The sequence below is a fragment of the Stenella coeruleoalba genome (genome assembly GCF_951394435.1).
Source record: "Stenella coeruleoalba genome assembly, chromosome: 4".
Classification (NCBI taxonomy): Eukaryota; Metazoa; Chordata; class Mammalia; order Artiodactyla; family Delphinidae; genus Stenella; species Stenella coeruleoalba.
Genome location: NC_137149.1, coordinates 132,649,826 through 132,794,004, shown reverse-complemented (window position 1 = coordinate 132,794,004; position 144,179 = coordinate 132,649,826). Strand labels below are relative to the sequence as shown.

Here is a 144,179-nt window from a genome sequence, read left to right as displayed (position 1 = left end):
AGAAATAAAACATGAGATAATGCTAGCCAAATGTGAGAGATGTAGATTCTGATAGACAGGACCAAAGAGGGAAAGTTAAGATCCCCAAAAAGACTTACAAAATATACATTAAGGGTGGTTTTCTTCTTTACAAAAGGATTCCTCAGTAGGTTCCTTTAAATCAGAATTACGGAGACCAAAGCTGTCAAGTGGTGGAAAGAATCAAAAAGTCTTAATTAATGTCCCAGCTACACCATTCATTAGCTATGTGACCTTGAGCACTTGTCAGTTAACATTTTTGAGCTTCTGTTTTCTCTTCTATAAATGGAGATAACAGCACCTACTTCACAGACCTGTTAGGATCAAATGAGATAATTTGTGTAGAAGCACTTGGTTAACATAACTCATTTATCTGTGAGTTCAGTGAACGTTCAGGGAGCACGTACTATGTTCCAGGCACCATTAGGCACTGATATTATGATCTGCACAGCATGTGACACTTTCATTTGCAATCTTCGTCTCTTAGAAACTTCCAACTTGGTTTGTATGTAGTATAATCCCAACTTCTCAGAAATATATCAACTGGCGGGAATTTCCTGGCGGTCCAGTAGTTAGGACTCGGAGTTTTCACTGCCGATGGCCTGGGTTCAATCCCTGGTCAGGGAACTAAGATCCCGCAAGCCGTGCAGCATGGCCAAAAAAAAGGAAAAAAAAAAAGAAAAGAAAAGAAAGAAAAGAAAAGAAAAAAGAAATATATCAGCTGGGTAAAGTGAAAGAAAATAACACACATTTATTTACCTTTTGTATATTTCATATGCACCATGAATTATGAACAAAGGGTCTACTTCTAGAAGACTTACCATCCTTATTGAAATGAGAAGTTTTGGGACTCTCAGACTTTCCCAAACACAGAACGGAAACGAAACACCTCTTAGTGTGTGGGCGCAGATGTTACTGAGGGGCTGGCCATTCTGAAGACTCTTCCACGTTCCTCTGCAGTCTGTACCTTGGGCACATAGCAGGGCATCCTTGTTGGGGCTGGTTTCTATATTCCAGAGCCAGGCTGTATTGAAGGAAGTTCTGCCTCAGTCTGTTCTGATGTCAAGTGCCTTGCACGACCTCCCTGTGTCCTTCCTCAGCTGCTGAGAGCCCGCTGCCACCGGCCCTCCTCTCCTCCCTCAGCCCTGTGTGAAGCAAGGACGGTCTCGGTCTTGCATTAGATCCTGAAAGCGACCATCAGTAATCTTGCCTTACCCTCACCTCTTCTATTTAGTAGGACTTATATGCTGCACATAACATTTCTCAAGCAGCTTTGCGGACTACGTCTAGAAACTTCTGTTTGCACAGTCATAGGGAGAGGGAGGGTAGCATTGCACGACTTCAAGAGATTTTAAACACATTGCGGTCTGTGTCAGCGGCATCTCCCGGAGCTGTGCAGTGCACAGCCTGGCAGCCACACCTGGTAGCCTTGATAGGAAAACTAGAAGCTTGGGAAGATTCCCTGCAATTGAATCTGAAGCTTGATCACATGTGAAATCCACACTCTGTCTGTCCCCCAAAATTGTTTTGACCACTTGAATCTAGCTTTCTAGCCAGCAGTGGAAAGAGTTCTGTCTAAGTACAGGCATGCTTAATGCCTTGCAATCTCTCTCCTCTCCTCTATCCAAATAGTCAGATAGTCACCACCTTAGTGCAGGTCTCTGTCATCTCTCCCCTGAGTTCCTGTAGGCACCTCCTATCTGGTCTCCCTGCTTTCTGTCCCACCTCCCATCACCATCCATTTGCTAGTGTTGACAGGGTGACCCATCTCAATCACAAATCCGCTCATGTCGTGCCTCTGCTTGCAATCCTTTAATACCTTTCCATCGCCTTCAGGATAAAATCCAGACTCCTTAGCATGGATATAGGACCCTTCATGATTCTGGCTCGTGTACTGGTCTTCTGCTCCTGAAACACCGTACTGGCCCAAGTCAAGCCCAGGCCTTTGTGTCTAACATTTGCTTTGCCTAGAATGCCCTTTCACCCCCTGCCCCGCCCCCTCCTCCTGACCAAACCCAGCTCAGATGTTGAAGACAAAAGCAGGGACCAGGCAGTCAGCAATGAAACTATCTCTTCAGCCCACAAAGTGTGGAATCTTGAAGAAAGGTCAGGAAGAAAGTCATAGCTGGCCCTGCACACGCTGGTTCACAGGGGCTAGATGCTGGTGGCAGGAAGTTCAGAGAGCTCTGCGGAGAGCAAGGCCGTGCTGAGTCTATCTCACTGCTTTCCTTCCTGGCTGCTGGGCCGCCACACAGAGATAACTAGATGGCAGAAAGACCCCAGAGGCACAGCCTCAAGTTGCCTGGAAAATAAAAGTCAGAAAATGTAGCAGAAAAATTTAAGTTCAGGAACCAGAAAAACTGAGTTCCGGTCACAGTATCTTTAGATCTCAGCTTATCATTTTATTGTGAAAGGACTGACTCAGTGGGAGACTTTCATATTGTGCTTCATACAGCCCTCGGGGTTTCCAGATGTTTTTCAAGGGCCACATCAGGGGAAGAGATGTCGAGGGAGTGGATGCAGGTCCCCCAGATCATCCCCACTCTTGTCCGATATTCTGTTCCTCTGTGTAAGATCGCATCTGAAGAAAGGGTTATGTTGCTTAAAATGCATTGGAAAACCTGAAAAGAGATGAATACACAGCAGACATTTCATGAACCGACATACGCTTCATCTTCTCCCAGGGTTAAGGAGGACTTGTTGACCGATGTGGTCAGTGGGAACTGGGCACTGCTTGTGGCTGTTCCCTCAGCAGCCTACCTCCTCTGTTCCCTCCAGCTGGGCTGCATACCGTCCGAGGATCAGTTGGACTTTGTCCCCAAGCCCATCAGTGCCAGTTGTGCTTATGATTTTGATTGTCTTCTTTTAATTACATATTATATACACCAGTGTAATACAGTGAAATGAGTTTCACGAGTATTTCTATGAATGCTAAGGAGAAAGCTTTGGAAAGACAATGAAAACAAGTCACTAAAACTATTGTTATGGAATTACGTGTGAGCAAGTTGATTCTTTGGGGAAAGACTGTAAACACCTAGATGGAATCTACTCTCAGATTGTTTCACAGGTATCTTGGAGTTCTAATTCCACTTTAAAGAAACCCAGCCGGGGAATTGTGCATGGGGCATCAGAAAGTGGGGTTCACCTGTAAGAGGCAACAACACAACTCCAAGCAGTGTGTCCACACTCAAAAGAAGACCTGGGGCTTCCCTGGTGGCGCAGTGGTTGAGTCCGCCTGCCGATGCAGGGGACACGGGTTCGTGCCCCGGTCGGGGAAGATCCCACGTGCCGCGGAGCGGCTGGGCCCGTGAGCCATGGCTGCTGAGCCTGCGCATCCAGAGCCTGTGCTCCGCAACGGGAGAGGCCACAGCAGTGAGAGGCCCGCGTACCGCAAAAAAAAAAAAGAAGACCTGGCCCTAAATTAGACACTGGAAAATAGACATCTATGTTTTAAGGTAACATAAAATATTTAAATATATATGCATATTATTTTTATCATTTTCCACTTCGATTTTTTCAATTATCTGATAGTCCGACCACCAATGTATGTTTGTGTATATATCTAGAGACAGACTAGAAAATATTCTTTCTGTAAAAACAAACAAACAAACACAAAAACAAACCCAGAGCAACAGCCCAGGATCCGAGGTTCTGTTGGCATTTTTCCTCCAAACAGAGAAGACACTTCTATCGAAGTGGACCTTGACTGGCCTTGCATTTGTGCAGCTGTCAGGCTCCGCGGCCACTATAACACAGACAACACGGTCGTTTCCAACTTCAACAGGTGTCCCTGATTTTTAGTCTTTCTTAAATTTCAGCAGAGACTGCAGTATGATCATGGAAAAAAAAAATTTTGGACTAGAAGAAGAAAGATAGTCGAGGGTGCGGAATGAATGGTGTGCCCTGGGGGCCTCTCTAACTGGTCGGTACATTTGTGGTACCAGAGGGCTCTTCTTGGCAAACCCAGTCTCAGGAAGATTTACTGATTCTGCTTTCAACTGTGATCAGTCACTGAATGACTTAGCTCGTTTGCGTCAGGTAGTGACAGCACATCTACCACACAAATCCATCTTTGCCCAGTGGTAGTTGTAACTGTTTACAGCAACATCAGCATCACTAGAGGTCAACAGGAATGTACCAACTGGGTGGGCATTGGCCTAAAAAGAGTAATACATTAGTGAAAGGAAGATGCCCTATTTCAGTTGGTGGAGGTACAGCCATTGTGCAATCTGAGTGTGGATCCCTGGTATGTAAAGCAGTTTTGTGAAAGAATAATAATTTATTTTATTAGGAGTTTCTATGACCTGTAATTAAATTACAACCTTTAGTAAACAAATCAAGAGCTTAGTGCCTTAAATTATAGATCAGGCATGAGCTCCCAGAGTGGCATCTTGGCCCAAGTAGAATTCCACCTGGGAAAGTGGACTAGGTCTCAAAAAACCTCCAAAAAGTAAATCTATCCTACATCCAGCCACTCTCTGACCTCCGCAGCCCCTCTTCTTTATGATAGCCATTGTCTCAGTTCAACAGATTTTATGTATATTAAAATATGTTTTCTTTTTATAACACAGTTGAAATCACATTTTATATACGTTCTGCAACTTGCTTTATGCGTCTTATTTTTTACGCTATACCTTGGTGCAGAGTTCTTTTCATAACCAAAGATTATTTAGCTAGCTAGCTCATGTCATACTTTAACGAGGGAATATGGGCATAGTGGGGAAAAAAAGCATGAAACCAGTACAGAAGGATACAACTTTTTCAAAAACTGCTGACAACATGAGAGATACAAGAGATCATGTGAGGGGTGGGGAAGGGGCTGACATCTGAGAGGAAGACATTTTCTTTTTAACATCTTTATTGGAGTATAATTGCTTTACAATGGTGTGTTAGCTTCTGCTGTATAACAAAGTGACTCAGTTATATATATACATATGTTCCCATATCTCTTCCCTCTTGCGTCTCCCTCCCTCCCACCCTCCCTATCCCACCCCTCTAGGTGGTCACAAAGCACCGAGCTGATCTCCCTGTGCTATGCAGCTGCTTCCGACTAGCTGTTTTACATTTGGTAGTGTATATATGTCCATGCCACTCTCTCACTTCGTCCCAGCTTACCCTTCCCCCTCCCCATGTCCTCAAGTCCATTCTCTAGTAGGTCTGTGTCTTTATTCCCGTCTTGCCCTTAGGTTCTTCATGACCCTTTTTTTCCCTTAGATTCCATATATATGTGTTAGCATACAGTATTTGTTTTTCTCTTTCTGACTTACTTCACTCTGTAGGACAGACTCTAGGTCCATCCACCTCACTACAAATAACTCAATTCGTTTCTTTTTATGGCTGAGTAATATTCCATTGTATACATGTGCCACATCTTCTTTATCCATTCATCTGTTGATGGACACTTAGGTTGCTTCCATGTCCTGGCTATTGTAAATAGAGCTGCAATGAACATTGTGGTACATGACTCATTTTGAATTATGGTTTTCTCAGGGTATATGCCCAGTAGTGGGATTGCTGGGTAGACATGTCTTTTAAGAGCAGGGATAGGCCTGCTGTGATGAGCCTTACCACCTTCTGTGAAAAGCAGGGCTAACCTCAGTCTCAACGAGGCTTCATTTTCCAGGGAGCAACCTGTAGAACAGAACTTGAGGAATATCAGGAAATGTCTTCCAGCACTGTCATTATCCCCAGCTCATCTCTGCTAGTTTATAGCACCTCAAGTAAGGTACTAATTAAGTAGGAGTCAGAGTTTTTGAACGCCAGGCTTTCTGGTGGAGTGGGAGTCAAGCTATTATGAGGGCTCTTTATTCCCTTGGTTAATATTTTTCCTTTCCTCCAGGACTGTGCTTACTCTTTGTGGGGAAGCTGAGAGAGTTTAATGGAGGCCTCTGTATTAACAGGGCCAACTGGAGCACAGTTCTTAAGGAGATGAAGAGTCTTGGGTGTCTTTACCTTCCATCAGCATGGATGGAGTTGTTGGATTCTACAAAAAGGGCATTGGCTTTGGGGTCAGACCACGGGCTTCGGTTCAAATCCAGGGTCTACTACCTACTAGCCATGTGACCGAGGCATGACTTAATCCTTCAAGCATATATTTACTCATATGTAAGATGAGGGATATTAATAATATAATAATATATAATATTATATATAATAATATATATAATATATATAATAATATATAATAATAATAAATATAATATTATAATATGATCCCATTATAGGGCTATTGGTAGAAGTCACTCAGATAACGTATGTTCTCATGGGTCAGGTCCCTAACCACACTGGGTCAGGCACTGTGCTAGATTTCCAGAGATTGGACACATGTTAAACACGTGGTGGTCAGTCACTAGAGACTTGTTGAGCTGACACAATCTCCTAAAGTAATAGGGAGACTCAAAAATAAAACAAATAAATAAACACCATCGTCAAAAGGGCTTTGGAACTGTGTTATGAGACAGTAGATTAAATAGCTCTTTCCACATAAGTTCCACAGGCCTTCTTCCCCAGAAACAGAAATAGAGAGAAGTAGGGAGAAGAAAAATAAGATTTCTTGAGACTAAGAAAAAGATTCATAGAAATAATGTATGTAATACGTCTACTGCAGCATGATTATTAATGAAAAATTCCATTGTGAAGGGTCACAGCTTAAACCCTGGCCCTGTTCTCTTTGGATGCAGATACTGAGGACAGTGTTTCTCAACCTCGGCGCTATCGACATTTTGGGATAGACATGGCTTTGTTGTTGGGGGCTGCCCCATGCTTCTTAGTGTGTCTAGCAGCACACCTGGCCTCTACCCACTAGATGCCAGTAGCACCCTCCTCCAAGTTTGACAGCCAAAAACGTCTCCAGACATTGCCAAATATCCCACGGGGGATAACATTGCTCCTAGCTGAGAACCAGGGCTCTAGGGTCTATTTGACCAAAGAACTTAAGAAAAAATATATCTCCAAGGAAGAGACTCAGTACCCAGGCTTAGCCCAATAGCAACACCTCAGTTGCTGGGACACTTCTGAGTGTGGGTGTTTCTGCCACCCAGATCTGACCTCCAGTCCAGCTGCATATTTGTGCCCAAAGGGGGACAGGACTACAAAAATTGGAAAGATCTGCTTTCACGGAAGTGTCTCCGAGACATTGAGAAATATCCCTCCTTGCCATTGCTCCCTCCTGCTAGCTTCCCTCTAGCCACCCCGCCCCTTTGATATTCCTCAAACATACTGTATTTATTGTGTCTTTTATTCTGTACTTTGGCATCTTGGGGCTTGCTGACCCTGGTGGGACTCCCATCCAAGGGCTAGGCAATTTCTAGAGAGAGCAAACAGCTTGTCTGTGAGTGTGCTCTCCTATGCAAACCAACCAACCCAGAGCCCATACCACCAACTGCCCCCTTGCACACTCAGGGCAACTATCATATTTCCCTGCTCTAACCACCTCAAGACCAGATACCAGACAAATAGGGACAGTCCCTCTTGCCCAGAGCCCGCTGTAACTATTCAAACTAGCCAGTTCTAAGCTGCATACCCTCCTTGCCCGAAACCATGATAAAGGCTCTTCCATGTGTTTCTCCCTTACTCCCTCAGCCTCCAACCCTTTTGCTTCTCCATGTGTCCCTTCCTCGTGGGATCTGTGAGCATAAGAAATGATCTTTTCAATGGCAATTGTCTCCTGTTCCATTGGCCTCTCCATACCTGGAAAGTAACGGAACCTACTTTTAAAAACACCATGTTGTAGACGCTCACAGCTCCAGGGCTTTCTCCGGTTCTTCAAGCACACCATGCCGCTCCTACCATGGAGTGTTTGCCCTTGCTATTCCTTCTGCCAGAGATGACCCTCTTTCTTCAGACCTAGCGAGCTTCTCCATACCCACATCTCATCTCAACAGCACCTCCCTCACAGAACTTCCCTGAGACCCAGCCTGGGTCAAGTCCCTTTCGCATTGTTCTCAGGGCATGCTACTTTTTCTTTGTGGCACTTAACATAGCTTGTGTTTGATTTCCTGGGCGATGGTATGATTCAGGTTTGGTTTCCTCCATAAGACTGGAAACACCAAGAGAGCAGCAGCTCTGCCTATTTTCCCTCACTTTTGCATTCTCAGTGCACTGCCCGGTACATGCTATGTGTTCAATATTTGTTGACTGAATGAATGGATGAATCCCTTGGGGACTCCTAGAAATAAGAGGTGGAGCCTTTGAAGAGAACCTGAAGCCCAGCAAAAAAAAGTTGGAAGAGAGTCAGAGAAACGTATTTTATTATTGTTAACATGGCTTCATTTTCCCCAGGCAGCTGGATCGTAAGAGAAAACATAAAGTTGACAACATAAGGTGTTAAATAAATTGTGGTATATACACATGACGGAATATCACACAAGCGTCAGAAATCATCTTTGCAATCTAAGTGTCTCATACTTATGTCATAGTCATAAAGAAACACTATGTAGTTATTCAAGTTATATTGCAAATTTTTTTTTTTTTTTTTTTTTTGCGGTACGCGGGCCTCTCCCTGTCATGGCCTCTCTCGTTGCGGAGCACAGGCTCCGGACGCGCAGGCTCAGCGGCCATGGCTCATGGGCCCAGCCGCTCCGCGGCATGTGGGATCTTCCTGGACCGGGGCACGAACCCACGTCCTCTGCATCGGCAGGCGGACTCTCAACCACTGCACCACCAGGGAAGCCTGCAAATTTAATTGTGTTAACATGTGAAGATGATCCTGACATATTATTCAGTTAAAAAAAAAAAACAGGTTTTAGAACAATTTGTAGAGGTTGATATTGCCTTGTTTAAAATTAGTATGAAATTATAAATATGTGCTTATGATATGCCAGGCACTGTGGAAAACATTTTCCCTTTATATCAAGTATCTTATACTTATATAAGTATCCTTACAAGGAAGATAATATTATTAGTAGAGATTTTAAAGATAAGAAAATGAAGCTTTTAGAGGTAGAACACTTGTCTATGGCTCAGAGATAACTATATTATTAGTGATCTTCTCCAGTTAGTTAGGACTATTTGCTTTCTCTATTTGCTAAATTTTCTTCAAATAAACATGAGTTAATTTAATTTTGCAATAAAACATAATAAATTTTAAAATACATTTAAATGTTTTTAATGGCAAAAATGTTCTTTATGCAGTATTTATTGTCAGATAAGACAATAAGATAAATTTTATATACAGGAGACCTTCAATTATGTTTTCTAAAATGCTGAGAGAACGTACTGGAAGGAAATGGGTACAACTGTTATAAATGAGTCTTCTTTTCTCTCTTTATTTAGGCGTGTTAATTTCCCAGATTTCTTACAATGACCTTGTATTTGCCGTCACTATTAAGCAATTTGCCAAAGTTGCCTACTGTGGAGCAGTTAGCCTTGAGATGCTTTAACTTCAGGCCAATTCCCCAAAAAGTATCTGAGGCAATTTCAACTCTCCTCCCACAGTGTCAGGTGTGCAAGAAAGAGATTGAAAATGTTTTCCTATAGCAATATTCATTTTTATTTCAAATCTTCACTTTCCAAGAATGGAAAATCTTGGTCTCAATACATTTCACTCTCCTTCATTTCCAGCCCACCTCTTCCTTCACCTCTGTCTGCACCCCCATCCCAGGGATTAACCGCGGTGTTTTAGCACATCTCGGATATCAGGGAAAGAGTTACATATGTTAGTATTTCAGAAATATTATCCTGCCTCACATCAGCGGTGCTGAAACACTGAAACAAGCAATCTTGATCCCAAACCAGACCAACCTGGATGTACCCGTCTGAGTGATTGGCCTTTGCGGGGCAGGACTAAATTATAAAATCCATCCTCCTGTGACTTAGTCAGCCAGGCCGACAAGAGCTCTCTTTCCTCAGGTTGAGAGTTTACTGTCAAATGGAGATAGAATCCTCTTTACCTAGAAAGGGTGGTCACACCAGGTCATCCTGGAGGGAACTAAAAGAGTACATTGAAACCTAAGCGGACAGCTGCTTTTGCCTAGTAAGTAGTCTTTCTGCTCTAGAGCAGATGGTGTTGGCAGTGCCACGCAAGTCACTCTGGAAAGACACAAACACATTTAAAAGTTGGCTTTGACGTTCCACATTGAATATCCTTTGAGTTTGTACCTACATTTAGAAAATATATCTTTTTGAGTTCACATATATATATTGTATATGTATATATATATCTTTGAGTTTGATACATACATGATATTGTATGCCCATATCACTAGCATTTATGTGATGTTTACTTGGCAGGCGGGTCTGTCCGTGAATTTTCAATGCCTATCTAATCCAGCACTTGGCACACACTGGGCGCTCAGTATCTCTCTGCTGTATCGATGATAAACAGAATCCACCTTTTCATAAAAGGTGAATGTCCACAGATAATATGCACATAGCTATGACACAATTCAAAAGTATTTTACCTATAAAATGACCCCTGGGGAGTCTTAGGGAAAAGAGTGTAACTAGCTGCTTTTCCCAGAGCTCCAGAGTTGGAGCAGAGTTACCTGGCTGCAGGAGTCCACCTGGAGTAGAAAATACTTAGAGCTGCGCCATGCTGAGTGTGGGGAGGAGGGAGTTCCTCGCGTCATCCTCGGGTATACCAGGTTCAGACCAGAGTGGAGGCATGCCAGGGGACCCGCAGAGAGTCAGCTTCAAGAGCAGCTTATCTCACAACTCAGGAAAGCCTCAGGTAGAAGAGCATCCCTAGATATCCTAGGACCAGCCAGAAGTACACAGGTGGTGACTCCTCATAATGGCTGTGAAGTAGGAGGTAGATGGGCCCCTGGGCTGGCAGCTGGCATTTGTCAGGTGGAGTAAAATGAAAGCTTTGTTCTCCCCAGATGCTCCAAGGACAAAGCTAGTGGCAGAAGCTGAGCTCTGCTGAAGTAAAGAGATAAGATGACCACTCCTGAGGTCGAGGAACGCTTCCCTGTCTGCACATGCACAGGAAGGCTCCTTGGGGGGGTCAAAAAGGGAGAGGCCACCACCCCATGATACGTGTGGACATGCACCCACAGACCTCTGCGGTGGGATCCATCTTAGCAAAATGTTGCGTACGTGTGTCGGGGAGGGTCCTGGGACCAGTCAGGTGAAAAAAGAAACAAGATAATTGGCCAAATGTAAACAAAGACCTGGAAGGACTGTCCCATATAAGGGATTTTAATCTCCTCTTTACTGCGCCCCTCATTCAGGACTCCCGCACTCCTCTCCGGGTGTGTATTTCTGCCTAGCTAACTTCTGACTTAAATAAGTAAACTTTCTCTGTGTGCTCTCCCATACGTTGTGCTGTGTCTCTAATAATAAACTTTGTACCTGTTTTTATATTTTTTGCCTCCTTGAAACATTCTTGTTTTCAAAGGGGGGAAAGAGCTAGGGCCCCTTTGCTTCTAGCCTCTAGCCCCTGGTGGTCGGGTGGCTAGGAGTCCTGGTTTTCATCCAGGCTTCCCAGGTTCAATTCCTGGGCAGGGAACTAAGATCTCTCTTAGGACCACTCACTGCTGTCTCTCCGAGATCAGCTGTAGAGTGTTAGCCTGTACTCTTCAGAACCTGGTATTAGAATCAGACAAAAATCCAAGCTCAAATATAGATCTCATAAAGAGTTTAGGTATTTGGAACTTGGTGTCTGTGGACACCCTCTGTTTTCATTATCATCGTCATGATCGTTAACTTTGCAATTACATTTATTTGAACACCTACACACCAGACACAGTGCCAAGTACTTTGTTTCTAATCATTGCAACCTCTCTGGACGTTTTCATTATCTCCACATTACAAAAGAAAACATGTGCCCCAGAGAGGGCTTACATCTAGGAATGGGCTTGCCTTCTCAGCTCAAAAATCTATTACTGGAATCTAAAAAAAAAAAAAAGGTTCTGAAGAACCTAGGGACGGGACATGAGTAAAGACGCAGACGTAGAGAATGGACTTGAGGACACAGGGAGGGGAAGGGGAAGCTGGGACGAAGTGAGAGAGTGGCATGGACTTATATATACACTACCAAATGTAAGATAGATAGCTAGTGGGAAGCAGCCGCATAGCACAGGGAGATCAGCTCGGTGCTTTGTGACTGCCTGGAGGGGTGGGATAGGGAGGGTGGGAGGGAGACACAAGAGGGAGGGGATATGGGGATTTATGTATACGTATAGCTTCACTTTGTTATAAAGCAGAAACTAACACACCATTGTAAACAATTATACTCCAATAAAGATGTTAAAAAAATTAAAGTAAAAAAAAAATCCATTGCTGACTCCCCATTACCTAAAGTTCCCATTTGTATCTATATTTCAAAGAACCCCAGATAGAGTCACAGAGGTACCTCAGGAGTCGTCTCAAGGCAAGTCACAGAGTTCCTCCCTGAAGCACACATTTGATGAAGCTTCCCTGATTTCATCTATTTCCAATAATAGGCAGTCATGTAAGGTTTCATTTCATTTCTTCAGGGCTCTGCTCTGATATTTGATAAAAATAACAGAAAGAAAGAAAGGAAGAGATTGAAATAGGAAGGGTAGGAGGGAAAGACGAAAAACGACTGGCCTAAAGAAGAAAATCTAAACTTCTTAATTTCGGCATTTCCAGACCTTCAGAAACTTTCCCCAGGATATCATCCCTTAAGGAACCACAATCTCTATTGCGGTACGCGGGCCTCTCCCGTTGCGGAGCACAGGCTCCGGACGCGCAGGCTCAGCGGCCATGGCTCACGGGCCCAGCCGCTCCGCGGCACGTGGGATCCTCCCGGACCGGGGAACGAACCCGTGTCCCCTGCATCGGCAGGCAGACTCTCAACCACTGCACCACCAGGGAAGCCCGACAATCTCTATTCTTGACCACTTTTACTCCTGCTTTTAAAATTGTAAAGCAAAAGCAACTTAGTTTGAAGAAGAGCAGGGGAAGTGAGAGAATTTAAATTCTGTGTCCTGTCTGATCTTCAACAGATCACGTGCCTTTATCTTTGCAATCAGTTTGATTCATTCCATAATGTTTCCTGAGAAGAAAATCCAAATGTTAAACCAAGGTAGGTAGTTATATTTCCAGTAAAACTAAAGGATTATTCTGATGGTATTGCAGAGAAGCTATTATCTGTTGAAGCAGATATAAGAGCACTACTCGTGTAATTTACCTTTAGAAGGCATCCTTTAACCATTTGCATGCCACACATTTCCTTTGATCACCACTGTGCTGCACACATGCTCAGGGCCGCCCTTTGACATGAATACTCGTCACAGCTGACACTGCTGGACACAAAATCATTTCTGACTGGCCAACTGACTACGTTGACTCATCAGAATATGGATCTCTAATCTTTCTTAAGACGATAATGTGGCAACACAGAATGTTCTTTGATTAAGACAATTGCAAAAATATAAACGACCATAGAAATAAATTTTCCAATAGAAAATAAATCTTAGAATTATAGAACATGCTTATGGGTGAATCAAAAACCCTGTACGTTTAATCAATGCAATGTCTAAATGATGCCAACACTGCGTGCCAGAGATCAAATCTATTCTAAAATAACATCTTACTTTTCCTGAATCATTCCTTTTGCTGTTGTAAAACAGTGAGGGTGGGGCTTCCCTCGTGGCGCAGTGGTTGAGAGTCCACCTGCCGATGCAGGGGACACGGGTTCGTGCCCCGATCCGGGAGGATCCCACATGCCGCGGAGCGGCTGGGCCCGTGAACCATGGCCAATGAGCCTGCGCGTCCGGAGCCTGTGCTCCGCAACGGGAGAGGCCACAACAGTGAGAGGCCCGCGTACCGCAAAAACAAAAAAACAAACAAAAAAACAGCGAGGGTTACAGGAATTTAGAAAACGATGTCTCAGAGTTTTCTCGTTGGTGAGTCACCGAGCAGAACCCGGGGCAGTGAGTAGACCTGTTTACATGAGTTTGGTTACTCATTGATAGCCTCTCTCATCTGATGAGCTAAGATCTAAAGGTTTCTTTTAGAGAGGAAATAGGTGAGGAAGATAAGCTTCTTTTGAGGTTGAAATGAACCTTAGCATCTCACTATCTAGTGAACGCGTGTCAAGTAAATCATACAAGTTGTACAGAGTGGATGAAGGCTTAAGGCAGAACATCTAGGGGCCCAATGTCACAGAGTCCTCCATGAATGGAGTTAATAAAACGATGATGGCTCAAGATAGAAAGCTTGAGTCCCCACAGACACTCTGAGAAATATCTTCCTCCCCAGGGGCCAGTGAAGGGGCAGAACTGAGGACACAGTGATTGAGTGGCCCAGGATCCCCCCAAACCTGGAGATGCTAGTTGGAATCAACTTTGGGAGAGACCATCACCATATTTTTAACAGTGCTCATCCAAATGTGTTTAATTTACTGTAGCATACTCAGAGTGGGATTAATGACCAAAAAAAACCCAAGGTGCAGTCTCTAGCTAAGAAGCATGGGATTAGGTTTAGTCAGATTAAGGGAAAAAATCTATGCTTTCTGTGTCAGCCAGTTCTATGCTAGAGTCAAAGACGAACGCTGCCTCAGATTAACTAAAAGATGAAATCATTTTTCTGACTTGGTGACAGTGAGGACGAGGGGAGCAGTATAACATGTCCTGAGGATGCTGTGTGCAGATGACAGGGGCCATCCTAGCCAGGAGGCTGGAAAGAGACAGCGGTACAGCAACAGGAAAGGTAAAATACAGGAGGGAAAGAATCAGGACAGCTTAAGGATGTTTAACCTCGTCCAATCTGAAACTTTCCCTGTAGGCATGTTGATGTATTTGATATGGTCATTCAGTAGCTGGTGGGAAGTTTTGAAGTCCCCAGAGGTTACCAGTGGTTACTTCTAACGATGAAAAGAGAATTTACACAAGCAACAGCTTTGTGAACACAGCAGTGGCCCACAGCAATACTCTTCTTAACCCAACAGCAAGACTCAGAAAAGATTTATGATAGAAATCTTGAAATAGGACAATGTCTTGTGCAGAGTGGTGAGTGATACAGAAAGGCCTTCTTAGCCGCCCCAGGCCCACTAGGGCCTCTTTCCTGGGATAGTTTTCTAAACCCAATCTCTGGATTTTGACTTTTCAGTAAGGATCAAATATCATTTTCAGATATAACCCTTGTTAAGGTTATTGCTATTGGCCAGTTTTTAGAAATGTACACTTTAAGTGGGGCCATAAGCACAGACACTTTTTTTTTTTTAATTTGCGGTACGCGGGCCTCTCACTGTTGTGGCCTCTCCCGTTGCGGAGCACAGGCTCCGGACGCGCAGGCTCAGCGGCCATGGCTCACAGGCCCAGCCGCTCCGCAGCATGTGGGATCTTCCCGGACGGGGGCACGAACCCATATCCCCTGCATCGGCAGGCGGACTCTCAACCACTGTGCCACCAGGGAAGCCCCAGCACAGACACTTTTGAATGAAATAATCCTTTATGCATAAGTTACCAAACTTTGTATCACGTGATGGTGTTACCATGAGTACAGCTAATTGGCCAAGGGCAGGCAGGCCTTTGAGCCAAAGGCAGTCATCTATAGCTCGGCCAGTAGCTTATGAGCTGAGGAGCCATAATGATGCATAATAAGGACGCTCCCTAGGCACTTCATGCATATTGCAGTCAGATGCTCTCTCTCTCTCTCTCTCTCAGGGAGTTTAACTCAGGGAGACAGAAAAGAAAAGAACCTGAAAGATGAAGGAATAAGGCAGTAAACAGAAGCCTGAGACCGCCAGGTAACAGAGGCTGTTTTCAGTGGCAATAGAGAGGTAAGAGCAGTAGAGGCAAAATGTTCAGTCACCACAATGGTGGAACGCTGGCATAGACAGTGAAAGATGTGGACTGTTGATGGAATGTGGACGTAACCAAAGGCCAACCAAATGAGAACAAGAAAAGGCTCTTGCTTGTTCTGAGCTTGCTATAGCAAGGGAGTTTGCTACTGTCACCTGAATTTGGGCAGAGGCTCAAAGGCAGGTAGAGGAGTGCGAAAGCTTTGTAGTGGACAAAAGGGGAGGCTTCAGCTGTGCCCTGATTGGAGGCTGTTGGCCTCTACGGTGAAGCCATAGGCCGATTAACTAGAAGTGGGCCATCCAGTGGGGTTGGTTAGGGGTGGGTACTTCTCTTTCCCTAACTGGTTCTAAGTTGGAAGCAGGAACAAAAATTAGGGAAGCTGTCAGTTATTAAGCAGGTCCCAGCCATGTTGGACTGATTATTACAAAAGTTATTGTTTAGCATCCTCAACTGTGCTAGAGATAGCAATCTGGCTTCCTGCAAGTGTGACTTAGAACAGGTGGGCTTCCTGGGTTGTTTACTGCAGGCAAAGGGTTGGTTTCCGGGGCAACTTGCTGCAGTGTGGGTCAGAGATCTGTTTTTATACATGATCTGGCCATGGTCCATTTGTATATTCGATCTCTCAGGAATCTTTAGCATTTGTGTCTGAACTGATAATCCAGTTCTCCATATGACCTGACACTATGGCGCTTGAGACAGTTCCCCTATATTTTCTGCTTCTGAAATGTTTTCTGTTTCCAAAACTGGGACTGTTTTAGGTTTAATACAAAACCTCCTATATCCTGGGAAAGCCCTCAGTTCCAGGCACATCGGGATGGTAGGTCATCCTACTTGTATACATTCTTTCAGTAGCCCTAATTAACTGAGTTAATAAGCAAAGCATTGATGGTTTTTAAAATCTCATCATGCTCAATATTCTCTATCCCTTGAAAAATAAAACAGCCTAGCTAACGCAGGGCAACATGATATCCTCGTTTTGTATAATCAGAGTAGTGAAAAGTACATTTGTCTAATATCATTTGCATATGAGTGAGATAGAATGCCGCCCTGGCAATTAGGAGGCCTGCGTTTGCTGCCAACCAGCTCTGTGACCTTGGATACATTGCAAAAGAGCATAATGGTCACCTGCACACGTTGTGGACACAGTGTACAGGCTTGGTTTTGACAGTTCCTTCTCTAAAACTTCGGAAAACTGATTTAATTTTTGAGCCCAAATTTTCTCATTTGTAAAAATAGAGATTCTAATAATCTAGATTTTAAGATCATTGTAAGAAGCATGTGAAATAATAATGTATGTAAAACAGTTATCCCATTGCCTGGCATGTAATATGCTTCAATACATTTACGCACGTTGCAAATATATTTTCTTGCTGATACCTCCTGTTATGGACTGAGTTGTGCCACCCACACCCCCCCAAAAAAAAAAAATTCGTATGTTGAAGTCCTGATCCCCAGTAACTCAGAATGAGAGTATTTGAAGATAGGGCCTTTATAGAGGTGATTAAATTAAAATGAGGTCTTAAAGGTGACACCTCATCCAATATGATCGGTGTCCTTATAGGAAGAGGAAATTAGGACCCATGCAAGAAGATGATGTGAAGACACAGGGAGACAACGGTCATCTACAAGTCAAGGAGAGAGGAAATCAACTCTGCTGACACTTTGATCTCATAGTTATAGCCTCCAGAATCATGGGAAAATTTGCTGTTTAAGCCACCTAGTCCGTGACACTTTGTTATGGCAATCATAACAATCTAACGTACCGCTTAAAGATGATACCATCCTAATTTAAATAAATAACTTGAAAGAGAGTAGCAATATATTCAATACTATAATCTGCTATTTGGTTGGTTATTATTTGATTTGATCTATATCTGATTCTCATACATAAACAAGAAAATATCGTGCAAAATGTTTCTATTCAAGAGATCGCTATAGTAAGCAAATGTTTGAATGTCTCAGAATCAGTGGGTTTCTAATGATGTCTACTGAAATTACATTACTTTTGTGCTATATAAATCTTAAAATCACCTATTGGAAAGCAGATTTCAATTTTTTCACGAACACCTGATTCCTAATCTCAACAAATGAGAAAATCTGTGTTTCAAAGAGCAGTCTACAGACTCCATGAAAAAATAGAGTGTTTTCATTGCCAGACAGGCAGGAAGATGCCTCTTAGAAGAAATGGCTGTTGTCAGGAGGGATTCCCTCTTCCCCATCAGTCAGGCTCAGTTGCCAGGACTACAGCCTGGCCTCAGGGTACAGTTGTGAATCTTCAGGTGCTGATGAGCTCTAGTGCGTTAACCACCACACAGCAGGGTACTTCATCCAGGGAACTGCTGGAGAGAGCCAGGGGTGGCCCTTGTCCTGAATCTGTCATCCCTGTGATAGATTAGCTTTTGATAAAGCACCCAGTTAAGGGAGGGAAGAATATTTCAGTGATTCCAGTTAAAAGGTCAAGGCTGCAACTTCAATGCATTAGACTTTTCAACCCAAAAGACTTATATCCTTTTCTCTTAATTGTCTGATAACAGATGCAGGTTGTCTGCAAATGCCTGACTGGTTTTCAGAGAGACTAGGGTTGATCCATTTCCTACATTCCCGGAGGAGAGTGTGAACTACTCTCACTGAAGAACCAACTATCAGCCTGGCTTTGGTGTCAATTTCCTCCAAAAAGACAGGATCAGTGCAAGAGAATAAAATCAAATTGAATTAAAAATAAAATAAAATAAAATAGGCAATCTTGCCACGCTAAGTTGCAACCACAACTAAAACAAAGTAACACCACAGCAAATATGCTGTGAAGCACAGTAAACTTGCCCTTTCAAGAAAAAGACATGATAATTTGGTGCCTTTCATTTGGAACACACACCGGAGCTTTGAAAAACAAAAAAAACTTGAGACAACCAAGCTCATGGAGGTTTAAAAAGGCCAGCAACATGGAGTATCTAGGAAGGAAGAAAATATCAAACTAGTATATGCGGAGTGCCAAAGCATCGCATCGGTGTGAAGCCCCAATTTAGTCGGTCAGCTACAACTATACCGCATGCTTTGACGGCAGTTTGGGATATTTGGGTCTCCTGTAACATCAGCCTCCACATGCTTCTGAGCTCGATTCTCTTCTGCTCCCCTGATGTTAGCTGGGGGAAAGGGATGAGGGTCAAGGTTGGAGGGGGACATGAATTGCTTCTCAGGCTGTCAGAGAAACAGCTGTTCCCTCCTATCAGGGACTGGATTTCAATCACGGTGCTCTTTACCTCTTTTCCAGTTTTCCAAATTTAAATTCTATAAACATTTGGGTATTATTTATTACTACAGAAAATAGCTACACTGATTTACTTTTTAAATAGCCTTTCAAATATTTTGAAATCATTTAGCACTATAATTTGAGAATCCTTAGTTTGGGGAATGTTTTGTTCTCCAAGGAGACAAATGGCAGTTCCCAACCCACAATTACAAAGTTAAGGGAATGTTGCCTGTGACTCTAAACTCTCAACTTCGTTTTTCCGGTCAAATGAAAAGGAAGGTTAGGGGAAAAGAGGGTTTAAGTCTTTAGTCTTTGGAAAGTTTGCTCAGCCTGCAAAATCCCTACCAGTCTTTCGCCTTTTCCAGGGACTGTGGCAGTGAAATGCCTGATGACTATAACTTAAAACAGTTTTAATAACCTTCTCCAAAGGTATGGTTTTAATTCAAATTTATACTTCTGTTCTCTCAAAAGCTGACTTCTTTCATGCTTGCTTAATTCCTTTCTTGCCTTGTGCTACCGTAATTATTTTAATATGAATCAAATGCAAAAGGATAGAATTTTCAACCACATCCCTTTACTTGATAAAGTCCTACGTTACACCACGGCCCAACTCAGAGCCTTCTAACAACCTTGAAGAATCTTCTCCAAATGGATCTAGTTCCATCCTCCTGATTATCCTACAGCATCATGTTTGTCCCACCTATAATAGCACTCAACACGTCAGAAATGTCTCTCAACACTGGATTATAAACTCCTTGAGGAGAGAAATAGTACATGATTCTTCTCTGCATTCTCAGGGTCCAGCACAGTCCCTGGAATACAGGGAAAGTAAATCCTTATTGAATTGAGTTTTCAAGGCTCTGTTGAAGTCAAAGACATCTTTGGACACCTCTGTTTTATGAAAACTCATCCATGATCCAGGTGCTAAAAAATAAAGACAGTCCCAAGACAATGTTTATACATGATAGTCTATCTTTGTGATGATTTTCTATAAAGTTACAGAAACAGTCTCAGACCTGTAACATGATGCTTATCAGGGCCGTTGTCCTCGGGATTCATAAAAATGATTGAGGGAAGAGCTGATGTCAAGATCCTTGCAACTCTGCAGGCCAGAAAATAGTAGCACAACATATTTTAAGATCCATGCAGCTCTGAGGGCTACAGTTATTAAAAGGGTGGCTAGAGCATGTGAAGGACCTTCTGAGTTCTCTCTCTTTCTATTTCATCAGGAAGGGCAAGGATCAAAAAGAATCAAATCAATCTTTGCCTTGCATGCTTGTCTCCATGACCATTAAATTTTCTCAGTCACATATATTAGTGACACCTGAAAAGGGCTTGTGAGTTCAGAATGTGACCATGACTTTTCTTAACATACTAAGGCCTCATTCAATAAAAGTGTATAATTTACTCTTTGCTGGGCACAATGTTAGATGCTGGGATTGTGGCAGTCACTAATGTTTTCCTACTCAGAGTCCAATTGTCTTGCCCCTTAGCTCCTTATTAATTTTGTTCAAGCTAACAATGTGCTGAGATGAAAGTCTCAGCTTCCCGGAGTCTCTCAGAATTGGGGGTGGCAAAGCAACACTGTCATGGACAATAACATATAAACTAAAGGTTTCTGGGAGGTCATCCTTATGCATTTAAGCCATGTGGGGGACAGGTCTCTGATACTTGCAGCTGAGTGAAGACAAGACAGCCAGGCGAACCCAAGTTGGAGTGTGGCAGTTATCTGCCTGAGTAATGACGGGGCTTAAATGTTGACATCTCATATCCTGAGCCTTTTATCTCTCTACCGACCTGAAATCTTCTCCGTGGGTGGATGAATGAGAAGAATTGAGGAAATACACCTTCTCCTGTTTTAGGGAAGGAAGAGGATTATGGGCCCATATGATTACCATTCACGGCGTGGGCGTTTGCTGTAAGGCAGCATGCGTGTGAATGAATCCATTTGGATTTGGGAGTGTGGTCCCGGTGGGTAAAGAAGTGAAGTTCAAAGTGAAGGTCATTTCCCACAGTGCTATGAAACTCCTCCAGGGCAGCACTCTGGCCCTTCCCGGGGAGGAAACTCGATCATTACAGGACACAGAAGGCATTTATCTCCTATTTCTCTAAATCCAGATTTCCTTACAGACACTGCCATTGATGCCCTTGAAGAGGAGGCAGTCCAGGGTGAGAATTTCCTTATTAGCAAACAAATTATGGCTGAAAGCCAAGACCACTGGTAGAGGAGTATTGGGTTTGGGGAGAGGGGGCAATGCTAAATACAGTGAAATGGCATGACTGAGTTTCTTGCCTCTTTGTTGAAGTCACCTCAGTCCTGAGATCATCTTTGTAACCATCATTCGCTTTTGACTGGAGAAGCAAAGTCCCTCCCACTGTCACGGGTAAAGATAGTAAGAAACTGGAAATGCAAGCCTTTGAGGAGCCAGGATCCTCTATAGGGAGCAACCTCATCTCGATAACACAGAGATACTAAAGCGACTCCAGCTGGCCTGATGGGTGTTCTGGAGCTCAAACAGCTGCTTCCGGATGCAGCATTCCCACTTTTCACAGCCTTTTGGCAGAAAGAGTTATTGGCTCACTTATGGGATAGAAAATCTTTCCAATTAAGCAAGTTGTTGTAAAGGCACAAGGAGGGAGCTGGCAAAGTTTCCTGGAGGAGCCCACCTCGAAGGGCAGCCTGAGTCCACACCGAGGGCAAGGGTGCTCTGTGCACATCAGACGCTTTAGTCACAGACAGGGGACCAGGGTGCCTAGGATAGGGTCCTGCCCATTTTTTCTGTACTATCTCATTCCTGGTGTTGGAGTCTTTAATTTTTTCAATCATAACCGTAAATCCTTTCTGGGCAGCTGTGTGTGTGTGTGTGTGTGTGTGTGTGTGTGCGCGCGCGCGCACATATGCCTGTATGTTTGGAGAGAAAGGAAAGTGGGAGGGAAGAAAAAGCCTCCTACTCCCTGGAGAGTGATATATTTGCAGTCATGAGAGATGTTTATAAATAAATATACTTAAAGTACTTTCTGAATGGCTCGAATATGAGAAACATAAAAAAGAAAGGATTGGACTAAAATAAAAAGTGAGTCTTAGGAAAGGGTCTTGCTGTTTAGTTTAAAGCGTAGGCTTTTTTCCCCTCTCCATCACCTGCCTATCCGGTCTGGGCTGATTCATCTCGCCAAGGCCAGTGACTCAGCAGAGCGTACATCCAGCAGCTACTGAGTGACACCCCGGGAGCCGCAACTGTTGGTCTCTCCTCTTCTGAGCGGCAGAGTGACCTACAAGGCATTGTGTCTTTGTTCTCGCCGTTCCTGTCTTGACATACATGCGCATGGCTGTGTGCATTTTCCGCGCGTTTCCGTGTTGCCTCCTTATCATAAAGTAACCCAGTAAAGGGCTGCTAGATAGGCCGCCTGCAGTCTTCTGTCTCAAGCCTGCAACTTTCTTATCTGACTTGACATTTACAACAGCTAGATGGCTCCAACCCCTGGCAAACATTGCTTGGAGCTGTGCACCGGGGGTGTGTTGCTTTGTGATATGATTAAGTAAAAGCACATGCTTTCTCTTTTGTTGACTTTCTCTGTGCTCAGAACTGCAGTCAACCCAATCAGTAAAATCCTGATGCAGCAGATGAGAAACCCCAAGCCTTCCTACTGTTACCAAGAAAAGCCCATACTCAGCTCCCTTGATCCCCTCAAGGGAGTTTACCCTTTACCTGGAGACCAGTAATTTCCCTCCATGTTGAAAAGCCCGGAATTGCCATTAGATGGAGCTCAATGAAAGAAAGAATAGAGGATTGGCTATTTCTGGGTTAGAAAGAAGTTTTAATGTCCGAGAGATGACACCTCCATGTAAATTCAGTAGACATCTCTCGGACATCAGTGTAATCAGTGCAAACTCATAAGCATGAATGTCAGTGAGGAAACTGCTAAGTGTGGAATATAAGGCTCTAGGAAATGATCTCAAAATCAAATAGAATAATCTAGTTGATATGACAGCGTGTAGAGCATACGAGCAAAGCCAGAGTCCTCGTAATGTGTAAAATGAGATCTCTCTAGCTTGTTCCCACTTCCTTGCTGCTCGGGCACCCACACCGCCATCTCACAAATGGAGCAGACTAGAGTCAAAGAGACGTGCAGCCTGAAAAGAGAAAGGTTTACGGTTAGAAGGCAGTTTCCAGTCTCGCTCTGTGCGATGGTGGCGCGACGGCCGAGCCAACTGCCCAGCCAGGCAAGATTGTTCTCCTTTGCTTTATGGATTGGGCCAAATTAGGTTGTACACGATCCTATGTGAAACAGGGAAAAATGTATGTGTCGTGGGAAAAGTACAACCCTTCTGAGTGACACAGGGGGAAAAACCCCTGAAGATGTTTGGTAACACCAAGCCAGTAATATAATTTAATGGTATCATCACCATTTATATTCCATTGAGTGACACTGGGAATTTGCGAAGGACATTTCATTTAAGCACTTCTGTGTGGTGAGGTTTTCTACTACTGTAGAGCTCAAAACATCAAGGGAAAGAAAAGAAAAATAAATCATTTCACTGCATTTATTCGTACCCATACTAAACCACAGTATGTGATTTCTGGCTATAAGCATTTAAAAGGTGAATTTGGTTCTATGAACTGATCTGTACTGATCAGGTTTTGAAAGAAGTCATTTTTCTGCTCTTTTCTAATATACACATATACAATTCTTCCCTTAATGCAGGGATTGACCATTTGTCCTTTCCTTTTCCCCTGTAGACATCACTTGACACATGAGAAGAGATGTGCCTTTAACACATTTGTTTGTAAATTAAAATATGTTTTAAGGGGCTTCCCTGGTGGTGCAGTGGTTGAGAGTCCGCCTGCCGATGCACGGGACACGGGTTCGCGCCCCGGTCCGGGAAGATCCCACATGCCGCAGAGTGGCTAGGCCTGTGAGCCACGGCCGCTGAGCCTGCGCGTCCGGAGCCTGTGCGTCCGGAGCCTGTGCTCCGCAACGGGAGAGGTCACAACAGTGAGAGGCCTGCGTACCGTGAAAAATATATATATATATGTTTTAATTGCAGTGGGGCAGTCTTTATTACACTGTTAGGAATAATTTCAGAGGCAAAAAACACATCTTTTAGGAGGTGAATAATTAAACTGTTGTAAATCTTTTCACATTAATAGAAGTTGATACGCTAAGTGTGCATAGTATTAAATGTCCCACAGAATGTAGTAAACTGTGGCGCTCTCTACACCTATGGTAGGTGTTCCCAGTTTGACCAACTAGCTCTTGCTTTCCAGAAAGACGTCCCAGAGGTCCTCAAAGATTCCAGAGATCTGAGCTCCTCCACCAGAATTCTGGTGACAACCCCACGTGCCTTCACTGACATCCTGATTTCCACTCTGAAAATGACCTGGTCTTGAGTCTAGTTACATCTAAACACAGAGGTGGGAAGGTATCAGGAAACAATAAACTTGTTCTTGAGTCTCCAGGAAGATACTTCCTCCCAAAGAATCAGGGAAGGAATCTTGAGATGCAGGAAGGCAAGATGCCAGAAGAGGGAAAGGACAACAAAGCATAATTAAAGGGTCGTGACCTTAGCCTGTGGTTCGACATGAGGCTTACCAGTGAGTGCCTGGGTGGAATATTAATTTGGATTTCTATTCCTGCATTTACCTCCTTTGAAAAAGAAAAAAAAAATGTAGGACTTAGTGACTGACTGGAGAGTGAGAGGGAAAAGGAGATCGGGAGGATATTGGATTCCTGACGTGGATGACCCATGGGTGATGGGCTCTTCACTGTGCTCAGGGTGGACCCTTCTATAAGTTCAGTGCTAGGATAAATGCAGAACATGTCTGTCCGCAAGGGTAAAAGTGTTATAAAGAACAGCAGTACTATGACTTTATATTTATATAATGCCTTGTAGTTCTCCAAGTATTTTCAAAAACACTATCTCTTCTGATACTCATAGCAACCCAATAAAATATGTAGGTTAGTTATCAATAGCCTCGTTTTAGAGATAAGAAAACTGAGGCCGCAAAAGCTTAAATGATTTTCCAAAGGTCAAGGGGGAAATAGGTGGCAGGGTGGGGCTTGAACTTTAGTTGGCTGACTCTAAATCTTTAGGCCACTGAATTTAGTATTTAATTATTTTTCATAACTTTATGAGTGTTAGGTTGCTGGTTTGAAATTAGAGTATAAAGTCTCTGAAGCAGAGGAATCGTAGCATATATTTAGTTCTGGAGTTTCTTGATCTTAGCACTATTGATCTTTTGAGCTGGAAGTTGTCCTATGCATTGTAGGGTGTTTAGTGGCATCCCTGGCCTCTATCCTCTAGACCACTAAAGGCCAATAGCCTTCTCCAAGTTGTGACAGGTAAATAGGCAATCAGTCATTGCCAAATATTCCCTGAAGGGCAAATCACCTCGGGTCAAAAATCAGTGAATTTAGTCATTTCACAATCCTGGGCACTAAAGAGAAGCCCAGTAAATTCCTGGTGATTGATTGGAAGCTAATACGCATTCTGAAATGTTTTTAATAGAAAGCAATCAAACAGGGAAGTTAAAATGGAGTGTAGTCAAGGCCATTGCCTTTTTAGAGATTGGAATGGTGCCTAACAAATCAGGAAGGCTGTGATGGTGACTGTCCTTGTGCTGACTAGCAGACTTAGTTTAATAGGGATCAGTTTGGGAACAGAAGAGGGACATTGTTTCTCTCAAACGTAGGTATGTGCACAGCCCTGCATCTCCCTGCACACAGCAACAGCGACTCTTGAGTAGAGGACGCACTCATGTATATTTCATTTGTTTAGAAATCCCAGCCACCATGCAAGAGCTCATTAACGGGCTGGAGTAGAAGGAACCCAGGACTTGAGCACCTTGGGAGTGGAGTCTATTTCTAACCCTGCTACTAATCAAGGAGTAAGACCTTTGGCAGGTCACTGCCCGGCTCTGAACTCAGAGTCCTCATTCATAAAACGGGGAGGTTGGAATGTATTATCTTGCAGGTACCTTCCAACTTGAACATTTATTTATGATTCTATGATGCAGGTCCTCAATCCTCTATTTGCAAACGTAGATATTGCATGTGTTCCTGAATTCAAACTCTTCCCATTCTTTCAAAAATAGTAAAGTGCATAAGCTAGTTTTTATAACGCTTCCAGTGAGGGCTGAGGCAACACTACCAAATTAAACACATTAGTATTTCTCCAGGAAAATGTATGGCTGTTCACACTCAGTGAAATAAATTAAGGTAATTAACAGCCTTTCATCTGTTCAGGGAAGCTTTTGTTGCCAAATGGGTTTGCCACAAATACAAACAAACAAAAACGCTTTTGGTATTCAGACCACTTTAAACTTCAGGATTGTGGATATGCTATCGTGTATGTGTACTCAATTCTGATTATTGATATTTCACTAATAAATCATGCTATAGGTAAGTAAATTCTGTTAAATAAGTCTAGGTATACTTTTTTTTAACCCTTTGAGAGGTATAGTTTCATTAAAAAAAAGAAGGTCTTTTCTTAATATTTATTTTCTTGGTTCCCCAGTTTCAAAGTTAACACAATAGGCATTTTTTTCAGGCCTCGACTTTTATTCTACTATTTCAGTATGACGCACAAAATTATTATCCCAGGTAATGCGTATGGGAAAAGTACGAATGAAAATGAAATGAATTCCTTCTTTAGCTTAATGTAAAAGCATATAATAAATTTCATGAAAATAGTAACTGAATGAAAACTTATCAAAATAAATGTAACAAAATTAACAAATAAAATATTATTGTTTGTTTGTCTCATGTTATGTTAATTAGGGTCACGTTAACCTGCAGTTTGGCAAAATGAAAAGGGAACAAGATTCAGTAAATATCCTTCCTGGGGCAGTAATACCAGACAGCTTGGGTCGTTTCCGGCTGGGACGGACGTCAGGCTCTCAGGTCGGACATGAGTCTCACTCCTACGGGGTCTCCGTTTTCCAAATGACTATTAATAGTACTGCCAACCGTGGCACCTTCCTTCACTCACGCAGCCCTTTCCGTCACATATTAATAACACTCCACAACAGAAAAAAACCTCTGAACTAAATATGTTTAAAAGTCTTTACCAAATAGAACATGCGTGCTCATGGTACTGAAGGGGAAAGTAAGGGAGGTCGTGAGTCGACAGTAAACGTCATGCGATCTTTCAGTCAGGAGCCAGGAGCAGAATACAATTGTCTCGCACTTTCTGTGAGCAGCCAAGTGTGAAGCTGAAGCTTTACATATTTCAAGCCGTAGAGAAATGAGAGAGAGAAAGTGTTGGGGGAGGGATAGAGGGAGGAAGGGAAGGAGGGAGGGAAGAGTTTGTGAAATGGTGTCGGTTACAGAAAATTTCCGTGCAACGTCCACCGGTTCAGTTGCCCATTTCGTCTCATTCATGACTCTGCTGCTGATAAATGTCAGTCACGGTGCTAGGGGTGGGGACTACAGTGATGAACGAGACGCTTGAAACTTAAAGCTTAGTGGTATAAACAGACAGTAAACAAGTTAAGAAAAATATAATTTCAGATAAATGCTGCGCAGGAAAACAATCGTGTCATCAAATGACACGCCACTTGTACGGGATGCTTCCGATGGGATTGTCGGAGAAGGCCTTTCTAGGAGGTGAGAGTTAGACTGAATCCTGAAGGAGGAGAATAAGTCGGCCCCAGGAGGCACTCCCAGTGCCAAAGCCAGAGAGAGGAAAGGGCTTGGAAGAGAAAGGAGGCCCGGGGATGAAGCGGGAGAAGAGGCAGGCTCCAGGGCTGCAGGGCCAGTAAGTCAGGTTGAGGAGGCCGAGATTTAGGCAGGGACAATGAGAAGGTCCTGAAGGGCTTCATTCAGCAAAGGAGAGATGGGCTGGTTTATATTTTAAAATGAACATGTCAGCTGCTTTGGGGAAAAATGGATTGGAGAGGGGAAAAAGTCAGAGCACGTCTGAAGGCTGATGCAGACGAGGATATTGCAATTTAAGAACGTTCTATTAGGGCTTCCCTGGTGGCGCAGTGGTTGAGAGTCCGCCTGCCGATGCTAGGGGACACGGGTTCGTGCCCCGGTCCGCGAAGATCCCATATGCAGCGGAGCGGCTGAGCCCGTGAGCCATGGTCGCTGAGCTTGCGCATTCGGAGCTCTGTGCTCTGCAACAAGAGAGGCCGCAACAGTGAGAGGCCCGCGTACCACACACAAAAAAAAGAATGTTCTAATAGACTAAGGACTAGTTAACGAGAGAATGAGATATTACCTTTTCATATCATTGTCCTCCAAGCCTATAATTTTTATAAGCTTTACGTGTATCTTTTTATATTGTCAAATTGCAACCTCTTTATGATTAAAATACAGATGCATTTCTTGGTGTGGATGCTTTTTTATAATCCAAATATAGACAAGACTTTCACAAAGACCATATTGTTAAAGACCTAAGCATTCACACTGTCGTCAGATGAACAATTCCTCTTTAACTTGTTCACCTCCTGTAGGATATTAAAGACTTAAATTTTATTTCCTTTCAACCTTTATCTTCCTAGATTGAAAAATATCTGTCTCATATATATGCCCCTTTATTATTGTATCTATTTTCAGTCCTCCTGCCTCTCTTTTTTCTCCAAGTTGACTAGTGGATTTTCTTGAGGTGTGCAATTAGCACGCATCTGAAAAGCCGAGCGTGAATCCTATGATTTATTTTGTTTCTTTTAGAGCAAATTTTTACCTTGTTTTGGAATTTGTATTATACTTCAATGGGTCAGCAGTTTGTTTCAGCTCAGAACCATGAAAGGTGAGGAGGACTGAAAGGTGAGGAGGACATCTGTTGTTGTTGTTGTTGTGTGTGTGTGTGTGTGTGTGTGTGTGCGCGCGCGCGCGCGCGCGGGCTGGCTTTAATGATCCTATTGTTAAACTTCTTAATCAGGATTTCATATGTTGATGTCAACTTTAGTCATCCTGTTAAGACTAAGCTTTGTGTTCATACTCATAATGACTTGCTGTTGAGTTGTTTTTAGTGACAGCTTTTGTTTGCTACACACCTCATTGGCTTGCTTACCAACACCAGTTAGATGTGGTTCCCTCTTTCATATCCAAACCAGAACACATTTGGGTATTCCTGAGACTGTATAGAGCGTGTCTTGTTTGTTATATGAACCTAACCCACCTTGTTGTTTTCTCATATTAAGAAATGTAAATCTACTTTGCTTTAGTGGAGCTATTTTGGTAATGTTCAAGCAATTTTGGTTCTGTTTAGGGAGTGAATTCAAGGTTTCCATCACTTGATCTGGGCTTTGTTAATGTTGTCCCAGTAATACACCATTTTGATTTATCTAAATAAAACATTGCTTCCCCTCCCCTCAACCGAAAGACTCTGCTTTCATGGTTGTCTGAGTAGCCTCAGTGTTCTCACTGGTGAAATGAGGTTAAAGGAGGGATTTAATTAGTTATATGTTGGTGTGTAACCAATTTCCAAACCTAGCAACTTATAACAAGAACTATTTACTATCTCACAGTTTCTATAGGTCAGGAATTCAGGAGCAGCTTAGCTGGTTGGCTCTGGCTCAGGATGTCTCATGCAGTTGCAATGTCTGCCAGGGCTGCCGTCACCTGAAAGCCTGAAGCTAAAAGATCTGCTTCCGAATGTTCACAAACTGAATCTGGCTCTTGGCAGGAGGCCTCAGTTCTTTCACAGGGCTGCTTGAGTGTCCTCCTGACATGGCAGCTGGCTCCCCCCGGAGGTAGGAATCCAAAAGAGAATGAGGCTGGAACCAAAATATCTTTTATGACTCAGCCTTGGAAGTCACATTCCATCATTTCTGCAACATCCCATTGGTTACCTAGGTCAGCTGTATTCAGTGTACACCCAGGCATGAGTACCAGGAGGTGAGAGTCATCGTGGGCCATCTTGGAGTCCCCTACCATAGGACGTAAGCTAGAACAGGGAGAGGCATACAGGGGAGGAAGAGGCCGTGGAACCAGACACACGCCATGACAAGGAGACCAGCTGTTGTTCTTTTGGGGAAGTCCCACTGGCTAGATGCAGAAGCTGGAAGGTGTGGTAGCAGACGCCACTTCTAGAATGTAGAGAGCTGTGCAGTGTTACACATGTGTGGATCGGGCATCAAAACATGGCATCGGTTCATGTCAGAGCAGGAGGTATTCTGATTCAGTTGGGCACTAAGCAGCATCTGGAAAAATATTTATTATTCACTTATATATTAAATATTTACTGAAGAACTATGGGCACTGGACACTAAGGATACAATGGAAAGATTGACTCCCTGACATCATGAAGCTTTGAATTTAGGAAGGACTGCGTGTAAGTGAAAAGGTCACTATAATGCGATGAGGTCTGTGATAGGAGAAGCACAGGATGGTGGGGATTTCATAAGAGGAACATTTGACCATAATTTGAAAGGTCAAGAGAGATGAAAAGAAGAAGTGACATTGGAACCAAAGCTTGAAAAGGAGTTGGAGGTGAAAGACAGGAAAACAGAGAGTATTCTAGACTATGAGCATAGCACAGGGAGCAGAGATGACCCTGGAGCAAGAAAGAACAAGTCCCCTAAAGCAGATAAAATGTGTCCGGAGCTATGCATGTAACCCTGAGAAGCAAGAGTGAGAAGGGAGTGGCGATCCAGTGCAGGGTTTCAGATGGGGTGACGGGGCAGAACCACAACCTTGGGATGGGGGGAAGCTCAAGGGGAGGGAAAGGAATGTCCAGCCCTGGAGGCACAGGGATTCTCTGAAGTCTTCCAGACAGGAACTGTGAGACTGGAACCGACATGGGCGGGAGGTCACAACAACACAGGCAGCATCTAAGGTAGGAGGTCTCTAAACATCTAACCATCTAAGATGAGAGGTCTGATTGTTCATATCAGAAGCCATCACCTTCATGAAAGTGCTGGGATAGGGGGGACCAGGAGAGGTGGGGAGTGACCCTGAGAGGATGAGGCAGTAGATGTGCACAGGAGTCCTCAGACAATAGTGTCCAGAGGATAATGCAGAAGTGAAGATGATGCAAATAAGGGTCAGGAGATAAACCCACAAACTCTGGACAAACATCCCTTCATGCAGGGCCCTAAACTTCTTGCCAGGAGAAGAGTAGCTTCTCAGAAACCCTCCCCAGACTAGACAAGATGAGTAAGGGGAAACTAGCCTGCTTCAAATTAATGTCACAAGAACAAAGCAGAAATGTAGCTATCCCTGGAGCCTAACATTAGAGCAGACCTGCGGGAGTCAGACTGGGTCCTGTTGCCTCCATTAAATCAGAGATCTTCAGGATTAGATTGGGAGATTGCATGGGCTGAGCTTCCAGAAAGGGCTTATCAGTGGTCCTGATGGTGGAGAAAATAAGTAGGACCCAACATCCGACGGTTCTTGACCCATGGAAAATGTGAGGCTCTGCATTATTTCATACCGTGGTTCTTAAACTTTATAGTCTGCATTAGAATAAGGTGAAATCCTTATGAAAGGCAGATTTCTAGGGCCCACCTCCAGGCACTCCAATTCATCTGATTAGCAGTGGAGTGCAGAAATCTGTGTTTTAAGAAGACTTGCTGGGCAACATTGATGGACCTAGAGATTGTCATACTGAGTGAAGCAAGTCAGTCACTGAAAGACAAATATCATATGATATCGCTTACATGTGGAATCTAAAAGAAGGGGTACAAATGAACTTATTTACAAAGCAGAAATAGAGTCACGGATGTAGAAAAAAAACTTATGGTTGCCAGGTGATAAGGGGGGGAGGGATAAACTGGGAAATTGGGATTGATGTTATACACACTTCTATATATAAAATAGACAACTAATAAGAACCTGCTGTATAGCACAGGGAACTCTACTCAATATTCTGTAATGGCCTATATGGGAAAAGAATCTAAAAAAGAGTGGATATATATATAACTGATTCACTTTTCTGTACGCCTGAAAGTAACACAACATTGTAAATCAACTATATTCCAATAAAAATTAAAAAAAGAAAAAAGACTTGCGGGTAATTCTGAGGCCAAGAAGGTGGCAGATCACACTTTGAAAACAATTATTTGGAACTTAAAATTTAGCCTAGTGGGTAAAAGTGTGGCCTCTGTGTAGATATCAATGCCCAGCTCTGTCACGTCCCACAGTCTCCCAGAAGGTCAATCTATGCCTTGGTTTTCTCAGCTGTAAAAGGAGGTGATGATACCCACCTGACTGTGAGGTGGCAGAGGTTGGACAAGTTAGGAAATGTAAAGTACAGAGCCTGGCACAGTTTGAATACTTAATGTTAGCAATTAACTGCAAATTCATGCAAATAGTGCTTGAAAAAATGTTACATGTGAAATTCCAAGCCTCATGGATTTTTTCAGGGCTAAAGATTTATGGTAGAAGAAAAAAGAATAAAATTTACATCAAAATCCATTTCTGTCTCAGCTGATCTGTCAAATACTTTATTTCTTTCTGCCTATCCTGAAACTCTTAAGCTCAGTATAATTATTTGAAAATGTTAAAAATGGGAGGAAGTTAGAAACAATATTGGAAACACTGATTAAATGGTATAAAGATGATGATTGTCATTTGTGTGACATGCTTCTTGCCTGTCTGCATTCAAAGGGTGGTGTGTGTGATGAGCTCTGATTGGGCCCCCTCTGTCCACCCCACCACCCATCATGCTGGTCAGTGGGTGATACCACGCACTCGCCAAACTCGCTCGGCACTGATACTTAGATATCAGATAAGATAACTCGGCCCTGACCTCTGATTCGCTACAAGGAAGACAAGATTGATGGCAGCTTCCACCTCTGTAATTCTCAGCCATTCCCTCTGTAGGGATATAAGGCAAGTCATATTGTTCCCATTTTTATGAATGAGGAAGCTGGAGCCCAAAAAGTATACGTGGCTAATAAAAAAGAAAATCAGTATTCAAACCCAGGCCTTCAAATGCAGTCTAGTCTTTAAAAATATATATATATATATATTTAATAAAATGTTCTTTATATATATAAGATATATACATATCTTACTATGCTGTTCTTTTATATAATAAAAAGAGTGACCATTAAAAATAACATTCTACCTACCATTAAAAATAACATTCTACCTAGGACTCAAAAAAGAGAGAGAGAGAGAAGGAAAGCAATACGCTAACTGTGCCCATGAGGAACAGTAAGCTAGTGATATCACAGTCTAAATGTTTAGGTACCCTCACTTGAGGGGCCTCAAGTATGACACCTTTGTATGACACATGTAAGAACTATACATATAAAACCTGTACATATAAAATGATTTTGAGCTCTACAGATATGCAGAAATAAACGTCATGGCAGTTGTCGAAATAAGAGTAATATGATACAAGGGGTGTTATTTGATGCTTGTATGGAGATTCTGATAAAGGGTATTTTCACACCTGCTTTTGAGAATATGTAGGAGAACCATACTCAGTACTAGTTATTGCGCACCTACTCTGTACTAGGAATTTTAAAGAGGTGATCTCATGTAGTCTGAACACAACCAGAAGAGCTGGGAGTTGGTGTCCACATTTAGCAGAAGAGTAGCTGAGACTCAGAGTAGTTCGTCCAGTGGGCTGGGACTTGTAATGATGGAGAGAGTTGCTATTTGAAGTCTGGTCTGTCTGACTCGAGTCCACAGGGTCTTGCTCCTACACCAGCTGCTGCAAATTAACGGAACCTAAAGAATTCTCATTTCTTTCTCTTCCGATTCCTTGATGCTGAGTCTGCTAAAAACCTGTTCTCGTTAATTGACGTTTCTCCCAAATCTGCTTCTCCTCCTGTGTTTTCTCTCTGTGACTCCCCCAGCATTCATTCCAATTAGTCAGGCTTGAAGCCTTTCTTTCATTCATCCCCCATCCAATCTGTGGACCAGTTCTGGCAGTTCTAATCCTGTCTTCATTTTCACACCACTCCCCTATCTCTGCCTGACAGAAACCACCTACTGTAATGCCTCACTACCTCTAGCCTACTAGATGGAAATAACCTCTAAAATGGTCCCTGATGATCCCTGCTTGTTGATATTTACACTTTTGAGTAAACTCCTCTCCTTGCGTGTGGCCTGGGTTTGGCAACTCGCTCTGTATGAATAGAATAAGGCACCATAAGTAGAATAAGGCACATGTGGTGGGAAATCACTTCTGAGACGAGACTACAAAAAGACTGGTTTCCACCTTGCTTGCCCTCTTTTGCTCTCTGCCACACTGACTTTGATGGACGCTGGCTGCCGTGCTATGAGCTGCCCCTTGGAAAGGCTCATGGTGGCAAGGAAGTGCCTTGACCTATGGCATCGAGGAACTGAGGTTCCCAGTCCAAAAGCCTATGAAGAGTTGAATCCTGCCTATAACTACACCCAGATTTCTGACTTACAGAAACTATAAGAAAATGAATGTTTGCTGTTTTAAGCTGCTGTATTTTGGGATAATTTATCATGCAGCAATAGATAACTAGTATATTTCCTAATGGGTATGCCCAAATCCAGGAATAGCACTGTTCATTTTTCTGCTGCCAAATTAAACTTTTAGAAATACAGTTCTGATTCCATCATTCCCATGTTCAAAACTTTTCAATGAGTCCTCATTTGCCTGCAGAAAGTATCTAAGCCTCTCAGCTTGGCAATGATGATGCTTTATCACCAAGTCTCAGAACACCAGTTAATAATTAATTAGGGATTAGTTGAGTGCAATTGTGTATAATTCAGATATCAGCTGAGGCTGCTCTGTCCCTTAAAGGCTAAATAAGATTGACTCAAACCACTGCTACACATTTTTGTGGAAGATCCAACATCCTTCCCAAGATTCCTACCAATTCCTGGTGGGTTTATGTTCTCACAGTCACCTCTGGCTTCATTTTGCTTCTGCTGAATTAACTCAGGGTACGGATTACCTCTCCATCCCACACCTGTTATGGTTCCACATCATGTCAACCCAGATATGGAACTCTGTCCCTTCCCTTGACACACACACACACACACACACACACACACACACAACACACATAAATACTTCATACAACACTGTTGTGTGAAACAGACTTTACCAAATTTCAAGAATTTGCCTCACAGCTCAAATAACTTAAGTTGAATATTAGACATCACTATTAAAATATTTTTGGAAGGAAGGCAGAAAATAAAATATAAATTACTTTTGGTTTGTATTTGCACAAATACTGGAAAGAAGCACTAGAAAGTAAAAAGGCAATTACCTGGTGGGGATGGTAGGGGTGAGGGGGAGGGTGTCATGGAGTGAATGGGGCAGAAGTTGAACCACAACATTTCACTGTGTCCTCGATGTTATTTGGATTTATGAATTATGTAAATGGTTTTATTTTTCAGGCAATTAAAATTTAAAAATTAAATTAAATTAAGAAATCATTTAGATGCCCTCCACTGGGAAGTTCTCAGCGGCTGGACTCTGAACGACCCTCTCTCCTCCCATTTCTTCTCCTTTTACACTCCCTGCAGTGTTGAGTCCTTTATGGCTCTAACCTAGATTTTTCTTACTCTTAATTCAACCAAACACTCTTTTGTTCCTACTCTCCAGTTCAGCTCCAGGCCCGCTTTTCCACATTAAAAAACTCATAAAAGTGCTCATATGAGCAAAGTACAAAGGGAGACCTAGGGGCGGTACTTTTAAATGCAATTCCTGTCCCACCCTTCCATTAGGATACAGAGTAAGTGAGGGGAGTGGGAAGGAGTTATCATTGGGACTCTTGATATCACAGAGAAATTGGAAGGGAGGAAACCCTAATAGATGAGGCTTTTGAAAGGATATCAAGGGCAAATTGTGCTTAGTAAACAACTTTGCTTGGGACCAAGCTGACTGTATTCTCTAGCCTTCTCATGGCATCTCTGTGGGGCATGTGTGTCCTGGATAAGTGAATAAAACTTAAATTGTCTCTGATGAAATAAGAAGTTGTCTAAGTGACTTCCAATTCTATAGTGTAACTTTAAAACATCAGAATTTTTTTTAATTGAGCAAAAAATTGAACTGGCACTTCATGAAAGAGGATATGTAAAGGGCCAATAAACATATGAAAAGGTGCTAAACTTCATTGGTCATCAGGGAAATGCTGATTAAAACCATAACGAGACACTCTACCCACTTATCAGAATGGCTAAAATGTAGTGTTGATAACATAAAGTGTTGACAAGGTTGTAGAGACTAGAGACTAGTGGAAGTGTAGATTGTAGAACCACTTTGGAAAACTGGCAGCATCTACTGAAGCTGAACTTCTGCATCACATGACTACCTTCGACCCAGCTATTTCATTCTTAGTTATATTCCAAACAGCTATGTGTACATATGTCCCCAAACCTGAAACTTCTCAAAATGTCCATCAGTAGTAGAATAGATACATTGTAGATAATTCACACAATAGAATATTATATGACAACAAGAATGAATAAACATAATATTAAGCACAAGAAGCCATACACAAAGGAGCACACACTCCATGATTCTATTTCCATGAAGTTGAAAAGCAGCAAAGCTAATCTAAGATTTGTGAAATCAAGATAGTGGTTGCTTTATGGTAGTAGATTGTGACTGGGAAGAGGAGTAAAAGGAGACTTCTGGAATCTTTGTTGTGGTAAGTTTCTTGATCTGGGTGCAGTTTTCACACTGTGAAGATTTTATCAAACTATACCCTTATGATTTATGTATTTTATCCATACATGTGTTACATAAACAGTAAGTTCTACCCCAATAAAGAGGTTTTAAACACCTTATGGGCAAGCTTAGTTTTTGTATTATTTATCCATAGCTTTAGAACTACTCATCCCAACTGAAAATTCCAGAGACAGAGATTTTTGCTTGTTTTGTGCATAAATATCTATTGAATAAATTAATGAAGGAATTAAGCTCAGGTATTGATACCAAGAGATAACCAATGACTGTCTTTAGGTATTAAGAATATATTCCATCTAAAAAATACAACAAACTAGTGAATATAACAACAACAACAAAAAGAAGCAGACTCACAGATAAAGAGGACAAACTAATAGTTATCAGTGGAGGGGGAGGGGCAGGAGAGGGGTGTGGGAGTGGGAGGCACACACTATTGGGTGAAAGGTAGGCTACAAGGATGTATTGTACAACAAGGGGAATATAGTCATTATTTTGTAACAACTGTAAATGGAGTGTAACCTTTAAAAATTGTATAAAAATTTTTAAAAAATTAAGAACTTAAAAAATAGTACATAAATAAAAACAAAACAACTGGTTGTAAATAAAGTCTTTATCGTCCTGAAAAAAAAAAGGATTCTAGTCTAGATATTTGAAATTTTAAGTATTAAGAAATCACCTGGACACAGTGACAAACTTTTCATAATACGTGGAATATCTGGGGAGACAGAATAGCTTAACATTGAAAAGCATGTGGTTAGGGAACTAATTCAAATCCCAGCCCTGCCACTCATTTGCTGTGTGACTTGTGAACCTCTCCCAGCCTCAGTGCCTTCCTTAGATAAATGAAAATAATAACACTAACCACTCCATAGAGTTAACTGGAAGAGTAAGGCAGAGTATGTTTCTGAAACCAGCACATTGCCTGACTTATATTGGAAGTGTTCCGTAAATGTTTCGTTATTGCTTCCAATCATAGATAATTTATGTACAATTTCTATGCCATGGTGAAGATATTTAAAAAATTTACCTTATGTTAAATTCAACTACATTTTTGTAAACAATTGAAACATTTAAGCCCTCAATTCCACTGATTATTTTTATTCTGCTTCTTAGCCAGCTGTGTGACCTCAGGAGGTCACTCCACCTTTCTGAACCTCATTTTCCTCAGACATCAAATAAGCAAACAGAAACGAGCAATCCCAGATTAAAGGCCCTGGCAATGTTGACATTCTATGTATACATGTTTGGCTTCTATACCTTCCTAACTGTATCCCACCACATCCCCACACTTCTTCGCACATTCCATGTGTTAATCAAAAAAACAGCCCACAGTTCCAAGGTTCGCTCATTCCCTGCCACCTGCATGCCTTTGCTTTTATCTCAACAGGCCCATGCACATTCAGAATGCCTCTTCCTTCAGCAAGCTCTCTTCGATTTCATCCTGTTGGATACCATCACCCTCTCCTCTGACATCCTGGGATACTTAAAGTATATGTCTCCTGTGACAACATCATTCTCTACCTTATATTTTAATTATTAGTTTACATTGTGTCTATTTCAGACTCTGAGTTCATTTGAGAGAAAGATATTTGCATTGCTGAAATGTACTCTGCCCACCAGAGATGTTTATCAAGAATTTGTTGAACTACTTAATTCATTTAAGAATGTTAATACCGTCAAGGCACAACTTACATCACAAAAGAAATCTTTTAATATTAGAAATTTAATATTAGAATCTAATATTAAAACATCTGAATCAAGTGATCAAGAAGTCATCATTATTTTAGAGGACAATATGTTTCTGCGTCAAGGTTTGTCATGAGACAGCTAAATCAGTTGCGTCTGGTAATTGCTATCCCATAGGCCTTTAATCTGGAGAGAAGGACCATAAATGCCTGTCTGAGAAAGTGTGTGTTCATTTCTGAGACTGAATAGCACTACCTTCCTAAGTAGGGCAGCAGGGAGACAGCAGAAGAGCTGACTCTGTTTGTCTCATGTTGTTGGTCTTTCTCTCTCTGGCCTCCTGGGTGTAACAGATGCAAAAGAAAGGCTTTGCACAGTTATAGCTAAGCCAGGAGAACCAACCCCAGGGAGGGTTCAGTTAAGCTTCATTAGTTGCTAAATATCTTTTGCAGGTTGTTGCTAAATTAAGTTCTGTAGATTAGTGACTTTCAGTCTTTCCATGCACAAAGCCGACTGTTCTTGCTCCTGTGAGTACTCCCTAAGGAAGTCATAGCCGTGATGATCAATGTGGGCTTGAGAGCTAAACTCAAGACCAGAGGGGTTATCAGGGTAATAGGTTTTTTTTTTTTTAAGTCAGAATATAACATAATGATGTAGAATGCTAGCAGGTATTAAAACACAGGTATCTTTCAAACAAGAACCTTTACAAAATGATTTACAGAGAAAAGACAGGTGTGTCTGTTGCATCTGCAAGGAAATGATGACATCTGGCAATCAAAGACCAGGGGTAACTGAGAACCTCCTTCCCTGCTTCTCTCAGATTTCACTCTACCTGGAAAGGTGTGTCACACTTCTTGTTCCAGGGAGAGTTTCTAAGATTCACAGCAGAACTGTACCTTGCCTTGAATCATAGTTACATTGTCAAGGAAGAAGAATGATACATACTCAGACATGTTTTGCTGAATTTGTTAAAAAGCATCTCAATTTTGAGTTCAGCACTTACTGGAAAGCAATATGAAAATATGTATTCAAAGTTTTAAAATGTGCCTGTACTTTTTTTTTTTTTTTTTGCGGTACGCGGGCCTCTCACTGTTGTGGCCTCTCCCGTTGCGGAGCACAGGCTCCGGACGCGCAGGCTCAGCGACCATGGCTCACGGGCCCAGCCGCTCCGCGGCATGTGGGATCCTCCCGGACTGGGGCACAAACCCGTGTACCCTGCATCGGCAGGCGGACTCTCAACCACTGCACCACCAGGGAAGCCCAATGTGCCTGTACTTTAACCAAGAAATTGCACTTCTGGAAATTTAACCTAAAGAAACAGTTCAAGATTTGCTCCAAATATGTACTTCTAAGAATATTTGCATGAGAACTGTTTGTAAGAGTGAAGAGTCAGAAATAACCTCAATGCCCAACAATAGAGGATTGGTTACATCAATTATAGCCCAGCCATATGCTTGAGTATTATGCAACTCTTTAGAGGGATGTTATAGAAAAAGTATCATTGCAATTAAAAGATATTCACTATACATTCTTAACTTGAAAAATAATATGTAAGTTACACACTGTTAAAAAAAACTCAACAGCTAAAATGTATTCAGTATTTACTATGTACTAGCATTTTGGTGCATTTTCATACTTAACTCTAAAACAGTTCTATGAAGTAGATATTACTATTACCTTCATTTTACAAATGATGAGTGTTCTCAAGGTCTTATGATAGTCAACAGCAGAGCCACAGGAAAAAAGAGTGAGAGAGGGAGAGAAAACTCAGAAGGGAGAGATAAATGAGGATACGACATTGAAAATGATCTGCTGCAAGATGTTAAAAGTTGATCTCTCTGATTGTATGGGATTGTGTGAATTTTGTTGTTTTCTTCTTTTTGTGCATATATTCTGTGATTTTTTTCCTCTAAGGGGCCTGAGTTGATTTCATAATTAGAATTGCTTAGTCTCTCAAGTGTCTTTTCTTCTCCTTAGTCCTTTTCAGGATGGCCTCACATTTACAGGAAGGAGGTCTGGCTCACATGACCTCATGGTTGGGGGAATGGTGGGTAAGACATGAATCCACACAGAGTCCTCTAGATCTTGCCACGCTCTGCTGCAGAGTGGCTGGTCTCAGGTGCTCCTTGGACCAGTGAACACTGAGGTGCAATGAGTCTTAGCTGACTTTTTGGATAAAGTCTTCCATTGCCACATGGTCTTTGGCCACTGGGATCCTCATTCTCAGTGACCGCTTCTTCCCAACCCCAGGCTCTACAGATCAATGATGTTCTAAGAAAAACTGTGCTCCTATAAGTCAGCACCTGGGCACATCTGCACCACATGAATAATCTGTGTAAACTGGAGTATTACCTCTTTTTTTATTGTGTTGAGAACAGATAACATGAGATCTACCCTCTTAGCAAAATTTTGAGTGCACTTAAACACAATGTTGTACGGCAGATCCCTAAAACTTACTCATCTTGCATTACTGAAACTTTATATCCATTTCCCCCGTTCCCTAAGCCCTGGCAACCATCACTCTACTTTCTGCTTCTATAAGTTTGACCATTTTAGATAAGAGGTTTTATCTCTTAAGCTCACTCCTGCTGGTACCCTTCCACCATCTCTCCAAATCTTGTTGGAAATGGTCCCAAGGTTGGCTTCTCATAGAGCCTTGTAGCTTTTCTCCAGCACACTCAAGGATGTAGGACTCCTCTGGGTTGTTCTTTCTCCGTCACCCTCTGAAAGCTCCTTTCTTCCCCCTCAGTCCATCCCCCTTAGAAGGAGGAAGGCTTTCCTCCCTTCTTCATTCTATCAGATCGGGACTTTCCTTAAAGCCATCTTTATGAACAAGTACAGCAAGCCTGGTTCTTGATATGCTAAAGGTGAGTATAAAGGAATTTTATAATTTTCTTTCTCCAAAATGCCTAGCTTTCAAAATTATCATTACAAAATCATATTTTGGATGCCAGAAGAGGAATATTAATTCTTTCTTTCTCTTGATATTCCTGATGCTACAATTCGAAACCTTCCTAAGTGAATCAGTCAGAGGTAGCAAATGGATTCCTTTGGAGGATATAGGGGAGCTCGGTTCAGGAAAATTCAAACACATAATATTTGTATTTCCCTAGTACATTGCTATAGAAAAGATTGAAATTTGACATAAAGATTGTGTAATTAGGGAACAGGACAAATTATGAGGACTTTCAAAGTTATAGAAAAAAATCTAAATTAGTGCAGGCTTAAGAAAAATGATCAGATATTTTGTCTTCCTATAAAGCTCTGGGAAAAATATTCTGAGAACATCCTCTGAGAGCGCTAGGTAGTGGTGTACTCTGAATGGGAGTTAGAACAGAAAGGCAAATGTGGAAATGGCCACACAGAAGTACTAGTGAAATAAGTAGGATACTTCGAAACAGAAGTCCGTGAAGCCAACTCAATAGTAAGAGGAACTAAAAGAGATGACAGTGGAGAACCACATGTAACCACCTGTCACGAAAGCTGTCAAGAAGGAGGAGCCTGAGCTTTGAGGTCACACAGAACACAAATCAAATGCAGCTTTGCTAGTTACTGATGATATGACAACTGGAAGTGACCAAACTTCTCCCTCACCCTCAGTTACCTCATCTGAAAGATGGAGAGGGTAATACCTAATTCAATGAGATGTACAGAGAATAAAAATTAGATAAGGAGTCAATAAGAGTAAATAATGTATGCAAATTTCTCACAGCAGTGTGTGGCATAGAATAGATGTTCAGTAAACAGTGGCTAAGTAAAACGCATCATCACCACCACCATCACCGCCACCATCATTAGAAAAGGTATCGTATGAAAAACTAGGAAAAGGCTCCTGGTCCAGGCCTAGAGGAATCTGTTAGAGGTCATGACACAGATGATGAGTGAGAGCTACAAAAGAAAATGGGAGATAAACCAGACACTTAAGGAACTCTGAGAGAAGGTAAAAGGAGAATGGGGGTGCATGTGGGATCCTTATGGATATGCAAACAGGCGTGGTAGTAAAATTAGACTCCATGCAGCTGAATTCAGAAAGGTCATCTTGCTTCCTCTGCTTTGAGCCACACAACTCTGAAGGAAGAGGGAAGAAGCTGGGAGGAAGAAGAGGAGAAAAAAATAGTGTCCGCTATATTTAGATTTTCCCAATTGCGGTAAGAGCCATGAATCCTGTAAGCCTCCTCCACAAAGGTAGCTTCAATATCCAGGCATGAAGCCCCTTCTGAGCACAGGATATGTTGCAGCCTGGGTGTTCTCATGCTGTTTCTGCACAGGGCCTGCTTTTCTTCATTTCTTCTTCTCTTCATTTCCTCATCTTCCTGTGCAAGGCAGTTTTAACTATTGAAAAATCTTTACTAATTGCTCTGGCTGGTGCCGTGCTGGGGACAAGGCTCCTGACACACGTGGGTGGGCACAATGGCTTACCACTCGGGATGGGTGTTTCAAGGAAAGGAGAGATGCCACAGTGAGGCTTCCTCTGGGAAAGCCTTCCGTCTGGCACAGGATCTAGGAGCGGTGTTCCAATAGTTGCCCCCGTTTAAGCCTGTGATCTGTTCTTTCACTGCGGTTCTTCGAGTCTGTGGAGCCTGTTTCTAGCCTACAGCGTGGCAGGCCCGGCCCCCGTGATGAGTGTGTGGGTGAATGGCTGCCTCCCTCTTTGTCTCTCTGTGCTCTCCTCTCCAGGAGCCCCACACAACTACGCGACCGAAGAGCAGACATGTCTGCGGGCTGCTTTGTGGTCTACTTCTCTGCCAGGCAGGACAGCGCTATGTGGGAACATTCTATCCTGGCGTGAGTAAAAGCTTGCTTACCTCTCCCAGCAGACCAATGCATATGTCCCACACCACATACGGTTTCACAGCTGGGTGGCTCTAATGATAACAGAGAATTATTTTTGATCTACATTAATATTATTCTTTGCCTACAATCTCTTCTTAGAAGGACATTGTTAGGAAAGCGGGGCTGAATTATCTCATCTTCATCTATGCATTTCTGTATGTACAGAGGTTCAGGAAAAAGCAATGTTGCACATTCAGAGAACTTGGAAATGAATGTTTGCATTATTTATACTATAAAAATGCTTTTCTCCCGTAATACAACTCCAGAAATCCTTTACTCAAATCATTTACTATGATATAAATATTGTGGCTAAAAGTACTAGCCTTTGGCTTATTCTGTCCTCCAAGTCTCAAAAATGTCTCTTCATTTAATTAATGCCTCAGTCTCAAATCACATTTATTAGCATACGAAAATCCTGGCCAGGTTCAGATACCCAAAGTCTTCTGAAACTCAAACACAGCATTAAAATCCAAAGTCAGCTTAATTGATTAACGATCCTTATTTGTTAAGGGCCTGCTAGTTTTGTTCCATTCCACTCAGTTCAACAAGTGGAATGTGCCTTGCCAGGCAGAGGGGAGACAAAGATGCCCTCAGACACCTGATGGTCTCCTGGGGACAGCTGGAGCACAAACACGTCATTTCAACCCGATGCCGGAGTGCTCCGGCTAGTCCTCCCACCGGTTGCTATGGGAACACAGACAGGGAACAATTTAGCAGTCTGCAGTTTGGAGAGATCTGGAGGAATTCTCCACCAGACCTAAGATGTGAAAGATGTGTAGAAATTGATCAGGCCAGGGGAGAGGATGGACACCTGCATTCCAGCAAAGGAATTTACCCCCTCATGTGACGTATGAGTGAGGAAATGACAGTAGATGAGGCCAGAGAAGTTTTAGGTTACCCATAAAACATTGCTAGAGTCAAGCATTTTGACCTACAGAAATGACAATTTCATATGGTTCCACCATCTATCAGAGGGAGGCAGTCACAGACAACTTTGTATTAATTCCAGGTTGAAGAATTTGCACTTTTTCTTGCTTGGGGTGGGAAAGTAATGAAGAATTGTAACTAGATGAGTTTCAAACTTTACTCTTTTTTGTTTCTGCAGTGCCCCTTCTCTCCTGAGCAAGCACCTTGTTGCTTCACTTAGAATATTTCTGTGAGAAAAAGAGTCCCATGCCTAAAGGCTGTTCAGCTGGCAAGGGCACCTCATCTCCCTAAGGAGCGCTCACATTAATGATAGGTCTTTCTTGCTGCTCGAAATTAAAAGAAAAAAATTGCTGACATTTCTATAATGCTTTTTAGGTTATTTTATGTACATCATTACACAGCTTTAAATATGTAACATGTATTTAAATTTACATTGTATTCAAATTTACATTAAATTACATTGTAATTACATATTTAAATATGTAAATTATAATACAAAAAATTATTTAATTACAATATCTGTACATTTCCCAATTACCAAGAACTTTCCATAGGTGTATAATAACCACTTCCTATAACTGCAGTATCAAGTTTTCACTATTTTCCTTTCCTTTTTATTTCATCTGGAATGTGTCCTGTCCTTCCAGTTGGCTCTTCTGAATCTTTACAAATCTCTGACTTAGGCATTTCCACTAGATCAATAACCCCATTCATGCAAATGTGATTCTGTGTGTTTCTTTTCGTCCTTCAATTTGCTCACACCTGACCAATTTGTATTCAAAGAATTCAGAGACCCTGCATTGTTCTTTCCTCCAGCCTTCTCCATCTTTTGGTCAGAGTATGCTGTAGGCCCTGAATGCTTCACTGCCTGTAGCCAGCAGAGAGCTATGTGAGTTTTCCATGTATTTCTGCCGTCTAAGCCCCTCTATTTCCTGAGCTCATGCCTCATCCTCAAGTCCACTCCTTCCTAAGGCTCTTCTTTATATAGTATAAAGCAGTTGTTTGGAGCTCCTTTTATCCATTCATCTGACAAATACTGTTTGTTGAGCTTATATTATGTGCCAGGCACAGGTGTGTTATCTCTATGTATCCAATGATGAACAAAATAGACATCATCCCAGATCTCAAGGAGCAATAAGGAAATATATGTTGTTTCAATTGGGTTAAGTGCCAGGAAGGAAATAACCAAGGATCACTGAGGAGAATAAAAGAGGAGACCTACTTAGAATGGTCAAGAAAGACTTCTTAATGAAATGTCATTATAGCTGGGATCCTAACAATTTTTCTATGATACACTTCCCTGATTTTCTCTTTGGGGACTTTTACCCTTGTCCTTCATTCACCTCCTAGGATTCTTTCATAGAGGTGCCTTTCTCTGTTAGCAAATCTCCTAGACTAACACACCCTTGCCCACACCTTTTTGCAGAACTGGAAAAACTTGCTTTCCTTGTTGTCATCTCTTGCCTTAGAAATAAAAGAGTGCTATCCTCTGGTGGCCTACACATGGGTACACGAGCCGCCAACCGTGCTCTACTATGTGGTCAAAATAAGATCCCCTCTATAGATCGCCCCACCACCCAGACAAACTTGGCCATTGGGAGAGAGATTTGGCACCAGGCGCCACGTGACCAATTTTATCCTGTTTTCTGAAAGCTTTTCTGATCCAGTCCTAAGATCTTTTTTCCACATTTTGATTTCCGAATTTCTTCTGCTGCCTCATCCCCTCTGAATGGCATATCAAGGTTCCCTTTAACCATCCTCCACGTGTCTAATACATCTTTAATGGCTTGAAGCGCCTTTATTCCCTGGACTCTCAGCTTTGGGAAGCAGAAAAGCACAGTGGTTAAGCACACAGCCATGCACTTGAACCCACACTTTACCACTTCTTCCTAAATGACATCTTTGGTGATATTATTAACTTCATCTTCCCCTTTCCACAGTTTACAGCACACTGTAATGTAACACTTTTTCTGATAGTTTTACTGGTGCTCTTGGGTTGGCCAAAAAGTTCATTCGGGGTTTTCCAGAAGATGTTACAGAAAAACCCGAATGAACTTTTTGGCCAGCCCAATATTAACTTATCACACCAGATTTAACCACTGCATAATACCATTTAAAACCCCTAATCAGTTCTGAAAGAGGATGAGAAGTTTTTTTTTTCCCCTGTCAATGGCTCTTTTTATCATCCCCTTTCCTTGATAAAATAAAGCTAATAAATGTAAAACAAATCTAATTACTTTGCTGTTCCAATGGGTGTGGGTTCCCCTCACACCCATTCAACAAGATTTGTTCCAGCAATGAAATACTATTCTTCCACACATCTCTTCTTCCTTCACAGAATTTGAAGTGCTACAACCATTCCTTTGGTTTTATCTCAATGGAATTAATAATCAAAGTACTCAGTGCCTTGCTGTGGCCAATGTACGTTGTCTGCTTTCCTAGTAAATCCAGAGAGTCATGCTTTCTACATAAAAATGAAATTCCAAACAATACTAAAACCGTTATACTTTAGTAGGATGCTAAGGATAAACAGTAATAGATTTCTTAATCTCCAAAGGTTGAACCATATTCTAAACTTGATGAGAGACAGTTAGAAATTCTGTATTTTAAAACATATGTCTTGCAGAGGTTTCAGAAATGATTTTAAGCATCCAGCCTCTTCTGGTTCAAGATGTCCCCAAAAGCCCCTGAGCTCATCCTGCCCCTTTTGAAGGACCTCTCTGGCGGCTACTTTCCTCTCCATCATGTGACTCACAAGAGTAAAAACTGTGCCTTCCTTAAAGTCTCTCCCATTGAGATTCTATGAATGTTACTCATGCTGGGTAAGGAACCATCCACAAATTATTTAAGCTGTCATTGGTGTGAGAGTTGTTGTTGGAATATTTTTGGTCTTTAGGCAAATATATTTTTAAGCAACAATTCAGTTTTATTTTTGGTTTCTACAGGATTTTTAGGAATCAGGGTGATCAAGAGACTGTTCTAGCAGTTGAAGCTTCCGACTTGATTTCAATGGCTTCCGAGATGTATTTGCCAAGTGAGACCATGGTGGGAGACAAAAGAGATACGTGACCTCAGCCCTAAAAATGCCTGCCTTCTGGCAGCGAAGATCAAACTAACTAGGATCTTTAAGACAGTGAGAGGCCAAGACATGCAAATTGGGTGGTACTGATGAGAAGTGTAAGAGCAGTTCAGAGAAAAGACAGAAGTGTGGTCTGCAAAATCAGGGAAGGCCTCAGGGAAAGAAACAGTATTTTAGACTGAACTTTAGCAGTGCTTGGGATTAGGGTTGATAGGGTAGGCAGGAAGGCACTGTAGTCAAGAGAAATAGCATAGGCAAAAGCATGGACATCTTTCCTGGAATTCTCAATGGAGGAGAAAAATCTTCAGCCTCCAGCCTTTCCCTCCAAGATGTGTGGGTGCCTGGCCCTCACAGGACTCTGAAAGCACCCCAACACTGAGGCCCATGTGTGTCAAGTGAGAGAAGACGTGGACATCTATCTCCAGAATACTTGTGAGCAGTCTCTTGATTTTTTTCCATTAGATTTTGAAAAAAATAAATGAGCAAATGTCAGATTCAAATAGATCCCCCAAGAAGGATAATTTTAATTGACTGTTTGGGACTGGAAGCCTGTCTGGGCACGTATAAGCACACAGATATCAGTTACTTTTGCTTACTGAGGAGGAGAACGTGTCTCAACAAAGCTTCTGCTAGCCAAACTGATTTAAAATGACACGGTCTTCCTCCGCAGCCTCAGGGATTAGCGAGCGCGACAGGCCCAAGATCACCTTCTCTACAGATGGCTTCTGAGGACATCTGTACTTAATTAACTGTCACAGTCGATGGCTACATCTGAACCTGATATTCTGTCCCAAAAGAAACACGAGGTTATAATAGTACAACGCCGTTGAGCTCAGGACCTGGAGAAAGTGACTCCAGGCTATCTGTCCCGGGTTCAATGACTTTTGGAACGATGCTGGGTCTCTCTGAGCTCCTGTGTAACTCTAAGTAAGTCAGGCAAAGGTACAACTTATTATGCTTTCTTATTGCTGTGTTATTACTTTTTCAATTTGTCAAGCATGTTTACTGAGCATTTATTTAGTCTGTGCAAGTCTCTCTGCAAATGTTTGAGGGAAAAAGGGAAACACAAAGGTGAACGAGGCAACTGATGTCTTCAAACAGTGTAAAATCTTCTCTGGTATCTCAGCAGGGCAGAGTAAGTCTGAGGCCATGAGACAGGTACAGAATATGCCAAGGGAAGCAGGGAGTCGAGTGATTAATTCTGAGGGAAAGTATCAGGGATGACTCCTCATAAGTATCTTTTGACTTGTATTTGGCAGAACAGACAATATTCTGACTGGGAAGAGAAACATTCGACCATACTGGAAGTGTGTTAACAGAAGTACCAGAATATGCAAATGCAAGGTGTATTTGGAAAGGATCGGGAGCCCGGTGTGGTTGGAGGGGATATAATGTAAAATGTTTTCCAAGGTAGGTTGAAGTTAGATGACGGGGAAGTCGAATGCCTGGCTATATACAAATAATAATATACAAATAATAAAGAGTGACTCAAAGTTTTGAGGAGGATATAGCATGTAAACATAGTATGTAAATATTAGTATGTGAAGGATGGCAGAATATGCCACCCCAAAATAGGCCACTTGGGCATGTGGATTATTTTGAGCTGAAGGCAACTGAGAAAAAGCAGACACGAGAAAAGCTCCCCACTCTCCTCTTATTTGTCAGTCTAACTTACAGGGCCCCATTCAATAATCCTAAGGTGGGTGGAAAGAAAATAACTTTTCCCTCCCCTACATATGCTATCAGGAACGGGAATGCTGGATGGGAGATTTTTTAAAAGGCCAGTTAGGACTAGCATTCACCTTATTCCTAGAGTGAGATGATGGAGGCCTGACCTGGTCCAGAGAGGTTGAGAAGGGCTAAAAAAGAGGCTGATTCAGTACAAGGTACAGAGAGGAGGAGAGCATGGCCCCGAATCTAGCTGGAGTTGATGTTTGAAGGCCATCTTCCACCACGCTTTTCGCTAACATCCCATCTCATGGATGGGACCTCAACCCTATTCACAAGTAAAGAAACTTAAATTTACAGACCTTCTAGAACTTTCCAGACCACAACTAGCTATGAGTAGACTAAGGCTGGCCAAGGATCTGACTTCAAATCCAGTAACTGGGAGAATAAAAATAGTTGCAAATGAGGAAGAGGGAAATAACCAGAACCAGGTCATGAAGGGAGACACTGAGAGACACACTTGCTCTTCAGCTGCCTGGTGACCATCAGGGTAGCGGTCACCCAGGGGTGATGAGAGATACTCCCTCGTTCTCTCACAGCACTTGACAGAGGTGACGGCTGCTAGTGCAGATATTTGGGAACACTTAGGGTGATCTTTTGTTTGTTTTCTGTTCCTCTGTTTGGAAAGTTAACAATTGGGGAAATATAAGTTTCAGTTCTGGTGAACCTTCCAAACTAAAAACAAGAAGAAGGAAAATATTCTGAGATCAAATTTCTTCTAGAAAACTTCAGCAGAGTGTAGAGGCAAACGTTATGGGAAATCTCGTAACAGAGATACAAAGGCCACGAGCATTTGTCTTTTAAGCGGGGAGACCAGGTCTTTGGCCTGATGGCATGGGATGAGGTTCATTTATTTTAATTACATCTACTAAGACCCTTATCTACATAAGCAATTGCTTTTGGCCAATTAGAAAGCGTTATGCCTTCCTTGAATGCCATCTTGAAACATGCTCTTTCCCAAAGATTCTGAGGAGGGGGACTTGTGATCTTGGGGAGCTCCAAAGAGGTGGTCCCCCAAGAACACACCTCTGCTCTGAGAAGCCTGTAGGTCTTGCCTCAGGAACAGGACGGGCAGCAGCCCTTTGACCAAAGAGCTCATTCAGGAATGGCAGAAGTAAAGCAATTCAGTGGAATTCCTGCTGAAGAGTTTCAAATTCCTCTGAGAGAAAGTTAATGCGCTCGTGTATTTCCAGAGCAATTATTAAAGATTTTATTGGTTGAAAACTTTTAAAAGATTCAGATTACTGGAATTAATACCTTTAAGTGATCTTGCCCAGCATCTAGATAATCAACTTGAACAACTTCGGTAATAACATTTGCTTTTACTCCTTCGAAAACACTTGTAAAACACGATTTGGAAAATACACTCTCGAATGACAAACACAGAAATATAAAGCAAATTTGGTACCCAGATGTGGGCATTTTGATATGTTTATTCATAGTTATTATTGAGCAGTGTGTTGATCCAATTGACAATTATGATCATTGTTACCTTCAAAGGAATATTTACAGCGTAGGATTTCAGAGTAATTGTGTGTGTGTATACGTGAGTTTGTGCGTGTTTGAGGTTTGCCTCAACTTACAGAAGAAGACTTGCATAAATTTGCCTCGTAGGAAACTCTTTGTCCAAAAAGAGTTCTTGATTCCTGTACTATATCATTACCTTACAGTTTGAGGATAATGAAAACGTCATCTGAAAGGAAAAACGTGCTTAGGAAATTCGCTACGCCTCTTTTTGATTTTTTAGGTAGTTTCCACAAAGCTGACATGAGGTTTTTTCTTTGTGACTGTTTCTCTTCCAAAAGAAATGAACAAATATATGACTGAGAAGATGTTTTTAACAAGAGTGAGTTTTACCGCTGTATATGATCCTAAAACCAAACATTCTCAAGACACGAACGTCCCAAGCGAGGGGAAACAAACAATAACATTCTCTGTAAAAATGCCGTCTTGCCACTAATAAGAATGAGTGTTGGTGATTACAGCTAGCCATGATGCAAATTCCCATGACACAGGGGCAGTGTGACATTAGGCATGGAAAGTACAGACCCTTTCTCAGAGCCTTGGACACCCTCTCCGGTCAAGTCCTCTCTGCCCCAGGCCTCTTTCTGGCTCATTCCCAGCCCATGGCCTCCCATGTGGAGCCTTGTTTAAATCTGCCAGCTCCACCGGGTCCTACACTCGGTGGAAACTTATCATCTGCCCATGCTACTTCCCATCCTCCATGCTGGAAGACGCTGCTGACATGTAATACTCCAGACTTCCAGAGTCATTGCCAGGAATTCACTATGTTTCATGGCAGGCGTCCATGAACCACTCTCCTCTATAGATGGTCAGGCTGAGTCCCAAGGAGTGAATGACTTGCCCTTTGAAAACAGAGCAGAGGCAGAGCCAGGTTCAGAAGGTAGGAGGGCCCCCCTAAAAAATGGGTCACCCCACATGCAAACTCAGGAAGTGAAAATGTGGCCTCAAGCTCTACGGCAGGGGAGGACTTTTAGTCCGGCTAAATATAGTGACCCGAACTGGAGGACAGCCAGCGCGCAGGGTACCAGCCTCACGGGAGCATTCTAGGATCCTTAATTGCCACAGGTGGGCTGCATAGTTCTTTTAAAGCTCGCCTAAAAATAAACCTTCAATGAGTCTAGCTCCAAGGGTTGATTGTATTATCATTATAAAAATCAGGATGAAAAAAGGTAGTGGTGAGGAAGAGAAAGAAGAAGTAGGTTATTCTTTGGAAACTGGAGGAGGTACCTTCCACGAGTTGCTGGGGAATGATGTTGAAAATCGATATTTTTTTCATCTTCTTTTTAAAAATGTCTTACAGACAACTATTGTGTTTGCTGTTTACAGTATTCTCTTTGTTGTGTAGAAGCCCGAGGAATGTACCTGTCAATCTGTGATTCCTCACTGCCTGAGGTCTGACCATCTCACCTCCGGAGATGTCTATTTGCAGCCTGGGGCACCAGCCCTAAGCAGGGAAAAGTGAACCCACCAATAGGCCGGCAAGGTGCCTTCTCCACTCCCTGGGGAGCCCTAACCTCCTTGGGTGCAACAGGAGAACAGGGTGGGAATGAACAAGAGCTTTGGAGCCAGATAGACCCAGAGTTTGAAGCAGGGTTTCACTCTCACTGCCGTTTCTAGATGCAAGCCTTGGGTTTTTGTTTCTACCTCAGAAATAATAAAATACCCAACCTTCAAACAGAGGTCACGAGATCAGATGAGGGAATGGTACAGGGTGGCTTTCAAAGGGCCTGACACGTGATACCGTCAGTCCACTTTTAGGGGTCCTTGCTTAGCATCTAAATAATCACCTTGAACAATTTAGGTAATCGCAGTTACTTTTAGTGCGACTAAAACACTTTTGTTTAACAAGGTTTGGTGCTGGGAATAGAATACTGGGGACAGCATCAGTTTTACAGTGGCTTCCATGGGATAACTTGCAGAGACTAACTTATTTTATGACTATCAGAAATACAGAGGGAAGACCTCTTCTTTTTTTAAAATTTAAAATTTTTTTTATTTCTCTTTTTTTGGGCCGTGGTGTGGCATGCGGGATCTTAGTTTCCCACCAGGGATCAAACCTGTGCCACCTGCAGTGGAAGCACAGTGAAGTCCTAAGCACGGGACCAACAGGGAAGTCCCAAGACCTCTTCTTAATTGGTATTTCACATGTCCTCTGATTTTTTTTATTTGACTACCCACTTAAGGTCAAATGAATTTCCTTCCTGGATAGAAGGCGAGTGAATTACCGGGGCCCAACTATGCCGACCTGGCTCCTTGTTACACGTTTGCTATCGGGCATCCTCCATACTGTCGTGTGCCTTTTCCCTTCCTGAAAAGCAGAAACCTTCGTAGCCACATCTGTTGTTCTCTTCTTCCCCAAGCTAGTGACTCTCTAGTGTTCTGTGAATTCTTCATCCAGTAACATTGGACTCACGTGGGACCATTTTCTGCTGAGAGATTTCTCCAGACACACAACCTGCAAGCTGAGTTTCCCGGTCCCTGAAAGCCACTTTCTCCTCTCAAACGTGTGCATTTAAATATAATCCTCAATAAACAAACAGTTTGTGCCACTACCAGTTGGCCCCTTTTTTTTGTTTGACTGTTTTTATTTCCACTCAAGTCTACTCCTTTGTTTTCTTCCTGTAAAATCTTTTTAAAAACGAAGTTTTACTTGGAGACTTTTAGCTTTCCTGAGGCCCGGGTTGGTGAATTTCTATTGGTTGAATTTTGTCGATGTGATTGAAAAATTCTAATTAGAACCCTCTGGGGAGTTTCTCTGCACACGGCTGTATGAAAGAAGAGCTGGAAGGATGACCTGACACACCGGCGAGGATTAAACAGACATGTCACTTTGGGGCTGGGCACAGCTGCCGCAGGTCGTGCCCCAGCCAGTAACCCTGGGACAAAGGTTTGCTGTGATACGTTGTTATATTTTCCTGGGTGCTTGGAAGGAGACCTCTTCAAGGAAGGATTCTGTAGCACTGTTGATTCAGGTGAAATTGGCTGCCTCTCCCAGCTGATTTAGGGTCACCAAGAAGTCCCCGGAAATAATCCCCCTACCTTATTCTCTGAAAATGGTCCAAGCCTTTCATCTTATAATTAAAAGGTCAAGTGTGGAATCTAAACAACCCTGCTAAAGCCACCGTGTGCCACTTTATAAGAGAGTCACCAACTGGTCAGGGAACGGTCACAGGAGACGCCATGACGTCTTAGAAGTCCCCTTAGAAGGAAAAGCTTTGGAGAAAGGAATTTATGAATATGTGCTGTCCCTGGGCCAATCCAATGAGAGGAAATAGATTTTCTCATTAAGGACATCCAGTGAGGTGTCTCAGGACAGCCACTGCCCCGACCCCCCGACTCTCACGGCCCTTGCTTTACCTTAGAGCCTACAATCCACCATGAACGTCTAGCCCTTTGGGCTAAGAATTGTCTTTTTCCCTGAGTGCCTATTTTTGGTTGCTGTTTGCAGATGTAGGGGCTGGGGGTGCCGGCAAGGAGAACACCAGGTTGCTTACACTTTTGCTTCTCAAAGTTCGGCCCATGGCCCATCACCTGGGTTGATGTTGATGAGAAATGAAATATTAATGAATTGGAATTAAAGTCTGTATTTTAACAAGGTCCATGGATGACAAATACGCATATTAAAGTTTAGGAAGCACTGACTCGCAGCTTAATGTATACTTGTTTTTGTTTTTGTTTTTGTTTTTGTTTTTGCGGTACATGGGCCTCTCACTGTTGTGGCCTCTCCCGTTGCGGAGCACAGGCTCCGGACGCGCAGGCCCAGCGGCCATGGCTCACGGGCCCAGCCGCTCCGCGGCATGTGGGATCTTCCCGGACCGGGCACGAACCCATGTCCCCTGCATCGGCAGGCAGACTCTCAACCACTGCGCCACCAGGGAAGCCCCTAATGTATACTTATTTATTTGGGGTTTGCATGTCGGAAAGACAATGGACCATTTCTGGATGTTGAAAGAGGATATGAGGACACAAGAAAGTGGACCTCATTCTATTCCCTGGTAGATTTACTTGAATGTCTCCAAGGCCCATCAGCTTGGCTGTCCTAGGTAAAGCCCCTTTACCAGTTTGTCCCCGTGCTGACTCGACCCACACCCTCCACCCGCCAGTGGCCCGGTCCAAGTCACTCCGCATTCTTGTGTCTGTCTCGAGGGTCCTGGAAGGGGAAGGGAGTCTCTCACAGACACTCGGGCCTCTACCTACTGCTCCAGCTGCCGCTCAATTCTTGGGCAGTCTCTGCTTCCAGTCTCTGAAGTTTAATGCTGCTACAGACACAGGTCTCCAACCGCGCATGGGAAAAGTGGACACGTTCCAGACCTCCAAGCCCAGAGCAGCTGTTCTCTCTTCTACTGTCACCTGGAGAGCATTGCCATCTGCTTCATGGTCTCTGATACTCACCTCTTTTTCAGGTAAGAACATCTCCATCCACGTGGCCACCTCTTTTCTGGAGAGGAGGCCAGGGACAGAGAAAGTTGGGAGAAGAAAGGAGCCTCATGCAAGATGGTGGAGAATGTGATCAGACGGCAAAACTGATCCCCAAGTAATGCTCTGGGGAGGGGCTGAAGAAGACATTCAGCAGAGAGAGACTAGTATTCAATGTGAAGATTTTCTCTGAGCTGTACTACAGTATGAGTCTCTCTCCATCTCTCCAAGCAAACCTTCAGTAAAGCTTGCTGTCTCCAACTCTTTGGCAGGAGAAGTGAAGTTCGAAGGACCACGTGTGGCCAGAGGTCGGGGGTGCAGTGAGGGGAAGCATCGCCTGACCTAAGAAGGCAGCCGGCTGGCAAAGTGACCCAGATTTCAGTGGAAGCCAGAGTGGAGGAGAGCAGTAACTACGAAAGTGTAATCTTGGGGAGATCCTTGGATTTGCCACAGGATATGGGATGGGGAAGGCTGGAACAAGTACTTTTTAAATTAAAGGAGTGAAAAAGAATAGATACATGTACATGTATAACTGAATCACTTTTCTGTACACCTGAAACTATCACAACATTGTTAATCAACTACACTCCAATATAAAATAAAAAGTTAAATACATAAATTAATTAATTAAAGGAATGAATACCCCCAAAACGGATGTGGGTCACCTAGGAAACAGTTACACTACTGAGTGTCATCGGGCCCTTTCCTTCCAGGACACGAAGTGCAAGAGGGTGAGAGAGGTTAGGTTGAGCTGAGGTCAGGAAAAGCCACTGCTACCTGCCTGCATCGAGCCCTGAGGACCCCCTTCGTCACTCCCCAAAATCCAGCTTCTGCCCCTGTCTGTCAGGCATGTGTGTGTCTGAACCCTAAGTCTGGATAAAGTTCAAATTCCCTTTCATGGGACTCCAGGGCCCGCAAATTGCCAGTGATATTGAATAATCCCTGACCCCTAAGAAGGCTTGGAGCACACAGGGAGGATCCTCACGGGGGGCCACCACACCCTGACGCCTGCAGAGAGCTGAGTCTCAGCTGAGCTGCAGCTGAGAGACACGGGCACAAGAGAACTTGGCGTCACTTAGCTGCCCCCGTGCAAGCAGGAAGAGATCCTGGCCTTTCCTGCTTTTAGAAGTTCTCCTTTCTCCCCATCCCCAGCCCACTGCCAGCCAGCACACACAGATGTTTCAAGGGAATGACTGCGCCTACCTTGGCGAAGAATGTTGACAGGTGCAAACATGGGCAGCGGGCACGCCATGCCCAGCTTCCTCGGCCCAGGCTTACCGCACTCATCCTTTACCCGCAAGGCCCCAAATCTGTCACCATACCACTCTTGGTCTGCAGGCTCTTCCCTAGTCTCCAAGAGTCCTCAGCTTTTGGAGGGTATAAGAATTACCTGGGGCGATGGTCAAGGATGCAGATTCCGGGCCCTGGGCACGGCTAGGATTTTGAGGCTGTGGACACCCTGGGAGAAGCCCAGCTCCAGTGCTTGGTCTTGGTTATCCAGTGCGCTAACTCCAAGCTCCCCGCCCTCCAGGGTCTTCTGGAGCCATTCATTTTTCCGTCTACATGGCCTTTGGATCCTTAAATTCCCTTCAGCTTCATCCTTTCTACTTCTGGTATATTATTGTTTTAACAGTCACCTACTTCATCAATTTAGCCAAGGGCCTTCTTTTTTAGTTTCCCTGATCCCTTCATTTTTCTTTTCTAAAACCCTCTTCTAGTTCCTCATAATTCTGCCCTTCCTCCTGCTTTCTCACTCCACTTAACCTTCTAGAAAAAAAATCACCTTTGTAATAGTCCCCTTAATATAGACCAAAAAGACCAAAATAAAACACAATTACATTTTAAGGGAAACTTCTCTTTATTATCATTAGAATGTTTAAAATACCAAAGACCTCACATTTATATAGTTAACCAGAGACCTATAGGCCAGAAAGGAGCAGTGACAAACAATCTACTTCAAAATTCTTGCTGTGGCCAAATCATGTTCTGTGTCAATGAGCGCCACTCTCAATTTGTTGCTGCGTGCAAGTTTCCTCTAGTTGTGGCGAGCGGGGGTTACTCTTCATTGCAGTGCGCGGGCTTCTCATTGCGGTGGCCTCTCTTTGTTGCAGAGCATGGACTCCAGGCGCGCGGGCTTCAGTAGTTGTGGCATGTGGGCTCAGTAGTTGTGGCTCGCCGGCTCTAGGACGCAGGTTCAGTAGTTGTGGCACATGGGCTTTAGTTGCTCCGCGGCATGTGGGATCTTCCCGGACCAGGGCTCGAACCTGTGTCTCCTGCATTGGCAGGCGTATTCGTAACCACTGGGCCACTAGGGAAGTCCCTGAAATGAAACTTCATTCAGTGAAAGGATTCTGCTCTAGCCGTTTAATAGTTAACAGTTAATAATAAAAGACTTCTACTTTAGCAGTTTGATAGTCACCCACATGCTTTATTTTACATGAAAAATTAGATGCTTTGAAGATTTATATTTACTAACTGGGGGGGGAAGTAAGTACTTAAAATATATTGTAATTGCAGGAACAAAAATCATTTCTAGGTATACAATTGAAGTTTTAGGTTCAAATCTCTTTTTACTCATTCAAATCCTTTTGGTAAGGGTCGGAAAGCTTTAAAGGCAAGGAGGGCAGAATAATGAACGGAACCATTTAAAGCCCGATGAGAGAGGTAATGAATGTTACTTGAATCATTTAATGGTTTGGTTTTTAGTATATCTTCTACAAATGAGGTGTTGGGTAGTAGTGCTTAAATTCGGCTTCTTTAATAAAGAGCTATGCATACTTTTATAGATAAGAGGAAAAAGCAATGGATCTAATCTCCACTCTGGATAAAGCAGCCGCCGCAGAACCCCCTAACCGGTGCGGTATGACTGCCACCTAGTGGCGGCATATCCTCACCACAGGAGTCCTGCCCAGTGGAGGTGAAGGAGAGGGGGAGCCCGAAAGCTCCCGGATGGCAGGGCTGATCTGCAAGTTAAAGCACCCGGTAACTAGAATAAAGTTATATTTTTCTATCATGTCAACTCTTACAGCTTCTATCTTAAGGTCTATTTTAAGAAATATACTTTTATTGATTCAGTTTCAAAAAGAGTTATATAAGGACATGAAACCTTGGTTTTCACTTGAGAGTTTATCTTTATTCCATGCAGGCTCCAAATGGACAAATAATATATATCATATGTGTGTGTGTGTGTGTGTGTGTGTGTGTGTTTGCGTATCATATATAAAATATAAATTTGCATGAATTTAATTCTAGCCCAGAAAGCATTTTGTGACTTAAAAACCCTGAAGTTTGCTGGCTTTGGAATCACTGGAATCAGTAAGGGAAGAACCGTGAGCTAAGTCAGATTCACTCAGCTCCACCACTGACCAGCTGCCGGACCTCAGACAAGTACTTTATTATGTTCCAACCCATTTGCCCAACGTGTTAAACAGGGGAGTTGAAATAGATTCTCTCTAAGATGCTCTCCATGAAAAGTTCTAAGACCTCTCCTGTTGATTAATTTCCACCCTAAGGGTGACCAAACATTTTGAAATTATAGCTGAGCTACTCCATTCCCTCTGCACTCCCCATTGCCACTCCCACAGCATTATGGGTGATTTCAAGGCTGACCCATTTTCATAACCTGGTTCTGCCCTGGAGCCTCCAGAGAAGCTAGAATATCTCAGAAATATCTCAGCTGGCCAGCTGGTCAAATAATTTTTGCTCTTTGCTATTTGCCCCTATTAGTTAGTACAGCAATCTTTTCAAATGAACTCAGATCAAGACAAAAAGTATTAAAATAAGGCCCACAAGATCTAAAGGTGTGTAACCTGACATAGTTTCACTTTGTTGAGGTAGCAGCTAATTTTTGCAAGCTGGAAAACAAAAGCTGGTGTGTTTGAGGTTTCACTTCAGTCCGTGCTTTCACTATTCAGCAATCAGTGCAAAGACAGTTAAGCATGACCTTTCCATACAGACGGTGCCACCCTTCACCAGCTCAAAGAGCACCTGTCCCGTTAACCCTCGAAGGCAGATGTTTGCTTATTTTTGAGACCTAGTCTGTTAAAATGGCAGAGAGCGCTGAAGTAAGGACTTTGCGGAAGGGAACATAATATCACTTAATCTGCTTGCACTACTTGAGAACAAAGTCATACTGCCGTTCTAGGAAATTAGTCGGAGACACATAAAACAAAGCACTCTTCTTAAACCACATGTACACGTGCTTTCTTAAAATTATTGCAAACACCGCTCTATTTGAAGGCATATTGATCACAGCGATAAGAGGTGTTCTGTTGAATGCAGTGGTCCCCGGCTTCAACACAGAGCATAATGCGTACTGCTTGTGGGCAGGAGAGCTTCAGCAACCCTGCAGGATTGTTCCAGAAAGTCCGAATATCTCAAAGTTTAAAGGAATCTTAAAAGTGATTTCCTCCAAATACAAGAATCCTTGTATCAGTAGCTACAAAGGCAGGGTAAATGAGGGGGTGAGAGCAATCCAACCCCAAGGATAGCCAGTAAGGAATGAGAAACAATGATAAACCCCATGAGAAGTCAGCCTGCTTTTGTTATCACCAGCCACCAGCAATTCTGAACGACCTCAGTGATAAGATGCTCCTCTTGGCAGGGGTAGGCCATCCCCACTCCCCAGACCCACCCTACCCCATCCCCTGCTTTCTACCCTATCTGGCCTCTGATTTAATGTTAGGTGACTAAGAGCACGCTCCTTTCTAATTTTTTAAAAAGAGGTTTTCTACTTCATATCTCCTAATTATCGAAGTGATATTTTATATCTTAGAAGATACACAAACAATATTAAGAAGCATTTAAGAAATTGTCGGGCTTCCCTGGTGACGCAGTGGTTGGGAGTCCGCCTGCCGATGCAGGGGACGCGGGTTCGTGTCCCGGTCCGGGAAGATCCCACATGTCACGGAGCGGCTGGGCCCGTGAGCCATGGCCGCTGAGCCTGCGCCTCCGGAGCCTGTGTGCCGCAACGGGAGAGGCCACAGCAGTGAGAGGCCCCAGTACCAGAAAAAAAAAAAAAAAAAAAAGTCATGCAGTGTCACCTCTACCCCAGGCCTAGCTGACACCACCACTTGGCTGCTTTGTATTTCTCAATGACTAAAATTTACCTTTATGAACTATTTCCTGAGCGTCTGAGAGCCTACACCTTGGGTCTGCTGATGCTATGTTTTCAGAACTTTAAATCACCGAGGAAACCATATTTTCTGTAGGAATGCTTAGGAAAGTAAAATCCAACGTGTTTATATCCTTCCTTTCCCCTTCAGAGAAAATCCTTTCATTTGTTTCTGGTTTTCTGCTCTCCTGAGAGAGGAAGGGATTAGAGTGAAGTTTATACCTGGAAGTTGGCGAGTTATAGCCGCATACAGACAGCTTTATCCAATAAAGAAGCTAGGACTGGTTATCTAGACGAGAGAAGAAAACGAAATAGGGTCCCAGTTAATTCAAGACAACCAATTGCCTTGGCCTTTGATACTGTAGTAAGTGATCACATAATTGTGGCAGAGAACACAGAAGTGGCAGCTTGAAATAAAACTCCAGCTGACATACTTTTAAAAGCAATATGGCAGCTGTGAGCTGGCCACAGAATTAGGAGGAGAGCTGGAAGACTTCCCTTTGGAAAGCCGGCCTGCAGCTGAAAAACAATGGTTAGTTCTTTCTTCCTCTGCTGTTCCTCTGTTCCAATTTAATATGAAATGATAATTTCTTCTTTTTCATGGGTGGGGAGAACAGCCAGTGAGAAACAGAGTAAGGGTCCCTCAACCCCAAGCTGTGGTAACCTCAGTCCATGGTAATCCCAAGTCATGGTTTCCCTTTACAGAATGTATCCTTTCTTTCCCACCAGCATCAGTGATGGAGAAGAGATCATGCTTATGTAACAGTTAACAGTTAACCAACCAAAGGAGCTAAAGGACCATTCCCTCTGTGCTGTGAAGAGCCTGAGTAGAGCTGCCCTTGCCAGGTAAGCAGGTGTGAAGCAACGCTGTGATATGTGAGCTTTCTGTAGAGACGAATAAATTAGGAAAAGATTTAAAAGGGTCTTCAACCCGGAGGAATGGATAAGGAAGATGAGGTACGTATATACAATGGAGTATTAGCCATAAAAAAGAACAAAATAATGCCATTTGCAGTGACATAGGTGGACCTAGAGTTTGTCATACTGAGTAAAGTAAGTCAGACAGAGAAAGACAAATATCATGTAATATCGCTTATATGTAGCATCTAAAAAAAGGGTACAAATGAACCTATTTACAAAACAGAAATAGAGTCACAGATGTAGAAAACAAACTTATGGTTACCAAGGGGGAAAGAAGGGAAGGGATAAACTGGGAGATTGGGATTGACATATATACATTACTATACATAAAATAGATAACTAATAAGGACCTACTGTAGAGCACAGGGAACTCTACTCAATACTCTGTAATGGCCTATATGGGAAAAGAATCTTAACAAGAGTGGATATATGTATATATATAACTGATTCACTTTGCTGTACACCTGAAACTAGCACAACATTGTAAATCAACTATACTCCAATAAAAATTAATTTAAAAAAATTTTAAAAAGAAAAAGTTTCTTGAACAATTATAAGAAAAAAAACCACATGGAACTATTTCTTTTGAAAAAGTTCTTCTTAGAGTAGTCCCAAATGTTAGAAATTCAAATCTGGGGAATTCCCTGGCAGTCCAGTGGTTAGGACTTGGTGCTTTCACTGCTGGGGCCCAGGTTCAATCCCTGGTCAGGGAACTAAGATCCTGAAAGCTGCGTGGTATGGCCAAAAAAGAAAAAAGAAAAAGAAAAGAAAATCCAAATCTGGACAGAATAGCTCTCCCTGAAGCCTCTTTATGAGAAAATTGATGATTTGAGTGTGATAGTCATCCCGACGATGACTATCTTGATAATATTTATAACATTTCTTGAAAAAAAAATATTTTTCCAACAAAAAATAAGATGTTCCAAAATTGTTAAAACGCTTGATTGTTTGTGCCCATTTCTATGTGCAATACAGTGTGGAAAGAATTCAGTTCCATGAACAAGCATCATTGAAAATAGAATAATGAAATAAATAAGAAGTGAACTATGTGCTTTTAAAAAATATTCTTTGTGCTTGTTTGCAAAGTGTTTGAAAGCAAAAGTAGCAGTTTCTTTAATTAAAAGAAATAATGTAGCATGTGACCAATCTAATATAAAAAATATTACCAATAGTTTATGACTGTCCAGCATTTTACTGAAACCATCTAGTAATTCTGTGGCAACTGGATCCCCTATGACGCTGAAAGCATGCGGACTTAGTGGAGCAGAGGGGTGGGAGGGGTCCTGGGGAACACGGAATAAGTGACAAAAAGAAAGAATGACATCAAAGGAAAGGACAACAGATGGGATAGCAAAATGAGAAAGGGAGGGGACAGGAAGATTGAAAAGGGGATGGGGGTCATACAGAGTGAAGTAAGTCAGAAAGAGAAAAACAAATACCGTATGCTAACACATATATATGGAATCTAAAAAAAAAAAAGGTTCTGAAGAACCTAGGGGCAGGACAGGAATAAAGATGCAGATGTAGAGAATGGACTTGAGGACATGGGGAGGGGGAAGGGGAAGCTGGGACGAAGTGAGAGAGTGGCATGGACATATATACACTACCAAATGTAAAATAGATAGCTAGTGGGAAGCAGCCACATAGCACAGGGATATCAGCTCAGTGCTCTGTGTCCACCTAGAGGGGTGGGATGGGGAGGGTGGGAGGGACACACAAGAGGGAGGAGATATGGGGATATATGTATGCATATGGCTGATTCACTTTGTTAAACAGCAGGAACTAACAAAACATTGTAAAGCAGTTATAAAGATGTTTTAAAAAGTAAAAAATAAAAATATGTTTTTTAAAAAAAGAAAAGGGGATGAGGGTTGTCTTAGTAAATTCTGCTACTTTCCTAAAAAAAAAGTTAAGCAAAAGAACAACCAGAATTTGCTTAAACAGGAACGGAATGGATACTAAAACCCTGAACAAAGAGTTGTAGAAAGGAAACAAGAACTCTGCCGGGCTCTCCCCCTATCTCTGCTGTGTTCACATTCAGCACCTCCCTGGCCAGGATTGGCCTCTGCTGCAAGTGGACCCTGTGCTTCTCTCCAAACAAACTGTAGCCAAGAGAATTTTAAATGTTGATGTACCATAATCAGAGCTCAGTCTCCACTCAGGAATCTCTCCCTGGCAGTCAGAGTAAGCCAAGGTCTCACACATCACTGACAAACGGATCATAGGGAAGGACTGTAAGAAAAGCTGGAATAATGCCAGGTGCCGACCAGCCCCTCCTCTTGGAACAGCTCTGCTATCTTGGTTTCCTATAAAGCGGTCTCCTCAAACTTTAACTCGCACAGAGGTCAACTTGGGGATCTTGTTTAAATGCAAATACTGGTTCAGAGGCGCTGGGATGAACCCAAATTCTGCATTCTAACAAGCTGCTGGGGACCCTGCTGGTCCTCAAGACGCACTGGGAGAAGTGAGTTATAGAGCACCCAGGTGAACCTTGAGTGAGTCAGGTGTGACAAGAGGGAGAGACAGAGAGAGAACAGGCGAGAGAGAGAAGCATACTCTCTCCTGCAGGTTACATACACAGAACACAGGAAGCAACATATGTTCTTTGTTCATTCATTACAGTACTTTGTCCAATTCCCCAGCATTCAGAGTGATGACAGTTTCCCTTCTGGACTTTTCGGCAGCTGGCATTCTCTACACATGAGCCTGGACCCAGAGCAATACCAGCTGTGAATAAGCCCAGGGAAGGAAGTGGAACTCGAAGACTCTAGGAGTTCTAACCTGCCCTGTTAGCTGGGCACCCGGCTGGCCCCCCTGCAGCTTTTCCTACCTTCTTCTCACCCAATCCTTCTTCCACGGAGGAACGATAATTGTCTCTGAATCGTGCTCAACCTGAACGTCATGGGTATGCTGGAAAGCTTAGGTGATTGAAGCAGAACTATTGAGAAAGTGCTAAAAACCAGACTTGATTCTGATTTCTTTACCCCTTTGAAAGATGTTCCAGATCCAGAAGCTTCCTCGACGTTCCTTATGTTTGTGTGTGAGACGGAAGGTATAGGTGATGGAGTGCATCCTGGACAAACCGGAGGCAAATAGCACTAAGGAAAAACTATACTTTGGCCTCATGAAGAGAGTTGGAATTAAGAGTCACTCTCAGTTGGAGCAGTTTGATCTTTATTTCCTTTGCCAGAAGCTGCGTGCGGCACGATGCCGTGTGGGTGTCCTCAGAGGTGCTACCTAGCTTTGCATGTTTCCTGACGGAGGCAGCACTCCTGCCAGCACCTAAGTGGGGAGTGTCGGTGGGAGGAGTAAGCAGGTTTCACTTCCTTGCTGGTTGGAGACTCAGCTACAGCTGGCTTCTCTCTCAGCGGGGAGAGGAGGGCGTGAGGGGCAGCAGAACGTGTCTCTCTCTGCCTCTCACCCAGAGCACCTCGCAGGGGCTTAGCGGACGCGAGGGGTGCGAATGGGCAGAGCAGAATCTCCAGAAGGGAAAATGAGCATCCAGGATCCTTCAGATATGTGGAGCAGGTCGGACGGAGAAGCTGAGCTGCTCCAGGACTTGGGGTAAGTGGGCAGGTCCCCTTTTCTAGGCGTTTATTGGGTGAACCTTAACTCCTCACCCCTACGCAAATGCTCATCTTGATGAACGATTCTCTTTAGCACTCCTTCTCTCTGACACCCCAATCTTCTATCCTTTCCACTTTACTCATCTGTGTCTGTGGGAGCCCAATTCCATTGTGAAAGTATGGATTACCTTTCCACATGTGAAAACAAGTAGGTGGAGAAAATGGGACAAAAAAATCAAATGCTGGACGTTCTTTGAGATTTTAGGGACAGAATTGGGCTGTAGTCGCGGTTGTTGCTGGGTTTCCTTGTTATTGATCTGGTCTATGAATAAATGTGCAATAAAAAGTGCTGAGCTCCAAGCTACTGACAGTAAGAGGGCTGCGCTGCTGGTGGGATAAACAGAAAGCCTAGACCCTACAGTAAGGGAGAGGGACTTTTTCAAAAGAGAACGAACGAGGAAGTGTCTACAGCAGTGTCCCATGTGTGTTTCTTTCTCCTGACACTGCATTTGTGAGCTCTTGTATGCATGTATGTCTTTTAGGGCAACTTTGAGCCTTTTAAGTACTAACAAGTCAGGAAGAGGATAAACACTCTGCCCCAGACAGGTTACACATTTAGGTAGGAAGAGGCACTGTGGTCCTGTCTTTAAGAAGGGACCAGATGCGACAACTCATCAGGATACTTAATAAAAGAAGCAAATGTTACACAAGAGAGGCGTAGGGGATTTCCTACAGAAACTGCTCCTTTCCCCTGAAGCACCGGGAATAGCCTGGTGAGGCTGATTTTGACACCTGTGATTCCTAAGAGGCGAGACCTAGGAGACCTGCACCTGCTGTCTCACTAAATAGCTCTAATCTTCACAAACACTCAAGAGCTGTGATCATCTCCATCTCACAAAGGAAGAAAACAAGCACCAAAAGGATTGAATAACTTGCCTGCGGTCACACATCAGTTACCAATCAGGATTCCAATCTGCCAAGTCCACGTCCTTATCCAGAGAAAAACTAAAATAGGGATGAAATCTCTCTGCGTCAAGACTGCAGAGATTGTATTTTGGGGTGTTGTAAGCGTTCTCAATAAGTCCTGTCTTTAGATTTTAAACTTGAGGTCTCAGAATTGAACTTTACCTTCATAAGGTAAATCAAACGTAACAGCTAGACTTTTCAGTAAAGTAAACTCCCCTTATGGGGAGTCAGAGCTCCAGGACACCTCTAGCCTTCTAGACCAAATCCCCAAACTGCAGAGGTAAAATGTTCCCTGAGCATCCAAAGCGGTGTCACAGAGTCCAGGCACTAGAGCTGGACCCTGGGCTCTCACTTAGATCCGTATGAAATTATTAAACTATCATTCTTTATGTGTTTGGTTATGTGGATTCCCAGCCCACGATCGGTAGGAAACCACAGAGGAGAAGAGAGACAAAGGAACTATTCAGCTCTGGTCCTTTAATTCAACAATCTTTGAGCCTAGGCTCTGTGCTTGAGTACCCTTGGCACTCACTTGGATGACAAAGATGAGCTAAACACTGTCTCTTCTCCCCACCTTAGTGCCCGTAGCAGGAAGCAACCTTAGGTAAAACCCACTAGGAAACAGAACTGTGTCTTCCCTCCATGTGCAGAGATGGACATTCAATTCAACCCAGAAACACCCCAAAAAGGTGCTTTTATGTCCATACTTCACTATTTCATAAAGTCTGGAAATGTCTTAAACATTGGAAGATGGTTTCTGTAACAGGCAAGTTACAGTGGTCTAGGGAAATTGCTCTACGGTTGTGGTTCTTAACCTTGGCTGTGCACTAGAATTACCCAAGGAGTTTTTTAAAATTCCTGCCCAGGCCACACACCGGACAAATGACATCAGTATCTTGGGGGTGAGCGTTTTCTTTTTTAAACTTTCCAAATGATTTCAGAGCAAGACCAAGGTTGAGAATCACTGCATAGAATAGAAATCCAACAGAAGCACTGAGTAAATGTGCCCTTATTTGTTGGATACGTACCTGAATCTTAAAGCCATTAATAAACGCTGACATTTCGTCTGTGGGTTTGGGAGCATTTTGTTTAACAATTTTATTGAGGTATATTTTATAGATCACAGAGCTCACTCATTTCCAGTGTACAATTCAGTAACCTGTAGTGCCTTTAAAGAGTAGTACAGCCATCACCGTAAATCAATTTTAGAACATTTTCATCCCCCCAGTAGGAAACCTCAGAAGCATTTTTTAAAATATACTCAGTGGTGTGTTAGTTAAACCACCTGGGTGAGGGATAGCCCTGATTCAAGAGTCTGCCTGTTTCCCTGGTATAAATACTCCAATCACAGGCATTTTCAAGCTGCCAAGGGTTTAACTACAAGATTCCTGAGAATTTAATAATGGACTTGAGTTAGTACCTGTGCCTCTGGGTCAGTCCTGATATACCTCTCATAGGTCATAAGATCTGAGCAATGAAAATGACCTGTTGCTTCTGGCAGAATTCTGAATAAAATGAAACTTCTTCTTTGAACCTCTAGGCTACTGGTTAGGTATAATCTACCCCCAAACTTCTAATTAATTCCATTTTTAAAACGCTCCCTAAAAACAAAATGATTTAAAGCAGTTGATAGATAAAAAGTGGCTGGTTTTAATACCTTCATTTTGAAATTGTTTTTCATAGGTTATCTGAGTAGTTAGGTAGGTTCTTACCTTTGTATTTTTGATAGATACAGATAGACAAGGTGGTGGTTAAATTAAAGAGATGGGATCTTTGTTCTTTGGTCCCATTTTTCTTCAGGTTCTGGCATCTGTAAGCTCTGCAGATTAAACCCTGCATTGCAGCAAATCCATCCCCTGCCTTTCTAGGACACACACGACTTGCTCAGAAGACATTCTTTCTAAAGTACCTAAATCAAGCAACTCAGATGCATTTCTGTGTCTCACATGCAGAGTATCAGTTTAAAGACACTTAGTTTCCTTCATCCTAAACATATTAATGCTTCCAGAAGCAAAGGGGAAATAACACAATGTGCAATGAATGGTTGCTCAGCTTCACGTACACGTTGGCCGAATGGGATGGGGGAGGGAGGGGCAAAGGCTGTGGAGAACGGTCGGTGAGAAGCAGGAGGTGTACTGGGAACAGAAGGCAGGCTGTGTGTGGCTTCCAAAATGAAGCGACGGGGCTGTGAAACAAATAGTGAATATTTGAGGCACCCCCTAAGGAACAAACTAGGATAGAATTGCTAATCAATTAATAATTGATGATTCCAGCAATTCTTTGATTCTAACAAAGCTTCCTACAAAACCATGTAGTTTTGTATGTAACTACAAACTACATAACTACAGACACAAAAGGGATACTGTGGAATAAAAATATTTTAGCATATCTTTAGATATTCAAATTATCTACTCAGACATATTCCTTCAAGCAAGAAATATAATAAATGTTCCCTTTTTTATATATTTTCCCGTCTCAAATTTTATCAGGAAGTGTCTGTGTTTGGCTGTGCTGTCAGAGTCAAGAAAGTAGACTCGAAGCTCTGGCAATTTAAGTAAATTAATTAAAAACTAATTTCTCTGCTGCTTCCCATATAAGAGAAGGTTGGAGCAGATCAGGGATCAGCAAACTTTTTTTGTCAGAAGCCAGGTAGTAAATATTTTAGGCTTCGCAGGCTGTATGATTTCTGCTTCAGCTACTCACATCTGTCATTGTCATGCAAAAACAGCCGTAGATAACACAGAAACAGATGACCGTGACGGTGTTCAAACAAAATATTATTTAAGGACGTTGAAATTTGAATTTCATACAATTGTCACGAGTCATAAAATATTCTTCTTTTTTTCCCCTAACCACTTAAAAACGTAAAACCATGCTCGGCTCACAGTCTACACCAAAACGTGTACCCTGGTAGGAACTGGCCCTCACATGGTGGTTTGCTGACGACCCAGGGGATAAGTAACAATCACCAAAGCGCGGTCTTATGAAGAGGCAGACATTTTGCATTCAGGAGCTCTGGCCTTCAGAAGGTATCTACGTTCCAGCTTTACACATGAGGAGACTCATTAGCAGAGAAATCAAGCTGCCTGGAGTCCCAGAGAATCTGGGTCCCAAGGCCATGCTTATTCCACCAAACCAGGTTGACCTCCTGTTGTGAGGGTCAGTGGCCGGCACCAGGTCGTTCACAGAGTTTGGCCTTCACAATAACACCATCAATACAGTATGATTATACTCATCTTATAGAGGCAGAAGGCGACTTCAGATCGGTCAAGTGAACTGTCCAGGTCACAGACCTCATAGGTGGTGCCCCGAGAGTGCCTAGGCGCGTACTCCAGAGCTGACTCTCTCTCCACCGATGGAAGAAGGTACACCTTCTAAGAACGGCAATTTAGTAAGGGTTGGATGCTCACCATGTGCCAGGCACTATTTTAAGCCTTTTGCTTGTATGACTTATTAAATTCACACATCACTGCCAGGGAGTTACTACCACTAGTGACATTTCTGCTCACAAATGAGAAAAATGAAGGACAGTGCTTTTATCACATGCTCAAGATGACACATTCATAAACCTTCAAATCCAGGAGTTTGGCCCCAGAGCCCACATGCTTCTCCACTAACACAGCTTCCTGCTTATTATAGCAGCACTGTTAGTGCCAGTGAGAACTGAGAGAAAAAGTAGTTCTCTGATTGCTACCACCAACACATTGTTTTACTAAAAGACATTATTCTTTCACAGGCTTCACATAACAGACATGCATATACAAAGCCAGATCAATATCCTAATTCATCAGAACTTCTTTGAATTGTGTGTAGATTCCTTTCTTCGGGGCTAGGCAAATCGAATAGGCTCAGAAAAGCATAGTAAATTCAAAGCTTTAAAGGAAGCTGTTTACAGAGCTGATACCAAGTAGAGCAAAAAAGCTTGTTCCTCTTCTGGGCACAATTCCGTAATCTTGGACTCTAAAAATGGAAGGTGATTCTCTTGTGGCCGAGCGAGAGTATGTAACTAGTGTACAGTTTGATCTTGCTTGGACTCAAGCGAATTTCCTCTTCAGTTGTTGTGTTTCTGTTCCTCTGTGGGTAACGGTGACTTCCTTCTACTTACATGTGGAAATCCAGCCACATACGTTCTCCACATCGAGTGGGTCACTTTGTTTCATTCATTCTCTTTTCCATTTTTTCATAGACCTATCTGTTGAATGATGACATTATGCAAGGCAGTGTGGGAGTTACTGACAGTAAGAAGTGGTTGTCCCCTCAAGGAGTTTACAGTGTAGAGGACAGAGAATGCACGAGTGGGTGGAGTTAGAACGCAGGATAGAGGGACTGAGGGTCATTGCAGTGTCTACATAAAGAACACAGCAGATGGCAAGAAAGGAGGAGATCATTGGATGTGGAGAAGATGGCCTTGGAACCCATAGGATTTTTGTCAGTTGAAGGCAGAGAAGAAGACATTTTCTAAAGAGAAAATGGCATGAATAAAGCAGTAAAAGTGGCAAAACATATGAATATTCAGAAAATAAAAAGTGTCCACATGGACTCAGACCCTCCCAGTCCCTGGGACCAAGCAGTTACTCATCGTTCAGTCTTGCTCTGGTCTTTACCTCTCAGAGTGCCCACCTTCAGCTACATTCTATGAGAAAGCTTCCACCTGGCTTTCCTCTTCTAGTTTCTAGTGTCATAACCATACACTTAGCCTGTTTTGTTTTGTTTTTTTTTTTTAAGCCTGGGTTAATTTCTTGCTCCCACCAACTCCTCTCAATGATCCTGTCAACTAGGATAAATTCCTAGTCTGAGCCCCCATGCTCTGGCTACTCCTCCCTGAGGTGGACCTGTCTGAACCCAACCACAGCTCACGTAGCCAAGTCTTGGCTGTCACTCGGTCACCTACAGATTCCCTGTGGTCTTGCTTCCCCAACTACTAGTGCCTGCTCCTGTTATCTGTTGTTAGACTTTCTTTGCTCAAAAATATTTAAGTTTGGGCTTCCCTGGTGGCGCAGTGGTTGAGAGTCCACCTGCCGATGCAGGGGACACGGGTTCGTGCCCCGGTCCGGGAAGATCCCACATGCCGCGGAGCGGCTGGGCCCGTGAGCCATGGCCACTGAGCCTGCGCATCTGGAGCTCTGTGCTCCGCAACGGGAGAGGCCACAACAGTGAGAAGCCCGCATACCGCAAAAAAAAAAAAAATTTAAAAAGCCTAAAGGCAACAACTTAATTTGTTTTGATAAAAGTATAGCTATGTAAGAGAATGTTGCTTTTTAGAGACACATGCTGAATTACTTAAGATTAAAGTGCTATGATATCTGTAACTTACTTTTAAAACATTCATCCAAAAATATATGAAGGAAATCTGGCAAAAATTATTCCACCTAAAATATGGGTATTATTTAAATGTGGGTATTATTTATACTCAGTTTTCTACTTTCTTGTATATTTGGAATTATTTATAATAAACACTTTAAAATAATAAAATGTATTAATTATTGAAAATTTGGTGAATAAAGAAAAGCACCAAAAATGTCAGCCCTGTACCACCACCCAAAATGACATATTGCTCAACTTCTCTCCAGTCTTTAAAAAATATTTTTCTGTAAACACACACACACACACACACACACACACACACACACACACGTGCACGTAGATTGAATTGCGCTCGTACCATGCATATAATTTTGCTCTCACTTTCTGGTAGCATACATTTTCATCATCTGCTTCTTGTTCGTTCTCAAAGCAGGTTCTGGGTCTGGTCTTTTCCAGGCTATCCTGTTGCCCTGTATTAAAATTTGAATATTTAGATTGATCCAAATTCCGGAAGGCCTTAAATAGATTGAGTTTGGACTTTGGTCAAACATCATTTGACAATATGTAATCATTGAATGTTTATAGGAACGTGGAACTACATGGTCATCATGGGTTTTTTTTAAGGTAGATTAATCTGGTAGTTGAGCATGATCTATAGTAATGAGTCCAGAGACAATAAAACTAATGAGTGAGAGAGTTTACAGATTGGTGTATAAGAAACTAGAGTGAGGACCTGGGAATAGTAAGGAAGGAACAGGGGTGGAAGCCAGTAATTCTACTGAGCTAAAAACATAAGTGATTCACAATCAAATAAGAATGAGTTCTGCTTTTGTATAGTTTTTCAAAATGGCATCAAAGCAGTTTTGAAAATCTTAATGGCACGAAATTCTTCTAATTCATCCATGGTTTGCTTTTTCATTGTAAATATCTAAAGTTGCCTGGGTCTCATGTGATTGCTCGTATGATTCTGACCCCCCACCAGTTGAGTCTGTACTTTGGGTTAATTCTCTACATAATCTTAGAATCATTTTCTAGATGTCAGTCCTAAAGCCCTAAGAGGTTTGGCCACCTGATCTAGGCTGAGCACCGCACACTCTTTTTGACAGTGATCTCCTTAGGGGCAGGGCAGTAGGTTATGCGTATTTGTCTATTCCATCCAAGCTCAGCACTTGACGAATAGCAGATGTCTAAATATCTGAATTGTCCCAAGTTGGGTCAAAGCCAAGACCAGAACTCAAGGTCGCTGACTTCAGCCCACCACACCAACACTGGTGACGTACTTGTACTTATTACCCTCAGACTCACTCAGTCCTCTTAACAAAAGTTTTTACTGCTGGGACAAATTGACATTGGTTAGAGGCAGCATCTGAGCAATGGAATAGACAGGAAATAACTAATGAAACAAAGATCTTTTTTTTACATCCCCCAAACTTTGGGACTTTTTCCTAGAGTTATAGCTTCCTGAAAGTGACCTTCTCTGTCTCCTGTCCCAACCCACAATGGTAGGTTGTCAATGGCAACTACAGTCCAAAGACAATTACCCTGAAGCAGCATTTTATGATGTATAGAGGATGCAAGAGTAACCACAGTAAGTGCAGAGTCAAGCTTGATTCCACTCCGAGATGAGCCCTCCTGAGAGAGCCTCTGGTTTGGAATCTCTGCCCAGGCGTTCAAGTCCCCCTCAAGCTCTTATCCATGAAATAGTTTTTCTAGTCAGTCTCTGAGCTTTGGTTCCCAGTCCAAATCAAACATTCCCTGAGCCCCAACCACTAGAGGAGCAATGATGCTCTTTCGGTTTTACAGCCATTTGTGTACTGTGCTGACCTGGGGACTGGAGAGGACCTCTGCTGGAATGAGACACAATTTGCCTCCCAGCCCCCATTTCCCCATCCGTGACTCTGCCCTCGGGTCTCTCACGTCTCTGACAGCCCTGGGTGCATTGACCCATGTCATGCTCTGTGGGTCTGTATCTTTCTCTCACTTTGGTTTCTCTGCCTCTGTCTCTGGACCACTCTGATTGGGTCTCTATTTGTGTTCCCTAGGTCACTGTCCCTAGGTGCCTCTGGCTATCTACATGAGCCGCTGTGCCTTTCTCTTGTCTCTAGGTCTGTATACCTCTCTTTCTACAGCTCTTGACTTATGTATCTCTCACTCTTTGTGCCCATCTGTGTCTCTGGATCTCTGAGTCTCTCTCTTTCTGTGTTTCCATCTCTCAGAACTCCTTGCCTCATTCATCAGGCTCCTTCAAGAACAAGTTTATCCTGGTTTCCAACTCCCACAGAATTATCATACCCCTTCAGTCTTGTTTCCCTGTAGCTGAACCTTGACTCCCACAAAAAAACACTTGGGGCCCCACCTTTAGTTCATTGTTTGACCAAATACGTACTCTGCCTCTGTCATCACTCAGGTATGCTTCCTAAAGCCTGGGGCAGCTGGCCTCACCATTTAGCTCTGCTATTAGCATTTGTAAATGTAGACCATTTAGAATGGTAATGTGGAAAGCCTCAGACAAGCTGGTTCCATCACAGAAACCTCCTGATTGGAAAGACTATTGTCTTTCTTCAGCCTCCCCTATGTATCACACTACGATACATAAAACTTTCAAACTTTTTGCAAAGCCTCTCCTGGGTTCTCTCCTTGGTCAGGGTCCATTTGCTATGATCAATGGAAAGGTAAGCCCACATCTGTGAACAGGGGACTTAACATGTTTATGTGGTCAACACCACGTTGTCACATAATATACGCCACGGCCTGACTATAATACAAATTGCCGCACTGATAGTTTTTGAGCTAAATAAGACATTTCCTTTTCCTTAATCCATGATTTCTGATGGCGTAAAGAGTCAAGGGCTTCGTGTTTTCATGAAGTCAAAGTGTCTAGCACCCACGCTGTGAACAAATGTACACAAAGGCGAGCAGCAGTCAGGCAGATCCCATGGAGTGACTCAAGTGCTGAGGACACATGAGCCCAAGTTAAAATTGCTTCGATTGAGATTGCTTAATAGATTCATCTTTTATTCTATCACCATTGTGTTAGCAGGATTCTGAGGCCAAGCACAGGCCTAGCAAGCAAGAAGACAGATCAATGAGCTGTTATCCATGGCCTTAAGAGAAGCTCTGTTATCCATGGCGTCATAGGTTACACATTTACCATCTTTGGTCTAGAGAGTTCAGAAAGTGTGTCAGCATCATTCAAAAGTGAGACTAAGGTTGAAAATGAAAAAAAAAAGTGAAAATTCTGCAAAGAAGAGAGCTTTCATTGGCTGTTCAACTCCAACGCCTGTTAGCCCTTCTTACACAATTAGGAATTTCTATTATTGCTTTGGGTTGAAATGTATGTCCTCTTTATAAGCCTGAAGGGACAGAATCTAGGTTCTATGTCACTTCTCTTTGCCAGGAAGGGGAAAAGTATGTCATTAAATATATGAATAATCTGTAAACATGGGTTACTAAGAAATTTTCTCCCCAAGATGTATGTAATGTAAACGGATGTATGGCTCATGTTTTACCATGCAAGACTGATTTCTGTGCCCACTTGTTCTTCCAGTCTTGTTTTGCATTACTCCTCAACATAGACCCTCTGTTCCAGGTAGGCATTGTGTTTCCTGTATACACCATGCATATGTCAACCTCAGTGCCTTTGCTTATGCTACTGCTCCGGTTGGAATGCTTTTTTCTCTCACACTTGATGAATTCTATATCTATGCTTCAAGTTCCAACTCATGGTATTCTTCCTCCATGAAGTTTTCCCTGATCATTTCATCTCCTCACGGGCTCCTCCTTCTATACCATTTACTGCCCCCATCACTAAGATGGCAGCTATTGGGGGATTTTTTGATGAAATTTGCCACAGATCCTTCTCTTTTCCTCTAAGTACTTATTTCCTAAGTACTGTAAATCTCCTTAGTACACTCTTTGCTCTCTCTGTCCCGCTTTTAGATACCACACTCTGTACACTCAAACCATCAAGGTTATTGAAATGAGTTAAAGTTTTTAGGACCAAGAGTTCTTCAGCTCCATGCCTCTCAAATGCTAAACTGCATAGCAATCATGTGGGGCTCTTGATAAAAACAGATGATAATTCAACAGGTCTAGGAAGCCTGCAAATGTGAATTCCTAACAAAATCTCAGGGTATTGAGTGGAAAGGCTTCGCATTGTTTTTCAAACACCAGGTACAACCCAAGAGTGTTCTTAAAGTGTATTTAGTGGGTCACAATCAATATTTGTTTAAAAAAAATAGAAAAGAATATAGTAAATAGTGTTTAGAAGAATAGTGTTGTTTCCTATAACACTTTTTGGGTTTTTTTGTACGTTTATAACGTAAGTGTGTGTGTGTGTGTGTGTGTGTGTAGAGAGAGGCAAAAGAGAGGGAGGCAAAGTGCATTTTATACCGTGGGCTAATTCGAAAAGTTTGAAAGCCTCTCCTTTAAAGGACAGAGCAGAATGAGATATAAACTTGTATCAGCAAATTAAGACAATGAAACCGATTGGGATAAGAAACTGTGAAGGCTCCAATAGGCAGGGGCAATTTCCCAGAAGGTTCTAACACAAAGGGCACGGGAATGAGAGAAGAGGCAGAACTGAGGACCAGCTTTCTGGATCAAGCCCGACTGCCTTCTCTGTGGTTGATCTTATTTCCTGTATCTTACTGAGAGGCAGCTACGAAAATTCTTTAGTGAGTGGGTGTTTCCTGATTTGTTACTGTATCATGGGAGGGATAAGGCCACTGTTTCCTTCAAGGCCAGCTGTGGGTTTGATAATCTCATAAACCCAGTACAAATATTCTCTGGAAGCTTGATGAGCCTCTGCTCACTATTAGCCCTGAGACTTATTTATGACGATGTGTGGACCTTGGGGGAAAAGGAAAATACAACATTGCTTCGAAAGTGCTGTTGTAAAGAGTAATTTCTTGCTCTTTTTTACTTCTTTAGAGAAAATGAGACAAAAAGGCTTTTTTTTTTTTTTTTTAAGTTTCAGGAGAATGAACCCTATCCCAAATAGCAGAGAAGTCGTATTCCCGGCACGCAGCACAGTGCCCAGCATATTCATAATACGTTGTATAAATAGCAAAGTGTTTACCTTGTTCTCTTCTGCAAAAGTTAAAGACTCATATAAGAAGTTTATTAAAGAAGTCAGTGTTTCAACATGAAAATAAGAGAGTTTTCCTACCAGGTGTTATTATTAGTCACCTTGGCAGATGAGAAAGACAGAGGTTGCTACTCGTGTGGTGTCACATAACGAACGCGTCAGAAGTCATTGGAGCAGAAGGACTCATTGCTAAGGAAAAGAGTGGAGACAAAGGCCAGCTCTCATCTCACAAAATTTTCACTGACACTGCATGGGTGTTTGTGACCCAAGTTAGCTGCTTATTAGCATTCCTTTTCGCTTGGCAGTTCCCAGGAGCAAAAAGGTTTCTTATTGCACTTAATTCTAAAAACATCATCTTTCTAATGCAGCTGTGGGAGAAGTGGCAGAGCCGCAGAGGAAGATGACTTGCTTGGGGGTTTTAACCAACAGCAGGTCTAGCGTGAATCAGCAGCATGATGCAACTGTCAAGAAACGAATGCAATCTTGGGTTGCCTTACGGTGTACCTGGCAGCCAGGATGGGGAGATCTTGTGGGGCTTTGTTTTGCACGTCAGGTCTTACCTTGAAGATAGATTTTGAAAATTTAGAAGGTATTCAGAGGAGATAAGTTCTCTGGGTGATCAAGGGACTGAAAATCTATTGTGAAAGGAGAAGTTGAAGACGATGGAAGCAAAAGAGGGAACATTCTAAATGCTTCTAACTATTTGTATAAGTATCATCTATATAACTCCAAGAAGTAGCTCTGAGACCATCTGTTGAAAGCCGTACAGCACGAAACGGTAATTTGATATATAGGCAAGAGTTTTCTGGCCATCAATCATGGAAGTATGGAATGGGCTTGCCTATACAAGTAGTGAGTTCCGCATCATTAGTAATATGTAAACAAAGATTGAATAAGGGTCTTATTAGGGTTTAGACTTTGTACAAAATTTAGAAATATAAACCAGGCTGCTAGTTGTGATTTTCTCTGCGATGAGGGATTATATGTGGCTTTTATTTACTAAGTTAAACATTTTTGATTATTTAATTTTTAAAAAAATAAAAAGCAGACATGGCTTTTATAATCACCAGAAGTGAGAGAGTGAAGCCAATGAAGCTTCAGCTTCAGGTCCTCTGCCTTGCACAGACCCTAGTGATGTAGTTAAAATAAATGTAGTCAACTCAAAGTCCCTGAACATTACAATTTTAAACACCCTGAAATCTTACAGCTCATTTATGAAAGAAATTTGATAGAGGTTCTCAAATTTTCCAACGGTCCTAAAAACTTCATTAGCAATATCACATCGTGAAGTTGAAAATAACTTTTCTATGCTATCAATAATTTTAAAAAGCATTATAGGCAAAAGACTGGCTTCTTATTCTATCCTCTATATAGAAAATTGTAGTATACAATTGTTTTTAGATGAAGAAATAACCAGAGATGACATGGCCAAAAGTATAGAGAAAAAAAGGTATAGGGGTATGTAAACACTTAATTAATGAATATAAGTTGTTTTCTCAGTTTTGAAATGTTTGTGGTATTTGTCAGTTTTTTATTTTTATTTTTTTAATTTGTGATATAATTGACATATAACATTATATTCATTTCAGAAGTAAAATAAATATAATGATTTGATAATGTATATATAGCAAAATGATCACTGCAATCAGTCCAGTTAACATCCATCACCACACATGGTTAACAAAACTTTCTTTTTCCTGTGATGAGAGCTTTCAAGACTCACTTTTCTAGCAACTTTCAAATAAACAATACAGTATTATTAACTGTAGTCACCAAGCTGTACATTACATCCCCATGACTTAGTCATTTTATAACTGGAAATTTGCACCTTTTGGTACCCTTTACCCATCTCACTATCCCTTCCTCCGCCACCTCTGGCAACCAGCAATCTGTTCTCTATATCCATGAACTTGGTTTTTCATTTGTTTTTTGTTGTTTTATTTTTACTTATTTATTATCTTTTCATAGTTAAAGCTTGGTGACTTTTTATTCTTTTTTTAATCAAAATATAGTTGACATACAATATTATGTTAGTTTCAGGTGTACTACCTAGTAACTTGACATTTGTGTGCATTATGAAATGATTGCCATGCTAAGTCTAGTAAACATCTGTGCCCTACAAAGCTATTACAGTATTATTGACCATATTCCTTATGCCGTATATTGCATCCCTGTGGCGTATTTATTTTATATCTGGCCGTTAGTACCCCTTAATCTCCTATACATAGTTCACACACAACCCCCTCCCTTACGGCAACTATACATTTGTTTTCTGTATCTCTGAGTCTGTTTTAGTTTAGTTTAGTTTAGTTTGGTTGGTTGTTTTGTTTTCTGGATTTCTCATATAAGTGAGATCATACGGTATCTATCTTTTTCTGTCTGACATTTCGTTTAGCATAATGCACTCAAGGTCCACCCATGTTGTCAAAAATGGCCAGATTTCACTCTTTTTATGGCTGAATGAATATATATATATATATATATATATATATAAAACATTTTCCTTATCCATTCATCCATCAATGGACATTTAGTTGTTTCCATGTCTTAGCTATCGTAAACAATGCTGCAATGAATATCGGGGTGCATATATCTTTTCTAATTAGTGTTTTAATTTTCCTCAGATAAATACCCGGGAGTGGTATTGCTGGGTCAATATAGTAGCTCTATTTTTAATTTTTTGAGAAACCCCCCTACTGTTTTCTATAGTGGTTGTACCAATTTACATGCCCACCAACATTTTCTCCACATCCACACCAACACTTGCTAGTTCTTGTCTGTTTGACGATGGCCATTCTAACAGGTGCGAGGTGGTAGCTCACTGTGGTTTTCATTTGCATTTCCCCAATGATTAGTGATGTTGAGCATCTTTTCATATATCTGTTGGCCATCTGTGTGTCTGCTTTGGAAAATGTCCATTCAGATCTTCTGCCCATTTTTAAATCGGATTGCTTTGGATTATTTGTTTTTTTGCTATTGAGCTGTATGAGTTCTTTATCTATTTAGAATATTAACCCATTATCAGATATATGATTTGCAAATATTTATTCCCATTCAGTAGGTTGCCTTTTCATTTTGTTGATGTCAGCTTTTAAAATTTGTAATCTATTGTGATTTCTCATTCTAAATAATTATTCTTTTCTTTTTTTGGTAATTTTACATTAATTTTCATAAAGAGACTTTCAAATTTTGTAAGTTTCAAGCCCCTTAAAATTGGACTCTTCCATCTAATAATCAGAAGAACAAAATAAAAAAATGTTAAACACAGTCCCAATTACAGGAACTTGAGGCCCATGCAATTAGGACTCTATGTAATGAGCTATTGTATATGCGTATTAATCCATAAAAAGCCCTGTAGACATCAGCCAGGGAACTGTCAGCATCCAGGGCCCAGTATAAGACAGCATCAGTCTCCCCCCAGCTTCGTCTCGCCATGCCTGACTGCTGCCCTTTGGCACTCACCTGAATTACTCACCCCACCCCACCATGCAGGGCTCTGACCCTGTACATACCTGGCATTCTCTTGCTTCTTGGCCTTTGTTCCTGTTATTCTCTTTGCACAAAATAGCTCCCTCAACGATTGTCACTCCGTATCCCACCAGACTTTAAATGGAGAAAAAGTCTCTCTCTCCCTCCCCGCAAATGCTAGGTCATTTCCGGTGTTCAATAAACAATAGTTGAATAAGTAAATTAAGTAAAATAATTAAATAAAGCCAACATTAACAGGGCCCTGGAGGTTGGATCAAGGTAGACATACAATTTTCTCTTTTTTAAATTTTAGTTACCCAATTAATATATGCATGTATTTTATTTTATTTTTCATTAGAACAAGCTAAATTAGGAAAATTTGATTGCGCTAAAGTCCCCTTTAACAACACCCTCAATGCTGGCTCCTTCTTTTAAGGACCAAACTTATGAGTTTGGTGTGTATTTTATCAGACTTCTAGTTTGTGCTTTTATATATTATTGTATGTGTTGTATTGTTTGGAGGGAAGGAGAGAGATTTTTCAAAATGAAGTGGTTTCAGACTATACCTGCCACCAGTTCCTCTAAACTAACAATATGTTTTGGGATCTGTCAACTTTGATGTGCGCGGACACAAATATTCACTCCATGTTTCTCCGTGGGGGAGTGATTAGCATTCTGAGCGGGACAATTCTCAGTTGTTCAGGACTGCATCGGCCATCAGAGGGTGGTAATCATTCCTGGTGCCCCCTCACAATGTGTTGGTAGCACCCAACCCCCTGCCTTTAGCATTTGGCAACCAACAACGCTCTTAGCTTTTCAAACTCTTTCGGTTAACTTCTAACATAATCTCATCCTATGAGCACTCACTGCACTGCACTTATCTGTCATCTCACTGTTGGTAGATATTTAGGATAGCTCCTAAATTTTATTCTCACAAACGCTCTTCAGTAGACACCTTAATTCACACTTCCTTCTGTGTACATGTGAGTGTTTCACTAATAAGCCACCAGAAGTGGAGTCGCTGGTCATGTGTGCATGTCCAGTTACACTAGATGTGCTAAGTTCCCCTCCAACTTAAACACCTGCCAACAGTAGATGATAATATCCAGGGCCCCCAAATTCTCCAGTACTTAATGCTAATCCTTCAATTTTAGCAGATCTGGTGGATTACAAAAGTACTGCATTGTTGTTTTAATTTGCATTTTTCTGATTAATAGTGAGACTGTTTATTTGAAATACATACTTCCTCTTCTGTGAAAGACTTTCATTTTCTCTTCTGTATGTGTACATATTTTAATTTTTACTACATATGCTTTATAATCAGAAAAAAATAATGCACACCTTAAAAAATAACTTACATATTCTTCAAGGCCTACTTAGATGTTGGGTCATTCAAAAAATGGCCTTGATCTTTCCTCCTATAACCCCCGCTGGATACTTTACTCTCTCTTGGATGTAGTTTGCAAAGTACTTGTCTTACCCTCTTGACTAGATTAATGGTTTCTTGAGGCTCGGCCTGGGTTTGTGTTTCCTTTGACCTGCCTAATACAATGCCTTGCACAGATTTGAGCTTAAGAGATAAAGATTTATAAAGTTAAATGATAGAAGGTAGAGAAGGTTGACTGTGGGAAAACTACCAGCTGAATAAGACTGTATTTTCAACCTTTTATTCTTTATGTACACAGTCTTGAACCATCCTTACCAAAGATGGACATATTCCTGCAAAGGGTATGTAATGTTATTTGGCTTTATAGTCACTTCCCTGGAAGATATGCTAATCGGAAGTTCCTAGGAAGGGATGCTTAACTCAATTAAAACAGGGAGTTTAGGTATTTGTGGAAGAGTTGTTTGGGGAATGAGGGTCCTCATTGCCCTGCAGACATCATGAAGCGTAGGTGGCTGCCTGGCAGCCTCTGTCTTAGGTTTGCCCAGGCCCAGGACTCCACGAAAACTGTGACAGTGATGTTGACTCAACCAAGTGATGTTTCTCACCCAGAAATTAACACTCGCTGAGATGTTCCAAATTAGAGCACAGTGTGATCCTTCTTGCTTTATATTCAAGGATTTCTTATGTGTTTATGATATATAGCTACTGTTTAAAAGATTACCATAAAAAAGTTCTCAGTAAAAACTGCCAAACTGGAATGATCAGAATTCTGTAAATGGTTTAGATAGACATCAGATCTTGTTGAAAAGAATCCCAAGGAATGTTCAAATTCTTTACATTTTAGAATTTTGTTGATCAAATTTTGTTGCTTCAAGGGACTTCCCTGGTGGTGCAGTGGTTAAGACTCTGTGCTTCCAATGCAGGGGGCGCGGGTTTGATCCCTGGTTGGGGAACTAAGATCCCACACACTGTGTGGCCAAAATAAATAAATAAATAAACAAATAAAAAATTTTTGTTGCTTCACATAAGTAATCTATTGGCTCAAACTAAATGGTTTGCTGAAATGTTCATTCAAAAAATAATTACAGGCAAAATGTATTTAAGAACTTGTGACCTTGTAGAGATTTCACTTATCAAAAGGAATTAGAATTTTGTCTGTAAACAAACCTGACGTTTTTGAGAGCCTCACTTTTAGCTCCTCCAATTGTCCTTTTTTTTTAAAAAAAAAAAGAGGTATAATTGACATACAACATACTAGTTTTAGGTTCCAATTGTCTTTTATAGTAATTTCATTCCGTGAAGATTTGAGCATGTCTGGGAATTAGTCGAATGAATGGGTAAATAAGTCAATGGGATTTCTTATAAAATGCTTCACCTTGCCATTGCTTTCAGCTAGCAAGCACATTTCTAACACAGGGTGGAGGCATCTCTGCCCCAAAGAGGAAATGTGCTAAAGAAGCAGATATTAGCAAATGCAGATTTAGAAAACAGATAGCTCAGAGACCTATGTAGAAACTTCCTTCTACATTTAGTCTTACGTTTAATTTTTATCATCAGGTGAAAATATCGTGCCACAGGGACATCCCAGTAAGATCCCTCACCCCAGAGCAGGGGTTTTCCTTGTACACCATGCACATTTCTTTAACAGTACTTAGTTCACTGACATTACCAATATTTGTGTAATTGCTTGTGTTCCCTTCCCCTCCACTGCCCTGGACTGTGGGTTCCTTGCAGCAGCTACTGTCCCCAGGACCTAGCTTTCTGTTATCTGCAGTAAGTTGAAAGTAATCAACAATTATATTTGAGCAACAAGAAAATCACGTCCCAGAAGATACATTGCAAGTTATGGCTTTGTGGATCTCAATGGCTTCGTGACAACTCCTAATGCGTTTTGAGCCCTGCTGTTTGCCAAGCCTGTTTTGACCATTTCATATGTGTTAATGTGAACAGAACTTACAACTGGCCCACAGGGTACAACTGTTACTAATTCTATTTTAGAGGTGAGAAGACGGAGACTCGGATTGGTTAGGTAACTTGCCCACAGTGGTACAGCTAATAAGAGGTGCCACCCAGATCGGGACTCAGGCAGATTGACTGCAGAGCCCACGGTCCTCATCACCACACTGAACTCTCTCTACCGCTCATTAAAAAGAATGGGAAAAAGCTGTCATTAGGAAGAAGGAGTGAGGTGCACAACAGTGTGCCTGGAATGCTCTTATTTCCATAGAACTGCGGTAGCGGACAGGCCTGAATGCGTCTAAATGCACGGGATACCTCTCAGGAGGAAGCACAAAAAATGGTTAACGTTGGGGTCCTCTGGGGAAAGGAATGGGGGACTGAGGATTAAGGGAGAGAAAAAAGCTTTATGTTCATTATGTTTTCTTTTGAACTACATAGATTTTTTTTCTACTGTGGATATATGTTACCTTTTCTGATGTGTTTCTGTTTTCTGGTTTTTATTTTTTAATTTTTTTTTTGGCTACATTGGGTCTTCGTTGCTGCACATGGGCTTTCTCTAGTTGTGGCAAGTGGGAGCTTCTCTTGCTGCAGAGCATGGGTTCTAGGCGTGTGGGTTTCAGTAGCTGTGGCACGTTGGCTCAGTAGTTGTGGCTCACGGTCTCTAGAGCGCAAGCTCAGTAGTTGTGGCTCATGGGCTTAGTTTCTCCGTGGCATGTGGGATCTTCCCAGACCAGGGCTCGAACCCGTGTCCCTTGTATTGGCAGGTGGATTTTTAACCACTGCACCACCAGGGAAGCCCTGTATTTTGTTTTTTAAAACACACACATCAGTTTGAATGTCCTTGGGACTTCCCCAGCTGTGCAGATATTTGTCAGTTTGAAACACTATTGGATGGGGCTTGCATCTCAGTATAAAACATCTGAATTCCTTGTGCTCAACTTCATTTCCCTCATGACAACGGACTCTGGTATAACAGCTCAGTGGTGTTCTACACTGCAAAAGGTGGTACCACACTTTCGAAAGAGAGTGTGAGAGAGAGACCAAAAGAAAGAGAGAAAATTGGCCAAAATCTATTCTTATGGTTATTTTTGACTTGGATTTTTAAAAAACTTTCTGTCTACAAAGTAAAGTGTGTGTTTGTTTGCTAGGACTGCAACGACGAGGTACCACAAAACGGGTGGCTTAAACAGCGGAAACTGATTCTCTCACAGTTCTGGAGGCTAGATGCCCGAAATCAAGGTGTCAGAAGGGTGGGTTCCTTTGGAGGGCTGTGGAGGAGGATCTGCTCCAGCCCGCCCTCCTTGACTTGCAGGTGGCCTTCTTCATGTTCACATGGTATTCTCCCTGTGTGCAAGTGTGTCTCCAGAAGTCCCCTTTTCACAAGAGGACGCCAGTCCTATTGAATTAGGGCCCACCTTAATAACCTCATTATAACTCACTGAAGACCCTATCTCCAAATAAGGCCCCATTCTGAGGTACTGGGGCTTAGCACCTCAACAGGATACAATTCAACCCGTAACACTCTGCGATTAGCCAACTCTCTCCTTTCCCCTTCAGCCTCATCCAGCAATTTCCTTTTCTTGATGTTTTGGCTCAGAGTTTGGTCTCGGGCCTCCCAGAGTGGAGAATATTGCTGAGAGGAAAAGCCAGTGCAGGAAGAGTCCCCCTGTGGTTCACCCTGAGTGAAAGCGCTGCTCTCTCCTCCGCAGGTGGTACCACGGTAACCTCACCCGACATGCAGCCGAGGCTCTTCTCCTCTCCAATGGATGCGACGGGAGCTACCTTCTGCGGAACAGCAATGAAAGGACAGGGCTGTACTCTCTCTCTGTGAGGTAGGATGCCTAAGAACTCTATAAATTCAGTGGGGTCTCACCTCTTATTTATCGGGGCACTGACTCCATGGTCACACTCAGATTGCCAGAGAACCGAATTCTCTTGATTTCTGCTAGACCAGCAGGTCCCAGGATGCCAAGCTCTGAGTGGTGAGCCTGCAAAAAACATTCTTGCCCCTTCCATTGGTGGAGAAAAAATGTTAGAGCTGAAGGAGGTTTTATGAATTGTTTAACCCAGAACTCTTGCTTGACTGATGAAGAAACTGAAACCTGAAGTGGTAAAGTGTCTTCCACCCAATAAATCAGTGATAGAAACAGCACCAGAATCACATCCCTGAAACCTGGCCCGGTGCCCCTTTCACTATTCCTTGCTTCCTCTGGAAAATCAGAATGACTTGTGGCTGCAGTTTTCATAATCACAAACTCAAGCAGGCAGTATGCAACTTTTAGTTTTTTTCTATAAATGGACTGACCTTCTTTCTTGAATTTCCATTTCACCTATTAAGAAAGTTAATCTAGGACTTCCCTGGTGGCGCAGTGGTTGAGAGTCCACCTGCCAATGCGGGGGACACGGGTTCGTGCCCCGGGAAGATCCCACATGCCGCGGAGCAGCTGGGCCCGTGAGCCATGGCCGCTGAGCCTGCGCGTCCGGAGCCTGTGCTCCGCAACGGGAGAGGCCACAGCAGTGAGAGGCCCGCGTACCGCAAAAAAAAAAAAAATAAATAAAGAAAAAGAAAGTTAATCTAGTGCCCACCATGTATGCCCTGCTCAAAACAGTGATTGTCCTTCCAGGGTTTCTCTCCCATCCCCTTCCTCCTGGTTGGCCTCCCTTTCAGAGAAGGTGACCTAGTCACGTGATAATCGGGGGGAGTCATTTGTTATCTGTCAGCATCTGTCACCTTGGCGTCCACTGACATGTAGCAAGTCTTTCTGGGTTCACAGGGAGTTGCCCCTGGGTCAGAATGGTGATGTGAGGACTCCATGTAATTGCCCTCGGCCACCCAGCCAATAACCTCAAACCATTATTGTTTTATTTTATTTACAAATTTTCTAAAAAGCATTTTTGGGAAAAATATTCACCAGAAATAGAATTCCGCTTTGGGGGAAACAAGAATTGTGCTTTCTCAGATCAACAGCAAACGTTAAAATTGCATTAAAGTGGTTAGATGGTTGATCCTTTACCGCATGGATCTCCCCCAGATCTCAAACAAATCTGTGCAATTGTTGGCTAAAAGAAGGTTAACTTTTCACTTTCGTATGTCTTGCCTGAACAATTATAAGCTCCTTACAAAGAGATGATATATATATTACATCTATATACAAAGTTAAAATATAAAATATTAATTTCCATTACAAGCACTTAGAAATGCTTTAAAAAATAATAACCACCAGCAAAAGTAAGAGGAATCACAGACCAGCTCAGGAGAATGATTGTTTTTATTCATTTGGTCATTCGCTTCCTTAATAATAAATATTTCAAAGCATCCGCTCTGTGCCTACCACTTTGGTAAGTGCGGTAGAAGATTCAGAGACCTTGACATCGGGAAGTATAGCCTCACAGGGGCAATAGGACCATATCCAAATACCTTACTACAAAGTAGAGCACTGTAAATGCCATGAAAGAAAACAAGGTAAGTGCTTGGGTTGTTGAGAAGAGAAAAGGCAAGTAACTCAAGCCGGAAGTAGCAAGCAATATTTGATAGAGTAAGTGGCATTTGAACTGAAACTTGATCAGGAACGAAGTGGAAGAAGTCACAGGTGAAGGGAGCTGTACAAGCTAAGGGACAAAGGCAGAAACTCCTAGGAGAACAGTAGGCGTGGCGGCACTGCAGCAGTTCCCAAGGTGTGGTCCCCAGACCAGTAGCATCACCAGGGAGCAGGTTAGGAATACAGATCTCAGGCCCCACCCCAGACCTACTGAATAAGGAACTCGGGGGGTAGTGTCCAGAAACCTGGGCGCTGCAGGTGATTCTGATGCTTGCTAAAGTTGCAGCATGCCCTGCAAGAGAGGAATAGTGGAAGTGAGGCTTGAAAGATAGGATTGGGTCAAATCAAGTATACATATATAAATTTTTTAAAATTTAATTCTCTGCCTTATTCCAAAAATGAAGTGGAGAAAGACAATGTAGGAAATCTGATATTTTATTCAGCAGGCAGTGGAATAGGCATGGGAGGCAAAGGGCTGGGCTCACATAACTGATTAAGGGACAGAAGCAGAATTTGGATTGACTCCCAAACAAGTAAGGGAGGAGGGCCAGGCACAGAGAAGAATACGGGGAGGGAGTGACTTGCCATTTCTATCATCTCTCTTCCTGCCCTTCTTAAACTCATGCCCCTTAAGAGGTTAATGTTCAAAGACTCGTTCGGCAAGTCAGAGAATTCACAGGGAGCACCGGCTCTTGTCTTTCATTAGAATGAAAAATTGAGAGCACGCTCTGCCCGAAGAATCCAGCGCTGTTCTTTAAGTGCCAGTGGTTTCAGTGATGGTGTCATAGCTCTCAGCTTTTAGAAGGTTTAATGGTAATGCTAATGCCTAAGGTTACATTCCACTTCAAAAAAGATACTCATTTCTTAAATAATGTTAAACATTTTTTTCCCTTTTAGAGCCAAAGACTCCGTCAAACACTTTCACGTTGAATATACTGGATATTCATTTAAATTTGGCTTTAATGAATTCTCATCTTTGAAAGATTTTGTCAAGCATTTTGCAAATCAGCCTTTGATTGGAAGTGAGACAGGTAAGCTATGAACAGATACTTGACCTGTGAGATATCGTTTCAGGATGGAGGCGGGACAAAGCGGATTTCAATTAAATAGTTGTCACTTCTATTGAATTATGTGCATACTATAGGCAACTGGATATGTTTAGAAACTTTTTTTCCAATTACAATGCCATATGCTACATTAAAATATATATATATATTTCAGTATATAATATACTTCAGTATATTATATACTTCAGTATATTATATTTCAGTATATATATACTTCAGTATATATATATATGTGTCAGTATGTTAGTATTATTTTTAGGAGAAAACAATGTGCCTTGTGCAAAATAGGTATTTTTCTCAGAATGTGTTATTTAATGGATTGATTAAAAGCACACATTTCTTTAAAATGACCTATTTGTTTTATAATGATATATACAGTAAACAAAGAAAGAACAAAGGAAAGAACAGCTTTTTGATTCCTCAGAAGTTTAGGTATGAGAAGTTTGCATACCGGGGAGACCCCAAAATGATCATTTTGAGCAGTTTTTGAGCATTTTAAAATGAAATGCAATTTCCCAAAGATCATTGAATATTAAAAATACTGACTAGAAATTACTCTCCTGAACAATTTCTTAATTTCATCCTAAAATTCTGTTTCTCTTGTCTTGGTTTCTGATAAGTTTTTACATGGCACTTAAGTATGGCTGGAAATAGTTTAAAATTTCCTTTCTGGGTGGTTAGAGTCAAACCAGAAAATTCAAGTTAAAAAACAAACACACTCGCTTGGTATTTAAATTATCTAACTCATTTGTCTATACTATTTAAATAAAGTAAAGGATTTCCTCTGTATTTGTGACATAGAATCACAATTTTATATGTCCTAAATTGTTGATGATTCTCAGTTAATCAAAAGTTGGACAGTTCCAAGAACCAAGCACAAGAGGAATTCATACCTTAATAGCAGAGTCAGTTGCTGCGAATTTGTACACACTCATTTTCATGGTAAACTTGGTTAGTGGGCTTTTTGTTGATCACACTGGGAGAGATGCCACCAGTGCCTTTTCCTTTTCTGCTATTTCTGTGGCCTGAATAGACCCTGATATGACTCACACAGAGTCAAGGAAAGACAGAAAGCACAGTGGAAACCACAAAATAGTTGACTTACTTTATACTGACCATACAAGGTCTTTGATAGATTATTTCAAACCATAAAATTGAAGCAGTCATCTTTTTTGTTTCTGGTGGAAATTCTCCTAATCAACCCTGAAAATTACTTTATCATTTAACCAGCAATAATTCTCATAAACAAAGGGCAAGTGGTAATGATTTTATTTCCTTTGCTACTTTGGTCTTGGCAAGCATTTCAATTTCAAATCCCTTCCCTTCAGACTTATTTCTTACTTGTGTCCCAATCTACACTCATTTTCGTTCAATTCTTGGTCACTGGCAATGGACAGGAGATATTGAAGCCAAGGACTCTGTTTTGTCTACTTCAATTTTTGTCCTTCTCTGTGTCTCCCAGGTCCTGGTACAGTGCATGGTGCTTTGGGTGAGTGAATGAATAAATGAATGAATGATGACTGTAAGTTGCAACTCTTTGTATCCTTCAAAGCCATTACCATCGTTACTTTCCAGCCTCCTCTTCTCTCGCCAAGCAAAATCAGCTCCCTTCTTTTAAACTCTCCCTCTAGACTCTATTTTCAGTATCTTTGGTCATTCTCCGTACTCCTTTCCAGACTTTCTCCAAGTTAGGAAAAAGTACATATTCTGCCTGCTAGCAAGTTTCAAACCCCCCCCTTTTTTTTTAAAAAGTTTTTTTGTTTTATTTTAAATTCTTTTTAATTGAAGTATAGTTGAAGTACAATACTATATGTTACAGGTGTACAATATAGTGATTCACAATTTTTTAAAATTTTACTCCATTTATGGTCATTATAAAATATTGGCTATATTCCCTGTGCTATAGAATATGTCCATGTAGCATTTTTTAAGCACAATAATTTGTACCTCTTAACCCCCTACCCCTATACTGTCCCTCCCCTCTTCCCTCACCCCACTGGTAACCGTTAGTTTGTTCTCTATGTCTGTGAGTCTGCTTCTTTTTTATTATATTCACTAGTTTGTTGTATTTTTTAGATTCCACATATAAGTGATATACAGTATTTGTCTTTCTCTGTCTGACTTATTTCACTTAGTATAATGCCCTCCAAATCCATCCATGTTGCTGCAAATGGCAAAATTTCTTTTTTTTATGGCTGAGTAGTATTTCATCGTGTGTGTCTATGTATGTACCACATCTCTGAGATCAAAGTGAACGCAGTACTTTCCGGTTGAGCTTTTCTGGCACTGATCCAATCACTAGGTGACAGGATCACCTAAGACTGCACCAAAGTAAAGGCTCCTCAGATTACATTTGGGTCAATATTAAGCTTCCCAGCAAATAGATTCATCTGACGAAAGAAGGTTTGTGATTAATGCAATAGGAATTATAAAGATTTGTAATCCAGACACCTATGGGAGTTTTCTTCAAAGTGACGGAGGGCGGGTGGTGGTGGTGTGATGAATTCGGAGATTGGGATTCACATATATACACTAATATGTATAAAATGGATGACTAATAAGAACCTGCTGTACAAAAGAATGAATACAATAAAATTCAAAACTTAAAAAAAAAGCTGAAACTTGCTGTAGCCTTATCATCACTATAATTGTTATTTTATTTATTGCAAACTTAGGAAACTGAGATTTTTGCTCTCCATTGCCTCTCCTCTGTTCTATTCATTACCCAGTTGGGAATTTGTTGCTATTTAAACCCCTGCTACAGACCCTGAGTGCCAATAGATATGTACTTGACAAACTGGCTTCCGGCTCTTGAGTTAGATCCCAGTAACTCTGAAATATTCCTCTTATCTGTCCCTGCCAGCTGAAGGCAAAGCCACCAACGCTGGGAACAAGGGGCAAAACCCATGACATAGGAGCTTCCGTTATGTCCCCTGAGAGTAATAGGCCTCAGGAAACAAGATAACCTGCTGAAGCTATGATGGCTTTTAAGCCCAGATGGTCCTTGGAAGTCACGGAGTCAGCAGTGTGACCTATGAATAACAGTGAATGGAAACTGGGATTCCATCTTCTAAAAACAGATCTCTTCTTGTTCATTTAAGAATTGGTTCCTGGGGACTTCCCTGGTGGCACAGTGGTTAAGAATCCGCTTGCCAATGGAGGGGACATGGGTTTGATCCTTGGTCCAGGAAGATCCCACGTGCTGCGGAGCAACTAAGCCCTTGCACCACAACTACTGAGCCTGAGCTCTAGAGCCCGCGAGCCACAACTACTGAAGCCTGTGTGCCTAGAGCCCGTGCTCTGCAACAAGAAAAGCCACTGCAATGAGAAGCTGGTGCACAGCAATGAAGACCCAATGCAGCAAGAAAGAAAGGAAGGAAGGAAGGAAGGAAAAAAAAGAAAAGAAAAGAAAGAAAGAAAAGAAAAGAAAAGAAAAGAAAGAAAAGAAAAGAAAAGAAAGAATTGGCTCCTGAAGAAAAGGGAACCCTCCCACACTGTCGGTGGGAATGTAAACTGGTACGGCCACTATGGAAAACAGTATGGAGATTCCTTAAAAAACTAAAAATAGAACTACCATATGACCCAGCAGTCCTACTCCTAGGTATATAGCCAGACAAAACTATAATCCAAAAAGATACGTGCACTTCTACGTTCATAGCAGCACTAGTCACAACAGCCAAGACATGGAAACAGCCTAAATGTCCATCAACAGACGAATGGATAAAGAAGATGTGGTCCATATGTATATACACTGGAATACTACTCAGACGTAAAAAAGAACAAAAAAATGCCATTTTGCAGCAACATGGTTGGACCTAGAGATTATCATACTAAGTGAAGTAAGTCAGAAAGAGAAAGACCAATACCATATGATATCACTCATATGTGGAATTGAAAATATGGCATAAATGAACTTATCTATAAAGCAGAAACAGACTCATAGACATAGAGAAATGACTTGTGGTTGCCAAGGGGAAGGGAGAGGGATGGACTGGGAGTTTGGGGTTGGTAGATACAAGCTATTACATTTAGAGTGGGTAAACAACAGGACCTACTTTATAGCACAGGGAACTATATCCAATCTCCTGGGATAAACCATAATGCAAAAGAGTATTTTTTAAAAGAGTGTGTATATATACGTATGGCTGAATCACTTTGCTGTGCAGCAAAAATTAACACAACTTTGTAAATCAACTGTACTTCAATTAAAAATTTAAAAAATTTAAAAAGAATTGTCTTCCAGTGATCAGGAGACCTCCAGGCTGATGATTCCTTCTTCACCATCAGATGAAGTGTAAATTCTTATTAAAAATTTTGGTCGGTTAAGGATCACCAGGGGAAGCATTTGTCTGCACGATGGATGAGGCCCTGCCAGGGTTCTGACCTCCAGATCCCCAGAATGGGAAGGACTAGAACTGGGTATTTCAGGCCACTCTGCAGACCAGCCCAGACCCACTCAGGCCAGCCTCACCCTCCAGGGCCTGGGGAGTGAGTTTATTTAAGAGAGACTTTCTCACACTCATTCACCGGCAGGAATGGCATCACCTTTGAGGGCAACAGGGAAGATGTCCAAATAAACAACAACCGTACACCTTTGCCTCACAATTTTATATCTATTTAATGTCTTCAGTAGAGTGAAACCAGAATTCTTGGTCCTGGGTCATAAGAAAATATTTGCTCTCAGGATAGGTAAAAGTGTTAACCTAAAGGGATGAATACTCTTTTAAGATTTCTTTTTCCTATTTTATTCCTATTATGTAAACTCCCAGGATTTCTGCCTCCTAAGCTAAAGAATGAAGATCTTGTAAGCAAGGTCTAACCCTCCTGACAACTTTAAGATTCTATTATAATTTTCCCTTTCCCTTGTTGTAATCTACATTTAATCTCTCTAATCTGCATTAAAGTTTCCGTTCACTCTAATTTCTCCTTATGAATACCCACAAACACTCTTAAGATATTTCTCATTCTCAAAACCCAATCATCTCCCAAGTATATCATAGAGATATATACAATGTACCCACTTGCTTTACTCTCTTCAATGGCCCATTTACCTTCTAACATATTTTTAATTCACTTATTTTTTTAAAACCTTCACACTCATATGTAAGCTCTATGTGAAGAGGGATTTTTGTCCGTTCTTTTTCCCTGTTATGTCCCAGCACTAAAAGAATAAACACTAATCATTATCCACAACATTCTGTGGTGGGTATCCCATTACCAAAGCCCGCATTGCAGCTTTCATGACAGCATCGCCACTAGCAAGCTACTGACAATTAATGTTTACTTCCAAAGTGGATACAAAGCATAATTTGAAAATGATGATTTGTGTTGTATGTACGCTCAGTAATGATCAAATTCAGACTCTGCCTTTCATTTGTAATAGTAAGATGTTATGTAAAACTTCTATTCATATTTGTACAAGGCTTCTAAATTCAACTCAAATAGACTTGGAAATTTGAGACTTTTTTTAGTATGAATATGTTTGGTCCATTATTAATTTTTACTGTTTCCTCTTGTAACTGACTGAGTGTCATCTTGGAAAATGTAGACACCATTTATCTTTATGCTTAAATGTCCAAATAGTATTAAAACAAAAATCGCCTTTCCCATTACCTTTTATTTATATTGCAATACTTTTGTACATGAAATTGTCTTGTACAATTTATTATAGGAATTACTGTGTTGTTGCTTTAATCACCTAACTAGCATGAAAAAATACGGTATAAGTCAAGTGTGCTGTGTTTGTGCTTTACCCTTTATAGTAATTGGTTCTCAGTTTTGAAGATCCTATCTGGTTCTTTCTTAAATGTCAAATTTCCACTTCTCTTTTTGTTTTGATGTGGGGATTCCCAACCTTTTAATAACTGCTACAGTTACTATTTTATTTTGTGACACCAGCCATTTTACCCAGCCAGCATTTTAAAATAATTAATTTAAAATTAATTTAAATGTGAGAATTATGTGACGCTTCTGAAAATAATTGGTGACAACTTGGAACGTTGCCAAACCATGACCAAGAGTCGCTTCTTTAGTTTATGTTTGCCAAAAATATAAATCTTCTTAGTTTGTAGAGGAGCTGTGTTTGAAAAAGGAAAAAGCAGGCAAGGAAGAGAATGAAACAAATCTTTGTGGAGTTTTACTAAGTTTGAGGTATGCTACTAGATATTTTCACATATACCAAGTTATTTAATCTTCTGAACTACCCACTATAATGTGTAAAGTGGTCCCATTTTCAGATGAGGAAATAAAAACTCAAAGATTTTAATTTATTTGCCCAAGCTGCGCACATAGAAAGCATCAGAGCTGAGACTGGAATCCGGGCTAACTGGTTCTAAAGTGTGTGCGCTTTCCACTCATTTTGCTGTCTCCTGAAACTGGTGTCACAGTGACACCGAAATACAGTATCGCCACATCACAGCATGGCCTTGAACGGATTTGAATGGGAAGAATCCCTGCCACATGATGTAACAGAATGCTTGTAGGATACGGCAGGCCTACAATACATGTTTTAGTCCTCAGTCTCTTTAAAACCTTTAATATTTTTGGTATGTGATATAAAGCCACTGTTCTAAAGAATGTGACTCTAATTGAACTTCTGTCTTCGTGTTTATTGCTCTTCTTAATTTATTTACATAAATTGCCATTGGAGAAACTATACTAGGAAATCATAAAACAAAAGAAGGCTGACTAGGAAACATCCCCCAAATACTTAGCCCCATCTCATTCATGCCTCTCCAGAAAGGATATAAAATAGCCTACATAATTACAGTAAAGTAAAATAAAATTTAAAGTTTGAAGAGAAGGTGGAGGAAAAGAAAAATGAGAGGCAAAAATAAAATGACATCAGGACTAAAGTATATCAAGTGAATATTGTACATTTGCAGAAACAGGAGAAACATTTTGTTACTAAGCATCCTAATATTTCTTGCCCTTCAGTTGGGCCTGTGCTTTTAACTAGATTTACAGAATGTTGGATTTGGAAGGGAGCTCAGAGACCATTTCATTTCTCCTTTACAAATAAAGAAACTGAGGCCTGGTGAGAAATGTTGAAGCAAAAACTCTCCTCTTCTTTCCTCAAGCTTCCTCTTAAAGAAATCACTTCTTCGAATTTTGATTTGTACATGTGATCTCTGGCCCACAATAGCCAAGAACAGCATTTCACATGCCGTAGAGAGTTTCCATGGTGGTCATTATCACCAAGGCTGAGAAAAACGTATGGTATAATGAGTAAATATGTGAACTCCCAGTTCTAACTCCAGCCTTTGCCATGTATCAGCTAACTGTGTGTCCTCGGGCAAGTTATGTGACCTCTCTGAGCTTCAGTTTCATCATCTTATAAAACTGAGCTGATGGTAATAGTTGATATCTTAATGACTTGCTGTGAAGATTGAATGAGATTAGGCATGTAAGATATTTAGAATCATTCTTAGCGTGGCATAAATACTTACTCATTATTACTGTTATTTAACGAAGCCCTTTTATGGTAATTCATTCCAATAATTATATGCGAGAGCTGTATATTCTTTGGCATATCATGAAGAGTTGGTTTAGGGACAATTGGATTAGTGTTTATCAAATCTTTGTAATGTCCTCTTCAGATTTTAAGCCAGCTCCATAGTGCATTCATTTGAAAGGTAGAATCAAGTGCTCCAAAAAAAGTGACCTGATTTGACTTGGTTGTTTAACAGACTCTTCTTTTTCTCTGGCTAACTGGTCTGCTTTTCCTACTTCAGTATATTTCTCTTCTCTTACTATTTTTAATATTAAAACCCCTTCATCTATAAATGAATGTGGTTTTAATAGCCCCCTTTTATGATGAGTTCAAGTTTATTTGCAGAAAAGGTAGCAAAGAGAAAGATCTTAAATATTCTTATAAACCCCCTTAGAAAGTCACTTCCCATTGGTGGGAGGAGATAGAGGAACCCACCATGCATACACCAGTTGGAAAGTTTGCTTTCTGAACCTGAGGGCAATAATAAAACATGGATGGATATAATCTTATTTTATTTTAATTCATAATTAACAAATACGTATTGAGTGCCAGCTACGAGCTGGGCATTGCTGGCCACTGATAACACAGTGATAAAACAGGTATCATCCTTGCCCTCAAACATCTTACAGTCTAGGTGGGCAACCTGGCTGAGTAAGTATTGAATACTAGCTTTAGTGCATAAAAGAAATATTCTAAACAAAAGTGTTTTTTTTTAGGAGCTATATGTGCCCTGCCCTACTCTCTATTTTAGATATCAAACCAGTGCCTAAGGCTTGAGACTGCCCTTACACTTTTTCTGAATTCCTGCTGGGATACAAGATAAGGAGTCCTTCAATGCAATCTCAAAGTATTACACACTGAGTAGGTGTCCTATAAGTTACAGTACAGCCAAAGCAAATTTAAATACGTGCCTCGATCCTGCTGTGATCACTTCAAAAATATACCTCCGCCAAGCATTTCTGATACCAGGTTTCATGTCAAAGGCAGGAAACAGCAGTCTCCTCCTTCATGTAGTTTAGAAACTGAAGTGAAACTTACAGCGAGCATTCCAACCTGTGCTTGCAGATCTGTGTCTCTTCTCCCTCTACCAGCCCTCGTCTCCTGTTGCCTTTTATCTGAATCTTCAAACCAAGTCCTGGGGTTAATTTTGTCTGAATATCACTAACCCAGAGTTCTCTCTAATGGAGCCAACGTGCTGTCTTGAACCTTGGGTGGAACTTATATAATGAGTCTGTGGTGGCAACATTAGATAAGTTTCATTTGACTGCAAATGACAGAAAGTAACCCTGGCTAGCTGAATTTTTTTTAAAAAAAAAAAAGGAAAAGAAGGATACAGGGAGAAAAGTGGAATTTTTTGGAAGGATATTCATATATCCGCTCAGAATTTAAGGGCAAGCTAAACCACGAGAGACAGTAAGTAATCAGCCCAGCGATCATGGCAACTCTGTAGCTTTCAGCAAATTGAAATGCCTGTCTTCCTCCAGCTCTGATCATCTCAAAAACGTACCTCCACTGAGCGTTTCTGAAACCAGCTTTCATGTCAAAGGCAGGAAGCAAGTCTTCTTCATGAACTTAGAAACTGAAGTTAGTGGACCTTTTTCCCAGAGAAGTGACTAAGCAGATCCCTGGGTTGGCCCAACGAGTGTGTCCAGGTTAGGTGTTTGTGGAGGAGGGCCAGGGTCTTTGGGGTCTACTTCTGTGTAAGGGGATGGAACGATTTCTACAAAAGGGGAAATCATTGTAAGGCTAGCAGCCATGCCAAGAAGTCCATATATTGGCCCTTCCTTGGGCAGAATAGTTGGCTAAGGAGACCTGTTTCTCAAGAGGCCATACTTTTATCAATGGAAGTTATTTTATTCATTTATTTATTTATTTTCGGCTGCGCCATGTGGCATGCAAAACTTCCCCGCCCTGGGATCGAGCCCATGTCCCTGCATTGGAAGCGCAGAGTCTTAACCACTGGACCACCAGGGAAGTCCTGGAGTTATCATTTTATAAGTAGTTTGTCATTTTCTTCATTCCACCATTCAATCTAGCCTCATTCATGGTCTTACCAGTTAATATCTATCTATGGTCAATTCTGCTTTCCTGGTTGACTCAATAGCATTTACCTTAGCTTAGCTCTTCATTGGTTAAACTTCAGAGGAAGTTTCAAAATGGAATTTGGGTCCCCACAATGGAGATTTGGAGAGCCGAATGTGGAGTTGTTGTCCTATCCTGTCCTTGCCCCAGACCAGGGTAATCATGGACCTGGAAGAGCCTGGTTCATCTCAGGCTCTTCCCTGCCTTAAACCTGAATTACTGCGGCATTCATTCATCCATTCACTCATCAAGCCTTCCCTATGTCAGAAACTCTATCAGAAGGTAGGGATACAAAGATAAATTTGGCACCATACCTGCTCTGAAGGGACTCACAGGGCTTGGAAATGCACGTGTTGGAGAGGCAATGGCTTTACAGTACCAAGTGGTTATGGCACTGCAGGCTCAGGCAGCAACCCTGGCCCAGAGATCCTTACACTGCAGCACAACAGGCCCCTATGGCTATGCTTACCTCCCAGAAACTGATACCGTGGTAAGCAGGGTAATGACCACCCCCCCAAAAGCATTCACATCCGTCCCCGGAAATGTGAATGTTACGTTACATGGCAAGAGGGAATTAAGTTTGCTGATAGAATTAAGGCTACTAATTAGCTGACTTTGAGATGGGGAGATTGTCCTGAATAATCAGGAGCAACCACTGTAATCACAAGGGTCCTTAGAAGATGGAGGTAGAAGAGGGAGAACTGGAGAGAGAGCAGCATCAGAAGGACTTGACCCACCGTTGCTGGCTTTAAAGATGGAGGAATGGGGCCACCAGTCAAGGAATGCAGGCAGCCTCCAGACGCTAGAAAAGGCAAGGGAATGGACTGTCCCTTAGAGCCTCCAAGAGGAAAGCAGCCCTGCTGATACTTTCTCTTTAGTGAGACCCATTTCAGACTTCTGACCTCCAGAACTGTAGGATAATAAATTTGAGTTATTTTAAGTCACTACGCTTGTGACGATTTGTTACAGCTGCAATAGGAAACCTGTATAGGTAGGCATATACCTGGGGTATGCTTGGTTCTATGCAAAAGGGCAGAGGATTGACCAGGTAAATCTTTCTTGGGCATCATTTTAAATATTATTTTCATATTAAGCATATGGAAAAGGATGAAAATTTAGCATCAACTTTGAAGATGAAGCACAAGATTTCGCATTTTTTTCTTATTTGCGAGCTGCTTTGAGCCCTGAGCTCCCGTCCCCCTCTCCTCCACTGTCAGATGAAATGTTTAAGAGGCACCTGTTTGTCTTAGTGCTATGTCGTCGGTGCCTACTAAACTACTGCCGTTTTTATTCTTAGCACATCGTTACACTTAGATCTTTCTCATTTTAAAATCCACACCCAAAGATGGCACTCATTGGAATTTCACTCAAGGATTTAAAAATACTCTGTATCAAAGCATAACAACATCGAACATTGTTATAATCCTTTCACAAACACTTCTTTATTTGGTGCTTAAAGCAGCTTCATGAAGAAAGCGTAATTATGCTCACTTGTCAGAGGAAGAAACAGAAGCTTGTGATAGAATGTCCGAAGTCCACAGGTGCTGAGTGGCCATGGTTGCTCCTTCCACGATGCCTAGGTGGCTGCCAGGAGGTGTTTCTCTGGGGTAGGTCACTTAGAAGCCAGCCCCCAGTTCACCAAGCATCTGCCGTGTCACAGGTGCATCCACAATGCCCCTGAGCCTGCATAACGGCTGCTCTTGATTTAGCTGTTGCTGCTTTCATTATGACTGTAAACCTGTACCTGGCCCCTTGTCCTGATATGACTGGATCTGTTCTCATGAAAGAATCACATTGACAAAAGGGTGTACAGACAAGGTGCATGAACAGTACTGGAACTTCTCATAACTGCAAGAGCCATTCTTCACTGTGTTCCCAGGGTTCCTGAGGTGAATTGGGTACAGAGAGATATCAGAAGGCACGGCTCTGGTTTTGCAGTCAGTACATTGTATGTACTCAAGCCTCATAGAAAGGTTTTGCTTTGTTTGTAGGTTTATCGTTATTATTAAGGGCTTTTTAACTGCAGAGGAGGTATTTTCCTTTCCTCCTTGTCTCTTTCTTACTGCAATTCAAGGTCTATACTTTCTATGAGCTTTCTGTCACCCTGTCAAAGAAGGCTTCCCTGACCTGATATAAATACCACCCTCCCCAAACCCTCTTTTCGCTCTCTGTTCCTTTGCATTGCTCTGTTAGGGTTTTCATAACGATTCTCTCACTTGACATATTCTTTTGTTCAAATATTTTTCTGTTTCCCCTGCCATGAGAGCAGACGCTACATCTCCTTTGTCTGTTGCTGTATCTCCAGGGCCTAGACAAGTGCCTGGCACTTAGTAGAGCTCAGGAAATATTTGTTGAATGAATTACTGAATTCTTTGCATCTCCCCCAGTGTCTGAGTCTGCCCTATAAAAGACCTGAGTGAAATTTTAAAAGCAAGAAGCCATAGCAAAGGGAAGAAAACCCTTAACTTAAGTCTTTTTGTAGTCATTTTCTAATTTCTGACTGACTGATTGACTGGGGAAAGGGAAGGATGCAGAAAGGGGAAATATCAATGTTGAGCTGAAAGCGCTCCGCCCTCTGAATGACTCGCCGAAGCCCCCAGTGCCTGGCGCCTGGGGGGACCCTTTTTCTGCCGGGACTCCCCTCCTCCAGATGGAAGTGAAGGTAATCACACAGGAGCCCCAGCCTATTTACTTCACGTTCACTAAAGAAAAGCAAAGATTTCATTTCCTCCAGTGTTTATTGGGTGGTAGGAGATACTACGGAAAATGCTACGAGTTCATATTTTTCAGGTCCACTGATTTGTTGCAAGTTGTTCTGAAACCAGTGAGAAGTAGGGCAATGGAATAAATCCTCCTATACCCAGAGTATTTGATTCGTTTTGTTTGCATGGCTTTTGTAAAGCCCACCTGGAAAACCTCCAGTTACAGCTTTAAGGTCTAGAACGGTGTTGCCTCCCCTAGGAAAGAGTTTCTGAAGCATTCCATAGAAAGGCTCTTCTTATGCATGATCTTTTTGTCTCTGTGGTACTTTTTCTACCCTGCCACCAGTGACATCTCACCTAAAAAGCACAGTTACCACATAGGCTCCCAGCATGCTTGGTTCACGTGGCCAACGTTGGTCTCATCACCCCATTCAGTTAAATGACTATGTTCATTGCTGGCTCTGTCCCAGCACGAGGAGGCCAGATATCGTCTCATCCCGCTTTGTATCTCCAGCGACTGGCTTAAGTGCCTGGCATGTAGTTTGTACTAGATACATGTTGAGAAAATGAGTAAGTGAATCCATGAAAAAACAAGAGACTTTACAATTCAGCCACAGTTATCCAGTTGTTAGCATTTGGACCTTATTTCTGGGGAATCTACTTACAGTTTTTTGTCTTCATTCAGGCACTCTGATTGTTCTGAAACATCCCTATCCAAGAAAAGTGGAAGAACCGTCCATTTATGAATCCGTCCGGGTTCACACAGCAATGCAGACGGGAAGAACAGAAAACGACCTCGTGCCCACTGCCCCTTCTGTAAGTGGCCGTCAATCTACCCACAGGGCTCACTGTCTAAAAGCGGTAACAGTTACACACTTTTAAAAATACATTTGTTCACATAAGAGTTCTAACTTGGGATATAAAAGCTGGAAACGTTCGAAGGAAGGGAAAGGAAAGGTTCCTTCGAAAGGAAAGGTTCGAAGCCTATGACTCAGTTCATCTGGTCCAGGGTAAATTGTAAAAAATTACAATGCGATAGTGATAGGATTTTTTTTTAACATCTTTATTGGAGTATAATTGCTTTACAATGGTGTGTTAGTTTCTGATTTATAACAAAGTGAATCAGCTATACGTATACATATATCCCCATATCCCCTCCCTCTTGTGTCTCCCTCCCACCTTCCTTATCCCACCCCTTTAGGTGGTCACAAAGCACCGAACTGATCTCCCTGTGTTATGCAGCTGCTTCCCACTAGCTATTTTACATTTGCTAGTGTATATATGTCCATGCCACTCTTTCACTTCGTCCCAGCTTACCCTTCGCCCTCCCCGTGCCCTCAAGACCATTCTCTACGTCTGTGTCTTTATTCCTGTCCTGACCCTAGGTTTTCATAACCACTTTTTTTTTTTTTGGACTCCATATATATGTGTTAGCATACATTATTTGTTTTTCTCTTTCTGACTTACTTCACTCTGTATGACAGACTCTAGGTCCATCCACCTCACTACAAATAACTCAGTTTTGTTTCTTTTATGGCTGAGTAATATTCCATTGCATATATGTGCCACATCTTCTTTATCCATTCATCTGTCGATGGACACTTAGGTTGCTTCCATGTCCTGGCTAATAGTAAATAGAGCTGCAATGAACATAGTGGTACATGACTCTTTTTGAATTATGGTTTTCTCAGGGTACATGCCCAGTAGTGCGATTGCTAGGTCGTATGGTAGTTCTATTTTTAGTTTTTTAAGGAACCTCCATACTGTTCTCCATAGTGGCTGTATCAATTTACATTCCCACCAACAATGCAAGAGGGTTCCCTTTTCTCCACACCCTCTCCAGAATTTACTGTTTGTAGATTTTTTGATGATGGCCATTCTGACTGGTGTGAGGTGATACCTCATTGTAGGTTGTTTTTTTGTTTTTTTTCTTTTTGCGGTATGCGGGCCTCTCACTGCCGCGGCCTCTCCTGCTGCGGAGCACAGGCTCCGGACGCGCAGGCTCAGCGGCCATGGCTCACGGGCCCAGCCGCTCCGTGGCATGTGGGATCCTCCCGTACCGGGGCACGAACCCGCGTCCCCTGCATCGGCAGGCGGACTCTCAACCACTGCGCCACAAGGGAAGCCAATAGGTCTTTAATCCATTTTGACTTTATTTTTGTGCATGGTGTTAGGGAGTGTTCTAATTTCATTCTTTTACATGTAGCTGTCCAGTTTTCCCAGCACCACTTATTGAAGAGGCTGTCTTTTCTCCATTGTATATTCTTGCCTCCTTTATCAAAGATAAGGTGACCATATGTGCGTGGGTTTATCTCTGGGCTTTCTATCCTGTTCCATTGATCTATCTTTCTGTTTTTGTGCCAGTACCATACTGTCTTGATTACTGTAGCTTATAGTAGACTCTGAAGTCAGGGAGCCTGATTCCTGCAGCTCTGTTTTTCTTTCTCAAGATTGCTTTGGCTATTCAGGGTCTCTTGTGTTTCCATACAAATTGTGAAATTTTTTGTTCTAATTCTGTGAAAAATGCCATTGGTAGTTTGATAGGGATTGCATTGAATCTGTAGATTGCTTTGGGTAGTAGAGTCATTTCCACAATGTTGATTCTTCCAATCCAAGAATATGGTATATCTCTCCATCTGTTTGTATCATCTTTAATTTCTTTCAACAGTGTCTTATAATTTTCTGCATACAGGTCTTTTGTCTCCTTAGCTAGGTTTATTCCTAGGTATTTTATTCTTTTTGTTGCAGTGGTAAAAGGGACTGTTTCCTTAATTTCTCTTTCAGATTTTTCATCATTAGTATATAGGAGTGCCAGAGATTTCTGTGCATTAATTTTGTATCCTGCTACTTTACTGAATTCATTGATTAGCTCTAGTGGTTTCCTGGTAGCATCTTTAGGATTCTCTATATATAGTATCATGTCATCTGCAAAGAGTGACAGCTTTACTTCTTCTTTTCTGATTTGGATTCCTTTTATTTCTTTTTCTTCTCTGCTGTGGCTAAAACTTCCAAAACTCTGTTGAATAAGAGTGGTGAGAGTGGGAAACCTTGTCTTGTTCCTGATCTTACTGGAAATGGTTTCAGTTTTTCACCACTGAGAAAGATGTTGGTTGTGGGTTTGTCATATATGGCCTTTATTATGTTGAGGTAAGTGCCCTCTATGCCTACTTTCAGGAGGGTTTTGATCATAAATGGGTGTTGAATTTTGTCAAAAGCTTTCTCTGCATCTATTGAGGCGATCATATGGTTTTGTCCTTCAATTTGTTAATATGGTGTATCACGTTGATTGATTTGTGTATATTGAAGAATCCTTGCATTCCTGGGATAAACTCCACTTGATCCTGGTGTATGATCCTTTTAATGTGCTGTTGGATTCTGTTTGCTAGTATTTTGTTGAGGATTTTTGCATCTATGTTCATCAGTGATATTGGCCTGTAGTTTTCTTTCTTTCGACATCTTTGTCTGGTTTTGGTATCAGGGTGATGGTGGCCTCGTAGAATGAGTTTAGGAGTGTTCTTCCCTCTGCTATATTTTGTAAGAGTTTGAGAAGGATAAGTGTTACCTCTTCTCTAAATGTTTGATAGAATTCGCCTGAGAAGCCATCTGGTCCTAGGCTTTTGTTTGTAGGAAGATTTTAAATCACAGTTTCAATTTCAGTACTTGTGATTGGTTTGTTCATATTTGCTATTTCTTCCTGGTTCAGTCTTGAAAGGTTGTGCTTTTCTAAGAGTTTTCCATTTCTTCCACGTTATCCATTTTATTGGCATACAGTAGTAATCTCTCATGATCCTTTGTGTTTCTGCAGTTTCAGTTGTTACTTCTCCTTTTTCATTTCTAATTCTATTGATTTGAGTCTTCTCCCTTTTTTTCTTCATGAGTCTGGCTAGTGGTTTATCAATTTTGTTTATCTTCTCAAAGAACCAGCTTTTAGTTTTATTGATCTCTGCTGTTGTTTCCTTCATTTCTTTTTCATTTAGTTCTGATCTGATCTTTATGATTTCTTTCTTTCTGCTAACTGTGGGGGTTTTTTGTTCTTGTTTCTCTAATTGCTTTAGGTGTAAGGTTACATCGTTTATTTGAGATGTTTCTTGTTTCTTGAGGTAGGATTGTATTGCTGTAAACTTCCCTCTTAGAACTGGTTTTGCTGCATCCCATAGGTTTTGGGTCATCGTGTCTCCATTGTCATTTGTTTCTAGGTATTTTTTGATTTCCTGTTTGATTTCTTCAGTGATCTCTAACTCTTATTAAGTAGTGTACTGTTTAGCCTCCATGTGGTTGTATTTTTACACATTTTTTTCCTGTAACTGATATCTAGTCTCTTAGCATTGTGGTTGGAAAAGATACTTGATACGATTTCAATTTTCTTAAATTTACAAAGGCTTGATTTGTAACCCAAAATCTGATGTATCCTGGAGAATGTTCCATGAGCACTTGAGAAGAATGTGTATTCTGTTGTTTTTGGATGGAATGTCCTATAAATATCAATTAAGTCCATCTTGTTTAATGTATCATTTAAAGCTTGTTTTTCCTTATTTATTTTCATTTTGGATGATCTGTCCATTGGTGAAAGTGGGGTGTTAAAGTCCCTACTATGATTGTGTTATTGTCAATTTCCCCTCTTATGGCTGTTAACATTAGCCTTAAGTACTGAGGTACTCCTATGTTGGGTGCATAAATATTTACAATGGTTATATCTTCTTCTTGGATTGATCCCTTGATCATTATGTAGTGTCCTTCTTTGTCTCTTTTAATAGTCTTTATTTTAAAGTCTATTTTGTGTGACTTTATGAGAATAGCTACTCCAGCTTTCTTTTGATTTCCATTTGCATGTAATATCTTTTTCCATGCCCTCACTTTCAGTCTGTTTTGAGTCCCTTGGTCTGAAGTGGGTCTCTTGTAGATAGCATATATACAGATCTTGTTTTTGTATCCATTCAGCCAGTGTATGTCTTTTGGTTGGAGCATTTAATCCATTTACATTTAAGGTAATTATTGATATGTATGTTTCTATTACCATTTTCTTAATTGTTTTGGGTTTGTTATTGTAGGTCCTTTCTCTCTCTTGTGCTTCCTGCCTGGAGAAGTTCCTTTAGCATTTGTTGTAAAGCTAGTTTGGTGGTGTTGAATTCTCTTAGCTTTTGCTTGTCTGTAAAGGTTTTAATTTCTCTGTCAAATTTGAATGAAATCCTTGCTGGGTATAGTAATATTGGTTTTAGGTTTTTCCCTTTCATCCCTTTAAATATGTCCTGCCACTCCCTTCTGGCTTGCAGAGTTTCTGCTGAAAGATCAGCTGTTAACCTTATGGGGATTCCCTTGTATGTTATTTGTTGTTTTTCCCTTGTTGCTTTTAATATTTTTTCTTTGTATTTAATTTTTGATAGTTTGACTAATATGTATCTTGGCGTGTTTCTCCTCAGATTTATCCTGTATGGACTCTGTGCTTCCTAGACTTGATTGGCTATTTCCTTCCCCATATTAGGGAAGTTTTCAACTATAATCTCTTCAAATATTTTCTCAGTCCCTTTCTTTTTCTCTTCTTCTGGGACCCCTATAATTCGAATGTTGGTGCATTTAATGTTGTCCCAGAGGTCTCTGAGACTGTCCTCAATTCTTTTCATTCTTTTTTCTTTATTCTTCTCTGCAGTAGTTATTTCCACTATTTTATGTTCCAGGTCACTTATCCGTTCTTCTGCCTCAGTTATTCTGCTATTGAGTCCTTCTTGAGAATTTTTAATCTCATTTATTGTGTTGTTCATCATTGTTTGTTTGCTCTTTAGTTCTTCTAGGTCCTTGTTAAATGTTTCTTGTATTTTCTCCATTCTATTTCCAAGATTTTGGATCATCTTTACTATCATTACTCTGAATTCTTTTTCAGGTAGACTGCCTATTTCCTCTTCATTTGTTTGGTTTGGTGGGTTTTTATCTTGCTCCTTCATCTGCTGTGTGTTCCTCTGTCTTCTCATTTTGCTTAAGTTACTGTGTTTGGCGTGTCCTTTTCGCAGGCTGCAGGTTCGTAGTTCCTGTTGTTTTTGGTGTCTGCCCCCAGTGGCTAAGATTGGTTCAGTTGGTTGTGTAGGCTTCCTGGTAGAGGGGATTGGTGCCTGTGTTCTGGTGGATGAGGCTGGATCTTGTCTTTCTGGTTGGCAGGTCCATGTCCGGTGGTGTGTTTTGGGGTATCTGTGACGTTTTTATGATTTTAGGCAGCCTCTCTGCTAATGCGTGGGGTTGTGTTCCTGTCTTGCTAGTTGTTTGGCATAGGGTGTCCAGCACTGTAGCTTGCTGGTTGTTGAGTGGAGCTGGGTCTTAGCATTGAGATGGAGATCTCTGGGAGAGCTTTCATCATTTGATATTATGTGGACCTGGGAGGTCTATGGTGGACCAATGTCCTGAACTCCACTCTCCCACCTCAGAGGCACAGGCCTGACAACCGGCTGGAGCCCCAAGACCCTGTCAGCCACATGGCTCAGAAGAAAAGGGGTGAGAAAAAGAGATAAAGAAAGAAAAAACAATAAAATACAGTTATCAAAATAAAAAATAATTATTAAAAAGAAAAAAGAGAGAAGAGAGCAACCAAACAAAAAAACAAATGATAACAACGATAACACCAATGATAACAAGTGCTGAGAACTATACTAAAAAAAAAAAAAACTAACAAAAAAACAGACAGAACTCTAGGACAAATGGTGAAAGCAAAGCTATACAGACAAAATCACACACAGAAGCATACACATACACACTCACAAAAAGAGAAAAAAGGAAAAAAAAAAATATATATATATATGCTTGCTCCCCAAATTCCCAGCCTCAATTTGGGATGATTCGTTGTGTATTTAGGTATTCCACAGCTGCAGGGTACATCAAGTTGATTGTGGAGCTCTAATCCGCTGCTTCTGAGGCTGCTGGGAGAGATTTCCCTTTCTATTCTTTGTTCTCACAGCTCCCAGGGGCTCAGCTTTGCATTTGGCCCCGCCTCTGCGTGTAGGTCGCCGGAGGGCGTCTGTTCTTCGCTCAGACAGGACGGGGTTAAAGGAGCCGCTGATTTGGGGGCTCTGGCTCACTCAGGCCAGGGGGAGGGAGGGGCACGGAGTGCGGGGCGGGCCTGCGGCGGCAGAGGCCGGCGTGACGTTGCACTAGCCTGAGGCGCGACGTGCGTTCTCCCGGGTGAGTTGTCCCTGGATCCCGGGACCCTGGCAGTGAGGGCTGCACAGGCTCCCCGGAAGCGGGGTGTGGATAGTGACCTGTGCTCACACACAGGCTTCTTGGTGGCGGCAGCAGCAGCCTTAGCGTCTCATGCCCGTCTCTGGGGTCCGCGCGTTTAGCCGCGGCTCGCGCCCGCCTCTGGAGCTTATTTAGGCCTCGCTCTTAATCCCCTCTCCTTGCGCACCTGAAACAATGGTCTCTTGCCTCTTCGGCAGCTCCAGACCTTTCCCCAGACTCCCTCCCGGCTAGCCGTGGCGCACTAACCCCCTGCAGGCTGTGTTCACGCTGCCAACCCCAGTCCTCTCCCTGCGCTCCTACCAAAGCCCGAGCCTCAGCTCCCAGCCCCGCCCGCCCCAGCGGGTGAGCAGACAAGCCTCTCGGGTTGGTGAGTGCTGGTCGGCACCGATCCTCTGTGCAGGAATCTCTCCGCTTTGCCCTCCGCACCCCTGTTGCCGCGCTCTCCTCCGCGGCCTCGAAGCTCCACCCCTCCGCCACCTGCAGTCTCCGCCCGCGAAGGGGCTTCTAGTGCGTGGAAACCTTTCCTCCTTCACAGCTCCCTCCCACTGGTGCAGGTCCCGTCCCTAACCTTTTGTCTCTGTTTTTTCTCTTTTCTTTTGCCCTACCCAGGTACGTGGGGAGTTTCTTGCCTTTTGGGAGGTCTGAGGTCTTCTGCCAGCCTTCAGTAGGTGTTCTGTAGGAGTTGTTCCACGTGTAGATGTATTTCTGATGTATTTGTGGGGAGGAAGGTGATCTCCATGTCTTACCTGTTCACCATCTTGAAGGTCTCCCTTCAGTGATAGGATTTTAAAGACCTCGGAAATGGCACTTAAATCCCGGCCTTACTTCACCAAAGAAGTTCGTGGTAGAATGGGCCAGAGATGTTTATGGTCACACAGTTGGCTAAACTGTTATTCTACAAATTTCTTAAATTAAGAATAGAAAAATCTTCTTTTACATTTCAACCTTCTATGGAAGAAAAAGATTCTCCACCTTGGCTGCAATCTCTCAGGATGTTATTTTTCCCTGGCCTTTTCTTCCTTCACTGAATGAAGGGTACGGACAGAAGGCACTTGCATTTCTTTGCAACGTGTGAGCCACTGTTCAGTTTCAGTGTATCTGGGACTTTCATTGTTCTCCTCAGTCCGTTTACGTTTGTTCTGGGAGCTGTGACCCTGCAAAGATTCTTCTCCAGCACCCTTTTCCCTTCATCATGCGCAGCGCTCCCCTATTCTTTCCCTCTTCCTCGTTGGCTACATGCTTTGGCATAAGACATCTGCATGTGTGCCGATGATAAAGGGGACAACAGCCAAATGAAATCTCAAGACCTAGTTCTAGACAGCAACCATGATGCTTGAAGATGTTCAGTTACAAATTATGTTAAAACACACGTGACCTTTTTGTCTTTGCGGTACTTTCTCAACCCCGCCAGCAGAGGCATCTCTCCTAAGAAGTAGGTTTACCATGTGACCTCCCTGCTTAACATCCTTCGGTGGTGCCCACTGTCTTCATCCGCCTGGAACCTGCTCACCCCTCTGGCCTGACCTCATGCTCCTCCTACACTCACGCTATGGACCCCACCTCTCTCCACAACTGTTCTCCTCTTCCCCTCCCTGCATCAGAAATGCTGCCAACACTGCTACTGTCCCCTCATCCTTACAGACTTGCATCCGGGATCAGCCTCTTCCAGGAAGCCTTCTTGGATCCCTCTTAGCTTCCTCTAAAATGCCCCTCCTCTGTGCACCCTGGGCTCACCTTTATCCTGGAATCATCATACTAGGGGCTGACTACCTGCACGCTGTCTGCCCTCTCCAGGAGCCTGACACTTCGCGGGACAGAAATCATTGCCTGTCTTCATAGCTTTATAGCCTAGCCAGGTTCCCGACATATTACATTGTTACTATGCTACATCTACTCAAAAATAAAAATTCTGGAAATTGGTTGAGAAAGATGTTTTAGCTTTTTTAGAGTTAGAAGGGCAAGTATAAGACCTCAGAACTAGAGAAATTTAGGAAAGCAAGACAACAAATAGTCTCACGTCAAAACAGACCAAAGAACACATTAAGATCTACCCTCTAACCAATTCTTTGTTTTCCCGTTGACGGGACTCTTCCTAACCTTCCTCTTTACGATCCTTACCCCACCCCCGAGCACTTTAACAGCGTTTTCATTTGTACTCTCAGTTAAAGTTTACATTCTCATCTGTTACCTTCCCCTAAAGATCTCCACTCAAGGTCAATCGAACCATACCCTACTACGTGCATCATTTTTCAACAGTAAAATGCAGATAAGACCTAATTTGTGGAGCTGGTGTAAGCATGAAACACAGCATACTTAGGTAGATACAGCCCTCTTGAGATCAAATTCTGCAAGCCTTATTGCTTACCTTCTTTGCTCGCTCCAGGTATCAGATGGATTCACCTTCAAATATGAATATACACAAAAGGTTCTGTATAATGGAGTTTTTAAAACAGTGATGAGTGGATAGTTGAAAATGTCTGCACTCACACTGTATAATGAGAGGTCCATGCATTTATTGTGTATTGATATAGACAGCAAACGCTAAAGGTTTTCTAGTGGATTTTGCAGTCACACTATTCCTCACTAAGGAATGATTGATAACTGGACCAGCCTGCTGGGGAACCAGTTCTAGTCTGATTAGAAGCTCTTGTCCCTTGCTGAGCACAAGAGTTCACAGCCTTGATTGATTACTCCCATGCACCTATGATACTGCCCCTCCACCCCAACCTGAGAGCTCTGAGGGCTTCTAGACATCTGCCTTCTCCTTTGGGGATGGGGTTCTTGCACAAGCTCTGGCAGTGGGGGAAGAGGATTAAGTGCTATTTACAGGAAAAAGAACTTGCTTGAAGTGAAAATGAAACTAGGTGTCTTATTGCCCAGAAATGTAGATGTTTCTGCAAAACTGTTTACCATCCTTTGGCAACCACATTTGGGGAAATTACAATTTATATATTTTATACACAACGTAGGATCGGGCTTCTGAGATAGGATGAAATTTAACTGATTCATTTATTTAACAAACTTTTTTAAAAGTGCCTACAGTGCACCCAGGACTGTTTTAAGCACTGGAGAGTTGGGAATAAATTAGGTAAAGGTTCTGCCCTCACTGAGCTCACACTGTAGTAGGGGGAACACAGACAATCATCAACAGAATATTATAAACCCAGATACTAATAGGTCATAAAAAGAAAAAGTAGGATAAGGGTAGGAGAGGGAAGCAAGGGAGGCCTCTAGGAGGAGGTGACATTAGAGCAGAGGCTTCACAGAAGGGAAGGAATGACTCAGGTCAGGATGTAGAAGAGCGTTGCAGGCAGAGATCAGGACAAAAGCCTCGAGGTGGGAACTAAATTGAGGCCGTTTAAAGACTAGTAAGAAGATCTAGCAACTGGCATGGAGTGAGCTAGAGGGAAAGTGGTAGGAGATGAGATTATTGGGGTGATGAGAGTCAGATCATGTAGCCAATGGAGTTCTCAAAGCGCAGTGCCACCCAGCTGAGTGTTTGGAAATTTATGAGCATTACAGTTGTCACAATGCTCTGGAGCACTGCCAACATTAGTGGGTGTCTGGAGCTGTGAAGGGTCTGGGACTTTACCCTTCTTGCCAGCTAACAAGTTCGCCTGCCACAGTTTCACAGGTGTTGAAAGACACAAAAGGCTTCTGCATGTCTGTCTTTTCCTCTGAAGGGAGCGCTATTTCTACCTTTTCAGGCTGTCTGCTATACAAATATGCTTTAAAAATTGGTGTGGGAAAAAGGGCTATCGGTGCCTTGCTCGTAAGACATGGAGAAACAAAAGAGACCCCTGGAGAATTGTCCAACAACGGGCAGGGGTCATGGAGGCTAAATATCCCACAACACATGATGAAGAATTACCCAAAATGCTAATTGTCCTTTCCTTACACAACACGAAAGGCCTTGTAGGATAAAGTAGAGAATTAATTTTTTTTCTAAGCGTTGATAAAATAAATCATGGGAGTTTGAGTTACAAAATTTGTTTAAGTTTTAAATTTTTTAAAAAGATAATTTTCACTACTAAGTTGAAAATGGAGTCGGGGAAAAGTTGGAGGCAAGGAGACCAGTTAGGAGGCTGTGACAACCGTCCCGGTGAGAGACTGTGGTAGTTGAAACCAGAGAGGGGAATAAGAATAGTAGTTAGAACAGGAGGAAGCCATAAGAACTGGTCAGCTTCACGATGTGTTTCAAATGTAGAAGAAACAAGACTTACTGATGGATTGAATGTAGTGTGCGAAGGAAAGAGCAACGGAGTAAATACTGCTGTTTACTGAGATGGGTGAGATTGTGGAGGAATGGGGGATGGGAAAGAGGTGTAGTTTTGGACCTGGGGACTGCAAACCACCAGTTAGTTTTGTTAGTAGAGTTTACGGGAGGTAATATACGTCAAGTGCTTGACATAGACCAGAGCCTATCTCAAACGTTAGCTCATTAGCTTCCTTAGCTTCCCTTTTGTGGTATTTGACATTTTTAAGAACTCTCTTCCTCTAAAAATTCTGTTTCCTTTGCTCCTGCAACCTCTTTCTGTCTTTATTATGTTATCTTTTCAGCACATTTTACAGTTCCTCTTCTTAGACACCTCCCTTGCATGCTGGCCTTTCCAGTATTCTGTCTTTGAAGCTCTTCTCACAGTTTTGGTGTCTATCCTAGTCTTTTTCTTGAATAAATATATATATTTTGTTAACTGCACAAAGTCATGTTTGGTTTTGTCCATTTAAACATTATCACCCAATCCTATTCTAAAAGACAAATGCTCATTAAAAACAAACAAAAATAAAAACTCACAACCTTAATAACCTAGAAGATTTGTCATTTAAAGAAGGTTTAAAAGGAAAAAAAGGGGGTGGCAGAAGAGAGGTTTTCTTACAAGCTTTTCAGCAAGTGTCACATTTTCTCCTTAAATGGGAAGGATTTCAAAACAAAGGTGAAATGGCTTAAATAGAAATATTCATAAAAAGGAACTTTACAGAATTGTCAACAATATTAAGACAACATTGACTAACCAGTTTCATTATGGCGTCTTCCCCCACTCTGCACTGTAGAGTTATAATATGCTTGTTTAATTAATTATATATTGTGAACATCTTCCACGTCACTACATAGTCTTCTAAAACATAATTAAAACAAATTCCTTAACATTTCATTATTTGGATATATCATAATTTATTTTGTTAATTCTCTATTATATTTTACATGCTATTTTTTTATTTTCAATAACTGCAAAGTTATAGAAAAATTGAAAGAACAATACAAAGAAAGTAAATTGCCTGCATGATGCCATCACCCCAGTACTTCAGTGTGTATTCCCTACATGCAAGGACATTTGCCTCATGACCACACGGAGCCATTCAAATGAGGAAACTCACATTGATACAGCACCATGGTCCCATCCACAGATCTCATTTAGGCGTCACCAGTTTTCCCAGTAAGGCCCTTTAGAGCAAAAGGATCCAATCCAAGATCACAAGTTGCTTTTATTTGTCCTGCCTCTTGAGTATTCTTCACTCTGGAACGCTTCCTCAGTTTTTCCTTGATATTGTGACTTTGACACTTCTGAATACTAAAGGCTAATTCTTTTGAGAACTGTTCCCCAACTTTAACTTATCAGCTGTAACCTTGTGATTAGATTCGGGTTTTGCATTTTTTGGTAGAAATACCACAAAAGTGATGCTCTGCATGTCTCACTGCATCCTGTCAAGTGGAACACGATTTCAATTTGTCTTATTCCAGTGTGTTTGATGACTTGATTAATCGGTGTCTGCCAGGTTTCTTCACTCTGAAGTCACCTTATTCCCTTTGTCATTAATGAATATTTTGGGGGGAGATTATTTGAGACTAAGTAGGTATCCTGTTCCTCATTAAACTTGCATCCACCAATTTTATCATCCATTGATGTTTCTTGGCTGCTTTAATTATTACTGTGATTGTTGCCAAGGGGTGATTCTGTGGTTGTCTTATTTCTTTTACATTTATTGATTGTCATTCTACTGAAAAGAAAAGCTTTTTATTCTTTGAATTTATCCAATTGTTTTTATATTATGGGTTCTAATCATGACTGTTATTATTTATTTTCATCCCTCAAATTTCCCCAGTTTTGGCCAGTAAGAGCTATTTCCACATGACTTTTTGTATCCATACAACCTCATAATTCTTTGAGAATTTTCTTAATTTCTGGTACAGCAAAGTGTTCCAGGCTTATCTTGTACTTTTCTTGTATCCAGCTCTACAATTAGCTATTCCTGGAGAGTAGTACTTTAGAAATCCAGATCTGGTTGCTACAATTGCATTATTAGCAGAATGTCACTCTCCCAGCCCACTCTGCGAACAGAGCTAGGGAAAATATGTATGTCTATACATATGTACACTTACCTATATTGCTGTCTGTATTTCTTTCTAGTTCTATCTATCTAAATTTCTATCTATCTATCTATTTATCTATCTATCTAGCATCTAACCATGGGTTTGCACCCATACCTCCAATCCTACTCTAGTTCCACTGCGCCACCAGGGAAGCCCCACAAGGCTTATTTTAATTTCTTCACTTTTCATAGTTGTAAGTCTCTTTCCCCACAGTGAGGAACATGGATTCCATTATGTTCAATACATTCACTTATTTGTTGATCAGTCAAATGTAATCAGTCTCCAATTGCAGCCAGGCAGGAACCCCGCTGCCTGTCTACTTTCACTCCCTCCCCTACCGCAGATGCCCACATAGCCTGACTTGGCTCTGAAACTGTGCCCTGGCCGGCACCTCCACGCATCTGGGGTGGAAGCCCTCCTCACCCTGCCAGGCTTCAACACCTGGCACTGACCTGCCACCCCCACCATTGTCCCCACAGATGCCCTCTGTTCCCTGATTTGACTCCACCCTGTGCTAAGGTGCACCAGTGCCCTGCACACACTCACACTAATGCCTGCCTTGCTTCATCCCACCTGATGGTTTTGGACTAAATTTAAGGCAGGTAGGGAGGCAGGTAGAAAGAAGGGTAGGCAGGCTAATGCTTTATTTTTAAAATATTTAGGTTGTTTCCAATTTGGGGCTATTATAAACATCTTTCTTATTACAGATCATATATTTTTAAAAACATAAATCTGCTGTATAGTTGTTTCCTTTCTTACCTCCTGAGGCCATGAATAAAGTTGGTATTCTCAGCTTCTTTCTCTGCAAACTTCTATTTATCTATCAAAACCTTAGAAAGATACTAGACTTATAATATATTGTTTGGATGGAGGTAAGATGGAGTGAATAGCATATCCCTTAGTAAGATTTTAGTAAATAATTCTATCAGACTCTTCTATGAAACAATTTACCCTTAATTATTTTGCCTCTGCAGACTCAATAATCCAAAATGTTAACTTTTTTCTATTTCCATAATATAATACCCAAACTCAATTCAGTCAGTTCAATTTTGTTTAGTGTCAAAATAAATCAAGCTGATTATTTGATATCAAATTCTCCAATGTTATTTAGCATTATTTAAATGAACGCCTGGGAAGTTCATCCTTACTTAAATGCCATAGAACTGTAGAGGAAGTGGTCATATATTATTTCTAGTTTTCACTCTCTTTGTTGCTCCTTTTTTTATTTGGTAGGGAGAATTCCCCTCAGGGAAACTCCCAGGAAAAAAACATTGACATCAACAAGTCATTTCCCAGTTTTTATTCATTTTTTTCTTACTAATATAAGATATATTATGACATTATATTAGAACATAACATCTTACCAGGAATTTAATTTCTTTGGAAATTTATGAACTTAGAATATTTTTCATCTGAGGGTCCTGGTTTTATGCAAATTTCTATTCACACAGTTCCCCACCATTCCTTACATTTTGTAGGTGCCAGCTAAGTGTGTAATGTTGTTACTCTGGAATTAATGATGAGTGAGTTAAAAGGAATGACTCATTCTCACTTCAAATCCCTTTTGGATGAATCCCGTGTAAATAAGTCTGCACTCATGAAAATCTGTTCCATGGACTATAGGTCTCAAGAGGCTGTCTGCAAAAAAATAAAAGAGGGTTTAAAGGAGAATTACATGATAAAATAAATGTTGAAAATGCTATTTCTAATGTTCCTTCTTTACAATTCATGAAGCACATTAGCATAAAACAGACTCCGGGAAGTACAGAAATCCTTCTTTGAAGGATTAAAATCCTTCTTAATCCAGAGTTTCCCAGATACTGACCCCATGTCAGTGTGTGTGGACATATTTATGGGCATAACACCCCACCAACAATGCAAGCAGCTGGGATGCACACACACACTTTGCCCAATGCCGACTTTTATGAGTGGTATGATGTGGCTGATTGTTTGCAAACTGCGAACTCGTGTTAGAGGAGAATCTGTCCATTGTTGCCTGTTGCTACAGAATCACACCAGATGATCTGGTCTGAAAACAGTCTCTCACAACACAGGGAGGATTTTCAAGTGCCTAGATGAAAACTGAGAGGCAATTACTTAAAGATCAAAGGCAAACTTGTGTTTCATTTTAAAATAGGACAGAAATAGAAAAACAAAAATAAAGTTGTGATAGCTCTGGGCTTCACTTGTTTCGTTCTTTTTTCAGCTGGGCACCAAAGAAGGTTACCTCACCAAACAGGGGGGGCTCGTCAAGGTAAGGAAGCACGTTGCTGCCAGCCACAAAGAAAGAGAGCACGTCATGGGGGCTCAACCCTCATTTTGACTTTTTAAAAAGCAGAACCTACTTATTTTGACCCAGTTATAGTATTTACCTGTTTCCAGAGTTCATCTTTATGGCCAATATTAGTCAAAATTCTGGAAAATGACTTGACTATTCTTTGGCAAAGCCGAATGTATGAGAATAGCCTACATTTAATACCCAAGAAAACATATAATCCTTTTGATGCAATGATTGAGGATGAATGTAGCAAGTTAACTCTAGCACATATCTTGGCCTTTTAAGATTTTTTAACAAAAAAGAAGTCAAAATTGGATGAAATGTTTACCTAACAGTAGGCCCCAAAAGACCCGTCACCAACATGAATGTAACTATATTATAAAATCCCAAAGAAAACAAAATTTAGGACTTTACTAGTTGGGAGGGTATCCTCTATTTATGTGATTATACCTTTAAAGTTACTCTATTCCATTTTCACATGCCAAGAAGACCTTCATGGAATGTGTCTGTTCTTTCCCATTTTAAGAGTCAGGACACTTAACCTCTCAAGGATACTGGCCTGCTTGAATTTAACCTAAGTATTTAGTTATTTGTGTCCCTACTGGACTGGATGCTCCCTAAGGAGAGGAAGTATTCATGTTCACAGCATTATGTTTAAATCCAGTTACTTCTTTTAACCGGGAACATTGCCACCCAACATCATTAGTGTTCTGTTAGTACATAAGAAAGAGGCAGTGGGTAACTGCTGTTTTTCCACCAAGGTCATGGAGCTCTTAGGCAAGGTTTAGAATAGCATGTGGTTGAGCTTCCTAAACCTCAATCTGCTTATTTGTAAAACAAGAATAATAATATTGGGTTGGCCAAAAAGTTCGTTCGGGCTTTTCCATAGGCTAGTAGAAAACCCCGAACGAACTTTTCGGCCAACCCGATACTTGGCAATGTTTGGGGATTGGCTATAATGTATATAAACCTCCAAGGACAGTGTGTAGCCTCAGTAGGTGCTGAACAATGATATCTGTTTTTATTATGGAGTTTTATTAGGATTATTAAGTCTTATTAAGATGGAAATTTCAGCAGTTTGTTATAAGTCACCTTGAATGTTTATGATAGGTTATTTCTTTTCACTTGTTTAAAAATGTTGGTATCTTTGCCTTCGTTGTGAGCTTAATGCATGGAATCATTTTAATATTTGAAACTTTAAAATTTTAAGTTTTATTTTGAAAGTTTTTCCCTCAGAAACAACACCACAAGAATATCTTATTGTATCTAATCTTTTAGGTATTTTTACAACAAAAGGAAATTATCTAGTTCAAATATTGTGGTCCTGTATTCAAAACCTACATGTTTTAATTTTTTTTTTTCAGACCTGGAAAACGAGGTGGTTCACTTTGCACAGAAATGAACTGAAATACTTCAAAGACCAGATGGTAAGAAACATGGTCATATATTTTCCCTTTAAAAATGAACCCTGTACCACTATGGAGAACACTACAGAGGTTCCTTAAAAAACTACAGATAGAATTACCATACGACCCAGCAATCCCACTGCTGGGCATATACCCTGAGAAAACCATAATTCAAAAAGAGTCATGTACCACAATGTTCATTGCAGCTCTATTTACAATAGCCAGGACATGGAAGCAACCTAAGTGTCCATCGACAGATGAATGGATAAAGATGTGGCACATATATACAATGGAATATTACTCAGCCATAGAAAGAAATGAAATTCAGTTATTTGTAGTGAGGTGGATGGACCTAGAGTCTGTCATACAGAGTGAAGTAAGTCAGAGAGAGAAAAACACATGCTATGGAATGTAAAAAGAAAAAAGTGGTTCTGAAGAACCTAGGGGCAGGACAGGAATAAAGAGGCAGATGTAGAGAATGGACTTGAGGACATGGGGAGGGGGAAGGGTAAGCTGGGACGAAGTGAGAGAGTGGCATGGACTTATATATACACTACCAAATGTAAAATAGATAGCTAGTGGGAAGCAGCCGCATAGCACAGGTAGATCAGCTCGGTGCTTTGTGTCAACCTAGAGAGCTGGGATAGGGAGGGTGGGAGGGAGACGCAAGAGGGAGGAGAAATGGGGATAAATGTATATGTATAGCTGATTCACTTTGTTATACAGCAGAAAATAACACAACACTGTAAAGCAATTATACTCCAATAAAGATGTTAAAAAAAAAAAGAGCCCTGTAGATGAAATGTCTGCCTTCAAAATCCCTGAAATTTTATGAGCACCTGAAACATCCTATAAACGATTGGAGATGTGAATTCTTGATTCCTGATATGAGCAGTGTTCTTTTGCAAAGACGAGATGTGTATCCCAGACACGGCTCTCTCAGGCTGGCTAACCTCTAGCTCCCTGAGGACATCATTCCCTCCGTCTAAGGCAATGGAATTGTTCTCTTGCCACAGTATTGACTGTCTCTTGCAGCAGTGTCCCCCTTTATTAAAAATATGTCCATTTCTCATGCCGATTTCATTAAACAAATTTAAAATTATTTCATCTCTTATCTCTCCTACACAAAATTTCTGAGTAAGTGGATGTTTAAAAACATGGGAGACAAATATGACTCCCTTCCACGTGTTAAAAATCCATCTCCACCAAATTTAAATTGACAAAGAAAATCTCTTCCTAATGTCCAGTTTCATGAAAAGCCAATCCCCAGATGAGCATGTGACTTCCCTTAGGAAGGTTTTCTATAATCAGTCCCCGTAGTGGAAGGAAAGTTGACAGTCGCTCATAGTGGAGACCTGTTAGGGGAACAAGTGATGTACAGATTTGTATGTGTGTTCTTATGATGACACAGTTTGCCCTTTTATTTTTTTAAGTCACCAGAACCAATTCGGAGCCTAGATTTAACAGAATGTTCGGCTGTACAATTTGATTATTCACAGGAAAGGGTGAACTGTTTTTGGTAAGTTGTTTTATAAAGTAAATGTTTTTAAAATCTTCTTGCCAGACAGTTTAGCAGAAGAATAAAAAATTGTATGTCTTAATGTGTACAAACGTTCTGATCTGAGGCAAGTGGGTTTAACCGTCACACAGGGCATGTATGTCAGAAGTGCTTTCAGCCGAGTGTGACATAATACCTCATTTAAAGTGACTTAAACAAGTAGGAAAATCTCCTGGGTATAATTGTTTAGGTTGTACACTGCACAAGTATGATGCACTGCACAAGTAGGATGCCATTCACATCTTAGACAGCTTTTATTCCTTTGAGGTGTTTTATTCAATTTCAATTACAACCTTGTTGACTCCAACAATGAGTGATTTGTATAATGATGACAATTCTGGCAGACGGCACAAAAGTGTTTTGTTCTGTCACAATCAGTATATCATGACAATTTTCTAACTGGGAGAAGTAAAGTATCTTGAGAAAAGAGTGTCTTATTTCTCACCCTGAACTAGTTGAAGGTACGTTGCAGACATCATGGCACTTTATCCCTGAATACTTAAATTTGCATCTCCTAAGAAAAAAAAACCACCTATAGAACTACAATACCGTTGTCACACCTAAGAAAATTAACATTAACTACTATTAATGATTGTATAGTATCAACCAATAATGGAAATCTTTTTAAAATTCACATAAAGGTACCATATGAATTAACAGGGGTTATATTTCTCATATAACAAGCAATTGGGAGATAGGCAGCTACCTTGACAAGGTCAGGTCCAATGTCTCTATAATTGTCTTGGTCTTTTCCTCATGCTTACTGCTTCAGGGTCCAAGAGAGCTACTCTAACTGTAGGCCTCACATTTTCATGTAAGCCATAAAGAAAGATGCTGGGATGGTATTAGCCAGGTCTGCCCTTTGTATCAGGAAAGCAGACATTTTCCCAGAAACTCTTCTATCGGATTGTTCCTCATCTCATTGGCCAAGACTGAGTCCCATGGCCATCACTAGCAGCAGAGGAAGCTAGAAAACAGTATAGTACGATCATAAGTGGCTCCGACTATAATTTATCACCTGGGGTTCTGTTAGCAAGAAGAGAGGAAAAATTATCTGTATTAACAGGCAATTGATCATGTCTCTTTCAGGGAGGACAAAACAATGACAATTCCAACAACTGGTTCTGTACACAATATCACACCTTCCCCCCAGCTCCCTCTCTCTCTACTCACTGCCCAACCGGACCTCACATCAGGGTTTACCTTTTATACACAGGGACTTACCTCTTGTCTATTCAACATTAATTACTGGTATAACCAGATGTGCTGCTTTGGTTTTAGGATATAGAAACCCTTCTGATTTCACTTTAAGGCTTTTTTTTTTAAATTAATTTTTTATTTTTGGCTGCATTGGGTCTTTGTTGCTGCGCGCGGGCTGTTCTCTAGTTGCGTCGAGCAGAGGCTGCTCTTCGTTGCGGTGCGCGGGCTTCTCACTGCGGTGGCTTCTCTTGCGGGGCACAGGCTCTAGGTGCTCGGGCTTCAGTAGCTGTGGCACGTAGGCTCAGTAGTTGTGGCTCACAGGCTCAGTAGTTATGGCTCACGGGCTCTAGAGTGCAGGCTCAGTAGTTGTGATGCATGGGCTTAGTTGCTCCGCGGCATGTGGGATCTTCCCCTACCAAGGATCAAACCGGTGTCCCCTGCATTGGCAGGCGGATTCTTAACCACTGCGCCACCAGGGAAGTCCAAGGCTTTTTTTTTTTCCTTTTTCACAAAAAGGACAAAAAGATTTTTAGTGTTTGGCATCTCAACTGTAAGGACAGGAGGTGTGGGTGAGATATAAGTCTGACGATTTTGACTCTATAGCCAAAGAGACAAAGGAGGAGTTAACTCTATTCCTAGAACAGTCTTTCATGCCAGTAGGCAAGTTTGTCTTCCCTTCAGCAAAGATTAACTCATGGCCAGAAGTGGGCAAAATAAATAGTTGAAGAGATTTATTGTCTCTTTTTCCTGCCCTGAAAAGTTAAAACTGTCTTCATCCACAGAGGGCAGTGTCATCCTCGCTGAAGTCAGCTAACACAAATGAGCTCCTTCAATAAACTCTCTTATCTGTCTTGCTTGTTCTTTGAATCATAGCACAAGTTCTGAGTCACTTAACAGATCAGCTGAATAAACACATATGTGTATTCAGTCTAAGACATGAACAATAAAGTGATCTGGGGGTGACCTGGACCTTTTTTTTTCTTTGGGCTCTCATTAGAAAATACAAATCTGGCCTGTAATACTAATATGAATCTGCAGCCTCAACATTTCTGTGTTTGCTGGCAGGACTAGCTCCGTATATACCAACTCCTCAAGTTCTCACCCAGGTTCTTTGTCAATTCTTTTTCCCCTTGGAATACTCTAATTAGTGCTCAACTAATAGATGTTCAACCAACAATCTGGAGTGTCTTACACTCTTTCTTTTGTCTTATCAGCTTAGTATTTCCATTCAGGACATTTTATCTCTGTGCAAAGACAGGAGTAGAAGCTGACGAGTGGATCAAGATATTACGCTGGAAGTTGGTGAGTTATTCATGTCTCTGGATACCTAGCACTCAGAAATCACGTTGATGATTTCAAACATATTTCTATTGAAAGAGTCAGACAACCCCCGAGAACGGACAGGAGGTCTACTTGCAGACTTATGGAAGAGTCTGTTCATTCTTCTGGGATGTGGAAGGGATGGAGATAGGAGTAAAAGCAAAAGAACGAAAATGCACTGGGGTCTCAGCCCCAGAGCCTAGCCTCGCACCCTGGTGTCTATCAGGCTTCCTTTAAGTGTGTGGGCTGGTCCAAGTTTGCCTGGAGGAGGACATGTGGGACCAGAGGCCAGACAGAGGAAAGCAGACATATTTCTATAGTAGAAAATCCTTTTATTTTGTCAGAGAAGGAGGCTTGCCAGAGAGACTTAGCTTAATGTCCAGTGTAAGCGTTACTTTGTGCCAGTCAAGGACCAAAGGTGTGTTAATTTATCTGCTTTCTATGTACCTCCCAGGAGGAAGACAAAGGGCTTATAAGAATTTACTAGTCTCATGCATTTTTTGTGTGTTTGCAAGTTAGTGAGTTGTTAGCCAAGAACTTGTCCTTAAAGCTTTCTCAAATTTCCTATAAATACCATCTTGAAACCCTTCATGTTTTCAACTACAGACAATTATTCCTAATTGTTTAAATGAAATTAGCTGATATATACAATCTTATTGAATATTCCTTTCCAAATACTGGGATTTTTGCTTTTCGTTATCTTTTCAGTTTGAGATCCAAAGCAATATACTACTCATTCTGAGACAGTTCCAATGTATTTGATATTCAATGGGGAAATACTCTGCCATATGAAGCTTTTGCTCAAATACAAATCATTTTTTATTTCTTCTATTTTGTAACTATGCAAGTGACACAATCATTATAGAAAATTTAAAGTAAAAATATATCAAATGCACATCCTTTCAGACTTCTCCCTCTGCAAATAAATATTAGAAACAAAATTTCATCATTCTGCAGTGTTCTTTACTTGCTAACTCCACTTAACAATATATCATGAACATCTTTCCAAATCAATAAAGTTAGATCTATATCTTCATTTTGATTCATTGAATAGTATTGCATTTTATGGATTACTAAAAGTATTAGGCCAGTTCCCAATTTGTGCATGTTTTAGCAACCACTTTACAGTATAGTCTCCTGAGAAAAATACAGAAAACCAGAATAAAGGAGGGGACATGATAATTAATTTGTAGTTGCACGGTTTTCTTACTAGTCAGCATTTCTTATTTAATGTTTGTTAAAAGCCAAAGTTTGTTATCTTAACGTTGCTCAATAATAAATACACGTGGGTGTGCTTTCTTGCAGTCTCAAATACGAAAACAGCTTGATCAAGGGGAAGGCACAATCCGATCTCGGTCATTCATCTTTAAATAGACAGACCTTCCTCGATGAGGGATGCCCTGACCCAGGAGCAGGGTGGAATGTTCCTGATGTTGTGATCCACAGCAGGTTTCAGATGAAAGCTAAGGATTTTTCTGTAGAAACAAATCAAAAGCAGATGCGGATTTGGACCTCTCAGAAGACACCACATTTGCTGACTCACAGAAGACTGCTGCCCTTCAAGATCCTGCCATGTCCCTGAGAATACCGAAGGCTCCTTGTTCTGATGGAGACGGATGAACCACTGCGACCAGGTGTGCTCGATCTTAGAACACGTGATGGGAGATGGTTTTTGTTTTCCCTCATTGTTGTCCCCAAGCTGGTTGACATTAGTTACCCAAAGTCCCACTCTGCACCAGGGTCAACTCATCTGACTTCCAAGTTGTGCTATTATCCAGGAAGGAAACAGCTATATATGTAGCCCGAGGTTTAGACGGCTTTTCAGAAAGTGTATTGGGATAGCAAATGTCCAAGACTGGGGCAGAGGAGCAGTGTTGTTTTTACTTTTTTTCCCCTTTATACAAAAAACAAAACAATTTCCAAAACTAAAATGGAAAATGTTTGTAGTATTTATTTTCTCTTTGTAAAAGGCTCAGATATCTACCGGGTCCTTTCTTCCCCTCTAATGATAAGCCTGTGAGAACTAAATCTCCTATGGGCTATTGGGTAAGATGATAAGGATAATGGAAGGTACAATCTTAAAAAAGCATCTTTTAGTCATTTTGGGGGAAATGCTTTAAAGAGTGAGAAAACATAAATTGAGGAAGAGTGATAAAGTAGTAACTTGTAGTTTAATAATAATTATCACGATAATTATTATTATAACAATAATAGAGCACTTGTAAGCACTAAGTTATCTTCATCCAACACTTCTCAAACAGACTGAAAGAAACTTCCAAAGTAGAGTGTGTTATAACAATCCCTTCCCCAGAGTGAGAGGGAGGTATTTGCCCAAGAGAAGAAAGATGTACCCTGCACTGCACGGAGCACCCTACACCTTATTCAAGAGGAACTTCTTTTGTCTATTGAGGGAGTAACACTAAATCCACATGCAAAGGGTAATGCTGTGTTTGTTACACAGCATTTTCAAGCCAGAACAAGGGGATTGAAATGGGGAATGAGACACTGGCATCCAGAGCTCCTAAATAGATTTTAAACCCTTCTATTATCTTTATTAATACTGCTTTTTTAGACTGAAGTTTGAAGGGAGACAAAAGTGGAGGAAGAGCCCAAAAATAAGGTTGTGGAGCAAAGCTATGATATGACGCTGCTCTTGCAGTCCAAAGGGCTACCTTGTTGAATACGTTTCTTCTGTTATTTAAACATCTAGGACTCAGAAATTACATTAAATTTTTGTATGTTTCAACAAGGTTTTTAATGTATTTTGTAATGTTTGTATCATACGGAATATAGCAAATGTCAAGTTAAAATGTATTGTGTTGGGCTTCCCTGGTGGCGCAGTGGTTGAGAGTCCGCCTGCCGATGCAGGGGACACGGGTTCGTGCCCCAGTCCGGGAAGATCCCACATGCCATGGAGCGGCTGGGTCCGTGAGCCATGGCCGCTGGGCCTGCGCGTCCGGAGCCTGTGCTCCGCAGCGGGAGAGGCCACAGCAGTGAGAGCCCCGCGTACCGCAAAAAAAAAAAAAAAAAAAAGTATTGTGTCAAGTTTGCAAAGTAAGGAGTTAGACATAAATCTTCACTGAGACGTACAGTTTTGTTTTGTTTTCTTAGATCCAAGGGTGTTGTGTAGGTAACATTGTTTTCATTTTTTGTAAAATATGTCATGTTTATTTACATTCTTTGGTTATGTTTATTAAAAACAGCATGATTTTGCTGTGCCTGTAATATTTTGCTACTGAAGTGTTTTTAATAACTGTAATTTAAAAGAAATATAACCAATTAATATCATAAATAGCAATGAAGAGTCCACTTTGGTTAGACTATGAGCTACAAAGGATTGAAAGATTCAGAGTTGAAGAAATAGTCCCCGTCCTCAAGGAGTTTTCAGTTGAATATGGAAAAGATAAGAAATACATCCATGACGACGTACAGAAGTAAATACGATAAATACTTCAAGTGAGGCACACAAAGCTATATGATGGAGTGGGCTTCAGCTGGGATAAAGCCATTGTTTGGAGGGTTTTGACATGAAAAGGGCGATCTAACATACACCATGCAATTAGTACTACCCCAGATGCTTTACCTGCTCTCTTTACCTGTCTCAGCCCTGAAAAGTGATCATGATTTCACCCCGAGGGATCTCAGGGAAGGGCCCTAGGACGAGGGAGGATGATTCGTGCCAAATCGGAGTGGGGCTGTTTGGGAGAATAGCTGTCTGTGTCAAGCTCTGTCGCTAACAGTATGTGCTCATCATAAAGTACCTCAAGACACAGCCGAAGGATTAGCAGTTATTCTCAGAAACCCCCCAACCCCGGGAAAATCTTGCCCCGCAGAAGCACTGCTGCCTCTGGACCAGGAGAGCCCTGCTCAACGGTAAGATGGCTGTTACTGCCTCGGAGGGAAACCCGTCCCTATTCCTGGGCCACTGGACAGGAGGACACTCAGCAGGCCACAGGCCTCTCTCTCCAGCCCAGGGCACTCGGGAGACTGGGCTCTTTGGTCCTTCCCTCTCACTCACGCTCGGGGTGCAGGTCAGGGAGTTACACTGAGTCCCTGTTTCAGGCAGAGAGCAAGAGAATTATTACAGGATGAATATAAACTCTACTTCCCTCCTCTCTACTGCTACTTCAGGTCAACTGCAGCAAACTTGTAGTTTTGCCAAAGTCTTCCCAGCCACATTGAGCCTACACTCTGCTCAACACGATTCAGGCTGTCTGGGCATGACGTCGAGCAGAGCTTCTTAAATTATCTATGGAAAAGGGCCAGATTAATTTTCTTTTAAAATTTATTTTCTATCACAGACTGGGAATTTGTAAAATCCAATACGTTATTAGAACACTGAAGTAAAAATACAACTATCACAATCCCAGTTTTTAAATCAAATTCAATAGACATGGTATGTCTGCTGTTTTTTAAACCCTTAACCCTCAACTTCTGTAACTTATTTTGTACTAACAAACAGAACAGTCCAGTCTGTGGACATTTCAAGTAGGTCTGGCTAGTGGACAGCCACGTAAAATAAAGCAAGAGCCTTCTTGAGAAAGAATTCATCTTGATGCTGCTATGAAGGTATTTCATAGATGTGCTTAATAACATCTACATTCCCCTGAATTTATATAAAAGAGGTTATGCTCCATAACATGGGTGGGGCTCATTCAAGCAGTTGAAAGGCCTCAAGAGCAAAACTGGGGTTTCCATGGGGAAGAAATTCTCCCTGTAGACTGCAGCCTCAGCTCCTGCCCGAGATTTTCCAGGCTTCTGGCCTGCCCTGCAGATTTTGGGGCTTGCCAATTTCCAAAATCAGGTAACCAGTCCCTTGAATTAAGTCTAATTCATGTATATATCCTACTGGTTGTTTTTTGGTGAACCCCAAGTGATACAACTTTCTTTCCCAAATACCTCATCACCATTTTATTATAAATTTTGTTGTTTGCTGAAATATTTTATTTAGTTAACTTTATCACTTTTGGATAGTTAACAATTCAATAAGTAAAGTTTACAGTGAAAAGGGTCGCTCCTGGGAACCCTGTCCCCCAATTACCTAGTTCCACTCCACCCACGTTACCACATTCTGTGCATCTTCAGAGATACCTATCATATACAAGCAAATATGAATATACATCTATATTTTTTCTTCCTATACATAAGTTGTAACATAGCACACAGTTTCACACCATGCTTTTTCTTCTGAACATTATGTTTGGGAGATCATTCCATCTCAGTACCCAAAGTCTTCTTCGTTCTTTTTTCCATTGGGCAAATGTAGAAATTTCTTTAACCAACCCTCTATGATTAGGGTGAACATATAATCTATCTAAAGTGGGACCCTTCAGAGTTGAAAGGAGCACTAATAATTACACCGAGAACAGCAGGTATAAAATGGCATTGTTACAAAAAAAAAAAAACAGGTCACCTCATCTATGATGGATACTTGTTTCCAATCCTTTAATGTTATTAAATTGCAATGACTATAAGTATATACTTTTCACACATCCATATGCATCGGTAACATGAATATCTAGAAGTGGAATTGTGGGCTTTTGTGTCAATTTGACTCAACATGGGGTGCCCAAATTAAATATTTTGTCTCTGTGGGTTCTCTTTCTCTGGAGAATCCTAATACATTGGGTAAAAGGTTATGTGCACTTGAGATTGGTAGAGATTGCCAAGTTGTCCTATTTAGAAGGATATAACAATTCACACTTCCATCAGTAGGGCATAAAGAATGTCTGTGCTAATTTTTTTTTTTTTTTTGCAGTACGCGGGCTTCTCACTGTTGTGGCCTCTCCCGTTGCGGAGCACAGGCTCCGGACGCACAGGCTCAGCAGCCATGGCTCACAGGCCCAGCCGCTCCGCGGCATGTGGGATCTTCCCGGACCGGGGCGCGAACCAGTGTCCCCTGCATCGGCAGGCGGACTCTCAACCACTGCGCCACCAGGGAAGCCCTGTGATTTTTTAATAAACCTTTCCCAATTGACTTATGATGTCATCTTCACAATGTTTTAACTCCTCATATGTATGTACTAAAGTCTGTTTCTGGGTTGTTCTGTTCTACTGATCTGTCTAGTTGTGCACCTGATGTAGTTTTACACTATCCTTTAAAAATAATCTATTTTTATATTACCTTTTCAAAAATTCCTTAGAAGTTTCAACTTATTTTTCTGGATGAACTAAAGAATAATTTAACTATTATACCCCTTAAAATAGAAATTTTAATAGTAGCAGTGTTCACCATGCAAAGGTTAACTATCTCCATTTATTAGTTCTCTTTCCTGTGGTGGGTATGAATGTATGTAGGTATACATATAAAATTACCAGTAATTACAATTTTGGTCACCTCATTTATAAAAGACTTTCTTGCTTCATGCATCACTGCATTGGCAAAAACTTCCTGGACACTGTTAAATAATAATCTGGATAATGGGAATTCTAGATTTTAATGGATGTGTCTAATGCTTCATTAGGTTATAACAATTAACTATTTATAGCATGCTGCAGGTAAAACATATCTCCTGCCTCTATTTCTTTGTAAAGGCTGTTGTTCTTGCCCAATTTAAATGCCCCATTCTGTGTTTTCTATAGCATCCTGTGCACAGCTTCATCACAGCACTTCCTATACCTGTTCCGTTTACTAAGCTGTACATTCTTTAAAGATAGGTACCACAATTTAGTCTCATATTTGTAGAGGATGGGAGAAGAGAGGGAAGGAGGGAGGAAGAAAGGAAGGCAAGAAGGAGGAGGCAGACACAGTGCCCGGCTGATCTTACTGTACAACTTGAGAGACTGCATTCGTACACGTCATGTAAAATGCACTCCTGGAGCAGAGAAATATGATGTACACTGTGCTCCTTAGAATTCTGCAATGTGGTAGCGCTAGTGAATGGCGCACAGTAGGTGCTCAATGCCAGGTACCAGTGACAAACTCTGATTGTCAAAGATCCTAGGAGGAAATTAACAACCTTGAATGGACTGCATTCCTGAAAATGAAAAGCACATGCTAGAACTGTGATACCAATTTCAGAGATTAAATTAGGCTCATGGATGAGGTTTATTTTCCAACTCACAGTTTATGTTAGGTAAAACGGTCTCCAAACCAGATGTGAAACAGTCACTTATTCGTGTGGCTGAAAGAGTGAATTAAGTTAATTATAGTCTTTAAACGTTTGAAAATAGTCTGGGGGAAAAAAACCTACATAGTGCTCAAACTGTACTTCTAAAAATACTATTTTATTTATACTCATGTATGAAAAAAAAGGGCTATACTACTATGTTTACATACATACCAATATTGGAAACAATTCAATAATGAATCACATCTAAATTTTATAAAGAATACACAAACATTAAAAAACACTGATTGGTTACAGAAAGCAGAGTGGAAGAAAAAAACATTAGCTATCATTTTCATTTCCATTAAAGAGCAGCACCCTCTGAGAAGAATCAAATCAGTTAGTAATACTCACCTATACTGCAAAATAATATATACAAAGGAAAGTTAGTGATTGTACTGATTCTATTACTTTTACTAAGCCATTTTATCTTCCTCTCAATGCAAATAAAATAATATGAAGAAAAATATGTCCTCACTATTCACAATAAAAAGAGTCTGCTTCATTCTGCAGGCCTGGCATATTGTACAATAGGGAGCACTTCATGGCTCAAGTGGATCAAAGTATCATTTTGATTCTGAGCCACCGAATAGAATCTCATGCATATTTGGTGACTGGACTAACTCCATAGGAGCTGTGATAGATTGAACCATTTCTGTGGAATCCCCAGATCTCACAAATAAGAAAAGGCCCTACACAAGAAAAGATAAGAATCAATCTGTCCGTAAATTCTATCTATAGGCTCTTTCTCTAATGTAAGGTGGAAAAAGGGGCCCTTTCTTGAGTACATGGATACAAGTGTTGTTGTGGTCTAAAGATTGCTGGATTGATACTGTCTGATATAATGAAGATAAGGTATACACAGAAACCACTGCCAGATTAAGAAACTTCCACAACTTGTCTCAATTCTTCAAATAATGGAGCAAGTTCCTTTTCTAGGCTGACAATTAGTCCTAAAACAAAGGGATTAAGAAAATTTGAACATTAGAAAAATGTTTATCAAAATGTATAATACTAAAAAAGTAAGTGAGACATAGTTCATTCTCCATTACTAAAACATACTTAAAACAAAATATTGTAATTCTAAATAATCAAAAACCCATATTCATTATGAAGTTTATTTTTATCATCTATTAACATAAATAAATGAAAATATTTATATGTATTAGAAGATGTAAAATGAATTACATATGTGCTATAATTTTGTTAGTTTTGAAAGGAAAACTTTAATTTATACCTTATTATTTCAAAATCTGCACTGATTCAGGAATAATACACATGATTTTTACTAAAAAAAGGTATACTTTTTTCCTGAGCCAATTTTAATGAACTTTATCAAGATAGGTAGATAGCAAAGGAATAATCAAATATTTATTATATAAATTCAATAAAGCTAAGATATAAATGGGTATTTCAAATGAAAACAATAATTTTAAAGATGCTTGGTAGGAGTATAAAACATACACTGAAAGAAACAAACTAGTCTAGAAATTAGCTTCTCCTTAGTTTACCCGAGTAGAAGGCTATATATATCTTAAATACTGCTTGTTTTATGCTCAAATAAAGATCTTCCTCTGTCTCACAGAGCATTAAAAGCATCTGGGATTCTCAAGGAAATGTTCTAAGTATCAATACTAAAATACAGTTCTGCACATTATCATAATTTATAACAACTGATGATTTTATCACATGACTGATTTATCAGAACTGAGGTTTAATATACTTAAAATATTGACACCACTCCCATCCTATACAATTTATAAAGTGTTTTCACATATGATATTTTATAGCTTCAGAACATTTAGAAATGGAAGAGACCCAATAGATTATCAAATCTAAACCCCTCATTTTAAAGATGAGGAATCTAAATACAGGCTTCAGTGACATAGCTGGAAACAAAGCAGGCTCAAAGAGCTTGGAAAGAGAAAAAACAGAAAAGGAATGCATAACAGTTCTAACAGTGGTGAAAGCTGAAGGAGACAGACCTTAAAAAAATTCCACTTTAGCCAAAAGAGGAAAAAAATTACAATTCAACTGAATACTGTCATTATTTTACATGAAAATAGACAGTGAAGGCTACTGGATACAATGAGATCTTACTATCCTCTTTAGAAAGTACAGCTTCCCAGTGTTCGTCCTCAAATTCTTCCACCCTAAAGAAGAATGAGTATATTCATCCTAGTCACACTCTTTAAATTCTCAATCACATTCATCTTGCCCACTATTGTTCAACATTTTATAGATTGGTCTATATGGAACTGAACTCATCCTTGATCGTTTTTACGTGTTCTGTTTGGTTATCTTCTCTACTCTTCTTTGTTTTCTTAAACTGTTGTAACGTGAGCAAGATATAGCATTCAAGAGGTGAAGATAACATTTAGTTTTCCTTTCTATCTTAAACGATCACTTACCTATATATACACTGTCTCATTTGAACTAAAAAATAAGCGCACAAGATCGAGAAAGCAGACATTAGCTCCATTACACAGATACGAAAAACACAGTTCAGAGAAGTTACACTTCCAGAGATCAAGGAACAGATGGTAGACTGGGCCATGAATTTAGGTTTTCTTACTCTAAATCTGCTATTCCTATCATATTAGACTGCTCAGATATGGTATTATAAAGAATTAAAAGCCGTATTAAAACACACCTGTATTAGCATTGCTGCTGGCTATGAAACTCACCACCAAAGGTAAACGATTGAATTGAACCACCTAAAAAGAGAACAAGATCTAAATAATATGTTACATAGTGAAAAGGTAGTGTAATTCAGATGAAATATCTTCATCTTCCAAAAAACTTTAAATGGTCAATGTGTAAGATACTAGCCTAACATCATGGTATTACATCATGAAAACATGCAACAGTGAAAATAAGTATTTCCATAAAACAGGCTTACTGATTATCTCCTAGAGACATTAATACCACTTAGCCTGGAAAGTTTTAAGGTGGGGCTGTGTCTTCATCTTTTTTTATCTTCTAAAGCCCTGCAGAGTGTCAATTACATAATAGGGTCTCAATAAATATTTGATAAGCAAATAGGTCAAAGCAGTATTTCTCAGTCATTCAAGTGGTTATAACTTAATGATCTTCTGCCTCCTCTGAACCACTATAATTTAAATTAATTTAAATTTAAATTAACTTTGAATCAACTATCTTTTTAAAAAATTTAGCTTCAACCTAACCCTTATTGGCTAAATTAAAGGTCAGATGGGCTGGTTATCTCTTGCCTAAAAGACATTAAAATATATAACTTTTAAAATAAAAAATGTCACTTATGTACCATCAGTAGTACATGACATACTCTGGGAAACATTGTTCTAAAGTAGAAGTGATTAATTTATTCTAAAGAAGAAAATCCAGCTGGAGGTCAAGAGATATGTAGCAACTAATTTCTTTCCCACAAATAATAACCTCACTTATTTTATATATTTCAAACCAAATGAAGGAATTAGTAGTGATAACAAATTTAAATAACTTATCATTTGACTTTCAAGGAAAATTCTGCATCTGTCACCACCACAATTAAAAAAGTGTGGGGCTTCCCTGGTGGTGCAGTGGTTGAGAGTCCGCCTGCCGATGCAGGGGACACGGGTTCGGGCCCTGGTCTGGGAAGATCCCACATGCCGCGGAGCAACTGGGCCCGTGGGCCACAACTACTGAGCCTGCGCGTCTGGAGCTTGTGCTCCGCAAGGGGAGAGGTCTCAACAGTGAGAGGCCCGCGCACCGCCATGAAGAGTGGCCCCTGCTCGCCGCAACTAGAGAAAGCCCACGCGCAGAAACGAGGACCCAACACAGCCAAAAATAAATAAATAATTAATTAATTAAAAAAAAAAAAGTGTGTCATTTGAGAAATCACAGTTGTTAAATAAGCTAAGGGCACCATCTACTGGAGGGAATAGTGACCTGACTTACCCTTTTTAGGATAACATATACTTTACTACTAAATCTTCTAATCTAATTTTCTATATTAATTAATTCCTGAAATGTGAAAAAAATTACTACAGTTTAACATAACCAATTTGAAGGTTAAGATTTTATAATTCCATCCCCTTCGAAACTAAAATTTAGAATTATAAAACAAACTACTTTATACAGAAGACATAATAATAGTTGAAATCATCAGCAAACCATTTGATAATTATGAACTTACCTGGTAGGTGTTATAGTAACAGATGATACTCTTATTTTTTGAAAGTCCAAGCTTGCTCCCTTGGTCTGTTGCAAGGGCAAAAGTAGACAAGAAACCAGGTCTCAAAGCATGCTCTGGAGCATTATCATTGGCCACTGGAAATATAAATGATTTAAGTAAAAATTATGCAGGAAATATGGTAGGGAAAAGATCTAGAGCACTTTTTTTTAACATAAACCTGTAAAAAATGGAGCACAATGGTTATGCTTCACAATACAGAAAATCATATTACTAACTGGGTCTCATCAATTTAGGTGGGAAAAACCACTCAGCCAGAAGTTAAGTGATCATATCTAAGGGAAGAAATGCTGGTTCTCACAATTTTTTAAAATTTTCAAATGAATACTAATTGTTTCCATTTTCTTAATATCTAACTTAAAACACAGATTATGATTATCAGTACAATTAATAAATTGAATGTTTTGGTTAACTGAGAGCAAAGCTAGAATAGTAAAAAAAAAAAGCTTCAAAAACCTTTGCTCTTATAAAACCCACAGAAGTATCTTTTGTAGATGATAATAATTCTACAACTGGCCATGTGTTTTAAGTTTCTTTCACTCATGAAAAGGTCTAAGTGGAGTTAGTTGTACCAGTAAGTGCTGAGCTTAAGGGCTTTTAACACAGCGATCCTCAGAAAGAACATGAGAACTGGAAAATCTCTGAGATTACTTTCTTCAAAGCCCTCATTACAGAACTGAGAAAAGGTAAGTGACTTGCCCATGGCTACCTATGTTCTATGCTGGGTTAGAAAGCACACTGGATCACACATCAGGAGATGATGGGTTCTTTGCCTATCTTGTCACTGACGCATGTGCAACTTTGGACTGACAATGTATTCTTTGTGCTTGACCATTTTCATTTATAAAATGAAAGAACTAAATTAGCTAATTTCTAAACTTTCTTTCAATTCTAAAGTCTGAAATTATCTGACATATATGATAACCCCAGGTGGAAAATAAATTGTAAACAAAATATGCAGAACATTATTTACTCTTTCTGTGACATATATACTTTAAAAATAAGGTAAAACTCAGGCAAAAAGAAATCCTTTTCTTTCTTTTTTTTTTTTTCCTTAGGTTAACCAGTTCTTCTTTAGGCAAAAATTATTGTTAGATTCTGGTAAACTAAAGTAATTGTGCAGTTAAAAGTTTTTCAAAATCTTACTTCCAGTAAGGAAGCAGAACAAGAAAGAGTAAACAAAACAATAAATTTATGTTAATTCAAATGTATGGATGTTTATCCTAAAACTACTAGCAATACTGATAAAAAACATATATTGGGGGAGTCTGTGTGTATAATATATCTAGCTGCATATATGCCCACTCTCATCACTTAGATTTACTAATCGTTTACATAAAATGTCTTTAATGGGAAACTGGGTTTGTGATGAATCCATGCTTAAACTCTGGACGATATCGTGATACATTTGATATATAATAAGTTACTTAAGATTCCAACCCAGCCTTCAACACACAAAAGCAAACATTTCCTCCCAAACTAAGACCATCTCCTGAATGTATTGAAATGGTTTATTTTATGCTTGCCTTCTATATTACTCAGATATAAATACATTTTTATTCAAAAGCAAACAGGACACTGGCATGTAATTGCTCCATTTTACCTTTAATGACAGGCACTCCATCTCTATCTGACACAACAATAGCATGGAGCCCCTCAACACTAGAAAGAAAACAAAAAGTTAAAATATTATAAAACATTTTCTCAAAATACGTACCTTCAAAGTCATAATGGTAATTTTCATGTATTATTTCTGAAAAACCATGGGAACTCAATTATTGATATAAGCTCCTATAACATGTTTGCCAAAACTCTTCCACCATAACAAGCAAAAAGAGACACAGTTGCCTTCACACAACTTATAATCTAAAAGGAGAGCAGCTATCATTCAGATCACCTCATGCAAATATAAAACTACAACTTGGGAAGTGCCATTAAGAGATATGTGGGGATACGTAAGCCTATAAAAGGGGGGTTGATTCAGACAGGTGGGTCAGGGAAGGCTTCCTTGAGGAAGTGGTATCTCAGCTGAGATGCTATGGTACTAAGAAAAGAGGGGCAGAAAGATCATTGTAAGCTGAGGGAACAGGACAGAAAGAATGGAGGTCATACAGCAATCCTTTCAGCCACGCCTACACAAAAAGTAAGCAGAATGGTTAAGTCTACAGCTGTGAAGTTAGAAAGACCTGGTTTCCAGTTCAGAGTCTGGTGCTTACTGTTTAAGCTACCTTGCGTCAGTTAAAAAACCTCTAAGTCTCAGTTAATCTGAAAATGGGGATAAGTGTACTTATTTGGCTACTGTGAAATTTAAAAAATAATGCATGTAAAGCAGAGGGTGGGTGGTACATAATTAACATTCAAAAATATTAATTAACATCAATGTTGTCACCTGTGCACACTGAGAATGACATAATTTATCCATGCAGTTTAAATACTAAATTATTAGTGAGAATCCCTAGAGCACAAAAATGTTGAAAATTATAATGGGGAAACATCCTCAAACTTTCATCATTTACAAAGGACCTATAGCCCCTTAAGTATAACACAAAGCCTACAGTCCTGTAACTACAGGCACACCTCATTTTACTGGGCTGCACTTTACTGAGCTTTGATAACCCTGCACCGAGCAGGTCTATGGGCACCATTTTCCCAACAGTATGTGTTCACTTTGTGCTTCTGTGTCACATTTTGATAATTCTCACAGTATTTCAAACTTTTTCATTATTACCATATTTGCTATGGTTATCTGTGATAAATGATCTTTGATGTTACTATTGTAATTATTTTGGGGTGCCACAAACCATGTCCATACAAGATGGTGAACTTATCTGATGAATGTTGTGTATTGTGACTGCTCCACTGACTGGCGGCTTCCCCACCTCTCTCCCTATTCCCTGTGACATAACAATATCGAAATTAGGCCAGTTAGTAACCCTACAATAGCCTCTAAGTGTTATAGGGAAAGGAAGAGTCACACATCTCTCATTTAAGTCAAAATCTAGAAATTTGATAATTAAAACTGCTTTGGACAGTTCCAGCTTGGATGGTCATTTTTATGGCCCTGCCCTACTGTGCACAGCTGAGGCTACTGGTACGGCTGATCATTAGGTTGAGAACAGAATCGGCAGCTTGTCTTTACAGTTGCCAGTACTAGGAGGGAGACAGTAAAAATGAATCTAAGTATCATATTAACATAAAGTCAATGGTGACAAATAACACTTCAGTAGTGATTTCTTTCTGAGTAGAGAAGAATATAGATAAATCAAAACTAGAAGATAATACTAATTTCAAGTGCTCTGTAATCAGAGTAAAGGCACAAGCCTAGGCAAACCACACAAACCAATTTAGGCAAAAATCCAAACAAGTGTTTTTTTTTTTTCTTTCCCCACCTATGTAAATTGACATCTAAAACCTTTTTAACATCAAACAGATTCGGAGAATAAGAAATAAAAAAAAAAAAAGGATCTCACTACATATTCTGCTATACTAATTCAAAGGTTATTCAATTCTTCTGGAATGTGAGAATGGATGTCTCAATATATTCCTCTCTTTCAAGCCCTTAACTCTAAGGTATCATTTTACATTAAACTAAATGTGAATTTTAATTCAACTAAAGTGACAAAGTCCTTTGAATCAGTAAAATACCTAAAAGGAAGTCACTGTCCTCAACACAAGAGCCTAATTTACAAAATGGTACATCAAATGGACTGTGGGCAGGTGGAAGAAAGCCTTGTGATTTTTCCAAGTATGAGCTGCTAAGTCTAGCATTTTCCGGTTATGTAGACTCAGCAATTAGGTCTTACAAGCAATGTGAAAAATAAAGGCAAATTCTTAGGTTTTTTTCCCCTTGAAATTACTCCAACTACGTCAAAGTATAATCCAGTAAATCGCTATGAAAGAACTCTAAAGTGGCAAGAAATCTGGGTTCTAGCCCTCTGGCATTCACTAGCTGTTTAACCTCAGACAAGTCATGTAACTTCTCTAAGCGCTCATGTTGTTTATCTGCAAACTCAAAGCACATCACTTGTGCTACATAAGATTATGTTAGGTATTTGAAAGTGCTGAATAATAGCATAATACACATATATTAGTCTAAGATAAACAGAAACAAAATACTACATAAAATTAACATATGTTAAGCAGAATTTATTTACTAACAAATTAGTAATTTTTTACCTTGGTAATTTTTTGTACAGGAATCGTTTTAGGTCCTGAAAGAGAATATAAAAAATCGTATTATAATAATAATGCCTTGTACTGGTTCTCTAGACACCGTCCTATCCACATCTCAGGTAACTTAAGTATTCATTCATAACCATTCTTGCTTGTGTTCTTTCTCTTTCTGATTTTGATGCTTTAACTAGCTGTGTGATTTCCAACAAGTTAACTAACCTTTTTCTCTAAGCCTCAGTTTCATTATTTGTTGAGTAGGGATAATTATAGAACCTACATCATAAGATTGTTATTGAACTTTATTGATACGATGCATGTAAAGTGATTAGCATATCCAGAAGTGGAAACACAAATACATATTAGCAGTAATATTAGATCATACTTTTCATACTATTGTACATCTTCTTGTTGCTAACTTTGTGTTCACTTGAGAATATATTATGAACATCTTTCTATATCCACAGACTTTCTAACATCACTTTAACAGTCTTGGGTAAGTTGACAAGCTTCTCTGAAACTCAGTTTCCTCGCATGGCTAAAGACAAACCACAATGTGTGTCAAGTGTTTAGCATGGAACACAATTACGACTAAAGAAACAGAAGACTACATTGTCTCATTACACTCTCTCATCTGGGAGTTTCATTGACAATCCCGGCATCAATCATGAGCTCTACATAGGTAAATCAGACTGATTTGGCTCCTTAATCCCTACTATTCTCCAAACCTGGACGTTCACTTTATTTCATGTTATCACCATCAGCTTACCTTTGCACACACTATCACAAAGCTCAACTCATCACTTTTCATCCGAAATCCAGATTTCCCCAATCTCTTCTTGTTTCCACTAATGGCACTACCAATCCCTGTTACTTACTCAGCTTTGAAACATAAAGTAATATTTAACCCAAAACTCACATGTATCACTTTAAAAATCACTTGTGAAGCCAAATGTTTTTAAACTGATGTTCTTCTCTCCTTTCCAAATGATGTTACAGTTTAGGTTCAGTTTACTGTTTATGACTTACACTGGCCTCCCAATTGGTATGACGGTCTACCATTTCTACCCCACACATTTCTACACAATGCCAATAATCGTATTATTCTCCTTCTCTAAATCTATAGTTGCAGTGATTCTCAACCCTGGCTATGGAAAACACCTGGAGAGCATAAAAATAACTCTGATGCCTGGTTTGGAGGGGCTCCCCACATGATTCCCTGTGCAGCCAAGATCAAGAATCAATGTTTGAATGGCTCTCCACTGTTTACCAAATTATGTACAAATTCTGTAGACATCTGAGGCTCCCGACAATATGGTCTACAACTAATTTTACAGTCCTGCTTCCTACCACTCCCTCATACACTTCCTCAGCCGCAGCTGAAATGGATTATTCACAGCTCCTCCACATACATCTTTTCCTTTCCTATCTCTAACTTTGCTTATGCTATTCATTCTACTAGTAATACCTTCTCGGCCTTTAAAAAAAAAAAATGCTACTCATCATTTAGAGCTAATCTCAACCACCAAACACTCCAAACCAGCTTTCCTGATAAAGACAAACCGAGGCAATCCCTCTCTCCTTTGAATTTTTACACAATAATGTATGCACATGTATGATCACTTGCTTACTATACTTTTTTTTTTAACTTTAGAAACCCTTAAGGAAAGAAATCATACCTTAGTCATCTTTATTTCTCTCACAGCCCTTACTACAGCAATCTTTTCAAGGGAGATGCTGAAAAGAATTTAGTGATTTGATTATGCCTGGAGAATAAGGCCTCAAAAATATAATGGAAGACACCCAAAAATGGAGTGATAAAGGCATAAAAAGTTGCTAACTGTTGAAAAACAATCTTGCAACCTAAACAGAAAAATCCGATTCATATTGCTGTTGAATGACCATTTAGTGTGCTGGTTAAGAGCACGGGCTCTGGAGCCAGTCTGCCTGGGTTGCTATCTTGACTCCACAACTTCCTAGTTGTGTAACCTGAGGAAGTCACTTGATCTTTCTGTGCCTTAGCACCCTCATCTATAACACAGGGATAATAATAATAGTGCCTACCTCATAAAAGTTACTGTAAGAATTAAATGAGTGTATGTTCAAGGTTCCAAAGAATGTTTAGCATGTATGTCAACAAAATAACAGTATGTAAACTATAAACAAACACAGACGTTAACAGTATTAATCACCTGCTGTTTCTAGGAGTGAAGTTCTCTAAATTTAGAATTTTGCTTGTATTGCTGTGCTAAAGAGGTGTTGGTTATAAATCATCTGCAATTGCTACAATAAGCTCAGAGAGACGTAACACTTACTGGAAAAAGATTCAGAGCAACAAACCATCATTTAGAAATCGAAATGGTAGATATGCAGAGCTTCTCTCATGCCCGCAGAACTGGGGCGTGGGAAAAAAAAAAATCTTCTCAACCTCAGGCACCTTAGAGTCCTCCAAGCCCATTCCAGGCAGAAACTCGGGACCCCGCAAACTACTCAAATTAATCTCTCACTTCGGATCCTAGAGAAAATAATGAAGTGGAGGGAAGCGCTAAAACGAAACAAATTTGTACTTGGGAAGCGCTACCTCTCCCCGCCCTCTCTCTCCTTCCTCTTGTGTAAACTCACATCCGCCATGATGAACCCCTTCCTCTCGCAGGATCAGTCTCCACGCCTGAAAAAGAAACTCCTGATGACTCTCCTCTCACCACTTCCTCGCCCTCCCCACCTCCAACCCAATACGCGGGGTCAGCTTTCCTCAGGGTCAGACAAGGATCCGCGACTCCAGGGCTCGTGACAAGGAGGCTGAAGGCACTCGGAGTTTCCACATACCCAGACGGGTAACCGAGATGCCTAACCTCAGCCCACTTCACCCTCTCACACCCAAAACTCAGGCCTAAAGGGGAGGCGAAAGGGGCGTCCTCTCTTCCGTCTCACCGCCCGCGCCACCTGCGGGCCCAAGCCTAACACGGGGCAAACTGGCTCCAGTTACCTGCGTTTCTGGGCTGCCCGGTTCCCTGAGCTGTCACTTCAGACGACAGCTACTGACACAGGTTCCTCCAAAAGCCGCTGTCACGTGATTTGTAACCGCCTCCGTGCTCCAGGAAGCACTTCCCAGACCTCCGACCCCGGGGACGCCGGATTTCCGGGGAGGTGCTTCGGCAAAAGGGAGCGCGCAGCCGCGCGACGCGCCCAGCCCGACCCCTGCCCCCCAACCCAGGGGCTGCTTCCTGCGCCTGCACAGAGACCCGGACGTCGCGACCTCGGCTGTCGGATCGAGATTCCTAAGAGATCGCTGAGCCGTGAAGACCCCTGGAAAACGCAAGCAAGAAGACGTTTTTGTTTGGAGAGGGTGGAAAAATCTCATTCGTTTTTTTAGGGCCCGTTATCTTAAAACCTCTTCTTGTAGATGGAGAAATTTGAAGGGGTGCTGTTACACGCTGAACAGCAAACACCAGATTGCCCGTGATTAGAAGTCCCAGGTCCGTAGGTTTCTGACCCCAATTTACTAGTCTCTTTTGGCTTTCCCATGGGTGCTACCCACGTACTGTGACTCAAGGCCCTGTCTAGATTGAATCGAGGATCCATGAGCTTTCTGGAGATGAGTTATGTGTGTACCTCAAGCCTCTACACATGCAGACATTGAACAACTTTCTTTCATTGGCTCTTGACTTAGAAGGCTATACCTTTAAGGACTGCCTACATTACTTTTTGTTTGGTGCATTGCTTGTGTGCACATTTAAGGAAAACCTACAGTAGGTGGTAGGAAAATGAGGTCTATGGGAACTTGTATTCGACTGATTGTCAACTCCAATCCCAAAAAGTAGAAGTGCAAAAGGAATCATAGTCCAAGACGTGGTGAAGAGATACTTATTTCCTAGTTATCCTTAGGAGGACGAAATGGTAAACTACAAAGCTCCCAGCTGTTACAAATGACCTCCTTGTCATTACAAGTGAACTTGACAGTTCCATAGCAACTGACGTCATTGAAGATCACTTCCTTTTCCTTCCTTTCATTTCTTAGCTTCTAGGACACTGCACTTATTTTAGCTCCTCACCCACTCTAGCCTCCTCTTAAATGAAGGCATTTAAAGCTTGTCTTTCATTCCTCTGCTGTTTTTCCCTTTCCACAGTGTCCTGATAATGTGAGTCCTAAATCTGCACTTTTCATCTGAGTTCTACGTTCACATTTTCAGCTGCTTGTTGGATGTTGAATATTTGTACACATATGTCTGTCAGTTCTAACTCAAAGGCTCTAAAAATGCCAGTATACCTGTTTCCTGATCTATGTCCATGTTGGTTCCAAGATTCCATCAGGTATCATGTTTGCTCTCTTTCCTTCCTCATGTTCTTTTCTTCCTTAACAATGCTTTTTTACATCTAGATTTTTTCAGTTCTTCAAACCATTATTCCATTCTGCAAGACTGTATCAATAGCCACTTAACAATGGCCAGTTAAACCTTTCTAAAATAACGTACATTATTGCTGATCAAAAAATCTTTAGTGATATACCACTGCAGACAATAGTTGATGTAGTCTTTAATCTGGCACTAACATGTCATTTTATTTTACTTCTAAATGCACTCTATTGTGAATCCTATACTCCCAGCCGAATTGATTACCTCACCCTTCCATCCAAATGACTCTTATTTTCCCATGCTAGTTATGGAGGTTCCCGAATCTGAAATGCTCATTTCTCTCGTAGGAGACGCAAAACTTCCTTTTACCTTCTTTGATTTTGTGGCTGGGTCTAACAATGAAATTAACAGACAGATTAACAGGAGGAAAATCATACAAATCCATTGAATATTTTTACATGTACATGGGAGTCTTCAGAAGGAAAATGAAGACCCAAAGCCGTTAGGCCCGAAGTTTATATACCTTTTTACACAAAGAACAAATGGTGGGGATGAGACAGACAAGGGGGCTTGGGCTAGGGGCAGTAGATTGTACAACAGTGACTATTAAACGTATGGGATAAACTAATGGAAGGTAAGGGTTATTTTAGTAGGTTTGTTTGCACAGGTCCATTTCAGTGTCAGTTCCATCTCTGGTGATAAGAATGTTCTTCTCTTCCTGGTAGAGGGAGGGCACCTTTCTCATGGGAAGTTTTATGACAGGCCTTTAAGTAGAAAGTAGGAGGTCAGAGAGCCCTTCCTGCATTTGCTGTTTCCTAGTACCTTCAGATCAAAATAATCAATATGCTAAAGTGGCATATTTCAGGGTGGCATGTTCTAAACCCCTTCATTTTCTGCCTTAGTTATTTAAATCTTGTTTCCTTATAACACCTTCTCATCCATCGCATTCTCTTGAATGCTCCTATATACTACCAAGAATCGTTGATATTTATTTGTGCATAATTATGTGTCATAGTTTTAGTTTGTTTACCCAGTGAGACCATAAGGTCTAGAAAGAAGGGTCACGGTTTAGATTTTTTCCAGTTTCCTACAATGCCTCTGTTTCTTGCATTCTGTAGGTACTCATTTCAACATTTGTAGAATGAAAGTGATTACAAGAAACCATTAGTCCTGGCCCTGACTAAAACTAAAACTCCTTATTTCCCCCGTACCTCCCCACCATCTGCCCCCAAGTTTGGAGGCAAATAAAAATATGAACTCTAGCAAGAACTTCCAATTTCTGGAAGCACTACTTTTCATTTTAACATAATTATCCATTTTAATGACATTATTATATGGTAGTTGATCTGGAAAATATTGCTGATTTTTTTCTTCCTCTTGAGTGGCAAAAAGGGAGAGCACAGCTTTCCAAGATCTCCAAATACCATGATGTCTACAAATTGAAAAATCTAGTAAGATTTTTAATTTCCAAGTGTGGTGGTTTCCAAATTATGGCATGTCAATAGGAGAGTTCCTTATGTACTCAGATTGATCTGTTTGCATTTACCCATCAATAACACTGCTGTTGGTACAGGACTAAGGGAAATATTTACTGACCTAAAAGATTATCAGCACCGTGTGCCAGTTCTCCAAAGTGGGATTTAACAGATGATCTCTGAGGTTCAGAAAGAAACAGATAGTATACACATACATGCATATGCACACAAAATTTTTATCTCATTATACAAATTTGCTATTTTGTTCTACTATGTACACAGCATACTAGTACATTATATAGTCAACAAACATACACATGTTAAAGTTCTGAGTTTATTACATCAGAGCCTTTGTTTCTGCTTCTCTTTAGCTTAAATTTCTCTTAGCTGTTGTATACAGCAGAGCTCTCAATTTTTTTGTTTTTGTTTTTAGATTCTGGTTTCCTATCAAAAAATCAACAATCAATCATCTGGATTTAGGCTGGCTCTGCTGTCTGTGTGAAAATTCTATTGGTATTCAAACTCGTAAGGGGAGGAGAGTCTTGCTGATTCTCCAACATACAAAAATGAAAATTTTATCACTTACACTGGCCAAGTTGGAAAATGTCTTACAAATTTTGATTTTGGCTCTGGTTTGGGATTTGGCCCACTGAAAATACAATTATAAGGTCTATACAATAACTTTCTCTAGTCAATTATAAGGTCTATACAATAACTTTCTCTAGACTTAGGCGGTCACCTCAGGAATCACTAATTCCCTCGATCTCTGGCTTACATCTAATAGTCAGTGAAACCACTCACTTGTCAACATCTTAAATGCCCCTACCATCTTTCCTGCCTACCAGAACCTCAAATTTGGAAGAGTTAAATGAGTTGTATTCTACATGTCTATGCCAAGGCTGCTGGACTAAGTTGGAAAAAATACACAAAATTTAACAGATTGTAAATTCTGTCACCACTGTGGGATCCAAAGAAATCCTACTTTTCACTAGTCAGATGACTCAGTGAAAATGATTCCTTCAAATTGCCTTCATTCTTTTTGAAGTGTCTGCTTATCATCCTCTCCACCCCCTAATTTTCCATAAACTGCTTATCTTATTAAGAAAATACAAGCCATAACCCATATATTCCTTTCTGAAAGAATGCTGGTGGTGTCTCTTACCTAAAGTAATTATTCCATCTTTGCAGTGGCTCCAACATCCTCTGGAATATCAGGTACTTAATGCTATTATCCTTCTTTTTCTCTATTCTTTCACTTTCTACTTGCCCCTTTCCACCAGAATAAAAAGAATTAGTAAGGTCTCCCATGTAATAAGTAGTAAGGTTTCATGTAATAAATAATAATTGAAAAAACAAAAGCCTTCTTAGAAACCACATCTTCCAGCTACCACCCCTTTTCTCTACTTCTTTTCATAGCCAAATTTTTGGAAAGTTTTTAATTGCTGCCTCCATTTATCCCAAATCCAATCAATCAAATAATTCTCTTGATTCTACATCCTGACTGTATCTCAAAATCAATCACTATATTCCTACTCTGGTCCAAGCCATGATCATCTCTCCTTTGACAATACTTCCTATCATTTCCTACATTCACTTTTGCCCTCCAGTCTTCTTTGCACAACAACTAAAATGTTACTTTAAAAACTCAAGTCTCATCATGTTAACTCCTTCATTAAAAATCTCAGAGTTTGGGCTTCCCTGGTGGCGCAGCGGTTGAGAGTCCGCCTGCCGATGCAGGGGACACGGGTTCGTGCCCCGGTCCGGGAGGATCCCACATGCCGCGGAGCGGCTGGGCCCGTGAGCCATGGCCGCTGAGCCTGCGCGTCCGGAGCCTGTGCCCCGCAATGGGAGAGGCCACAACAGTGAGAGGCCCGTGTACCGCCAAAAAAAAAAAAAAAAAAACTCAAAGTTTTTCTTTGAACATAAATCATCATGGTTTATATATAGCCTCATGGGATCTGGCCCTTATCTTATTTTAATTCTCTAACTTAGCCTGGCTTCCTATGTCATAATCATACAAGTTTGTTTTCTCTTCTGTAAAGTTTCTATGACTTTATCAACTTAGCACACTCTGCCTGAAATATTTATCTAGCATTCACCTCACTCCTA

The 144,179-nt window shown here is 41.1% G+C and overlaps 2 protein-coding genes across 5 annotated transcripts; one reads left to right on the top strand and one right to left on the bottom strand.

Annotated features, from left to right (window-relative positions):
* Nucleotides 1-64,235: 64,235 nt before the first annotated feature.
* Nucleotides 64,236-123,666, top strand: DAPP1 (dual adaptor of phosphotyrosine and 3-phosphoinositides 1). Its single transcript, XM_079920639.1, has 9 exons — nt 64,236-64,344; nt 84,229-84,351; nt 86,956-87,089; nt 100,087-100,217; nt 115,196-115,243; nt 116,632-116,694; nt 118,107-118,192; nt 120,646-120,733; nt 122,057-123,666. The coding sequence occupies exons 1-9, from the start codon at nt 64,244-64,246 to the stop codon at nt 122,123-122,125; spliced, it is 843 nt and encodes a 280-aa protein (XP_079776765.1). The 5' UTR covers nt 64,236-64,243; the 3' UTR covers nt 122,126-123,666.
* A 126-nt stretch (nt 123,667-123,792) lies between these two features.
* LAMTOR3 (late endosomal/lysosomal adaptor, MAPK and MTOR activator 3) lies at nt 123,793-139,354 on the bottom strand. Of its 4 annotated transcripts, none has more exons than XM_079920106.1 (8): nt 139,230-139,354; nt 138,866-138,911; nt 136,250-136,284; nt 133,677-133,735; nt 132,017-132,150; nt 130,514-130,577; nt 129,961-130,013; nt 123,793-128,813 (listed from the first exon to the last, which is right to left on the bottom strand). In XM_079920106.1, exons 2-8 carry the CDS (start codon nt 138,872-138,874, stop codon nt 128,808-128,810), a joined length of 360 nt encoding a protein of 119 aa, XP_079776232.1. In that variant the 5' UTR covers nt 138,875-138,911; nt 139,230-139,354; the 3' UTR covers nt 123,793-128,807. The 4 variants fall into 4 exon arrangements, with proteins under 4 accessions (XP_079776232.1, XP_079776231.1, XP_079776230.1 ...); XM_079920104.1 differs by lacking the exon at nt 123,793-128,813 and adding an exon at nt 137,923-137,980 and having other exon boundaries at nt 129,104-130,013; XM_079920105.1 differs by lacking the exon at nt 129,961-130,013.
* Between the last annotated feature and the right edge of the window lie 4,825 nt (nt 139,355-144,179).

Excerpts from the sequence above, each read along its gene's own strand:
- DAPP1 (XM_079920639.1), top strand. The coding sequence starts at position 64,244 with ATGGGCAGAGCAGAATCTCCAGAAGGGAAAATGAGCATCCAGGATCCT. Across the intron at positions 87,090-100,086 it reads TTTGATTGGAAGTGAGACAG|GCACTCTGATTGTTCTGAAA; the intron begins GTAAGCTATGAA and ends GTCTTCATTCAG. Across the intron at positions 115,244-116,631 it reads AACAGGGGGGGCTCGTCAAG|ACCTGGAAAACGAGGTGGTT; the intron begins GTAAGGAAGCAC and ends TTTTTTTTTCAG.
- LAMTOR3 (XM_079920104.1), bottom strand. Across the intron at positions 132,151-133,676 it reads TGGAGTGCCTGTCATTAAAG|TGGCCAATGATAATGCTCCA; the intron begins GTAAAATGGAGC and ends TTATATTTCCAG. Across the intron at positions 130,014-130,513 it reads CAGCAGCAATGCTAATACAG|GGTGGAAGAATTTGAGGACG; the intron begins GTGTGTTTTAAT and ends ATTCTTCTTTAG.